The following is a 135198-nucleotide window of genomic DNA, read 5'->3' as shown; positions in this document are numbered from 1 at the left end:
TCATACAGTATCGTTGTTGAGGTGTATAATGATCTTCTGGTTCTGCTCATTTCACTCAGCATCAGTTCATGTAAGTCTTTCCAAGCCTCTCTGCATTCATCCTGCTGGTCATTTCTTACAGAACAATAATATTCCATAACATTCATATACCACAATTTACCCAGCCATTCTCCAATGGATTCATTCCATTCCATTCAATTTCCAGTTTCTAGCCACTACAAACAGGGCTGCCACAAACATTCTGGCACATACAGGTCCCTTTCCCTTCTTTAGTATTTCTTTGGGATATAAGACCAGTAGTAACACTGCTGGATCAAAGGCTATGCACAGTTTGATAACTTTTTGGACATAATTCCAGACTGCTCTCCAGAATGGTTGGATTCGTTCACAACACCAACAACAATGCATCAGTGTCCCAGTTTTCCTGCATCCCCTCCAACATTCATCATTATTTTTTCCTGTCATCTTAGCCAATCTGACAGGTGTATAGTGATATCTCACAGTTGCCTTAATTTGCACTTCTCTAATCAATAATGATTTGGAACACTCTTTCATATGAGTGGTAATAATTTCAATTTCATCATCTGAAAATTGTCTGTTCATATCCTTTGACCATTTAGCAATTGGAGAATGGCTTGATTTCTTAAAAATTTGAGTCACTTCTCTATATATTTTGGAAATAAGGCCTGGAAAAGACCATTTGTGATAGACAAAGGGGGCAGTGTCAAGTAGGAAAAGTCCATTAGTGACAAATGAGGGGCAGTGTCAGGTAGGAAAAGTCCATTAGTGACAAATGGGGGGCAGTGTCAGGTAGGAAAAACTCATTTGTGAAAGACATGGGGGGCAGTGTCAGGTAGGAAAAGGCCATTAGTGTCAAATGGAGGGCATTGTCAGGTAGGAAAAGGCCATTAGATACAAACTGGGGCAGTGTCAGGTAGGAAAAACTCATTTCTGATAGACATGGGGGGCAGTGTCAGGTAGGAAAAGGCCATTAGTGACAAATGGGGGGCAGTGTCAGGTAGGAAAAGGCCATTTGTGATAAATGGGGGGCTGTTTCAGGTAGGAAAAGGCCATTTATGATAGACACGGGGGGGCAGTGTCAGGTAGGAAAAGGCCATCAGAGAGAAATGGGGGGCAGTGTCAGTTAGGAAAAACTCATTTGTGATAGACACGGGGGGCAGTGTCACGTAGGAAAAGGCCATTAGTGACAAATTGGGGAGCAGTGTCAAATATGAAAAGGCCATTTGTGCTAAATGGGGGGCAGTTTCAGGTAAGAAAAGGCCATTTGTGATAGACATGGGGGGCCGTGTGAGGTAGAAAAAGGCCATTAGTGACAAATGGGGGGCCGTGTAAGGTAGGAAAAGGCCATTAGTGACAAATGTGGGGCAGTGTCAAGTAGGAAAAGGCCATTGGAGACAAATGGGCGGCAGTGTCAGTTAGGAAAAGGCCATTTGTGATAAATGGGGGGCTGTTTCAGGTAGGAAAGGGCCATTTGTGATAAATGGGGGGCTGTTTCAGGTAGGAAAAGGCCATTTGTGAAAGACACGGGGGGCAGTGTCAGGTAGGAAAAGGCCTGTAGAGAGAAATGGAGGCAGTGTCAGGTAGGAAAAACTCATTTGTGATAGACATGGGGAGCAGTGTCAGGTAGGAAAAGGCCATTAGTGACAAATGGGGGAGCAGTGTCAAATAGGAAAAGGCCATTAGTGACAAATGGGGGGCAGTTTCAGGTAGGAAAAGGCCATTAGTGACAAATGGGGGGCAGTTTAAGGTTGAAAAAGGCCATTTGTGATAGACATTGGGGGCCGTGTGAGGTAGGAAAAGGCCATTAGTGACAAATGTGGGGCCGTGTGAGGTAGGAAAAGGCCATTAGTGACAAATGGGGGGTAGTGTCAGGTAGGAAAAGGCCATTTGTGATAAACGGGGGAGCAGTGTCAAATAGGAAAAGGCCATTTGTGCTAAATGGGGGGCAGTGTCAGGTAGGAAAAGGCCATTGGAGACAAATGGGCGGCAGTGTCAGGTAGGAAAAGGCCATTTGTGACAGACATGGGGAGCAGTGTCAGATAGGAAAAGGCCATTGGAGACAAATGGGGGGCAGTGTCAGGTAGGAAAAGGCCATTAGTGACAAATGGGGGGCAGTGTCAGGTAGGAAAAGGCCATTGGAGACAAATGGGCGGCAGTGTCAGGTAGGAAAAGGCCATTTGTGATAAATGGGGGCAGTGTCAGTTAGGAAAAACTCATTTGTGATAGATATGGGGAGCAGTGTCAGGTAGGAAAAGGCCATTAATGCCAAATGTGGGGGCAGTGTCAAGTAGGAAAAGGCCATTAGTGACAAATGGGGGGCAGTGTCAGGTAGGAAAAGGCTATTAGTGACACATGGGGGAGCAGTGTCAAATAGGAAAAGGCCAGTTGTGCTAAATGGGGGGCAGTTTCAGGTAAGAAAAGGCCATTTGTGATAGACATGGGGGGCCATGTCAGGTAGGAAACGGCCATTAGTGACAAATGGGGGGCAGTGTGAGGTAGGAAAAGGCCATTAGTGACAAATGGGGGGCAGTGTCAGGTAGGAAAAGGCCATTTGTGCTAAATGGGGGGCAGTTTCAGGTAGGAAAAGGCCATTAGAGAGAAATGGGGGCAGTGTCAGGAAAAACTCATTTGTGATAGACACGGGGGGCAGTGTCAGGTAGGAAAAGGCCATTGGAGACAAATGGGCGGCAGTGTCAGTTAGGAAAAGGCCATTTGTGATAAATGGGGGGCTGTTTCAGGTAGGAAAGGCCATTTGTGATAAATGGGGGGCTGTTTCAGGTAGGAAAAGGCCATTTGTGAAAGACACGGGGGGCAGTGTCAGGTAGGAAAAGGCCTGTAGAGAGAAATGGGGGCAGTGTCAGGTAGGAAAAGGCCATTAGATACAAACTGGGGCAGTGTCAGGTAGGAAAAACTCATTTCTGATAGACATGGGGGGGCAGTGTCAGGTAGGAAAAGGCCATTAGTGACAAATAGGGGGCAGTGTCAGGTAGGAAAAGGCCATTTGTGATAAATGGGGGGCTGTTTCAGGTAGGAAAAGGCCATTTGTGATAGACACGGGGGGCAGTGTCAGGTAGGAAAAGGCCATCAGAGAGAAATGGGGGCAGTGTCAGTTAGGAAAAACTCATTTGTGATAGACACGGGGGGCAGTGTCACGTAGGAAAAGGCCATTAGTGACAAATGGGGGAGCAGTGTCAAATATGAAAAGGCCATTTGTGCTAAATGGGGGGCAGTTTCAGGTAAGAAAAGGCCATTTGTGATAGACATGGGGGGCCGTGTGAGGTAGAAAAAGGCCATTAGTGACAAATGGGGGGCCGTGTAAGGTAGGAAAAGGCCATTAGTGACAAATGTGGGGCAGTGTCAAGTAGGAAAAGGCCATTGGAGACAAATGGGCGGCAGTGTCAGGTAGGAAAAGGCCATTTGTGATAAATGGGGGGCTGTTTCAGGTAGGAAAAGGCCATTTGTGATAAATGGGGGCCTGTTTCAGGTAGGAAAGGGCCATTTGTGCTAAATGGGGGGCAGTGTCAGGTAGGAAAAGGCCATTAGAGAGAAATGGGGGCAGTGTCAGGTAGGAAAAACTCATTTGTGATAGACATGGGGGACAGTTTCAGGTAGGAAAAGGCCATTTGTGATAAATAGGGGAGCAGTGTCAAATAGGAAAAGGCCATTTGTGCTAAATGGGGGGCAGTTTCAGGTAGGAAAAGGCCATTTGTGATAAATGGGGGGCTGTTTCAGGTAGGAAAAGGCCATTTGTGAAAGACACGGGGGGCAGTGTCAGATAGAAAAAGGCCTTTAGAGAGAAATGGGGGCAGTGTCAGGTAGGAAAAACTCATTTGTGATAGACATGGGGGGCAGTTTCAGGTAGGAAAAGGCCATTTGTGATAAATAGGGGAGCAGTGTCAAATAGGAAAAGGCCATTTGTGCTAAATGGGGGGCAGTTTCAGGTAGGAAAAGGCCATTAGTGACAAATGGGGGGCAGTTTCAGGTAGGAAAAGGCCATTTGTGATAGACACAGGGGGCAGTGTCAGGTAGGAAAAGGCCATTAGTGACAAATGGGGGGCAGTGTCAAGTAGGAAAAGGCCATTAGTGACAAATGGGGGGCAGTGTCAAGTAGAAAAAGGCCATTTGTGATAGACATGGGGGGCCGTGTCAGGTAGGAAAAGGCCATTAGTGACAAACGGGGGGGCAGTGTCAGGAAAAGGCCATTAGTGACAAATGGGGGGCAGTGTCAAGTAGGAAAAGGCCATTAGTGACAAATGGGGGGCAGTGTTAGGTAGAAAAAGGCCATTTGTGATAGACATGGGGGGCCGTGTGAGGTAGGAAAAGGCCATTAGTGACAAATGGGGGGCCGTGTGAGGTAGGAAAAGGCCATTAGTGACAAATGGGGGGCAGTGTCAAGTAGGAAAAGGCCATTTGTGATAGACATGGGGGGCCGTGTCAGGTAGGAAAAGGCCATTAGTGACAAATGGGGGGCAGTGTCAGGTAGGAAAAGGCCATTGGAGACAAATGGGCGGCAGTGTCAGGTAGGAAAAGGCCATTTGTGATAAATGGGGGCAGTGTCAGTTAGGAAAAACTCATTTGTGATAGATATGGGGAGCAGTGTCAGGTAGGAAAAGGCCATTAATGCCAAATGTGGGGGCAGTGTCAAGTAGGAAAAGGCCATTAATGCCAAATGTGGGGGCAGTGTCAGGTAGGAAAAGGCCATTTGGGATAGACACGGGGGGCCGTGTCAGGTAGGAAAAGGCCATTAGTGACAAATGGGGAGCAGTGTCAAATAGGAAAAGGCCATTTGTGCTAAATGGGGGGCAGTTTCAGGTAAGAAAAGGCCATTTATGATAGACATGGGGGGCCATGTCAGGTAGGAAACGGCCATTAGTGACAAATGGGGGGCAGTGTGAGGTAGGAAAAGGCCATTGGAGACAAATGGGCGGCAGTGTCAGTTAGGAAAAGGCCATTTGTGATAAATGGGGGGCTGTTTCAGGTAGGAAAGGGCCATTTGTGATAAATGGGGGGCTGTTTCAGGTAGGAAAAGGCCATTTGTGAAAGACACGGGGGGCAGTGTCAGGTAGGAAAAGGCCTGTAGAGAGAAATGGGGGCAGTGTCAGGTAGGAAAAACTCATTTGTGATAGACATGGGGAGCAGTGTCAGGTAGGAAAAGGCCATTAGTGACAAATGGGGAGCAGTGTCAAATAGGAAAAGGCCATTAGTGACAAATGGGGGGCAGTTTCAGGTAGGAAAAGGCCATTAGTGACAAATGGGGGGCAGTTTAAGGTAGGAAAAGGACATTTGTGATAAATGGGGGGCTGTTTCAGGTAGGAAAGGGCCATTTGTGATAAATGGGGGGCTGTTTCAGGTAGGAAAAGGCCATTTGTGAAAGACACGGGGGGCAGTGTCAGGTAGGAAAAGGCCTGTAGAGAGAAATGGGGGCAGTGTCAGGTAGGAAAAGGCCATTAGATACAAACTGGGGCAGTGTCAGGTAGGAAAAACTCATTTCTGATAGACATGGGGGGCAGTTTAAGGTAGGAAAAGGACATTTGTGATAAATGGGGGGCTGTTTCAGGTAGGAAAGGGCCATTTGTGATAAATGGGGGGCTGTTTCAGGTAGGAAAAGGCCATTTGTGAAAGACACGGGGGGCAGTGTCAGGTAGGAAAAGGCCTGTAGAGAGAAATGGGGGCAGTGTCAGGTAGGAAAAGGCCATTAGATACAAACTGGGGCAGTGTCAGGTAGGAAAAACTCATTTCTGATAGACATGGGGGGCAGTGTCAGGTAGGAAAAGGCCATTAGTGACAAATAGGGGGCAGTGTCAGGTAGGAAAAGGCCATTTGTGATAAATGGGGGGCTGTTTCAGGTAGGAAAAGGCCATTTGTGATAGACACGGGGGGCAGTGTCAGGTAGGAAAAGGCCTGTAGAGAGAAATGGGGGCAGTGTCAGGTAGGAAAAGGCCATTAGATACAAACTGGGGCAGTGTCAGGTAGGAAAAACTCATTTCTGATAGACATGGGGGGCAGTGTCAGGTAGGAAAAGGCCATTAGTGACAAATAGGGGGCAGTGTCAGGTAGGAAAAGGCCATTTGTGATAAATGGGGGGCTGTTTCAGGTAGGAAAAGGCCATTTGTGATAGACACGGGGGGCAGTGTCAGGTAGGAAAAGGCCATCAGAGAGAAATGGGGGCAGTGTCAGTTAGGAAAAACTCATTTGTGATAGACACGGGGGGCAGTGTCACGTAGGAAAAGGCCATTAGTGACAAATGGGGGAGCAGTGTCAAATATGAAAAGGCCATTTGTGCTAAATGGGGGGCAGTTTCAGGTAAGAAAAGGCCATTTGTGATAGACATGGGGGGCCGTGTGAGGTAGAAAAAGGCCATTAGTGACAAATGGGGGGCCGTGTAAGGTAGGAAAAGGCCATTAGTGACAAATGTGGGGCAGTGTCAGGTAGGAAAAGGCCATTGGAGACAAATGGGCGGCAGTGTCAGGTAGGAAAAGGCCATTTGTGATAAATGGGGGGCTGTTTCAGGTAGGAAAAGGCCATTTGTGATAAATGGGGGCCTGTTTCAGGTAGGAAAGGGCCATTTGTGCTAAATGGGGGGCAGTGTCAGGTAGGAAAAGGCCATTAGAGAGAAATGGGGGCAGTGTCAGTTAGGAAAAACTCAGTTGTGATAGACACGGGGGGCAGTGTCACATAGGAAAAGGCCATTAGTGACAAATGGGGGAGCAGTGTCAAATATGAAAAGGCCATTTGTGCTAAATGGGGGGCAGTTTCAGGTAAGAAAAGGCCATTTGTGATAGACATGGGGGGCCGTGTGAGGTAGAAAAAGGCCATTAGTGACAAATGGGGGGCCGTGTAAGGTAGGAAAAGGCCATTAGTGACAAATGTGGGGCAGTGTCAAGTAGGAAAAGGCCATTGGAGACAAATGGGCGGCAGTGTCAGGTAGGAAAAGGCCATTTGTGATAAATGGGGGGCTGTTTCAGGTAGGAAAAGGCCATTTGTGATAAATGGGGGCCTGTTTCAGGTAGGAAAGGGCCATTTGTGCTAAATGGGGGGCAGTGTCAGGTAGGAAAAGGCCATTAGAGAGAAATGGGGGGCAGTGTCAGGTAGGAAAAACTCATTTGTGATAGACATGGGGGACAGTTTCAGGTAGGAAAAGGCCATTTGTGATAAATAGGGGAGCAGTGTCAAATAGGAAAAGGCCATTTGTGCTAAATGGGGGGCAGTTTCAGGTAGGAAAAGGCCATTTGTGATAAATGGGGGGCTGTTTCAGGTAGGAAAAGGCCATTTGTGAAAGACACGGGGGGCAGCAGTGTCAGGTAGAAAAAGGCCTTTAGAGAGAAATGGGGGGCAGTGTCAGGTAGGAAAAACTCATTTGTGATAGACATGGGGGGCAGTTTCAGGTAGGAAAAGGCCATTAGTGACAAATGGGGGGCAGTTTCAGGTAGGAAAAGGCCATTTGTGATAGACACAGGGGGCAGTGTCAGGTAGGAAAAGGCCATTAGTGACAAATGGGGGACAGTGTCAAGTAGGAAAAGGCCATTAGTGACAAATGGGGGGCAGTGTCAGGTAGAAAAAGGCCATTTGTGATAGACATGGGGGGCCGTGTCAGGTAGGAAAAGGCCATTAGTGACAAACGGGGGGGCAGTGTCAGGAAAAGGCCATTAGTGACAAATGGGGGGCAGTGTCAAGTAGGAAAAGGCCATTAGTGACAAATGGGGGGCAGTGTTAGGTAGAAAAAGGCCATTTGTGATAGACATGGGGGGCCGTGTGAGGTAGGAAAAGGCCATTAGTGACAAATGGGGGGCCGTGTGAGGTAGGAAAAGGCCATTAGTGACAAATGGGGGGCAGTGTCAAGTAGGAAAAGGCCATTTGTGATAGACATGGGGGGCCGTGTCAGGTAGGAAAAGGCCATTAGTGACAAATGGGGGGCCGTGTCAGGTAGGAAAAGGCCATTGGAGACAAATGGGCGGCAGTGTCAGGTAGGAAAAGGCCATTTGTGATAAATGGGGGGCAGTGTCAGTTAGGAAAAACTCATTTGTGATAGATATGGGGAGCAGTGTCAGGTAGGAAAAGGCCATTAATGCCAAATGTGGGGGCAGTGTCAAGTAGGAAAAGGCCATTAATGCCAAATGTGGGGGCAGTGTCAGGTAGGAAAAGGCCATTTGGGATAGACACGGGGGGCCGTGTCAGGTAGGAAAAGGCCATTAGTGACAAATGGGGGGCAGTGTGAGGTAGGAAAAGGCCATTAATGCCAAATGTGGGGGCAGTGTCAAGTAGGAAAAGGCCATTAGTGACAAATGGGGGACAGTGTCAGGTAGGAAAAGGCCATTTGTGATAGACGTGGGGGGCCATGTCAGGTAGGAAACGGCCATTAGTGACAAATGGGGGGCAGTGTGAGGTAGGAAAAGGCCATTGGAGACAAATGGGCGGCAGTGTCAGGTAGGAAAAGGCCATTTGTGATAAATGGGGGGCTGTTTCAGGTAGGAAAGGGCCATTTGTGATAGACATGGGGGACAGTGTCAGGTAGGAAAAGGCCATTAGTGACAAATGTGGGGGCAGTGTCAAGTAGGAAAAGGCCATTGGAGACAAATGGGCGGCAGTGTCAGGTAGGAAAAGGCCATTAGTGACAAATGGGGGGCAGTTTCAGGTAGGAAAAGGCCATTTGTGATAGACACGGGGGGCAGTGTCAGGTAGGAAAAGGCCATTTGTGATAGACATGGGGGGCCGTGTGAGGTAGGAAAAGGCCATTAGTGACAAATGGGGGGCCGTGTCAGGAAAAGGCCATTGGAGACAAATGGGCGGCAGTTTCAGGTAGGAAAAGGCCATTTGTGATAGACATGGGGGGCTGTGTCAGGTAGGAAAAGGCCATTAGTGACAAATGGGGGAGCAGTGTCAAGTAGGAAAAGGCCATTAGTGACAAATGGGGGGCAGTGTCAAGTAGGAAAAGGTCATTAGTGACAAATGGGCGGCAGTGTCAGGTAGGAAAAAGCCATTAGTGACACATGGGGGAACAGTGTCAAATAGGAAAAGGCCATTTGTGCTAAATGGGGGGCAGTTTCAGGTAGGAAAAGGCCATTAGTGACAAATGGGGGGCAGTTTCAGGTAGGAAAAGGCCATTTGTGATAGACACAGGGGGCCGTGTCAGGTAGGAAAAGGCCATTAGTGACAAACGGGGGGGCAGTGTCAGGAAAAGGCCATTGGAGACAAATGGGCGGCAGTTTCAGGTAGGAAAAGGCCATTTGTGATAGACACAGGGGGCCGTGTCAGGTAGGAAAAGGCCATTTGTGCTAAATGGGGGGCAGTTTCAGGTAGGAAAAGGCCATTTGTGATAAATGGGGGGCTGTTTCAGGTAGGAAAAGGCCATTTGTGAAAGACACGGGGGGCCGTGTCAGGTAGAAAAAGGCCTTTAGAGAGAAATGGGGGGCAGTGTCAGGTAGGAAAAACTCATTTGTGATAGACATGGGGGGCAGTTTCAGGTAGGAAAAAGCCATTTGTGATAAATAGGGGAGCAGTGTCAAATAGGAAAAGGCCATTTGTGCTAAATGGGGGGCAGTTTCAGGTAGGAAAAGGCCATTAGTGACAAATGGGGGGCAGTTTCAGGTAGGAAAAGGCCATTTGTGATAGACACAGGGGGCAGTGTCAGGTAGGAAAAGGCCATTAGTGACAAATGGGGGGCAGTGTCAAGTAGGAAAAGGCCATTAGTGACAAATGGGGGGCAGTGTCAGGTAGAAAAAGGCCATTTGTGATAGACATGGGGGGCCGTGTCAGGTAGGAAAAGGCCATTAGTGACAAACGGGGGGGCAGTGTCAGGAAAAGGCCATTAGTGACAAATGGGGGGCAGTGTCAAGTAGGAAAAGGCCATTAGTGACAAATGGGGGGCAGTGTTAGGTAGAAAAAGGCCATTTGTGATAGACATGGGGGGCCGTGTGAGGTAGGAAAAGGCCATTAGTGACAAATGGGGGGCCGTGTGAGGTAGGAAAAGGCCATTAGTGACAAATGGGGGGCAGTGTCAAGTAGGAAAAGGCCATTTGTGATAGACATGGGGGGCCGTGTCAGGTAGGAAAAGGCCATTAGTGACAAATGGGGGGCCGTGTCAGGTAGGAAAAGGCCATTGGAGACAAATGGGCGGCAGTGTCAGGTAGGAAAAGGCCATTTGTGATAAATGGGGGCAGTGTCCGTTAGGAAAAACTCATTTGTGATAGATATGGGGAGCAGTGTCAGGTAGGAAAAGGCCATTAATGCCAAATGTGGGGGCAGTGTCAAGTAGGAAAAGGCCATTAATGCCAAATGTGGGGGCAGTGTCAGGTAGGAAAAGGCCATTTGGGATAGACACGGGGGGCCGTGTCAGGTAGGAAAAGGCCATTAGTGACAAATGGGGGAGCAGTGTCAAATAGGAAAAGGCCATTTGTGCTAAATGGGGGCAGTTTCAGGTAAGAAAAGGCCATTTATGATAGACATGGGGGGCCATGTCAGGTAGGAAACGGCCATTAGTGACAAATGGGGGGCAGTGTGAGGTAGGAAAAGGCCATTAGTGACAAATGGGGGGCCGTGTCAAGTAGGAAAAGGCCATTAGTGACAAATGAGGGGCAGTGTGAGGTAGGAAAAGGCCATTAATGCCAAATGTGGGGGCAGTGTCAAGTAGGAAAAGGCCATTAGTGACAAATGGGGGACAGTGTCAGGTAGGAAAAGGCCATTTGTGATAGACGTGGGGGGCCATGTCAGGTAGGAAACGGCCATTAGTGACAAATGGGGGGCAGTGTGAGGTAGGAAAAGGCCATTGGAGACAAATGGGCGGCAGTGTCAGGTAGGAAAAGGCCATTTGTGATAAATGGGGGGCTGTTTCAGGTATGAAAGGGCCATTTGTGATAGACATGGGGGACAGTGTCAGGTAGGAAAAGGCCATTAGTGACAAATGTGGGGGCAGTGTCAAGTAGGAAAAGGCCATTGGAGACAAATGGGCGGCAGTGTCAGGTAGGAAAAGGCCATTTGTGATAAATGGGGGGCTGTTTCAGGTATGAAAGGGCCATTTGTGATAGACATGGGGGACAGTGTCAGGTAGGAAAAGGCCATTAGTGACAAATGTGGGGGCAGTGTCAAGTAGGAAAAGGCCATTGGAGACAAATGGGCGGCAGTGTCAGGTAGGAAAAGGCCATTAGTGACAAATGGGGGGCAGTTTCAGGTAGGAAAAGGCCATTTGTGATAGACACGGGGGGCAGTGTCAGGTAGGAAAAGGCCATTTGTGATAGACATGGGGGGCCGTGTGAGGTAGGAAAAGGCCATTAGTGACAAATGGGGGGCCGTGTCAGGAAAAGGCCATTGGAGACAAATGGGCGGCAGTTTCAGGTAGGAAAAGGCCATTTGTGATAGACATGGGGGGCTGTGTCAGGTAGGAAAAGGCCATTAGTGACAAATGGGGGAGCAGTGTCAAGTAGGAAAAGGCCATTAGTGACAAATGGGGGGCAGTGTCAAGTAGGAAAAGGTCATTAGTGACAAATGGGCGGCAGTGTCAGGTAGGAAAAAGCCATTAGTGACACATGGGGGAACAGTGTCAAATAGGAAAAGGCCATTTGTGCTAAATGGGGGGCAGTTTCAGGTAGGAAAAGGCCATTAGTGACAAATGGGGGGCAGTTTCAGGTAGGAAAAGGCCATTTGTGATAGACACAGGGGGCCGTGTCAGGTAGGAAAAGGCCATTAGTGACAAACGGGGGGGCAGTGTCAGGAAAAGGCCATTGGAGACAAATGGGCGGCAGTTTCAGGTAGGAAAAGGCCATTTGTGATAGACACAGGGGGCCGTGTCAGGTAGGAAAAGGCCATTTGTGCTAATGGGGGGCAGTTTCAGGTAGGAAAAGGCCATTTGTGATAAATGGGGGGCTGTTTCAGGTAGGAAAAGGCCATTTGTGAAAGACACGGGGGGCCGTGTCAGGTAGAAAAAGGCCTTTAGAGAGAAATGGGGGGCAGTGTCAGGTAGGAAAAACTCATTTGTGATAGACATGGGGGGCAGTTTCAGGTAGGAAAAGGCCATTTGTGATAAATAGGGGAGCAGTGTCAAATAGGAAAAGGCCATTTGTGCTAAATGGGGGGCAGTTTCAGGTAGGAAAAGGCCATTAGTGACAAATGGGGGGCAGTTTCAGGTAGGAAAAGGCCATTTGTGATAGACACAGGGGGCAGTGTCAGGTAGGAAAAGGCCATTAGTGACAAATGGGGGGCAGTGTCAAGTAGGAAAAGGCCATTAGTGACAAATGGGGGGCAGTGTCAGGTAGAAAAAGGCCATTTGTGATAGACATGGGGGGCCGTGTCAGGTAGGAAAAGGCCATTAGTGACAAACGGGGGGGCAGTGTCAGGAAAAGGCCATTAGTGACAAATGGGGGGCAGTGTCAAGTAGGAAAAGGCCATTAGTGACAAATGGGGGGCAGTGTTAGGTAGAAAAAGGCCATTTGTGATAGACATGGGGGGCCGTGTGAGGTAGGAAAAGGCCATTAGTGACAAATGGGGGGCCGTGTGAGGTAGGAAAAGGCCATTAGTGACAAATGGGGGGCAGTGTCAAGTAGGAAAAGGCCATTTGTGATAGACATGGGGGGCCGTGTCAGGTAGGAAAAGGCCATTAGTGACAAATGGGGGGCAGTGTCAGGAAAAGGCCATTAGTGACAAATGGGGGGCCGTGTCAAGTAGGAAAAGGCCATTAGTGACAAATGGGGGAGCAGTGTCAGGTAGGAAAAGGCCATTTGTGATAAATGGGGGGCAGTGTCCGTTAGGAAAAACTCATTTGTGATAGATATGGGGAGCAGTGTCAGGTAGGAAAAGGCCATTAATGCCAAATGTGGGGGCAGTGTCAAGTAGGAAAAGGCCATTAATGCCAAATGTGGGGGCAGTGTCAGGTAGGAAAAGGCCATTTGGGATAGACACGGGGGGCCGTGTCAGGTAGGAAAAGGCCATTAGTGACAAATGGGGGAGCAGTGTCAAATAGGAAAAGGCCATTTGTGCTAAATGGGGGGCAGTTTCAGGTAAGAAAAGGCCATTTATGATAGACATGGGGGGCCATGTCAGGTAGGAAACGGCCATTAGTGACAAATGGGGGGCAGTGTGAGGTAGGAAAAGGCCATTAGTGACAAATGGGGGGCCGTGTCAAGTAGGAAAAGGCCATTAGTGACAAATGAGGGGCAGTGTGAGGTAGGAAAAGGCCATTAATGCCAAATGTGGGGCAGTGTCAAGTAGGAAAAGGCCATTAGTGACAAATGGGGGACAGTGTCAGGTAGGAAAAGGCCATTTGTGATAGACGTGGGGGGCCATGTCAGGTAGGAAACGGCCATTAGTGACAAATGGGGGGCAGTGTGAGGTAGGAAAAGGCCATTGGAGACAAATGGGCGGCAGTGTCAGGTAGGAAAAGGCCATTTGTGATAAATGGGGGGCTGTTTCAGGTAGGAAAGGGCCATTTGTGATAGACATGGGGGACAGTGTCAGGTAGGAAAAGGCCATTAGTGACAAATGGGGGGCCGTGTCAGGTAGGAAAAGGCCATTGGAGACAAATGGGCGGCAGTGTCAGGTAGGAAAAGGCCATTTGTGATAAATGGGGGCAGTGTCCGTTAGGAAAAACTCATTTGTGATAGATATGGGGAGCAGTGTCAGGTAGGAAAAGGCCATTAATGCCAAATGTGGGGCAGTGTCAAGTAGGAAAAGGCCATTAATGCCAAATGTGGGGCAGTGTCAGGTAGGAAAAGGCCATTTGGGATAGACACGGGGGGCAGTGTCAGGTAGGAAAAGGCCATTAGTGACAAATGGGGGAGCAGTGTCAAATAGGAAAAGGCCATTTGTGCTAAATGGGGGGCAGTTTCAGGTAAGAAAAGGCCATTTATGATAGACATGGGGGGCCATGTCAGGTAGGAAACGGCCATTAGTGACAAATGGGGGGCAGTGTGAGGTAGGAAAAGGCCATTAGTGACAAATGGGGGGCCGTGTCAAGTAGGAAAAGGCCATTAGTGACAAATGAGGGGCAGTGTGAGGTAGGAAAAGGCCATTAATGCCAAATGTGGGGGCAGTGTCAAGTAGGAAAAGGCCATTAGTGACAAATGGGGGACAGTGTCAGGTAGGAAAAGGCCATTTGTGATAGACGTGGGGGGCCATGTCAGGTAGGAAACGGCCATTAGTGACAAATGGGGGGCAGTGTGAGGTAGGAAAAGGCCATTGGAGACAAATGGGCGGCAGTGTCAGGTAGGAAAAGGCCATTTGTGATAAATGGGGGGCTGTTTCAGGTATGAAAGGGCCATTTGTGATAGACATGGGGGACAGTGTCAGGTAGGAAAAGGCCATTAGTGACAAATGTGGGGGCAGTGTCAAGTAGGAAAAGGCCATTGGAGACAAATGGGCGGCAGTGTCAGGTAGGAAAAGGCCATTTGTGATAAATGGGGGGCTGTTTCAGGTATGAAAGGGCCATTTGTGATAGACATGGGGGACAGTGTCAGGTAGGAAAAGGCCATTAGTGACAAATGTGGGGCAGTGTCAAGTAGGAAAAGGCCATTGGAGACAAATGGGCGGCAGTGTCAGGTAGGAAAAGGCCATTAGTGACAAATGGGGGGCAGTTTCAGGTAGGAAAAGGCCATTTGTGATAGACACGGGGGGCAGTGTCAGGTAGGAAAAGGCCATTTGTGATAGACATGGGGGGCCGTGTGAGGTAGGAAAAGGCCATTAGTGACAAATGGGGGGCCGTGTCAGGAAAAGGCCATTGGAGACAAATGGGCGGCAGTTTCAGGTAGGAAAAGGCCATTTGTGATAGACATGGGGGGCTGTGTCAGGTAGGAAAAGGCCATTAGTGACAAATGGGGGAGCAGTGTCAAGTAGGAAAAGGCCATTAGTGACAAATGGGGGGCAGTGTCAAGTAGGAAAAGGTCATTAGTGACAAATGGGCGGCAGTGTCAGGTAGGAAAAAGCCATTAGTGACACATGGGGGAACAGTGTCAAATAGGAAAAGGCCATTTGTGCTAAATGGGGGGCAGTTTCAGGTAGGAAAAGGCCATTAGTGACAAATGGGGGGCAGTTTCAGGTAGGAAAAGGCCATTTGTGATAGACACAGGGGGCCGTGTCAGGTAGGAAAAGGCCATTAGTGACAAACGGGGGGGCAGTGTCAGGAAAAGGCCATTGGAGACAAATGGGCGGCAGTTTCAGGTAGGAAAAGGCCATTTGTGATAGACACAGGGGGCCGTGTCAGGTAGGAAAAGGCCATTTGTGCTAAATGGGGGGCAGTTTCAGGTAGGAAAAGGCCATTTGTGATAAATGGGGGGCTGTTTCAGGTAGGAAAAGGCCATTTGTGAAAGACACGGGGGGCCGTGTCAGGTAGAAAAAGGCCTTTAGAGAGAAATGGGGGGCAGTGTCAGGTAGGAAAAACTCATTTGTGATAGACATGGGGGGCAGTTTCAGGTAGGAAAAGGCCATTTGTGATAAATAGGGGAGCAGTGTCAAATAGGAAAAGGCCATTTGTGCTAAATGGGGGGCAGTTTCAGGTAGGAAAAGGCCATTAGTGACAAATGGGGGGCAGTTTCAGGTAGGAAAAGGCCATTTGTGATAGACACAGGGGGCAGTGTCAGGTAGGAAAAGGCCATTAGTGACAAATGGGGGGCAGTGTCAAGTAGGAAAAGGCCATTAGTGACAAATGGGGGGCAGTGTCAGGTAGAAAAAGGCCATTTGTGATAGACATGGGGGGCCGTGTCAGGTAGGAAAAGGCCATTAGTGACAAACGGGGGGGCAGTGTCAGGAAAAGGCCATTAGTGACAAATGGGGGGCAGTGTCAAGTAGGAAAAGGCCATTAGTGACAAATGGGGGGCAGTGTTAGGTAGAAAAAGGCCATTTGTGATAGACATGGGGGGCCGTGTGAGGTAGGAAAAGGCCATTAGTGACAAATGGGGGGCCGTGTGAGGTAGGAAAAGGCCATTAGTGACAAATGGGGGGCCGTGTCAAGTAGGAAAAGGCCATTTGTGATAGACATGGGGGGCCGTGTCAGGTAGGAAAAGGCCATTAGTGACAAATGGGGGGCCGTGTCAGGTAGGAAAAGGCCATTGGAGACAAATGGGCGGCAGTGTCAGGTAGGAAAAGGCCATTTGTGATAAATGGGGGGCAGTGTCCGTTAGGAAAAACTCATTTGTGATAGATATGGGGAGCAGTGTCAGGTAGGAAAAGGCCATTAATGCCAAATGTGGGGCAGTGTCAAGTAGGAAAAGGCCATTAATGCCAAATGTGGGGCAGTGTCAGGTAGGAAAAGGCCATTTGGGATAGACACGGGGGGCCGTGTCAGGTAGGAAAAGGCCATTAGTGACAAATGGGGGAGCAGTGTCAAATAGGAAAAGGCCATTTGTGCTAAATGGGGGGCAGTTTCAGGTAAGAAAAGGCCATTTATGATAGACATGGGGGGCCATGTCAGGTAGGAAACGGCCATTAGTGACAAATGGGGGGCAGTGTGAGGTAGGAAAAGGCCATTAGTGACAAATGGGGGGCCGTGTCAAGTAGGAAAAGGCCATTAGTGACAAATGAGGGGCAGTGTGAGGTAGGAAAAGGCCATTAATGCCAAATGTGGGGCAGTGTCAAGTAGGAAAAGGCCATTAGTGACAAATGGGGGACAGTGTCAGGTAGGAAAAGGCCATTTGTGATAGACGTGGGGGGCCATGTCAGGTAGGAAACGGCCATTAGTGACAAATGGGGGGCAGTGTGAGGTAGGAAAAGGCCATTGGAGACAAATGGGCGGCAGTGTCAGGTAGGAAAAGGCCATTTGTGATAAATGGGGGGCTGTTTCAGGTATGAAAGGGCCATTTGTGATAGACATGGGGGACAGTGTCAGGTAGGAAAAGGCCATTAGTGACAAATGGGGGAGCAGTGTCAAGTAGGAAAAGGCCATTGGAGACAAATGGGCGGCAGTGTCAGGTAGGAAAAGGCCATTTGTGATAAATGGGGGGCTGTTTCAGGTATGAAAGGGCCATTTGTGATAGACATGGGGGACAGTGTCAGGTAGGAAAAGGCCATTAGTGACAAATGTGGGGCAGTGTCAAGTAGGAAAAGGCCATTGGAGACAAATGGGCGGCAGTGTCAGGTAGGAAAAGGCCATTAGTGACAAATGGGGGGCAGTTTCAGGTAGGAAAAGGCCATTTGTGATAGACACGGGGGGCAGTGTCAGGTAGGAAAAGGCCATTTGTGATAGACATGGGGGGCCGTGTGAGGTAGGAAAAGGCCATTAGTGACAAATGGGGGGCCGTGTCAGGAAAAGGCCATTGGAGACAAATGGGCGGCAGTTTCAGGTAGGAAAAGGCCATTTGTGATAGACATGGGGGGCTGTGTCAGGTAGGAAAAGGCCATTAGTGACAAATGGGGGAGCAGTGTCAAGTAGGAAAAGGCCATTAGTGACAAATGGGGGGCAGTGTCAAGTAGGAAAAGGTCATTAGTGACAAATGGGCGGCAGTGTCAGGTAGGAAAAAGCCATTAGTGACACATGGGGGAACAGTGTCAAATAGGAAAAGGCCATTTGTGCTAAATGGGGGGCAGTTTCAGGTAGGAAAAGGCCATTAGTGACAAATGGGGGGCAGTTTCAGGTAGGAAAAGGCCATTTGTGATAGACACAGGGGGCAGTGTCAGGTAGGAAAAGGCCATTAGTGACAAACGGGGGGGCAGTGTCAGGAAAAGGCCATTGGAGACAAATGGGCGGCAGTTTCAGGTAGGAAAAGGCCATTTGTGATAGACACAGGGGGCCGTGTCAGGTAGGAAAAGGCCATTAGTGACAAACGGGGGGGCAGTGTCAGGAAAAGGCCATTGGAGACAAATGGGCGGCAGTTTCAGGTAGGAAAAGGCCATTTGTGATAGACATGGGGGGCTGTGTCAGGTAGGAAAAGGCCATTAGTGACAAATGGGGGAGCAGTGTCAAGTAGGAAAAGGCCATTAGTGACAAATGGGGGGCAGTGTCAAGTAGGAAAAGGTCATTAGTGACAAATGGGCGGCAGTGTCAGGTAGGAAAAAGCCATTAGTGACACATGGGGGAACAGTGTCAAATAGGAAAAGGCCATTTGTGCTAAATGGGGGGCAGTTTCAGGTAGGAAAAGGCCATTAGTGACAAATGGGGGGCAGTGTGAGGTAGGAAAAGGCCATTAGTGACAAATGGGGGGCCGTGTCAAGTAGGAAAAGGCCATTAGTGACAAATGAGGGGCAGTGTGAGGTAGGAAAAGGCCATTAATGCCAAATGTGGGGGCAGTGTCAAGTAGGAAAAGGCCATTAGTGACAAATGGGGGACAGTGTCAGGTAGGAAAAGGCCATTTGTGATAGACGTGGGGGGCCATGTCAGGTAGGAAACGGCCATTAGTGACAAATGGGGGGCAGTGTGAGGTAGGAAAAGGCCATTGGAGACAAATGGGCGGCAGTGTCAGGTAGGAAAAGGCCATTTGTGATAAATGGGGGGTTGTTTCAGGTAGGAAAGGGCCATTTGTGATAGACATGGGGGACAGTGTCAGGTAGGAAAAGGCCATTAGTGACAAATGTGGGGCAGTGTCAAGTAGGAAAAGGCCATTGGAGACAAATGGGCGGCAGTGTCAGGTAGGAAAAGGCCATTTGTGATAAATGGGGGGCTGTTTCAGGTAGGAAAGGGCCATTTGTGATAGACATGGGGGACAGTGTCAGGTAGGAAAAGGCCATTAGTGACAAATGTGGGGCAGTGTCAAGTAGGAATAGGCCATTGGAGACAAATGGGCGGCAGTGTCAGGTAGGAAAAGGCCATTAGTGACAAATGGGGGGCTGTTTCAGGTAGGAAAAGGCCATTTGTGATAGACACGGGGGGCAGTGTCAGGTAGGAAAAGGCCATTTGTGATAGACATGGGGGGCCGTGTGAGGTAGGAAAAGGCCATTAGTGACAAATGGGGGGCCGTGTCAGGAAAAGGCCATTGGAGACAAATGGGCGGCAGTTTCAGGTAGGAAAAGGCCATTTGTGATAGACATGGGGGGCTGTGTCAGGTAGGAAAAGGCCATTAGTGACAAATGGGGGAGCAGTGTCAAGTAGGAAAAGGCCATTAGTGACAAATGGGGGGCAGTGTCAGGTAGGAAAAAGCCATTAGTGACACATGGGGGAACAGTGTCAAATAGGAAAAGGCCATTTGTGCTAAATGGGGGGCAGTTTCAGGTAGGAAAAGGCCATTAGTGACAAATGGGGGGCAGTTTCAGGTAGGAAAAGGCCATTTGTGATAGACACAGGGGGCAGTGTCAGGTAGGAAAAGGCCATTAGTGACAAACGGGGGGGCAGTGTCAGGAAAAGGCCATTGGAGACAAATGGGCGGCAGTTTCAGGTAGGAAAAGGCCATTTGTGATAGACACAGGGGGCCGTGTCAGGTAGGAAAAGGCCATTAGTGACAAACGGGGGGGCAGTGTCAGGAAAAGGCCATTGGAGACAAATGGGCGGCAGTTTCAGGTAGGAAAAGGCCATTTGTGATAGACACAGGGGGCCGTGTCAGGTAGGAAAAGGCCATTTGTGCTAAATGGGGGGCAGTTTCAGGTAGGAAAAGGCCATTTGTGATAAATGGGGGGCTGTTTCAGGTAGGAAAAGGCCATTTGTGAAAGACACGGGGGGCAGTGTCAGGTAGAAAAAGGCCTTTAGAGAGAAATGGGGGGCAGTGTCAGGTAGGAAAAACTCATTTGTGATAGACATGGGGGGCAGTTTCAGGTAGGAAAAGGCCATTTGTGATAAATAGGGGAGCAGTGTCAAATAGGAAAAGGCCATTTGTGCTAAATGGGGGGCAGTTTCAGGTAGGAAAAGGCCATTAGTGACAAATGGGGGGCAGTTTCAGGTAGGAAAAGGCCATTTGTGATAGACACAGGGGGCAGTGTCAGGTAGGAAAAGGCCATTAGTGACAAATGGGGGACAGTGTCAAGTAGGAAAAGGCCATTAGTGACAAATGGGGGGCAGTGTCAGGTAGAAAAAGGCCATTTGTGATAGACATGGGGGGCCGTGTCAGGTAGGAAAAGGCCATTAGTGACAAACGGGGGGGCAGTGTCAGGAAAAGGCCATTAGTGACAAATGGGGGGCAGTGTCAAGTAGGAAAAGGCCATTAGTGACAAATGGGGGGCAGTGTTAGGTAGAAAAAGGCCATTTGTGATAGACATGGGGGGCCGTGTGAGGTAGGAAAAGGCCATTAGTGACAAATGGGGGGCCGTGTGAGGTAGGAAAAGGCCATTAGTGACAAATGGGGGGCAGTGTCAAGTAGGAAAAGGCCATTTGTGATAGACATGGGGGGCCGTGTCAGGTAGGAAAAGGCCATTAGTGACAAATGGGGGGCAGTGTCAGGTAGGAAAAGGCCATTTGTGATAAATGGGGGGCAGTGTCAGTTAGGAAAAACTCATTTGTGATAGATATGGGGAGCAGTGTCAGGTAGGAAAAGGCCATTAATGCCAAATGTGGGGGCAGTGTCAAGTAGGAAAAGGCCATTAATGCCAAATGTGGGGGCAGTGTCAGGTAGGAAAAGGCCATTTGGGATAGACACGGGGGGCCGTGTCAGGTAGGAAAAGGCCATTAGTGACAAATGGGGGAGCAGTGTCAAATAGGAAAAGGCCATTTGTGCTAAATGGGGGGCAGTTTCAGGTAAGAAAAGGCCATTTATGATAGACATGGGGGGCCATGTCAGGTAGGAAACGGCCATTAGTGACAAATGGGGGGCAGTGTGAGGTAGGAAAAGGCCATTAGTGACAAATGGGGGGCTGTGTCAAGTAGGAAAAGGCCATTAGTGACAAATGAGGGGCAGTGTGAGGTAGGAAAAGGCCATTAATGCCAAATGTGGGGGCAGTGTCAAGTAGGAAAAGGCCATTAGTGACAAATGGGGGACAGTGTCAGGTAGGAAAAGGCCATTTGTGATAGACGTGGGGGGCCATGTCAGGTAGGAAACGGCCATTAGTGACAAATGGGGGGCAGTGTGAGGTAGGAAAAGGCCATTGGAGACAAATGGGTGGCAGTGTCAGGTAGGAAAAGGCCATTTGTGATAGACACGGGGGGCAGTGTCAGGTAGGAAAAGGCCATTAGTGACAAATGGGGGAGCAGTGTCAGGTAGAAAAAGGACATTTATGACAAACACGGGAGGCCGTGTCAGGTAGGAAAAGGCCATTTGTGACAGACACGGGGGGCAGTGTCAGTTAGGAAAAACTCATTTGTGATAGACATGGGGAGCAGTGTTAGGTAGGAAAAGGTCATTTGTGCTAAATGGGGGGCAGTTTCAGGTAAGAAAAGGCCATTTGTGATAGACATGGGGGGCCGTGGGAGGTAGGAAAAGGCCATTAGTGACAAATGGGGGGCCATGTGAGGTAGGAAAAGGCCATTAGTGACAAATGTGGGGGCAGTGTCAAGTAGGAAAAGGCCATTTGTGATAGACATGGGGAGCCGTGTCAGGTAGGAAAAGGCCATTAGTGACAAATGGGGGAGCAGTGTCAAATAGGAAAAAGCCATTTGTGCTAAATGGGGGGCAGTTTCAGGTAAGAAAAGGCCATTTGTGATAGACATGGGGGGCCGTGTCAGGTAGGAAAAGGCCATTAGTGACAAATGGGGGGCAGTGTGAGGTAGGAAAAGGCCATTAGTGACAAATGGGGGGCTGTGTCAAGTAGGAAAAGGCCATTAGTGACAAATGAGGGGCAGTGTGAGGTAGGAAAAGGCCATTAATGCCAAATGTGGGGGCAGTGTCAAGTAGGAAAAGGCCATTAGTGACAAATGGGGGAGCAGTGTCAGGTAGGAAAAGGCCATTTGTGATAGACGTGGGGGGCCATGTCAGGTAGGAAACGGCCATTAGTGACAAATGGGGGGCAGTGTGAGGTAGGAAAAGGCCATTGGAGACAAATGGGCGGCAGTGTCAGGTAGGAAAAGGCCATTTGTGATAAATGGGGGGCTGTTTCAGGTAGGAAAGGGCCATTTGTGATAGACATGGGGGACAGTGTCAGGTAGGAAAAGGCCATTAGTGACAAATGTGGGGGCAGTGTCAAGTAGGAAAAGGCCATTGGAGACAAATGGGCGGCAGTGTCAGGTAGGAAAAGGCCATTAGTGACAAATGGGGGGCAGTTTCAGGTAGGAAAAGGCCATTTGTGATAGACACGGGGGGCAGTGTCAGGTAGGAAAAGGCCATTAGTGACAAATGGGGGGGCAGTGTCAAGTAGGAAAAGGCCATTAGAGAAAATGGAGGCACTGTCAGGTAGGAAAAACTCATTTGTGATAGATATGGGGGGCAGTGTCATGTAGGAAAAGACCACTAGTGACAAATGGGGGGGCAGTGTCAGGTAGGAAAAGGTCATTAGTGACAATTGGGCGGCAGTGTCAGGTAGGAAAAAGCCATTAGTGACACATGGGGGAACAGTGTCAAATAGGAAAAGGCCATTTGTGATAAATGGGGGGCAGTTTTAGGTAGGAAAAGGCCATTTGTGATAGACACAGGGGGCCGTGTCAGGTAGGAAAAAGCCATTAGTGACACATGGGGGAACAGTGTCAAATAGGAAAAGGCCATTTGTGATAAATGGGGGGCAGTTTTAGGTAGGAAAAGGCCATTTGTGATAGACACAGGGGGCCGTGTCAGGTAGGAAAAGGCCATCAGAGAGCAATGGAGGCAGTGTCAGTTAGGAAAAACTCATTTGTGATAGACATGGGGAGCAGTGTCAGGTAGGAAAAGGCCATTAGTGACAAATGGGGAGCAGTGTCAAATAGGAAAAGGCCATTAGTGACAAATGGGGGTGCAGTGTCAAATAGGAAAAGGCCATTTGTGCTAAATGGGGGGCAGTTTAAGGTAGAAAAAGGCCATTTGTGATAGACATTGGGGGCCGTGTGAGGTAGGAAAAGGCCATTAGTGACAAATGTGGGGCCGTGTCAGGTAGGAAAAGGCCATTAGTGACAAAAGTGTCAAGTAGGAAAAGGCCATTAGTGACAAATGGGGGGCAGTGTCAGGTAGGAAAAGGCCATTTGTGATAAATGGGGGCAGTGTCAGGAAAAACTCATTTGTGATAGATATGGGGAGCAGTGTCAGGTAGGAAAAGGCCATTAATGCCAAATGTGGGGGCAGTGTCAAGTAGGAAAAGGCCATTAATGCCAAATGTGGGGGCAGTGTCAGGTAGGAAAAGGCCATTTGGGATAGACACGGGGGGCCGTGTCAGGTAGGAAAAGGCCATTAGTGACAAATGGGGGAGCAGTGTCAAATAGGAAAAGGCCATTTGTGCTAAATGGGGGGCAGTTTCAGGTAAGAAAAGGCCATTTATGATAGACATGGGGGGCCATGTCAGGTAGGAAACGGCCATTAGTAACAAATGGGGGGCAGTTTCAGGTAGGAAAAGGCCATTTGTGATAGACACAGGGGGGCCTTGTCAGGTAGGAAAAGGCCATTAGTGACAAATGGGGGAGCAGTGTCAAGTAGGAAAAGGCCATTAGTGACAAATGGGGGGCAGTGTCAGGTAGGAAAAGGCCATTGGAGACAAATGGGGGAGCAGTGTCAAATATGAAAAGGCCATTTGTGCTAAATGGGGGGCAGTTTCAGGTAAGAAAAGGCCATTTGTGATAGACATGGGGGGCCGTGTGAGGTAGGAAAAGGCCATTAATGACAAATGGGGGGTCGTGTGAGGTAGGAAAAGGCCATTAGTGACAAATGGGGGGGGGCAGTGTCAAGTAGGAAAAGGCCATTGGAGACAAATGGGCGGCAGTGTCAGGTAGGAAAAGGACATTTGTGATAAATGGGGGCAGTGTCAGTTAGGAAAAACTCATTTGTGATAGACATGGGGAGCAGTGTCAGGTAGGAAAAGGCCATTAATGCCAAATGTGGGGGCAGTGTCAAGTAGGAAAAGGCCATTAGTGACAAATGGGGGGCAGTGTCAGGTAGGAAAAGGCCATTTGTGATAGACACGGGGGGCAGTGTCAGGTAGGAAAAGGCCATTAGTGACAAATGGGGGCAGTGTCAGGTAGAAAAAGGACATTTATGACAAACACGGGAGGCCGTGTCAGGTAGGAAAAGGCCATTTGTGACAGACACGGGGGGCAGTGTCAGTTAGGAAAAACTCATTTGTGATAGACATGGGGAGCAGTGTTAGGTAGGAAAAGGTCATTTGTGCTAAATGGGGGGCAGTTTCAGGTAAGAAAAGGCCATTTGTGATAGACATGGGGGGCCGTGGGAGGTAGGAAAAGGCCATTAGTGACAAATGGGGGGCCATGTGAGGTAGGAAAAGGCCATTAGTGACAAATGTGGGGGCAGTGTCAAGTAGGAAAAGGCCATTTGTGATAGACATGGGGAGCCGTGTCAGGTAGGAAAAGGCCATTAGTGACAAATGGGGGAGCAGTGTCAAATAGGAAAAAGCCATTTGTGCTAAATGGGGGGCAGTTTCAGGTAAGAAAAGGCCATTTGTGATAGACATGGGGGGCCGTGTCAGGTAGGAAAAGGCCATTAGTGACAAATGGGGGGCAGTGTGAGGTAGGAAAAGGCCATTAGTGACAAATGGGGGGCTGTGTCAAGTAGGAAAAGGCCATTAGTGACAAATGAGGGGCAGTGTGAGGTAGGAAAAGGCCATTAATGCCAAATGTGGGGGCAGTGTCAAGTAGGAAAAGGCCATTAGTGACAAATGGGGGACAGTGTCAGGTAGGAAAAGGCCATTTGTGATAGACGTGGGGGGCCATGTCAGGTAGGAAACGGCCATTAGTGACAAATGGGGGGCAGTGTGAGGTAGGAAAAGGCCATTGGAGACAAATGGGCGGCAGTGTCAGGTAGGAAAAGGCCATTTGTGATAAATGGGGGGCTGTTTCAGGTAGGAAAGGGCCATTTGTGATAGACATGGGGGACAGTGTCAGGTAGGAAAAGGCCATTAGTGACAAATGTGGGGGCAGTGTCAAGTAGGAAAAGGCCATTAGAGAAAATGGAGGCACTGTCAGGTAGGAAAAGGCCATTTGTGATAAATGGGGGCAGTGTCAGGTAGGAAAAGGCCATTAGTGACAAATGGGGGGCAGTTTCAGGTAGAAAAAGGCCATTTGTGATAGACACGGGGGGCAGTGTCAGGTAGGAAAAGGCCATTAGTGACAAATGGGGGGGCAGTGTCAAGTAGGAAAAGGCCATTAGAGAAAATGGAGGCACTGTCAGGTAGGAAAAACTCATTTGTGATAGATATGGGGGGCAGTGTCATGTAGGAAAAGACCACTAGTGACAAATGGGGGGGCAGTGTCAGGTAGGAAAAGGTCATTAGTGACAATTGGGCGGCAGTGTCAGGTAGGAAAAAGCCATTAGTGACACATGGGGGAACAGTGTCAAATAGGAAAAGGCCATTTGTGATAAATGGGGGGCAGTTTTAGGTAGGAAAAGGCCATTTGTGATAGACACAGGGGGCCGTGTCAGGTAGGAAAAAGCCATTAGTGACACATGGGGGAACAGTGTCAAATAGGAAAAGGCCATTAGTGACAAATGGGGGACAGTGTCAGGTAGGAAAAGGCCATTTGTGATAGACGTGGGGGGCCATGTCAGGTAGGAAACGGCCATTAGTGACAAATGGGGGGCAGTGTGAGGTAGGAAAAGGCCATTGGAGACAAATGGGCGGCAGTGTCAGGTAGGAAAAGGCCATTTGTGATAAATGGGGGGCAGTTTCAGGTAGGAAAAGGCCATTTGTGATAGACACAGGGGGCCGTGTCAGGTAGGAAAAGGCCATTAGTGACAAACGGGGGGGCAGTGTCAGGAAAAGGCCATTGGAGACAAATGGGCGGCAGTTTCAGGTAGGAAAAGGCCATTTGTGATAGACACAGGGGGCCGTGTCAGGTAGGAAAAGGCCATTTGTGCTAAATGGGGGGCAGTTTCAGGTAGGAAAAGGCCATTTGTGATAAATGGGGGGCTGTTTCAGGTAGGAAAAGGCCATTTGTGAAAGACACGGGGGGCCGTGTCAGGTAGAAAAAGGCCTTTAGAGAGAAATGGGGGCAGTGTCAGGTAGGAAAAACTCATTTGTGATAGACATGGGGGGCAGTTTCAGGTAGGAAAAGGCCATTTGTGATAAATAGGGGAGCAGTGTCAAATAGGAAAAGGCCATTTGTGCTAAATGGGGGGCAGTTTCAGGTAGGAAAAGGCCATTAGTGACAAATGGGGGGCAGTTTCAGGTAGGAAAAGGCCATTTGTGATAGACACAGGGGGCAGTGTCAGGTAGGAAAAGGCCATTAGTGACAAATGGGGGGCAGTGTCAAGTAGGAAAAGGCCATTAGTGACAAATGGGGGGCAGTGTCAGGTAGAAAAAGGCCATTTGTGATAGACATGGGGGGCCGTGTCAGGTAGGAAAAGGCCATTAGTGACAAACGGGGGGGCAGTGTCAGGAAAAGGCCATTAGTGACAAATGGGGGGCAGTGTCAAGTAGGAAAAGGCCATTAGTGACAAATGGGGGGCAGTGTTAGGTAGAAAAAGGCCATTTGTGATAGACATGGGGGGCCGTGTGAGGTAGGAAAAGGCCATTAGTGACAAATGGGGGGCCGTGTGAGGTAGGAAAAGGCCATTAGTGACAAATGGGGGGCAGTGTCAAGTAGGAAAAGGCCATTTGTGATAGACATGGGGGGCCGTGTCAGGTAGGAAAAGGCCATTAGTGACAAATGGGGGGCCGTGTCAGGTAGGAAAAGGCCATTGGAGACAAATGGGCGGCAGTGTCAGGTAGGAAAAGGCCATTTGTGATAAATGGGGGCAGTGTCCGTTAGGAAAAACTCATTTGTGATAGATATGGGGAGCAGTGTCAGGTAGGAAAAGGCCATTAATGCCAAATGTGGGGGCAGTGTCAAGTAGGAAAAGGCCATTAATGCCAAATGTGGGGGCAGTGTCAGGTAGGAAAAGGCCATTTGGGATAGACACGGGGGGCCGTGTCAGGTAGGAAAAGGCCATTAGTGACAAATGGGGGAGCAGTGTCAAATAGGAAAAGGCCATTTGTGCTAAATGGGGGGCAGTTTCAGGTAAGAAAAGGCCATTTATGATAGACATGGGGGGCCATGTCAGGTAGGAAACGGCCATTAGTGACAAATGGGGGGCAGTGTGAGGTAGGAAAAGGCCATTAGTGACAAATGGGGGGCCGTGTCAAGTAGGAAAAGGCCATTAGTGACAAATGAGGGGCAGTGTGAGGTAGGAAAAGGCCATTAATGCCAAATGTGGGGGCAGTGTCAAGTAGGAAAAGGCCATTAGTGACAAATGGGGGACAGTGTCAGGTAGGAAAAGGCCATTTGTGATAGACGTGGGGGGCCATGTCAGGTAGGAAACGGCCATTAGTGACAAATGGGGGGCAGTGTGAGGTAGGAAAAGGCCATTGGAGACAAATGGGCGGCAGTGTCAGGTAGGAAAAGGCCATTTGTGATAAATGGGGGGCTGTTTCAGGTATGAAAGGGCCATTTGTGATAGACATGGGGGACAGTGTCAGGTAGGAAAAGGCCATTAGTGACAAATGTGGGGCAGTGTCAAGTAGGAAAAGGCCATTGGAGACAAATGGGCGGCAGTGTCAGGTAGGAAAAGGCCATTTGTGATAAATGGGGGGCTGTTTCAGGTATGAAAGGGCCATTTGTGATAGACATGGGGGACAGTGTCAGGTAGGAAAAGGCCATTAGTGACAAATGTGGGGCAGTGTCAAGTAGGAAAAGGCCATTGGAGACAAATGGGCGGCAGTGTCAGGTAGGAAAAGGCCATTAGTGACAAATGGGGGGCAGTTTCAGGTAGGAAAAGGCCATTTGTGATAGACACGGGGGGCGTGTCAGGTAGGAAAAGGCCATTTGTGATAGACATGGGGGGCCGTGTGAGGTAGGAAAAGGCCATTAGTGACAAATGGGGGGCCGTGTCAGGAAAAGGCCATTGGAGACAAATGGGCGGCAGTTTCAGGTAGGAAAAGGCCATTTGTGATAGACATGGGGGGCTGTGTCAGGTAGGAAAAGGCCATTAGTGACAAATGGGGGAGCAGTGTCAAGTAGGAAAAGGCCATTAGTGACAAATGGGGGGCAGTGTCAAGTAGGAAAAGGTCATTAGTGACAAATGGGCGGCAGTGTCAGGTAGGAAAAAGCCATTAGTGACACATGGGGGAACAGTGTCAAATAGGAAAAGGCCATTTGTGCTAAATGGGGGGCAGTTTCAGGTAGGAAAAGGCCATTAGTGACAAATGGGGGGCAGTTTCAGGTAGGAAAAGGCCATTTGTGATAGACACAGGGGGCAGTGTCAGGTAGGAAAAGGCCATTAGTGACAAACGGGGGGGCAGTGTCAGGAAAAGGCCATTGGAGACAAATGGGCGGCAGTTTCAGGTAGGAAAAGGCCATTTGTGATAGACACAGGGGGCCGTGTCAGGTAGGAAAAGGCCATTAGTGACAAACGGGGGGGCAGTGTCAGGAAAAGGCCATTGGAGACAAATGGGCGGCAGTTTCAGGTAGGAAAAGGCCATTTGTGATAGACATGGGGGGCTGTGTCAGGTAGGAAAAGGCCATTAGTGACAAATGGGGGAGCAGTGTCAAGTAGGAAAAGGTCATTAGTGACAAATGGGGGGCAGTGTCAAGTAGGAAAAGGTCATTAGTGACAAATGGGCGGCAGTGTCAGGTAGGAAAAAGCCATTAGTGACACATGGGGGAACAGTGTCAAATAGGAAAAGGCCATTTGTGCTAAATGGGGGGCAGTTTCAGGTAGGAAAAGGCCATTAGTGACAAATGGGGGGCAGTGTGAGGTAGGAAAAGGCCATTAGTGACAAATGGGGGGCCGTGTCAAGTAGGAAAAGGCCATTAGTGACAAATGAGGGGCAGTGTGAGGTAGGAAAAGGCCATTAATGCCAAATGTGGGGCAGTGTCAGTGTCAAGTAGGAAAAGGCCATTAGTGACAAATGGGGGACAGTGTCAGGTAGGAAAAGGCCATTTGTGATAGACGTGGGGGGCCATGTCAGGTAGGAAACGGCCATTAGTGACAAATGGGGGGCAGTGTGAGGTAGGAAAAGGCCATTGGAGACAAATGGGCGGCAGTGTCAGGTAGGAAAAGGCCATTTGTGATAAATGGGGGGTTGTTTCAGGTAGGAAAGGGCCATTTGTGATAGACATGGGGGACAGTGTCAGGTAGGAAAAGGCCATTAGTGACAAATGTGGGGCAGTGTCAAGTAGGAAAAGGCCATTGGAGACAAATGGGCGGCAGTGTCAGGTAGGAAAAGGCCATTTGTGATAAATGGGGGGCTGTTTCAGGTAGGAAAGGGCCATTTGTGATAGACATGGGGGACAGTGTCAGGTAGGAAAAGGCCATTAGTGACAAATGTGGGGCAGTGTCAAGTAGGAATAGGCCATTGGAGACAAATGGGCGGCAGTGTCAGGTAGGAAAAGGCCATTAGTGACAAATGGGGGGCTGTTTCAGGTAGGAAAAGGCCATTTGTGATAGACACGGGGGGCAGTGTCAGGTAGGAAAAGGCCATTTGTGATAGACATGGGGGGCCGTGTGAGGTAGGAAAAGGCCATTAGTGACAAATGGGGGGCCGTGTCAGGAAAAGGCCATTGGAGACAAATGGGCGGCAGTTTCAGGTAGGAAAAGGCCATTTGTGATAGACATGGGGGGCTGTGTCAGGTAGGAAAAGGCCATTAGTGACAAATGGGGGAGCAGTGTCAAGTAGGAAAAGGCCATTAGTGACAAATGGGGGGCAGTGTCAGGTAGGAAAAGGCCATTAGTGACAAATGGGGGAGCAGTGTCAAATAGGAAAAGGCCATTTGTGCTAAATGGGGGGCAGTTTCAGGTAGGAAAAGGCCATTAGTGACAAATGGGGGGCAGTTTCAGGTAGGAAAAGGCCATTTGTGATAGACACAGGGGGCAGTGTCAGGTAGGAAAAGGCCATTAGTGACAAACGGGGGGGCAGTGTCAGGAAAAGGCCATTGGAGACAAATGGGCGGCAGTTTCAGGTAGGAAAAGGCCATTTGTGATAGACACAGGGGGCCGTGTCAGGTAGGAAAAGGCCATTAGTGACAAACGGGGGGGCAGTGTCAGGAAAAGGCCATTGGAGACAAATGGGCGGCAGTTTCAGGTAGGAAAAGGCCATTTGTGATAGACACAGGGGGCCGTGTCAGGTAGGAAAAGGCCATTTGTGCTAAATGGGGGGCAGTTTCAGGTAGGAAAAGGCCATTTGTGATAAATGGGGGGCTGTTTCAGGTAGGAAAAGGCCATTTGTGAAAGACACGGGGGGCAGTGTCAGGTAGAAAAAGGCCTTTAGAGAGAAATGGGGGCAGTGTCAGGTAGGAAAAACTCATTTGTGATAGACATGGGGGGCAGTTTCAGGTAGGAAAAGGCCATTTGTGATAAATAGGGGAGCAGTGTCAAATAGGAAAAGGCCATTTGTGCTAAATGGGGGGCAGTTTCAGGTAGGAAAAGGCCATTAGTGACAAATGGGGGGCAGTTTCAGGTAGGAAAAGGCCATTTGTGATAGACACAGGGGGCAGTGTCAGGTAGGAAAAGGCCATTAGTGACAAATGGGGGACAGTGTCAAGTAGGAAAAGGCCATTAGTGACAAATGGGGGGCAGTGTCAGGTAGAAAAAGGCCATTTGTGATAGACATGGGGGGCCGTGTCAGGTAGGAAAAGGCCATTAGTGACAAACGGGGGGGCAGTGTCAGGAAAAGGCCATTAGTGACAAATGGGGGGCAGTGTCAAGTAGGAAAAGGCCATTAGTGACAAATGGGGGGCAGTGTCAGGTAGAAAAAGGCCATTTGTGATAGACATTGGGGGCCGTGTGAGGTAGGAAAAGGCCATTAGTGACAAATGGGGGGCCGTGTGAGGTAGGAAAAGGCCATTAGTGACAAATGGGGGGCAGTGTCAAGTAGGAAAAGGCCATTTGTGATAGACATGGGGGGCCGTGTCAGGTAGGAAAAGGCCATTAGTGACAAATGGGGGGCAGTGTCAGGTAGGAAAAGGCCATTTGTGATAAATGGGGGCAGTGTCAGTTAGGAAAAACTCATTTGTGATAGATATGGGGAGCAGTGTCAGGTAGGAAAAGGCCATTAATGCCAAATGTGGGGGCAGTGTCAAGTAGGAAAAGGCCATTAATGCCAAATGTGGGGGCAGTGTCAGGTAGGAAAAGGCCATTTGGGATAGACACGGGGGGCCGTGTCAGGTAGGAAAAGGCCATTAGTGACAAATGGGGGAGCAGTGTCAAATAGGAAAAGGCCATTTGTGCTAAATGGGGGGCAGTTTCAGGTAAGAAAAGGCCATTTATGATAGACATGGGGGGCCATGTCAGGTAGGAAACGGCCATTAGTGACAAATGGGGGGCAGTGTGAGGTAGGAAAAGGCCATTAGTGACAAATGGGGGGCTGTGTCAAGTAGGAAAAGGCCATTAGTGACAAATGAGGGGCAGTGTGAGGTAGGAAAAGGCCATTAATGCCAAATGTGGGGGCAGTGTCAAGTAGGAAAAGGCCATTAGTGACAAATGGGGGACAGTGTCAGGTAGGAAAAGGCCATTTGTGATAGACGTGGGGGGCCATGTCAGGTAGGAAACGGCCATTAGTGACAAATGGGGGGCAGTGTGAGGTAGGAAAAGGCCATTGGAGACAAATGGGTGGCAGTGTCAGGTAGGAAAAGGCCATTTGTGATAGACACGGGGGGCAGTGTCAGGTAGGAAAAGGCCATTAGTGACAAATGGGGGGCAGTGTCAGGTAGAAAAAGGACATTTATGACAAACACGGGAGGCCGTGTCAGGTAGGAAAAGGCCATTTGTGACAGACACGGGGGGCAGTGTCAGTTAGGAAAAACTCATTTGTGATAGACATGGGGAGCAGTGTTAGGTAGGAAAAGGTCATTTGTGCTAAATGGGGGGCAGTTTCAGGTAAGAAAAGGCCATTTGTGATAGACATGGGGGGCCGTGGGAGGTAGGAAAAGGCCATTAGTGACAAATGGGGGGCCATGTGAGGTAGGAAAAGGCCATTAGTGACAAATGTGGGGCAGTGTCAAGTAGGAAAAGGCCATTTGTGATAGACATGGGGAGCCGTGTCAGGTAGGAAAAGGCCATTAGTGACAAATGGGGGAGCAGTGTCAAATAGGAAAAAGCCATTTGTGCTAAATGGGGGGCAGTTTCAGGTAAGAAAAGGCCATTTGTGATAGACATGGGGGGCCGTGTCAGGTAGGAAAAGGCCATTAGTGACAAATGGGGGGCAGTGTGAGGTAGGAAAAGGCCATTAGTGACAAATGGGGGGCTGTGTCAAGTAGGAAAAGGCCATTAGTGACAAATGAGGGGCAGTGTGAGGTAGGAAAAGGCCATTAATGCCAAATGTGGGGGCAGTGTCAAGTAGGAAAAGGCCATTAGTGACAAATGGGGGACAGTGTCAGGTAGGAAAAGGCCATTTGTGATAGACGTGGGGGGCCATGTCAGGTAGGAAACGGCCATTAGTGACAAATGGGGGGCAGTGTGAGGTAGGAAAAGGCCATTGGAGACAAATGGGCGGCAGTGTCAGGTAGGAAAAGGCCATTTGTGATAAATGGGGGGCTGTTTCAGGTAGGAAAGGGCCATTTGTGATAGACATGGGGGACAGTGTCAGGTAGGAAAAGGCCATTAGTGACAAATGTGGGGCAGTGTCAAGTAGGAAAAGGCCATTGGAGACAAATGGGCGGCAGTGTCAGGTAGGAAAAGGCCATTAGTGACAAATGGGGGGCAGTTTCAGGTAGGAAAAGGCCATTTGTGATAGACACGGGGGGCAGTGTCAGGTAGGAAAAGGCCATTAGTGACAAATGGGGGGGCAGTGTCAAGTAGGAAAAGGCCATTAGAGAAAATGGAGGCACTGTCAGGTAGGAAAAACTCATTTGTGATAGATATGGGGGGCAGTGTCATGTAGGAAAAGACCACTAGTGACAAATGGGGGGGCAGTGTCAGGTAGGAAAAGGTCATTAGTGACAATTGGGCGGCAGTGTCAGGTAGGAAAAAGCCATTAGTGACACATGGGGGAACAGTGTCAAATAGGAAAAGGCCATTTGTGATAAATGGGGGGCAGTTTTAGGTAGGAAAAGGCCATTTGTGATAGACACAGGGGGCCGTGTCAGGTAGGAAAAAGCCATTAGTGACACATGGGGGAACAGTGTCAAATAGGAAAAGGCCATTTGTGATAAATGGGGGGCAGTTTTAGGTAGGAAAAGGCCATTTGTGATAGACACAGGGGGCCGTGTCAGGTAGGAAAAGGCCATCAGAGAGCAATGGAGGCAGTGTCAGTTAGGAAAAACTCATTTGTGATAGACATGGGGAGCAGTGTCAGGTAGGAAAAGGCCATTAGTGACAAATGGGGAGCAGTGTCAAATAGGAAAAGGCCATTAGTGACAAATGGGGGTGCAGTGTCAAATAGGAAAAGGCCATTTGTGCTAAATGGGGGGCAGTTTAAGGTAGAAAAAGGCCATTTGTGATAGACATTGGGGGCCGTGTGAGGTAGGAAAAGGCCATTAGTGACAAATGTGGGGCCGTGTCAGGTAGGAAAAGGCCATTAGTGACAAAAGTGTCAAGTAGGAAAAGGCCATTAGTGACAAATGGGCGGCAGTGTCAGGTAGGAAAAGGCCATTTGTGATAAATGGGGGCAGTGTCAGGAAAAACTCATTTGTGATAGATATGGGGAGCAGTGTCAGGTAGGAAAAGGCCATTAATGCCAAATGTGGGGCAGTGTCAAGTAGGAAAAGGCCATTAATGCCAAATGTGGGGCAGTGTCAGGTAGGAAAAGGCCATTTGGGATAGACACGGGGGGCCGTGTCAGGTAGGAAAAGGCCATTAGTGACAAATGGGGGAGCAGTGTCAAATAGGAAAAGGCCATTTGTGCTAAATGGGGGGCAGTTTCAGGTAAGAAAAGGCCATTTATGATAGACATGGGGGGCCATGTCAGGTAGGAAACGGCCATTAGTAACAAATGGGGGGCAGTTTCAGGTAGGAAAAGGCCATTTGTGATAGACACAGGGGGGCCTTGTCAGGTAGGAAAAGGCCATTAGTGACAAATGGGGGAGCAGTGTCAAGTAGGAAAAGGCCATTAGTGACAAATGGGGGGCAGTGTCAGGTAGGAAAAGGCCATTGGAGACAAATGGGGGAGCAGTGTCAAATATGAAAAGGCCATTTGTGCTAAATGGGGGGCAGTTTCAGGTAAGAAAAGGCCATTTGTGATAGACATGGGGGGCCGTGTGTGAGGTAGGAAAAGGCCATTAATGACAAATGGGGGGTCGTGTGAGGTAGGAAAAGGCCATTAGTGACAAATGGGGGGGCAGTGTCAAGTAGGAAAAGGCCATTGGAGACAAATGGGCGGCAGTGTCAGGTAGGAAAAGGACATTTGTGATAAATGGGGGGCAGTGTCAGTTAGGAAAAACTCATTTGTGATAGACATGGGGAGCAGTGTCAGGTAGGAAAAGGCCATTAATGCCAAATGTGGGGCAGTGTCAAGTAGGAAAAGGCCATTAGTGACAAATGGGGGGCAGTGTCAGGTAGGAAAAGGCCATTTGTGATAGACACGGGGGGCAGTGTCAGGTAGGAAAAGGCCATTAGTGACAAATGGGGGGCAGTGTCAGGTAGAAAAAGGACATTTATGACAAACACGGGAGGCCGTGTCAGGTAGGAAAAGGCCATTTGTGACAGACACGGGGGGCAGTGTCAGTTAGGAAAAACTCATTTGTGATAGACATGGGGAGCAGTGTTAGGTAGGAAAAGGTCATTTGTGCTAAATGGGGGGCAGTTTCAGGTAAGAAAAGGCCATTTGTGATAGACATGGGGGGCCGTGGGAGGTAGGAAAAGGCCATTAGTGACAAATGGGGGGCCATGTGAGGTAGGAAAAGGCCATTAGTGACAAATGTGGGGCAGTGTCAAGTAGGAAAAGGCCATTTGTGATAGACATGGGGAGCCGTGTCAGGTAGGAAAAGGCCATTAGTGACAAATGGGGGAGCAGTGTCAAATAGGAAAAAGCCATTTGTGCTAAATGGGGGGCAGTTTCAGGTAAGAAAAGGCCATTTGTGATAGACATGGGGGGCCGTGTCAGGTAGGAAAAGGCCATTAGTGACAAATGGGGGGCAGTGTGAGGTAGGAAAAGGCCATTAGTGACAAATGGGGGGCTGTGTCAAGTAGGAAAAGGCCATTAGTGACAAATGAGGGGCAGTGTGAGGTAGGAAAAGGCCATTAATGCCAAATGTGGGGGCAGTGTCAAGTAGGAAAAGGCCATTAGTGACAAATGGGGGACAGTGTCAGGTAGGAAAAGGCCATTTGTGATAGACGTGGGGGGCCATGTCAGGTAGGAAACGGCCATTAGTGACAAATGGGGGGCAGTGTGAGGTAGGAAAAGGCCATTGGAGACAAATGGGCGGCAGTGTCAGGTAGGAAAAGGCCATTTGTGATAAATGGGGGGCTGTTTCAGGTAGGAAAGGGCCATTTGTGATAGACATGGGGGACAGTGTCAGGTAGGAAAAGGCCATTAGTGACAAATGTGGGGGCAGTGTCAAGTAGGAAAAGGCCATTGGAGACAAATGGGCGGCAGTGTCAGGTAGGAAAAGGCCATTAGTGACAAATGGGGGGCAGTTTCAGGTAGGAAAAGGCCATTTGTGATAGACACGGGGGGCAGTGTCAGGTAGGAAAAGGCCATTAGTGACAAATGGGGGGGCAGTGTCAAGTAGGAAAAGGCCATTAGAGAAAATGGAGGCACTGTCAGGTAGGAAAAACTCATTTGTGATAGATATGGGGGGCAGTGTCATGTAGGAAAAGACCACTAGTGACAAATGGGGGGGCAGTGTCAGGTAGGAAAAGGTCATTAGTGACAATTGGGCGGCAGTGTCAGGTAGGAAAAAGCCATTAGTGACACATGGGGGAACAGTGTCAAATAGGAAAAGGCCATTTGTGATAAATGGGGGGCAGTTTTAGGTAGGAAAAGGCCATTTGTGATAGACACAGGGGGCCGTGTCAGGTAGGAAAAAGCCATTAGTGACACATGGGGGAACAGTGTCAAATAGGAAAAGGCCATTTGTGATAAATGGGGGGCAGTTTTAGGTAGGAAAAGGCCATTTGTGATAGACACAGGGGGCCGTGTCAGGTAGGAAAAGGCCATCAGAGAGCAATGGAGGCAGTGTCAGTTAGGAAAAACTCATTTGTGATAGACATGGGGAGCAGTGTCAGGTAGGAAAAGGCCATTAGTGACAAATGGGGAGCAGTGTCAAATAGGAAAAGGCCATTAGTGACAAATGGGGGTGCAGTGTCAAATAGGAAAAGGCCATTTGTGCTAAATGGGGGGCAGTTTAAGGTAGAAAAAGGCCATTTGTGATAGACATTGGGGGCCGTGTGAGGTAGGAAAAGGCCATTAGTGACAAATGTGGGGCCGTGTCAGGTAGGAAAAGGCCATTAGTGACAAAAGTGTCAAGTAGGAAAAGGCCATTAGTGACAAATGGGCGGCAGTGTCAGGTAGGAAAAGGCCATTTGTGATAAATGGGGGCAGTGTCAGGAAAAACTCATTTGTGATAGATATGGGGAGCAGTGTCAGGTAGGAAAAGGCCATTAATGCCAAATGTGGGGGCAGTGTCAAGTAGGAAAAGGCCATTAATGCCAAATGTGGGGGCAGTGTCAGGTAGGAAAAGGCCATTTGGGATAGACACGGGGGGCCGTGTCAGGTAGGAAAAGGCCATTAGTGACAAATGGGGGAGCAGTGTCAAATAGGAAAAGGCCATTTGTGCTAAATGGGGGGCAGTTTCAGGTAAGAAAAGGCCATTTATGATAGACATGGGGGGCCATGTCAGGTAGGAAACGGCCATTAGTAACAAATGGGGGGCAGTTTCAGGTAGGAAAAGGCCATTTGTGATAGACACAGGGGGGCCTTGTCAGGTAGGAAAAGGCCATTAGTGACAAATGGGGGAGCAGTGTCAAGTAGGAAAAGGCCATTAGTGACAAATGGGGGGCAGTGTCAGGTAGGAAAAGGCCATTGGAGACAAATGGGGGAGCAGTGTCAAATATGAAAAGGCCATTTGTGCTAAATGGGGGGCAGTTTCAGGTAAGAAAAGGCCATTTGTGATAGACATGGGGGGCCGTGTGAGGTAGGAAAAGGCCATTAATGACAAATGGGGGGTCGTGTGAGGTAGGAAAAGGCCATTAGTGACAAATGGGGGGGCAGTGTCAAGTAGGAAAAGGCCATTGGAGACAAATGGGCGGCAGTGTCAGGTAGGAAAAGGACATTTGTGATAAATGGGGGGCAGTGTCAGTTAGGAAAAACTCATTTGTGATAGACATGGGGAGCAGTGTCAGGTAGGAAAAGGCCATTAATGCCAAATGTGGGGGCAGTGTCAAGTAGGAAAAGGCCATTAGTGACAAATGGGGGGCAGTGTCAGGTAGGAAAAGGCCATTTGTGATAGACACGGGGGGCAGTGTCAGGTAGGAAAAGGCCATTAGTGACAAATGGGGGGCAGTGTCAGGTAGAAAAAGGACATTTATGACAAACACGGGAGGCCGTGTCAGGTAGGAAAAGGCCATTTGTGACAGACACGGGGGGCAGTGTCAGTTAGGAAAAACTCATTTGTGATAGACATGGGGAGCAGTGTTAGGTAGGAAAAGGTCATTTGTGCTAAATGGGGGGCAGTTTCAGGTAAGAAAAGGCCATTTGTGATAGACATGGGGGGCCGTGGGAGGTAGGAAAAGGCCATTAGTGACAAATGGGGGGCCATGTGAGGTAGGAAAAGGCCATTAGTGACAAATGTGGGGGCAGTGTCAAGTAGGAAAAGGCCATTTGTGATAGACATGGGGAGCCGTGTCAGGTAGGAAAAGGCCATTAGTGACAAATGGGGGAGCAGTGTCAAATAGGAAAAAGCCATTTGTGCTAAATGGGGGGCAGTTTCAGGTAAGAAAAGGCCATTTGTGATAGACATGGGGGGCCGTGTCAGGTAGGAAAAGGCCATTAGTGACAAATGGGGGGGCAGTGTCAAGTAGGAAAAGGCCATTAGTGACAAATGGGGGAGCAGTGTCAAATAGGAAAAGGCCATTTGTGCTAAATGGGGGGCAGTTTCAGGTAAGAAAAGGCCATTTGTGATAGACATGGGGGGCCGTGTGAGGTAGGAAAAGGCCATTAGTGACAAATGGGGGGTCGTGTGAGGTAGGAAAAGGCCATTAGTGACAAATGTGGGGGCAGTGTCAAGTAGGAAAAGGCCATTTGTGAAAGACATGGGGAGCCGTGTCAGGTAGGAAAAGGCTTTTAGAGAGAAATGGGGGGCAGTGTCAGGTAGGAAAAACTCATTTGTGATAGACATGGGGGGCAGTTTCAGGTAGGAAAAGGCCATTTGTGATAAATGGGGGGCTGTTTCAGGTAGGAAACGGCCATTAGTAACAAATGGGGGGCAGTTTCAGGTAGGAAAAGGCCATTTGTGATAGACACAGGGGGGCCTTGTCAGGTAGGAAAAGGCCATTAGTGACAAATGGGGGAGCAGTGTCAAGTAGGAAAAGGCCATTAGTGACAAATGGGGGGCAGTGTCAGGTAGGAAAAGGCCATTGGAGACAAATGGGGGAGCAGTGTCAAATATGAAAAGGCCATTTGTGCTAAATGGGGGGCAGTTTCAGGTAAGAAAAGGCCATTTGTGATAGACATGGGGGGCCGTGTGAGGTAGGAAAAGGCCATTAATGACAAATGGGGGGTCGTGTGAGGTAGGAAAAGGCCATTAGTGACAAATGGGGGGGCAGTGTCAAGTAGGAAAAGGCCATTGGAGACAAATGGGCGGCAGTGTCAGGTAGGAAAAGGACATTTGTGATAAATGGGGGCAGTGTCAGTTAGGAAAAACTCATTTGTGATAGACATGGGGAGCAGTGTCAGGTAGGAAAAGGCCATTAATGCCAAATGTGGGGCAGTGTCAAGTAGGAAAAGGCCATTAGTGACAAATGGGGGGCAGTGTCAGGTAGGAAAAGGCCATTTGTGATAGACACGGGGGGCAGTGTCAGGTAGGAAAAGGCCATTAGTGACAAATGGGGGGCAGTGTCAGGTAGAAAAAGGACATTTATGACAAACACGGGAGGCCGTGTCAGGTAGGAAAAGGCCATTTGTGACAGACACGGGGGGCAGTGTCAGTTAGGAAAAACTCATTTGTGATAGACATGGGGAGCAGTGTTAGGTAGGAAAAGGTCATTTGTGCTAAATGGGGGGCAGTTTCAGGTAAGAAAAGGCCATTTGTGATAGACATGGGGGGCCGTGGGAGGTAGGAAAAGGCCATTAGTGACAAATGGGGGGCCATGTGAGGTAGGAAAAGGCCATTAGTGACAAATGTGGGGCAGTGTCAAGTAGGAAAAGGCCATTTGTGAAAGACATGGGGAGCCGTGTCAGGTAGGAAAAGGCCATTAGTGACAAATGGGGGAGCAGTGTCAAATAGGAAAAAGCCATTTGTGCTAAATGGGGGGCAGTTTCAGGTAAGAAAAGGCCATTTGTGATAGACATGGGGGGCCGTGTCAGGTAGGAAAAGGCCATTAGTGACAAATGGGGGGGCAGTGTCAAGTAGGAAAAGGCCATTAGTGACAAATGGGGGAGCAGTGTCAAATAGGAAAAGGCCATTTGTGCTAAATGGGGGGCAGTTTCAGGTAAGAAAAGGCCATTTGTGATAGACATGGGGGGCCGTGTGAGGTAGGAAAAGGCCATTAGTGACAAATGGGGGTCGTGTGAGGTAGGAAAAGGCCATTAGTGACAAATGTGGGGCAGTGTCAAGTAGGAAAAGGCCATTTGTGAAAGACATGGGGAGCCGTGTCAGGTAGGAAAAGGCTTTTAGAGAGAAATGGGGGCAGTGTCAGGTAGGAAAAACTCATTTGTGATAGACATGGGGGGCAGTTTCAGGTAGGAAAAGGCCATTTGTGATAAATGGGGGGCTGTTTCAGGTAGGAAAAGGCCATTAGTGACAAATAGGGGGCAGTGTCAGGTAGGAAAAGGCCATTTGTAATAAATGGGGGGTGTTTCAGGTAGGAAAAGGCCATGTGTGATAGACACGGGGGGCAGTGTCAGGTAGGAAAAGGCCATTAGTGACAAATGGGAGGCATTTGGGAGCTTTGTAGAGAAATGTGAATGAAAGGAGAGCTAGTTTCAAGATATATCTGATGGGGATGGGCAAGGCTGTCCAAGAGAGATATGGGAGTTGTAGAGCAGGCTGGGAGTTAGAAATGCCTGAAGAAGTGGAGGCCTCTGGGGGACGTGTGTTAGTAATGAGAGCACCGAGTGGCTGCCGGAGATAAAGGGGTCTTCCATAACAAGTATGTGCCTCAGGGAGAGCTGGGGTGGGCTTTGGGACAGGAAGTGTCCAGTAGACACGGGGAGGGGGACATATGTGCTGGAGTTTGACAGGAACGTGCAGGACCGAGGGGGAGCTGACAGAAACAGGAGAGCTCTGAAGGGACATGTTGGACTGAGCGGGGCTGCCATGAATTTGAGGACTCTTGACGGAAGCCTATCCATCAAGAATAGGGGGACTCTGGGGAAGAATGGGAAGACGTCAGGCAAGAGCGGGGCGTGTCTGAGATGTCGGGAATTGGGCACAAAGGGGAAATGTGGGCAGGCCTAGGGGGAGGCTGAGGGGGCGCGCCTGACGGAGATGGCAGGGATGAACGTGACAGGACTAGCGCTTTGCTGGGGGTGAGATCTCCAAAGCGAGGAAGTCAGAACGCTCACTGGCTTTGAAGAGACCATGTGAGAGCGGTGAGTGGGGAGAAGCCACAGACGGAGCAAACCCGAGGGTTCCAGAGCTTCTCAGATTGCAGGCCGGAAGGGCCTGTGGAGATCCTGGCCCAGCACCTCAGTTTACATATGTGGCCACTGAGTCCCACAGTTCTGTGACTTGCTCCAAGTAACATAATAAGGATCTGATGCCGGGCGCCCTGCGTCCAGAAGCTTCCTTTCCTTTCCCTGTAGCACAGCGTTCGGGGAGAGGCTGGGCCCCGTTTCCCTGGTCTCCCTCAGTTGCCTCTTGTTCTGAGGAGGGAGAACCCAAGCCACTTCGTTTGTGAGGGGGATGCGGCTGCCCTCCTGCTGGCCCAGAGCACCCCCCTCACAGCTTCTCTCGGGACTTACAGCCTGCAGCGTGGGTGCCAAGTACTCGTTGAACCAACTGGAGAATATGTGCCGTGTGGCTAAGCTCTGCTGCCATGATCTCGGCGTCACAAAGAAGAATATGTGCATCTTTGAGGTGGATTATCTGTGCAACTACAAGAAGATTGACGTAAGTTGGGGGGGGGGGAATAAGGGAGGTGAGGGGGAGCAGAGGGAAAAGAGGGAGAGGGGAAGGGAAGAGAGAGGGAGAGGAAAAGAGGGGCAGGACAAGAAGGAGTAGAAGGGGAGGAGGATAGAGAGGGGAAAAGAGGAGGAAGGGGGGGAGGAAGAGAAGGAGGGGGAAGGAGGAAGAGGGAAGGGAAGGGGGAGATGCCTTGCTCCCTCCCAGCAAACTCCCAGGCTCTCCAGGGAACTGTTTGGAAGGGGCCAAAGGCACCCCCCACATACTATTCTCTGCCTTACCCTCCAGGATAAAGAGTACTACCTGGTCAAGTGGAAAGGTTACCCCAAATCCGAAAACACTTGGGAGCCACGCCGGAACTTGAGATGCGCTGCCACCTTGAAGCAGTTCCACCGAGACGTGGAGGGGGAGTTGTTCCGCCGCAGTGGGCGGCGGCCCCGGGCCCGGCCCCCTCGCCACCTGGACACCGCTATGGTCAGTTTTCTGGAGCAGAAGGGCGAGCAGCGCAAGGCCCTGCGGCGTTGGGAGAAGGAGCTGAATCTCGCACGGGGTCACAAGGGCTCCATCGCAGTGGAAAACGAAGTGGACTTATTTTGGCCCCCAGAGGACTTCATGTACATCAACGAATACAGAGTGAGCGAAGGGATCACTGTGGAGCAGGTGACAGCCGGCTGCGAATGCAAGAACTGTCTGGAGGCGCCAGTCAACGGCTGCTGCCCTGGCGCGTCGCTCAACCGGTTTGCCTATAACATCCAAGGTCAGGTGCGGCTAGAAGCTGGCCAGCCCATCTATGAGTGCAACTCACACTGCCTCTGCGACATACAGTGCCCCAATCGCGTGGTCCAGAGAGGCATCTACTACAACCTGTGCATCTTCCGCACGGACAACGGACGGGGCTGGGGCGTCCGCACCCAGGAGAAGATCCGCCGCCACACCTTTGTCATGGAGTACGTGGGTGAGGTAAGGCTGCCGCTGCTGTGGAGAAGGCCCCTGCGCGTGCCCGCGGGCAGAGGCTCTCTAGGTGGACTCTGGGCAAGCTGCTTCCGCTTTCTCGACCTCGGTCGTCCTTTCTGTAATATCGGCTCCGTCCCACGTTGACGGTCTTTGACGGGGAGCTAACTCCTGGCCGACGAACCCCGCGGTCATTCAGATGTCTGGACGGCCACCCTTCCCCACCCCCACCCCCCTGCTTCCCTGAGGGATTCTCCCTCTCTGGGTTTAGTTACTCCTTATGTGTGCGGTAGGGGGGTCCAAAGCAGTGGGTTCTAAGGCTCCCCTCCCATCTTCCGTTTGACATTTGAGGAAGGGGTTAGATTGAAAGGTTTACAGTGTTACGGATGTGGTCCCTTTAAATTTTCTGGGTGACCCTGGATGAGTCATTTTTCCGAGGGGCTTAATCTTCCCACCAGTATCATCAGTGGAGGCTTTTTAAAGTCCTTAGATCCCGGAACTGTCCTCGCCTGCTGGTTCAGCCAGTTTGGTGGTCTCCGGGCTCCAGACGCCCACCCGATTAACAGGGGGGTCGGAGTCAGTGATTTCTCTGCCGGGGTGGGGTAGAGAACCTGCTCCGACTCGCGAGCGATCGCTCGCGGAGAATGTTGGCCGAGACTCCTCCGGAGGCTCGCTTTTGGGCCCTGGCCCTCGGGACTGGCTTTTGGCGAGGCTCACCGACACGAGAACTGGCTCCGTTAGAGCTTCGGGCTTCTTTCTGGCTCTGGCCGATCCTCACGGAATCCCTCACGGAATCCCTCACGGAATCCCTCATGGAATCCAGCATGGTTCACCCGGCCTCCCCGATTCCTTTGCCGGGCCCAGTTTCTCCTCTGATAGGTGGGCTGGGGGGAGGGAAGGGGTTAACCCGATGATCCATCTAAGCCCCCTTCCACAATTCAATGCCACGGGTGCAGCATGTTGAAAGGCTGGTCAGCCCCAGATTTAGGAAACTTGGTGGATTTCTTTGACTTCCTGGCATCGTCAGGCCCAGTCTCTTTCCTACCCTGGGCCTCGTTTCCCCCTTATCTGTAAAACCCTCGAGATGTGACCAGAGAAAGGGTCCCTTGACAGGAGAGGGGCAGGGTTTAGCCTAAAGAAACGACTCTCTTGGTGCGTTTCGGACGCTCTGTGGGCCGTCAGAGAGTGCTGAGACGCGGATCCAAGCGGCGCCTGGGGACCCCACTCGTGAGATGGGTACCTAAAAGCTGTCCGTGGAGAAATTGGAGATGTAGAGGTGGGGCTCTGGCCGGGCCTTAAAGAGTTGGGACAGGCTCACTAGAGCGGCTCCCAAGCGCAGGTTGGGATAGGGGAACTGGATTCAAAGGAGTGGAGCGGCAGCCAGAAGCCCCTTGGGTAGAGCTGAAAAGGAAAGAAAGTGAGCCCGACCACCCAGTCGAGTGCCCGGGGAGACATCGGCGTCTTCTTAAGCCCCCCGGAATCTGGGCCCGTCCTCGCTCTGTAGTTGAGGCTGCCACCCCTCCCCTCGGCCTTCCCCATTCCTACAGACCCCAGCTGCTGATCCCGGGGCCTACTTGAGGGGGAAGGCCTGGCTTCTGGAAGGTTGTCCCGAAAAACAGGCTTGCTCTGTTTGGGTCTCGGGTGGATGGGGTAGTTCGAGGGGTGCGGATTTTGGCTAAAGGAAAGGATGATCTCCGATGATCCGAACCGTCTGGAAACGGAGAAGGGCGCTGCTTCGGGAGGCCCCCTGGGGCCGGAGAAGAGGGCCAGCATCCTCCGCCCGCCCTCGCCTCCCGCCCGCCGTTTCTCTCGGCCCCGCTCCGGGGGTCGATCTCGGCGGTCGGACGGAAGACCTGGCCTAACCTGCCACGGCAATGGTGGTTGTTTGAATCTTTGACTGAAGCTACCCTGATTCTTGAATCCTCAGATCATTACCTCTGAGGAGGCAGAACGGCGTGGGCGGGTCTATGATCGCCAGGGAATCACCTACCTCTTTGATTTGGACTATGTGGAAGATGTCTACACAGTGGATGCAGCACATTTTGGGAACATCTCCCACTTTGTCAACCATAGCGTAGGTGGCTGCCGGGGAGGGTGGGTTAACGCTGGCCCCTGTTCTACCTCATCCATGCTTACCTTTGCCCCCTCTTTCACGTGGGCAGTGCTGCCCCAACCTCCAGGTCTACAATGTCTTCATTGATAATCTGGACGAGCGCCTTCCACGAATTGCCTTTTTTGCCACCCGAACTATCTGGGCAGGCGAGGAGTTAACCTTTGACTACAACATGCAAGGTTGTGCGGGTGTTTGGGGGGGGGGGGAGTAGCACCACTTTGAGGGTGGAGAGGGCTTGGCGGTTAACGGTCAATGTAAGAGTATAACGGAGAACTTTTGAGTTTTGAGGCCTAGATCTGCCTTCAAGCAGCAGGGTTGGATTCTTGAGACCCGGGGAGATGCGCCCCGCCCCCACCCCCACCCCCACAGTGAGTAGGGAAGAGATGAAGCTTGGTGAGCACAGCAGGGCAAAGCCCAGGAGGTCATGGACATGCTAGAGACACCCAGCCCTTCCTCCCCCTCTCTTCCCCCGACTCCTTTAACTACACCTTCTTTTCACAGCGGACCTGGTACACATGGAAAGCATGCGTATGGATTCTAACTTCGGTCTGGCTGGTCTCATAGGCTCTCCCAAGAAGCGGGTGCGGATCGCGTGTAAATGCGGAGCTGAATTCTGCCGGAAGTACCTCTTCTAATACCGTCACCTGCGTTTTCCTGACAGCCCAGGAAGGTCGTGGGCCAGCCCCCCACCCCCTCCCCGTCTCTTGCTCAATTTGAGGGGAAGCCAAAGATCTACCTTTCAAGGCAGAAAACTTACTGCCCACCCCCCTTCCCCATTTCCCTTGGGCTGCAGGGGAAGGGGGCATCCAGAGTTTACCTACCCTAGCCCATCGCCCTCACACAACTTAAGTTGAATTCACGGTTGATGATAATGTTTTCAGTCCCCTGCTGGGGATGCTCGGGAAGTGGATCTCTGCTGCTTCCTGAGGTTGTGATGATCAATCCATCAACTGATGATTTCAACAGTTTTGGAGCCATTTCTCAGCTTATATAATACATTGGTTTGTGTTCTTTATGTGATCTTTGTTTCGCCGCTTCCTCTCGCGGGGCGAGCCCTCGGTCGGGGAGGGAAGGGGGCAGGTGGGGACGGGACACAGAAATTTGAGAAGAGAGCCTCACCTCTCGAGGTCACTTCTCCTAGGCAGGATGTAGGAAGGGACGGTAGTCACCACACACGGACTTTTATTATTTACAAAATTCGACGTCTATGCTAGTTCATCTCGGTCCTCCCCATCCCTCCCCACTATCGCTACGCCTGTCCTCGGTTCACCGAGACCAGGTGCCGGGCCCCGGGCCCCTCTTCGGGTCGGGCCGCGGTTACTTTTGTTCGCGTCTCCACACGATGACCATCCCGCCGGCGTCGCTCGAGGCCAGAAGGCTCTCGTCGCAGTTGAAACTGACATCCAGCACGGCGGCGCTGTGGCCCTGCAGTTTATTGACGATGGCCTTGGTGGCCCGTTCCACATCGAAGAAATAGACACACATGTCCTCGCTGCCTGTGACTGAAAGCAGACGGCGAGGGGTAGCGGAGTCAAAGGCAGGGCTCTCGTCCTCACCCTCTCCCTCCCCTGTGTTCTCCGAGCCCCTGACCTTACCTACACAGGCTCCCTGGCGGAAGGACATGAGGGGGCAGAAGATGCTTCGAATAGGATGCTGGCTCTGATCGATTGGGAAGCTCCTCTTCAGCTGCAAAGTGCCCTCGTTGTCCACCACCCTGTATGAGAGATGCGGGGGGGGGGGGGGGGGGGGGAGGAGAGAGAGGCTAGGGATGACTTTGACTGGCTTCTCAGTCACTTTGGGGAGTTCCCCCCCACAGCTCATCCCAAAGGTTAGAACCCCCCCCCCCCGGCCCCAAGGAGGGGGAAAGGCCCCAACCAAAGGGGCTGTCCCTTACCGGTAGAGGAGCAGCTTGTTGATGCAGGCGTTGATGAGCAGAGAGGGGTCACGGGCTTCCCGGCTGATCCAGGAACGCGCACTGATACTAGTGATGGAGCTGCCTTCGTGTACCACCAGCCGCTTGGCCTTGGTCAGCTTCCCTGCGTGGGCAAGTAGCCTTTGGATTCTCTGGGCTATGGGGACAGACTCCCTTCCTGGGGGACTCCCCCAGAGACTCCTTCGTCTTACCTGTGGCCATGTCAAAAAGGAAGGAAAAGACGCTGCCCCGATCGTCCCCAGCCCATAAGATGTGTCCGGGGGAATCAAAAGACAGGGCCAGCACTCGGCCAGTCAGCTTGCTGGAGCCACCCTTCACCTTCTTGCCCGTGGAGATGTTCATCACGTGCACATTGTGCTTCCCGTTGCCCACCTGTTGGGGAATGTAGGTCACAGAGCTCCTTCAGCTTGGGAGCAGGGGATCCCCTGGAGAGGAGCGGGAGGATGGACAGTGCCGGGTCACACCCAGCCACAGATATCCCCCACATGAAATCATGCACCATGGATGCAGTGGGATCATGGGATATGGCAGGGCCACACTATCAGAGACTTGGGGGTTTGTTTGGCCTTAGAGCAGGAGGGCCGGCACCAAATAAGTTCCCGGAAGGTTCTTCCATAGAAATGGTTCTAAAACCCTCGGAACCCGGGACCAGAGCAGAGGAACGTGCCGCTTTCTCTCTACATAGAACCCAGTAGATTGTTCTGACTTGCAAAAAGGGCCAGGGAAAGTGGGAGTTTCTGCCAAGTGATTCGATAGGGCGGACGGGGGTGGTGCAGGGGACCTCACCACAGTGAGATTATTGTTGACTGGCTGGAAAGTACAGCACAGCAGTTCGGCCCCATCCGGGTCGGGGATCTCGCGGATGCAGCGGCCATCTTCCGTGGCCCAGATGCGCATGGTGGCGTCCAGCGACGTGGAGACGAGGACGTCGTTGGAAAGGGACCAGGCGAAGTCCGACACGCCACGCGAATGCCCACGGAGCACACGCAGTACCACGGGGGGGGCGGGTACCAGTTGGCACACCGAGATGCTGCCGTCCAGGGAGCAGCAAGCTAGCAGGTGGCGATCATCATTAGCAAATTGGACTTTGGGAACTGGAGGGAAGGAAGAAGAAGACATTAAATTCCCAAACGAATGATGTTAGGCAATGACCCGGTCAGGAGATTTTACAAGTGGATCAAAGTGGGGGTTGAAGAATCAGGAAGCTAGGACTCAATTGGCACTGGCCCACGTATATGCCATCCCACAATCAATCTTCCTCGCGGTGTTAAGAGATGGAGAGGAAGGGGGAGATGACAAGCACTTATCGAACACTTGGTTTGTGCTAGGCACTGGGGTAAGGGCTCAGAGAGAGAGGAAGTGATTTGCTCCAAGTTCTATAGAAGAATTTGTTGAACAAAGTTTTACTATGCTCCCTCCCGCTGGCTCTCACCAGCCTCATCCACGTGTTGGTCAAAGACGTGGTACATCCCGGCAAAAGCGTAATTTTCGCTCAGCGAAGTGTCCCCGGCCATAGCCCGGCTGGCCTCTGCCACTGACGTGGGCACGACGCTGCCTGGCATCCTGGTGTTAGAAAGAGGGGTTGGGGGAGAGAATTCACACGGACTGCAAAAAGTAAGACCCTCCGAGCCCCCAAAGGCAAAGGGACCCCCCCTCCCCCATTCGGCTCTCACCTCTCATCGTAGATGACCCGATTCATCTGGGCCTGCAACTGATAGGATCCACGACTGACTGAGCGCCGGTGGCCACGGGCACCGAGTGAACGCGGATCCTCGTCAAAGTCCTACCAGGAACAGGGATTCATCTTCAATGGTTCGATCGCCTTAAATAGTTCAAGGCTAAAGCGAAGGATTCTGGGAGCTAGAGGGATAGAGATGCTGGTTTTGTGGGGAATGAGGCAGCAGGGTCCTAAGGGACCCACCTCCATTCGGTCCAGTGTGGTTCGGCTGCTTCGGACAACGCTGTTGCTGTAGGCTCGGAAGCTCCCGGGCTCCGACAGAGGCCCATAGCGGTGTCCCAGCAGCTGGGCCCTCAGCTTTAGGTACTGCCTTCGAAAGGCAGGTTCGTGCCCTGCCTTGGCATTTTCTCGCAGCAGCTGGCTCCGGCGCCGGATGTATTGTGTTCGGAACTGTGGGAAGGTGGGTGTGCGGTATGCGTTGTACCTGAGGGGGGTAATAATGCTAGGGAAGGGAGGAGACTGGCATGTGTTAGCCCTAGGGGGCTCGATGGCAGGGGGCAGGAGGCTGGAGCAGGCCCTGTGCGGCTTGTGTGGGGCCATCCCTGACCATGACAACACTGAGGTGGGGGGGCAGGGGCTGGGGACAGCACAGTACAACAGTAGGATGGGCCACAGTAAGGGAAGGGCAGGCCAGGGCTACAGAGCCCTGCAGGGGCCCCTTCGGAGGGCATCTGGGAAGTGGGGAGGTTGGAGACCGGTGGGGGGGATGGGGAAGGAGCACGGGAGGGAGGGGGAACAACGACATGCAGGGCAACAGAAGGCCTCACCTTGCATCCACGGCCAGCACCTGCTGCCAGACTGCGGCCATGCCCGGCCTTGCCACTTTCTCCAAGGAATCCACCCGGGGCCGCCTGGGACCAGAGAAAGGACAGCCAGGCCACAATTGGCCTAGATTGATGCAACCTGAGCGCATGCGCCCTGTCCTGCCCTCCCTCTTTCCTTCCTCTGGGGATGGGATGGAAAAGGCCGAAGACAAGCTCCTAATCAAGCTCCTAATCGGCGCATGCGCCAAGCAACGGCAGCCCTCCTCCCCGTAGGTATGGAAACTGGCTCGGGCCTCAGCCCTCAACTTGGCCCTCCCCTCCCGCAGTAGGGAGAAACTCCCCTTCAGGGTGGGGCCTGGGGCCGGCTCCTCCCTCCCCCCCCAATTCCTGGACCCACCCTCCCTCCCTCCTTCCCTGGCTGGATTCCTCCTTCAACCTCCAGGCAGAAGCAAATTCTGCGCAGGCGCTCGGTTCCGCCCTACTGACTGGAGGGGAGGTCGACGCAGCTCTTCCCCCTTCCCCCCCCCCGCCTCCCTCCTGGCGCTGTCTGCTTCCCTCCCCCCAACTCCAGGTCGGACGTCGGTCTGGGTCTACGAGGCCCGAAGCCACGCCTCCGGCCCGGTAGAGTCAGCCCCCCTCCCTCCAGCCTCCCCGGCTCCCCCCTTTCTCTCCCCCTCTCCCCGTCTGCCACTTACTTTGGCAGAGACCGCCACCCAGGGGGCCGGGGTTCCCGTGCCGGGCCCCGCTGGGCCATCTGGCCGGGCTGGCCCGGCCGTGCACACGCACCCGGATTCCCACTCCGAGGCGTCTTCACGCTCCCGGGCCAGTCCGTGTCTGAACGGGTCTGGGGCGGGGCCACACCTGGCTCCGTGGGGAGGGCCGGCCCCCGCCCGGCTGGACGTCGGCCCCTCCCATCTCCCGCCTGGACGGTGGGCCCTCCCTCTTCCCGTTTGGGGCGGGGCCGCACCTGGCCCGGCCTCCCCCTCCCACCTTCACCCCGGTTTTCCTCAAAAATGGGCGACCTGTCCCCACAGTGCAGTGTCCACGGTTCTCCGAAGGCCGTGGTCCCGTGCTCCGTGTGAGCTAACCACCGTCCCTCACAGATGGGAAATCCCGAGGAGCGCTTTCACCTGTCTCCGCTCTCCCTTTGGGGTCCCATCGCCTAGTGGCCGGGACTCCTCCACGCTCAGCGTCGAGGAGGGGTTGGGCTGAGGATTACTACTTGGTCTGTACACATCTTTCCTTGGGGGTACATCAGCCCATTCACACCAACCCTTGGGAGCTACCGGCTTGTCTACACATCCCTTCGCTGCAGGGTGACTTGGGGGGATTACTCAGCGCCCATTCGGTGCCAGGCCCCGTCCGGGGGCTGCACGTACCAGCCCTAAAAGGCTCCCCGCCCGTCGGGAGCTTGCGTGCTCCCGGAGGGTACTGCAGAGGCCCGCTAGCACCCGAGCTGACGCGGTCCCCCATTTCCAGGCGCTCTTATTCGTGCGTCTGGCAGAGAGAGCTGAGACCCGGAGAGGTCGCCAGGCACTAAGCAGCAAAATTGGTCGCATCTCCCTGGAGACTTCCGAAAAGGCTGCTCGGAGGATGCGGAGTCCAAGCCAAAGCTCGAAAGCAAAGGCTGCTCCGGGGCCAGACTACCCAGGGCTGCCGGGAGCCACTGCCTGCTCTGGGGCAAGCACGTGGCCAAGTCAGATCTGTGAGATCCGCAGGACTTGAAGGATCCGGGGGGTGGGGGGGTGTGGGGGGGTGCGAGTCAAGGAGCTTATACTTTTAGATGATACTTTTCACTATGGGGGGTGCGGTTCCGGGAGGAGGGGCCCCTTTGGGGGAAGGGCCTTCCAGCCCTCTTCCGGCTCTCTTGTCTACCTTTGATGTGGACTTGCCCCCCGGCTCACCTGGGCTCCAAAGCTGCGGGCGCACGGCGGCCACACCCACGTAAGCCATCTTGGCGGACTGGCTAGACCAGGTGGAGCCCCACGCATCGCCGAGATAGGGGGATGTCCGCCCGAGCTCGTGAAGACTTCCTGAAGCTCGGTCAGACACAAGCCTGCTTCCCGGGTTCTCCGCCGGGCTGGGGGACAGCTAGCCTGCTCCCTTCAATCCTGCGATCGTCACTGCTCTAGATCCCACGGCCGCTTGTATGTGGCCTGACCCACTGGCACGAGGGCCTTGAAGGCCGAGACCAGCAAAGGCTCCCAATGGTCTGCAGCTGGAGAAATGACAGCCCTTTGTCGAGGAGGGGAATGCTCCGACAAACGCGAATGAAGAGGGGGGTGGGGGGGGGAGAGAAGCACTTCCCAGCCCTTTTCCTCCTAGTAAGCATTCTATATGGGCACAGACAGAACAGGGCCTGGACTAGGGAAGGGAGTTCAAATGGTACCTTGGACAAGTTTGCGACCTGTGCGACTCTTAGCAAGTTATTGTCGCTCTGTTTGCCTCAGTTTTCCCATCTGGAAAAAGGGCTGGCAAAAGAAACGACCAACTAGTCCGGTATCTTTGCCAAGAAAACACCAAGTGGGGGTCAGAGAGCATCGGGCACGACTGAAAACGGGTGACCCACCAAAGATTTCCATGAACCGAGGCAGGTCAGGAAGATCGCACACCACAGCGAGGTTTTGACCTTTCTCTCTTTTTAAAGGAGATAAGGTAGATGGGAGGAGGAGACTAGAAGGCGAATTCAAAAAAAAAAAAAAATGAAAACAGGCGCAAAGGCGTGGCATCCAGCCAGAGGTCATGAACTTAAAATGCACGTTTGGGTGTGGCCGATGGACATTTAGAATGGCTTTATTTCATTGAGCTTTGTGTTCAAAGAGGGGGAGAAGGGAGGGAGCATTTCCATAGAGGCTGCCCGAGGCCAGATCCCTGCCAAGAGAGCCCTTTGCCAGATCTCCCCTCATCAGTCTCTTTGGGGATGGGGGACAAACATGATCTCCTTCGATCTTCACAATAACCCTGCTGAGGTAGGTGCCATCATCATCTCCATTTAAAGAAACTGAGGTAAACAGAGGTAAAGTGACTTGCCTAGAGTGACTCGGCTCTCTGTGACTAGGCACAGAGCTCTATCCAGCGTGCCACCTTGAGGATGGGTGAAAATACACTGTCCTACCCTCCTCCAGAAGGCAAGAGACTTCCAATCCAGAACGAGGCCCCATGCAAAGCTGAGGGGAAAAGGAACAGGCAACTTTCAGGCCTTTGTGGGGGAAAAGAGCTGCGCTAATCAGGAAGTGGAAACACAAAAGCGGCAGGACTGGGAGGGTCTCTGTGAGCAATCCCGCGAGGCTGAGTGATGCCCGCAGTGCTGCCGCTCTAGCGGGCAGGTGAGAGCCGCGCCCTCCCGGAACCCAAACGTCTGGCCAGTTTGGAGGGAGTTAAACAAGAAAACCAGGAACTGAAAGTTGATGGGCTCTATTCCGAGGAGAGGGTAAAAGGAACAAAGCAAAAGGAGCTTATTTCTCCTAAGTGGGATGCAGGATGGCGCACGTGGAGGCAGCGGGGTGGGCATCATGGGAAATTCTCATAAAGTGGACAAAGCAAAGACAAATACATCGAATTCATCAGCAGACACAGGAAGGGAAAACACCCCTACCTGCTGCCTCACAGCCTCCCTGGCCACCGACTGCACCTTCCCAGCCCTCCTCCAACCCTCCCTGGCTTGCCTTCCCTAGCTCTCAGCTGAGAACCTTACCCATGTTAAAGGGGGAAAGCTCCTCCTGCCCACCTCCCACCATTCCGGCACTCTCTCCTTTCAGCCTGGGGGACATGAAGCTGCCTTACTGCTTACTGAATCCCCCCTCCCCCAGGTTCCCATCCCATCTGATCTTCTACAACACATTTTGTCCCCTTTGTCCCCACTCCCTCCAGTCTCTCTGGTTCCTTCCTGCCTTTCTACAAAGGTGCCCATGGCTCTCCACCCTAAACCCTCCCTGGTCCCTGCTGTCCCGTCCCCTCTCCCCTAGCCTCAGGAGCTCCACTCCTCCAGAAGTCTGTCTCCTCTCATTCTTCTAAACCCTTTACAACGGGCTCCCAACTTTCCCATTCCCCCAAACACTTCTTTCCCAAGTTATTAGTGACGTGGTGATCGTTGCATCCAACTGCTTCTCGTGCATCCTCGTTCTCCTTGACCTCCATACAGTATGGGACAATCTCTCCTCCGTGATGCTCCCTAGATTTATAGCATGGCCCCCCCCCACCCCCACCCCACCCCGGCCCATCCTCCCACACACACTTCTCCATCTCCTTTGCTGGATCTTCCTCCCCTCATGGCTTTTAACCCCAGGTGTCCTTCAGGGCTCTGATCCGGGTCCACAGTGGGGAATAAGGTTAACAGTGACCATTCACAAAACTGACGCGACAAAGCCAAAAGGTTCACAAAGAGCAAAGCGGGCTCTGAGGTTATGGGGAAGGCAATTCCTATTTCATTCTTGGGCAGGAAAGAGGAGACGGAGGCCAGGCACTCTGCCCTCTGGAAGGCCTTTGGCCTACATAGCTGAGGTGAAAGGTCATGGCCTGGAACATCTGGTGAGATCTTTTCCCAGCAAGCTTCACGCCCACCCCCAAGAAGAACGAAAGTCTCAGACACACGAGGCCGTTTCTCATACAGAGTCGTAAAGGAAGCAGCCGACTCATCAGCATACTCCATTTCTCAACACTGAGACTAGCTGGTGGGACAAGTAGGGACACCGGGGGGAGGGGGCATACAGTCCGATTGTGCTGCTGCATTAGGAAAACGAGCATCTAGGGGGCAAAATGTTTAGGAAATGATGGTCAGAGCCTTAGTGGTAGTCCGACCCCCTTTGGTCGCATGTGAGCAACTAAGGGTTATAGGCAGCCACCCAGGATCTCTAACTAGGGAGATGTCCCACACGTGGGGGGAAGAGCTGACACAACCACACGCCGGGTCTTTTATTTCCATTAACATCCGCCAACAATCACGTAGAGAGAGGCTCTCGTTAACAGGGCCGTTTCCAGGAACACATAGGGCAGGTGGGCCACCTACGAGAGCTCGAGAGAACTAGGTCACCTTAAAATCGAAATAACCCAAGATCAAAGATTTGCATCAGGGCAAGTTCCCTTCTCCCAGTACTATCAGGTGGGTCCGACACAAGCAGCTGGGCGCCCCTTGTTCACAAGAGGACCACATGGTTCCTTCCTATGAAGAACTTCGGCTTCGTCGACTAGAGTTCACTGGTTTTTCATCCTCTGAGGAAACCAACACAACAGAAAACAGACAGCTTGTTCTTACTTTACTATCGCGGGTTCCGGCTACGTCGGCCCTTAATAAAACTCTCAGCTTCCCTGCACAAGAATTGTATTTCTCAAGAGACATATTCGTGGGGCAGCTAGGTTGCGCAGTGGATAGAGCACCAGCCCTGAAGTCAGGAGGACCCGAATTCAAATCTAGCCTCGGACACTTCACACTTTCTAGCCGGGTGACCCTGGGCAAGTCAGTTAACCCCAATTGCCTCGGCCAAAAAAAAGTCATATTCATGTTGGAGCCAACAAGTCGCTGATGAAATTTTGATTGCCCAGTTGTATTATAAGTAGTATATTAATATTAATGATATTATAAAAATAAATAATATAATAATAATCTAACACTGATGGAACACTTTAAGGTTTGCAAAGCACTTTACAAATCTTATCTCATGTGCTCATAGAAACATTATCATTTCCTATTTTTACAAGTGAGGAAACTAAGCAAGAAAGAAGATAAGTGACTTGCTTAAGGTCACACAGCTAGTGAGGGTCTGAGGTTATATTTGAATCCAAGACTTGCCGGGCTCCAAGCTCAGCACACGCCACCCAGTTTACCCAAGATGTGCACGACAGAACAGTTCCATGTTGTTAGGGTTCTGTACTTTTCCATTATTATATATCAATCCCTAAATTTCCAGTTCAAGAAATTAAAATTTTCAATGGAAATGTCAAGATTCAGGGAAATAAACAGAGATCACGTAATTGAGTGTAGTTTGAAATATTTCTTGAAAATTAGGTCTGTTGTGGCTCGAGAAAACTCATCTTTAGCGAAGACACGTTAGGTCAACAGATAACTCGGCCGCCTAGAATAAAGGAGCTTTTCAGTCGTCCATCATCATTCACAACTCAAAAAAAATCTAACAGCACTAACCAGAAAAGAGTGTGACGGTCATCAGAGGCTGAAACAAGGCAGAATTAGAGTTGATCAGGAGGCGAATGGGAAAAGCAGAATCTAAGGGCAAGATCCCACCTGAAGGCTAAGGGATGCTAGGAGACAGAAAGGGGAGGCTGAGGCAGTCAGGAGGGTTGGAGCCTCTTCACAGGCCCAGGAAACAGTAGCCCAAGCTGGCTTCCCCTCTTGGCCTTCATGTCACCATCAGACCAAGAACTCCTTGAGAACAGGGACAGTCTTTGGTCTTTTTTTGTATCCTTAGATCTTCGCACGATGCCTGGCACAGAGTAGGTACTTCATACCTGCTTCCTCGACTTGCTTTCCAGTCTACCCAGAGATATAATTGTCAGCACACTCTTCCAAACCCACCCTCATCGGGCAAGACCCTAGCAGAGGGAGCCCAAGGCTCTTGAAACACAGGAAAAACCCATAATGCTTTGTTTCTGGCAAACAGAGTAGTATGGGCTTTTTTTCCTACTTCAAAGTTGCTTGCCTTTCAAATGACAATTAAAATGTAAGCATTTTTTTTAAACTTTAAAGAACAAAGGACCGATTTTTCCAAACACCGGCACACTATGGTCAGAAGAAAGTTCCAGGAATAAATCATCCTGGACACATTCTTACCACATTCAAATCTTCTTAACTCCCAATTTAACACTCCTTACAAATTTAAATTTAATATAAAAGGCAAGTCAACATTCTTACATTCTATAAAACTGATTAAACGCCTACTGTGTGCTCACACTATGCTATGAGCAGCTAAGGAGCACTGCCGTGGATGGAATGATAGTCTGGTGTCACAAAGACTCATCCTCACGAGTTCAAATCTGGCCTCGGACAAGTCCTAGCCACGTGACCTTAGGCAAGTCACTTCACCCTGTTTGACTCAGTTTCCTTCCGACAAGGAAATGGCCGGCCACTCCAGGATCTCTGCCAAGAAAACCTCAAACGGGGTCACGGAGAGCCGGACATAATTGAAATGACTGAACAACAAAGAATGCAACACATGATCCTCTTTCGCTTACAAACACACACATTCAAGGTCTACCTGTTTTAATATCTCCTATTCTTGAAAGTAAGCCCCACCTTCTGTTATTTTTCATTTGATCAACTCCAATGTGGTCTCTTGCTTCCCTTCAGAAACCAAACAAAACAAAAGAGGGAAAAAAAAGAATTTATACATTATATAGGCATAAGACATACCCTCCCGCTGAAAATGGCACTTGTAAAAAGTTACATTTTCCCACTGCAGTTGAAAACCAACAAGTGTCAAACATTCCCTAAAATGTATTTTTGTACATTTTGCTTTTTCCAACTGAAAAACTGATCTATTTAATTAAAAAATGTAAATCAACACCAACAAAAAGATCCAGAAGCCCAGTGGACACGCTATCTGGTGCTGCTGCTTCCCCAATTATCCCCCTCACTTGGAATTTTCTTTCAGGGCACGATGCATCGTACCAGCTTCACAAATTGAGAATATTCTTTTTTAGCTGGGAAAGGAGCAACTCGAATTTTTCATTTGGCATCAGCGACAAGAAGGCGTAGAGGGAATCGATTCCCTTTTAGACAGCTATGGTTTTTAACCGACATCTTTGATGTGCTACTTTGAAATAATCAATGGTGGTCTTTGGGATGAGAGAAATGGGTATTAATAAGTAATGATTTGGGGCAATTCAGAATCCTCCCCCCTTTTCTTTTACCCTCATTTCAAGACCTCGGTCTCTGAAGGTTGAGCTAACCTTGTCCTCTACCAAGACTCCAGCCAGGTGGGGCAGCCATTGTGTTTTTACTCAGGTTGGCCCGGGGATAACTTCTTTGAATAGATTTCCCTAAATGCTATAATCAAAGTTCAGGTCCAGCCCCTCATTGGAATATTCATTCTCTAATTAACCTTTTCCCCCAGTTTTACACGTCACTTTTATTTATTGGAATTTTTTTCTTTCTTTTCTTTTAATTGAAGCTTTTTACTTTCAAAAGGTACACAAGGAGAAGTTTTCACCACTGACCCTTGCAAAACCTTGTGTTCCAATTTTCCCCCTCCTCCAGATGGCAAGTAATCCAATATATGCTAAACATGGTAAAAAATGTATGTTAATGTACTGGTCACCCTACCATCTCGGGGAAAGGGTGGGGGGAAGGAGGGAAAAAGTTGGAACAAAAAGATTTGCAACTGTCAGTGCCGAAAAATTACCCATGCATATATCTTGTAAATAAAAAGATAGAATAAAATATATACATATGTGCTAAATCCAATATATGTATATGTATTTATACAATTCTCTTGCTGCACAAGGAAAATCAGATCACAAAGGGAAAAAAGTAAGAAAATAAAATTCTAGCAAACAGCAAAAGAAGTGAAAATGCCATGTTGTGAGCCACACTCTGTCCCCTCTGGGTGCGGACGGCTTTCATCGTCTCAAGATCACTGGAAGTGGCCTGGATCATATCATTGTTGAAGAGGGCCAAGTCCATTAGAATTGTCATATAGTCTCGTTGTTGCCGTGTACGATGATCTCCTGGTCCTGCTCATTTCACTCAGCCTCAGTTCGTGTAAGTCTCTCCAGGCCTCTCTGTATTCATCCTGCTGGTCATTTCTTACAGAACAATAATATTCCATAACAGTCATATACCGCAGTTTATTCAGCCATTCTCCAACTGATGGGCAGCCACTCAGTTTCTAGCCATATAAAAAGGGCTGCCCCAAACATTTTGGCACATGTGGAACCTTTCCCTCCTTTAAGATCTCTTTGGGATATAAGCTCAGTAGAAACACCGCTCTCTCATTAACTGCTAACCGATCAGAACTGATCGTCACTCTGCTTCTCCCAAAAGAACACATGGCCAACTGCCATGATTATCTTTGGGTGATGGAATTGTTAAAAAACAAAACAAAACAAAACAAAACAGGAGCAAATTAGTAACTGAGTTACAGTGTCAATATTTTAAGATTTCAGGCTCTAGCCCCAGGCTTAGATGGTTAAAGTACAGTGATTTGACTTCAGGTAAGAAGCAGAAATTGCAAAGGAAAAATTTCTAGAAATCAGGCAGTAACCAGTTTTTTGTTTTTTTTGTTTTTTCCCAAAGAATAAGGTTAGATAATCATCTGGTTCGTGCCTTTCCACCTTTCAGGATAAATCCATCAGAAACCCTTATTAAATCTAACACTACATAAACACTGAATACGGTAAAATTATTGGTTATTGTGACTGGTATATACAAATCTTTTTTTGTTTGTTTGTTTGCTGAGGCAGTTGGGGTTAAGTGACTTGCCCAAAGTCACACAGCTGTGAAGTGTTAAGTGTCTGAGATCAGATTTGAACTCAGATCCTCCTGACTTCAGAGCTGGTGCTCTATCTACTGCACCATCTAGCTGCCCCACTACATACAAATCTTAAATGTTTCCTGGTACTGTTCAATTATTGAATTGGACTATTTCATTTACTCCCTTTATGAAAGCTCGTGAAGGTTTCTATCTGGGGAAACTGGCTCCCTCCGGCTAGCATTAAATCAAATTCTTTAGGTATTTTTACCTGGGCAAAAAGCAGCAGTTCAATTGAGAACCTAATATTTTAGCTCAGCAAACTTTAACTTAATAACACATATGATTTCAAAGTATTGGTAAAACTTTACACTTAAAAAAACCCTTTAATTATATGCAGCTTGAAATTCCCAAGAGGAAAGGAATTTGAAGGCAAGATGCTCTGGGCAGCTCTTTATGCCATAAGTCTCAAAGAAAGGTAAAGGGAGGCAGGGATTGGGAATAAATCCATCCAAGGCAAGACTTTGGATAGAAAACGGCATCTGTGTCCAGAAAAAGAACTAAGGAGACTGAATGTAATTTTCAGATGAAGAAATTAAAGCCTTCTATAATAATGTGAAAAAATACTCTATAAATCACTATTGATTAGAGAAATGAAAATTAAAACTCTGAGGTACCACCTCACACCTCTCAGACTGGCTTAGATGACAGAAAAAGATAATGGTAAATGTCAGAGGGGATGTGGGAAAACTGGGACACTAATATTGTTGGTGGAGTTGTGAACTGATCCAACCATTCTGGAGAGTAATTTGGAACCGTGCCTAAAGGGCCATCAAACTAGGCACATCCTTTGACCCAGCAGTGTTTCTACTGGGCTTATATCCCAAAGATATCTTACAGGAAAGAAAGGACTCACATGTGCCAAAATGTTTTTGGCAGGCCTCTTTGTAGCGGCCAAGAAACTGGAAACTGAGCGGATGCCCATCAGTTAGGGAAGGGCTGAATAAATTATGGTACATGAATGTTATGGAATATTACTGTTCTATAAGAAACGATCAGCAGGATAACCTATGAGGACTTACATGAACTGATGTCACGTGAAATGAGTCGAACCAAGAGAACGTTGTATACAGCAACAAGTTTATACGATGATCAACTGTGATGGACGTGGCTCTTTCCAACAATGAGGTGATTCAAGGCAATTCTAATAGACCTGAGATGGAAAGTGCCATCTGCGTGCAGAGAGAAAACACTATGGAGACTGAATGTAGATCAAAGCAGAGGATTTTCACTTTTTTGTTGCTGTTTGCTTGGTCCTCTCCGCGCCCCCCCCCCCACCCCCTTTTAATTTGATGTTTCTTGTGCAGCATGACCTACTGTGACTAGTGAGAAGTTTATTCCTGAGAAAGTTTTTTTGGGATCCTGCATGTCCCTTTTGGAGTTTCATTGGTTACAACAAACCAAGGACACAACATATCTTTGAATTGTCCTTAAAACGCAAGCTTTAAAAAATGTCAGAAGGGCTTGGAAGATGGGGGATGCCCATAAATTGGGAGGAATGGCTCACTCATTGTATGTTTGTGATGGAATGTTATTGTTCTGTGGGGGATGAGCAGGATGTTCTCAAAAAAAAAAAAAAAAGAACTGGAAAGTGCTCCATAAACTCAAGCAAAGTACAACATGCTGTATACAAAGAGCAACGTGCTGAGATGACCAGCTGTAAATGACTTTGCTATTCTCGGCAGTACAATGATCCAGCACTACTCTGAAGAACTTATGATGAAAAATCCTTTCCATAGCCAGAAAGGAACTGATTGTGTCTGAATACAAGTTGAAGCATTCTTTTTTTTTTTCACTTAATTTTTCTTGAGAGTTTGAGGGTTTTTAATTTTCATTATGGTGGTAGATTTGTGTTTTGTTTCACAACTTGGCTTTTATGGATATGTTTTGTATAACTTCACATGTGGTTTCTTAATTGTGAGTGGGAATAAGGGGAAGAACCTAGAACTCTAAACAAATGTAAACTTTTTTTTCGGTTTTGAATGTAATTGGGGGGGAAATACTAAATAAATAAAATAGTTAAATTCAACAACAACAACAGAAAAGTCAGCAGGCTCCATAGAAGCGACAACCAAGAGCTGTTATATCTGTTCCTAGAAATAAGGTAGGAAGATTACCCTGGGGAAGTTCAGGTGACACTCTTCTTAAATTTATTTTCCCATACAAGAAATCTGTCCACTTGCTTCCATATTCTAGGCTACTTATAGTGGTGTAGGCCCTGATACTGTAATAACCCTGTTCCCGCTCTCATAGCCAATTTTATTACCATAGACAGTGAAAGTTTATTATCACAATACTGAATCTACTCCTTATTAGTTTAAGATCGAGGCATCTGAAATACTGTATTAAGCTGCAATTGGGAAGCTCTTGCTATTCTGCTCTGAATTTGTCATTCCATGGCCAAAGCAGGAGTTAAGTACCTGAACTTGTCATGTGTAGAAGATTCAATTCCTGAAGTATCTCATTCTTTCAGAATGATATGGGTATAATTAAACTGTGGAGAAACTTGGGAAACAAAGGTGAGAATCCATTAAATCGTGAGGTTACTGGCAGAAATCTCTTGTTTCTAAGAAAAAGGATTTCAGTTACATTAGTGAAAAGTAGTCATTTATGAGCTCTCTCACGTCACCTTAACAGGAAATCTGATTTTACTTATGTTTGTTATTTAATTTGGATTTAGAACACTATCGAAATGCATGCAAACAAATCAACTTAAAGACATTCCCATTCTTTAAAAGGCTTCTAAGAGGTTTTTTACCTTCTTTCTAGATCTGATCTTTCTTGGGCAGCAAGATAACTGTATAACTATGTATACATATATTGTATTTAACATACGCTTCAACATTTTTAATATGTATGGAACTACCTGCCATCCAAGGGAGGGGGTGGGGGGAAACGGGAAAACAGAACATTTTGCAAGTGTCAGTGTTGAAAAACTAACCATGCACATGTTTTGTAAATAAAAAGCTATTTAAAAAATAAAATAAAAGGCCTCTGAGAACAGTAGGCTCTGTTTATGTGAACGTGGTTAATAACTGAACATGTTTAACTATAGACGATGTTTCACGTAATCTGTTCTCTGTACACAATTTGGATTACACTTACATCTCCTATCCCAAATCTTATATTTATTAAGCATCTTAAAGCAAAATCATTTGCATGATATTGAACTATGATTACTAATTAGATCAAGATATATTGTGATTTTTCTGTGACCAATTTGTTACTATTTCCAATGTGACACTATAGTCAATACTTATTATGTGGGACCCAGACACTTAAAGTGTGATTTATAGCCCCATGTGAGGCCTCATAACCGAATGAGGGAGTAGTAAATTATGATTCATCATTAGTAAATATTTGATCTGTATACCTATTTAATATGCCTATATATCCAGGGTTGTGTGAAAAATTCTATGGTGAAAAGAGGTCCGGAGTGGCAAAAGTTTAAGAAGCCCTGATCTACATGATTCTTGAGAGCTGAATCCCCATGAAACTATTATTAGAACTTGCTAATTAAGACCTTAAGAAACTTGAACTGCTATTATTCTGAATTTGACTCCAAGTATTCCATCAAGAAATGCTATTGAGCCAATGAACTGGTCATTGGGGGAGAAGGGGGGAGAGAAGAGAATTAGAAAATGATCTTCAACTATAAAAGACTTGGTTTTTCTCAGTGGTTCAGTGATCCAAGGCAATCCCCTCAGCCTTTGGACAGAAAATGCCATCCGCAACCAGAAAAAGAACCATGGGGACCGAATGTAAGTCAACACATACTGTTCACTTCTTTCTTGTTTTTCCCTTCTGTTCTGATTTTTCTCTCCCCACAAGATTCATAAAGCAATGTGTATCAAAAATAAATTTTTCAAAAAGGAAATGATCTGAATAAAAAAATGAGCATGTGATACTGCAACCCATTCAACATGTAAAAGACTCTTGCCATCTTGGGGAAGGGGTGGAGGGAGGGAGGGGAAAATCGGAACAGAAGTGAATGCAAGGGATAATGCTGTAAAAAATTACCCTGGCATGCGTTCTATCAATAAAAAGTTATTAAAAAATTTTAAAAAAATGAGCATGTGAGATTGTGGCTCTCTCTAGGACATCTCCAGTTGATCCTTGAACATCTTGAACTGGATGTCCCCTAAACTTCTCAAATAGGACTCTTCCACTTTCCTTTCAAAGCTCAGTCCCTTCTTCTACCTTCCTTATTACCTCGGAAATCATCATACTTTCAACTAGCGAGGCCTAGAGATCATGCTCAAGTCCTTATTCTCCCTCAACCTCCCACCCCCAGCCAATCTGTTATCAAGACCTGTTGATTCTATCTTCACAAAATGTCTCTTATACATATCCTTCACACTTCTGAAATGGTCACAACCTTACCAAGGCCTTCATCACCTCTCACCTAGACCACCGCAATAGCCACCTAACTGTTCTTCCTGCTTCAAGTCTCTCCTCACTCCATTCCCTCCTCCACTCAGTTGCTATGGTTGGACCATACTCTGAATCCTACCTTATCACCCCACTTCAGTGGCAACCAAATATAAATTCCTGTTTGGCATTCAAGGCTCTTCATAGCCTGGCTGTTTCCTCCTGAATCTATGTTCTTTATACCATTCCCCTCACTACAAATGTTCTATGGTCCCTCGTCTCAACATCCTTCTAGACTCAGTTCAATTGCCACCTCGTGCCGGCCTCCTCTACTGCTCAGGTACTGCCCTTTTAGATCACCTTTATCTACGTCGTATATATCTCATGTGTACCTGCTGTTTGTGCGTTGTCTCTCCCAGTAGCTCCTCGACAGGGATCCTGTCTTTTGTGTTTTTGTCTATCCCTAGTACTTAGCCCAGTGTCTGCCACAGAATAGGTGCTTAATGAATGCACGCTGACTGCCTGACTCTTTGCTACTATGTGTCCAAGTGACATGTGGAGAAACTCTGATATCCAGCTGCTGGGAAATGTAACCAGGGCAAAGAGAAGGAAAAATAGCAGTTGAGCATTCTCACAGGGTTTTCTTCTTGTTTCACTGTTAGCCTTCCACGGGGGCATAAGAGAAATTGAGAGCTACTGTTTCACATGTCAAGACTCGGTCAATGTAAGAGAAATCGTGAGCTACTGTTTCACATATATGCACGTGTTTCACAATGTATACTTACGAATTTTGTAGTGTTCAAAGTATCTTTTTATAGTAGACAAGATACATAGCTGCCTTGTACCTAGAAAAAGAATGAAAAAAGGTGAATTCTTAAGAGAGAAAAAAGATTATCAGTACCTATTTTTACACAATCTGATGCTCACAAAATTAAGAACATCAGGAAATGGATGATTACCCACAAAAAATGTGCATTAACCGTATTAACAGGATAAGAAGAAAAGATCTTAAATCTTTTATCGCCAGCTCAGAGATTGAAATTAAACAAGCCACGAAAGAACTAATTCAACTAACAACTAAAAACAAAAGAACCGACAAAGGGGGAAAATCTCTATTTCTGTCTGGCCAGATCTGCAACTGAATCTCACCCCTGCCACCGAAGTGATTCTCAGCAACCCAAAAGGAAAGCCCTTAGCCCCTTCTCCATTTATGAAAATGATGCCAAAATGATGAAAAAATAAAGCAGACGTTGACCAACGCCATCAATTCAAAACTTTTCAATATTTGACAGATGAGGCTTTTTTTCCTCTACTGAATATATGTTCATTGCTTTCTGAATATCACATCAACATTGAAACTCTGGTTTAAATCGAACTTGATTGTCAAATCCTGTTTGAATTTGACATAATAATAATAATAATCCTATGACTTGTTTTTTTCAATCAGTGACTGAGTTTAGCAGCTGTGTAAGAGACTGGAAGGAGAGATCCATTAAGAGGCAAAGGGGTCAAAAGGCTCTCCCAGATTACATCCCTGTGGAACTTCTGGATTTCCAGCCATGAGTCTCTGGGATTCCTTCCTCTGAAGCAAAACAATAGACACTGGAGAAGGTGGGGAGCTTTCCCAAAGATGAGCCCATCTCTAGCCCATCCACCCCAAAATCTTCTTGGGCTACAAGAACAGAAGGACCCACATCATTTAGGAAAGTGAACAAAAAGGAAATGGTCCAGGCTGTTACTACTGTGGAAATGCCTTTTTGTGGTCACTGTAGGCAGAGTAGGCTATATACAACTACTCCCCCTCCCCTGTGACCTCCAGATATTCCAAACCATCTTTGATGAGCGCACTAGTGATGAGCACAAGAGAGAGGTCTACCAAAGCTGGCAACAAATACAAGGCAGCACCCTTCACCAAACGCTGCCTTGCTAGACAAAGACTTCCTCCGTCTAAAGAAATCTGATTCACGGGCTCTCTGGTCCTTCATTAGCCAGACCCAGATGGGCCTGCTCCCCCCGAGGAGATGCAAGCAAATGGCATGTGTGGCTGAAGAACTGGACTAGGCCAAGCAGTGGGTGGATGTCTTTGGGCAGAACAAGAGGCGGTTCGTCACTGACTGACTAAAGGTAAGCGTTCCAAAAAAGGCCATCAGCCACTGACTCCCCTGTGGTCCAGGCTGGTCAGAAAGGCTCCCACCCAGACAGCTGATAAAGGTGAAGTGGCCCACGACGTTTCATCACAGTACAGACAAAAACACCACACTGGAGAAGGAAGAGTGATTTGGCCGTGGCCGATGCTAGAGCTCGGAAGAAAGCGTTCCTGGAGGGTCTGAACTAAGGTGGTGGAAAGAAGTGGACTGACAAGTGAGGTTAGGGGCGCATATTAAGATCGATAGGATTTCACAAAATACTGGATGCGGGGCAGGGGGAGAAGATTAAGGAAGATTCAAGTTGGACAATTGGACCGGCCCCAACAGAAAAGGGCCACTGAGAGTAGAGGCAGACTTAGGAAGGTAGAGAATGTTAAATTGACAGAGCAATGGGATATCTGAGAGCCAGCAAAATGAGCATTAGATTTAGAGGCAGAGAATCTGGGTTAAAATCCCAGCTCGGCCACTTACCATTCAGGTGCATTTGACCAAGTCACTTTTCTTGGGCAAATTTCTCTAGGCCTGAGCATCTAATATATTAAATGAGAAAGTTGAACTAGGGAAGGAAAAAGAAAGGTGCAAGCATTTATAGAGCCCCTACTATATGCCTAGCATGATTACTTTACAAATATGATCTCATAACAATAACGAGGTAGGTGCGATTATGATCCCATTTTACAGCTGAGGAAACTGAGGCAAATGGCAATGAAGTGACTTGCCCAGAGTCACATAGCGAGTAAGTATCTGAAGTTGGATTTGAACTCGGGTTTTCTTGACGGTGGGCAGTTAGATGGTACAGTGGATAGCATGCTCAACCTGGAGACGGAAAAGTCTCCAGTTCAACTCTGGCCTCTGTTTACCTCAGTTTCCTCAGCTGTAAAATGAGCTGGAGAAGGAAATGGCAAACCACTTGGCAAAGTAGACTCTGATCTTTGCCATGAAAAATTGGCTACAAGTAAACAACAGCTTTCTTGACTCCAGGCCCAGCACTTCATCTAGCCAGCCACCAAGCTGGCTATGAGACTTGAGCTCCAAGGTCCTTTCTAGTTTTAAATCCGTGATCCCACAAGAGACATCCAGTAGGCACTGGTGATGCTGTAAGACAGGTCAGGAGAGAAATTCCATTTGGATGTAAGATTTTCATCATCTGTAGGTATGATACAGAACTCACAGAAGTTCTCTAACTCCCAACTTTCCTTTCTGTGAAAGGCATCTTTCCAGCTACCCAGCTTGGCAAGCCGAGTCCCATTTGCCTTTTCAGTCACTCACTGCAGACAGCTCATCAATGGCTCCACAACATCTTTCTAATCCATTCCCTCTCAACTCACAAGGCTACCACATCGGTTCAGGCCCTTATCCCTTCTCACCGGAAATATTTTTGATAGCTTTCTAACTGATCTCTCCATGCAGCTAGCCTCTGTTCTCTCTCATCCCCAGATTCCACAGTTGCCAAAATGTAGGTCTCATTAAATTACTCTCCTACTTTGGATCGTCTAGTAGCTCTCTATCGCCTCTAGGACAAAATATGATCTTTTCTGTTTACCATTTTAAACCTCTGTTATCTGGTTGCAACCTATGTTTTCAGAAATAGTAGAGGAAGGACAAGGGGATATTTATATAATGCCCACATGTGCCAGGCACTGTACTAAGTGCTTTACAAATATGATCTCAAGACAAACAGAAGTTAAATGACTTATTCAGGCTCACACAGTTAGTGTCTGATGATAGATCTGAACTCTTTTTCTTGACTCCAGGTCCAGTCCATATGGCACAGTGGCCCCACCCCACCCCACCCAGCTGCCTCGTACCTCCATGATACTCACTCCATGTTTGGGCCAAATCAGCCTAACTCCCTAAACCCCATAAATATTTGGGTTCCATTTCCCTCTGCATAGTGTAGTCCCTCTGTCTACATCCTTCCACCCCTCTGCCTATTGGAATCCCAGTTTCTTTTAAACTACAGCTTAGAGATCTTAAGAGAAAGGGACCTGCATGTGCAAGAATGTTTAACTGGAAAATGAATGGAAGCCCATCAGTTGGAGAATGGCTGAATAAATTGTGGTATATGAATATTATGGAATATTACTGTTCTGTAAGAAATGACCAACAGGATGATTTCAGAAAGGCCTGGAGAGACTGACACGAACTGATGCTGAGTGAAACGAACAGAACCAGCTCATTATACACGTCAACAATACTATATGATGATCAATTCTGATGGACGTGGCCCTCTTCAACAATGAGATGAACCAAATCAGTTCCAATGGAGCAGTAATGAACTGAACCAGCAAAAGAACTCTAGGAGATGGCTATGAACCACTATTTAGAATTCCTCATCCCTCTGTTTTTGTCCGCCTGCATTTTTGATTTCCTTCACAGGTTAATTGTACACTATTAGAGCAATAGGAGCCGGGAAGGGGCTGTGGGGGAGGGGGACCAATGACCTCCAGTTGATAGGCGATGGAGGGGCTGTTGAAATTTTCCACGTATTCTGCGCATGCCCCATAGTGCCAGCGGCCCACTGGCCCGCTCGGCCCGCCCAGGATTGAATAACGTCATCAAAGTACACGTCACTTCGAATCAGGGTGGGTCTGCCGCAGTGGGCAGTGAGCTCTTGGTGAGGCTGGTAGCTCCGTGGCTAGCTGCGGAGTTCCGCAATGCGGCGCCCGGACCTCCCAGCAACGGTCCGCTCCATAGCAGCGATCAACCATCTCCGGGACGCTGATGCCTCTGGTAGAACCAGAGCCGCCGATGATCCACCGCCGCCACGGTACCGCCTTCCACCACGGCCGCCACCACCGCGGTCCGCCACTGCCTAATGTTGCTGCAACTCCCTCCCCACCCACCCCCCCCAGTTCTCCTCCCCCCACTTACCACCTACCCATCCCGTTTGGGCGATTCTCAGGCTCACGGTCGCAGGGAAGGGTCCGCAATGCCTGGCTAGGCTGCGCCGATCAATGGCGCATCTTCCATGTGCTTGCCGAGTCCGCGCCGCGGGCTAACCCAAACTTCACCGGGAAACGGGCTGGATGGTCCGCGCTGAACCGCCGTAACTACGAGGAAGGAACCAGGTAGGAAGAAAGTGAATGACCTGGAAGCTAGGGGGGGTGGGGGGGAGAGGAGGGTACTGGGAGACAAATCAGGAGACTAGAAAAATGCCCGCGAAAGGGTAGGAGGGGGAGGGGGGCCGCCCTGCCCAAGGGGAAGGAAAAAGGGGTTACACAGGGGGCTTTTTCAGCTCGTACAGCCGATCTGTGACTTGGCCTTAGACTACGGACAAGACTCGGGGCAAGGCGAGGTTCGAAAGGGGCGGCTGAAGGTCCCCTTCATGGTGGGACCGAGCCGGAGGACAACACCCCAAAATGGCGCCGGCAAGCTGAGGGCCTGATCGTTCTAGAAAAAAAACAACTGCGCTGACTGCGGCACTGCTACCCCTTGTGGTGGTTTGGAGAAGAAAGCATTTTGTGCGCATGCCCATCCTGGCTCTGCCTACCCCTCCCTTTGGCCCGCCCCCACAGGCGGGCCCTGAACCAGGCCCCACCTCCCTCCCCATCCATCACTCCCCCAACCCTCCCTCGCTCCTCCTTCCTCTCTCCCTCCTCCCTCCTAAAAGGAAGGTCCAAGCCCCGTCTGACAAAGGCATTCAAGGCGATCATTCCTTTTCTAGGGCCGGCTTCCAAAGGAGTCATCAGATGGGAAGTCCGACAAGGTTTGTAGGAAAGCCAGTCTGCGTTGCAGTTGCAGTCTGAACATTGAAAAAGAAAAAAGTCACCTGCATTTCAGTCCGATGGCTATCCTGGAATAATATTGCCTTTTTTTTCCTATTGTTTTGTCACATTAACAAGTTTCTCTGCAGAGAAGGGGCACATCCTCAGTGAGGGTGGCAGTCCCTGACAGAGCAAACAAGTCCAGAGTCCTCCAGCTAAGTCCCAGGGTTAGGGTGGAAGAAGAACCAAACAAAACCTACCACGTGTGAGGCAGTGTGCTGGGGGGAACAGGATAAGGCACATACCCCCAAAATCAAAAGCATATCCTGAATATCTTTGCTATTTAGAGAAGGGGCCCTCCAGTAGAGCACTGCAAAAACACAAATCCTCACATGGGAACAAGATTGTCATCCTCTGAGATGGCTTGGGACCAGCCAGCAACTAGAAGGAAATCTCCCAGAGGTCACTGGGTAAAGGGGTGGGAATCCTGACCTCCAGAATCGGTTCATTCTCCAAAGCCTTTCTGGCTGAGTAGGGCCTGCAGCACAAGGCTACATTGTGACTAGACTTGCGTGGGTTTGCACTTCTGTCCCTCTCCCTGGCAAATCTGTTCACTGCAAAAGGAGTTAACCTACCACAAGAGAACATTCTCGTAGCACCACGTGCAAACCCCTCACGTCACTGCTGCCACCGAAACTTGGGAGAGAACTGAGGTTTCACATCAGATCTGGCAAATTGGCACAAAATGATGGGGACAAGATTTGGGGCAGGCCTAAATGCACTGTGGGGGCATTCTAAAATGAACTACCTGTTCTAGAAGGCAGTTTAGAATTCTGCCAGAAAGGGGAGGCTTGTGGCTCAGGACAGCCAAAGCCCAAAAAAGGTACCCAAAGGTGCATAACATTTGTAGCAGCAGCAAAGAGTCGGAAAGTGAGAGGCTGCCGACTGCCTGGGTAAGCTGTGGCCCCTGTAGGCAATGAAATATTCTGTAGTAAAGAGAGCACACACAAGTGGTGAAGGAGTGTGCAAGCAGCCTGTGCACCAGAGCAACCCTGCAATAAAAATGCTAAGCTCACTCACAGGAGTCTCTATCTAAAATAAAGGGGAAACCAGGGCCCCAAAAGACCAAGCCCAGAAACCATTTTTCCTCCCTCAAACAAGGGGGAAAAGGGCATATAAAGGGGTAGCTCTACATTGGGTGTTTGTACTCTGGTGAGGTAGACTGTGAAATGATTGAAGTGAACATCACAATAATTTTTAGTAAGTTTTTGATAATAGTTAGAAAATGAGGTGTGTTTTGTTTTTGCTGAGGCAACTGGGGTTAAATGACTTGCCCAGAGTCACACAGGTAGAGAAGATTAAAGTTTTGAGGCCATTTTTCTTTGCAGGAAAGGAAGAGACTGCCCGCCACCCCATTGCACTGATCAGCAGGGCCTTTTGCCGAAGGCTCCTTGGTATGCCGAGTTTCTCTGACTCTTTCTCATTCACAATTGTATACTTAACAATTAAAAGAATGATGTCCATCTGGCTGTGTAACCCAAACAAGGTACCAGATGAAAAACCAGAATGGTCCACTGAGGTCACAAAGAGCACCCTCCCAGTAGGCGGCCTCCTCGCATCAATTTCTGAACATGGAGCATCTGCCTACACCACAAGCCACGGGGTCACACGTGCAGCTTCTCGTGATCTGCTGTTTCCTTGTTCTGGGAGGTACAGCTTCCCTGCCCCCCCCTCTCCCCCCCCCCCCCCCCCATCTAGAGCCATTTTTTGTTTGGGAAGTCTGGTCCAGTATTTGGAGCAATTCTAGCCTTTGTCCTTAGGGGGAGGGGAGGTGAGTCACAGTCAGGCCTCTACTGCCTTGGGGGGTAGGGAGGTTTATGGCCTGGGTCCCCATCTGAAGCCATCTTGGGATAGCTCCAGGCTGTGCCTCTGGCATGTGCAAATCAAAATCTGCCTTCACCTGGAGTCAGCCTTCATTTGAGGAGGTCACCACTTGCCTGTCTTCCCCCGACTCCGTCTGTACGCTCGGGTCAGTATACACTTGTTTGGGGAACATTGTGCTTTTGCCTCTCCATGCCTCCATCTTTTAATTGGGGAAATCATGTCTCGGTTTTTCACGTGGGGAATCACTGCACATGTTTCTGTCTTCTTTTTGCAGGCCGAGTCTACCGGACCTTTGGGGAATCCTACCTGTGCCTGCTGCATCTTGGTTTTGAAGAGCTACCACTTGTGCATCCCACCACTTATGCATCCCATCACATGGAGATCTGTGGTGTATGTCTTTGCTAATTACTTTCTGAGCCTGCACCTGGAGCCACCTTCTGGGAATTAATGCTTGGGCCTAAATTGCTTTTTGGGAATTACCTGTTGCCACTTCCTTGGGAATTACCACCTGTGCCTGCACGTGGAGCCATCTTTGGGGAGCACCAGCCTGTGCCTCCATCTTTTTAGGGAGCCACAGCCTGTGTATTGGTTCTTGGGGGGTGGGAAACTACAATTGGGCCTCTTGTTGCCATCGAGGGCAAGGAAATCTCTATGGCCTGGGTGTGCGTCTGGAGCCATCTTTGGGGAGCTACAGCCTGTGCCTCTAGCATTTGGAAATGAGTGCCTTCACCTGGAACCAACTTTGGGGAGCTCCAGTAAGAGGCAGTTTCATTTGGAAAATTGCCACATGGACCTCCACTTCATTTGGGGAATCACCACCCATTGTTCCATCTTTTATTTGGGGAATTGCCATTTGTGCTTGTACCTCATTTTGAGAATGACCTCTCCATGCCTCCATTTCTTATTTGAGGAATCATCTATTTGTGCTCCATTTTCATTTCTGGAATCAATCTCCTTGAGAATTTGCCACCTCCTTTTGGGAGTTTCCACCCGTGCTTGCATCTGAAGCAATTTTGGGGGAGCTGCAGCCTGTGCCTCCAGTTTTGAAAGGGAGTTTACAGCTTGTATATTGGTCCTTAGGGGGAAGAAAATGTAGTCTTGAGCTTCTGTGGCCAGAGGCCTGGGTGGTTTTATGGCTTGGACTTGCATCTGGAGTCATTTGGGGAGCTGTAGCCTGTGCCTCTAGAGTCTGAAACCACCTTTGGGAATTACCACCTATCCCCTGAATGTGGAGCTGTCTTTGGGGAGTTCTAGCCTGTGCTTCCATCTTGGCAGAGGAGGCTACAGCCTGTGCATTGGTCCTTCGGGGGAGGGGAGCTATAGTTTGAGCCTCTGTGGCTTTTGAGGGCAAGGAAATCTATGTGCCCTGGGTGTCCATCTGGAGCCACCTTTGGGGGAGCACCAGCCTGTGCCTCTAGCATCTGGAAAGGAGTCTGCCTTCACCTGGAGCCAGCTTTGGGGAGCTCTAGTAGCCGTTTTTCATTTGGAAAATTGCCACATGGACCTCCACTTCATTTGGGGAATCACTACCCATAATTCCATCTGTTCATCTGGGGAATCACCACTAGTCATTCCATCTTTTATTTGGGGAAGCCCACTCCTCGTCCCCCCATGCCATTTAGAGAATTACCATTTGTGCTTGTACCTCGTTTTGAGAATTACCTCTCCACGACTCCATCCTTTATTTGAGGAATCACCTATTTGTACCTCCAGTTTTCATTTGGGAATTGCTGTCCACACTAATGTCTCCTTTTGGAAATGACAGCCTCTGCCTCGAGTTTTTGGGAATTACTCTCCGTGGCTTTTGGAAATTACTATCTATGCCCATATATCATTTTGGGAATTTCCATCATTGCCTCCATCTCGTTTCTTAGGAATCATCACTTGTACCTCCATGTTGGTCTGGGAAGAGCTACAGGCTATATGTCCACTTACCTTCAGGCAATTAGCCACATGTATTACAGGCTTTTGGGGAATTACTAGTTTGATCTGCATCTGGAGCTATTTTGGGGGAGCTACAGCCTGGGCTTCCATTTTTTAAAGGGAGTCACATCCTATATTGGTCCTTGGGGGGGGAGAGCTAAACTCTCTGTGGCCTTTGAAGTTTATGGCCTGGTTGTCATCTGGAGCCATCTTTGGGGAGCTACAGCCTGTGCCTCTAGCATTTGGAAATGAGTCTACCTTCACCTGGAGCCAGTTTTGGGAGTTCAGTGAGAGCCATTTTTCATTTGGAAAATTGCCACATGGACCTCCACCTCATTTGGGGAATCACCACCCATGATTCCATCTGGGGAATTGCCACTCATTGTTCCATCTTTTATTTGGGGAATTGCCATTTGTGCTTGTACCTCATTTTGAGAATTGCTTCTCCATGCCTCCATTTTTTATTTGAAGAATCACCTATTTGAGCCTCCATTTTCATTTCTGGAATCAATCTCTAGGCGTCTGCCACCTTTTGGAAATTACAGCCTGTGTCTCCATCGTGGCTTTTTGGGAATTTCTACCTGTGCCTTCATCTTGTTTTTTGGGGGAAGATACATACAGCCTGTGCCTCCCATTATGGGGAGATGGGCTGTATGTCTGTTGCTTTCTGGGAATTACCATCCTGCGCCTGCCATCTGGAGGTATCCTTTGGGAATTACTACCTGTACCTGCATTGCCTACTGGGAATTACCACCTCTGCTGCTCCCTTCTTTGGGAATAACCACCTGTGGCTGTATCTGGAACCATCTTTGGGGAGCTACAGCCTGTGCCTCTGTGCCTCTCTTTTTTCAAAGGGAGATGCTGCCTTTATATTGGTCCTTGGGGGGAGGGGAGCTAAGAGCTACAATTGGGCTTCTTGTTGCCATCGAGGGCAGGAAGGTTTGTGGCCTGGGAATGCATCTGGAGTCATTTGAGAAGCCAGCCTCTACCATTGGGGCCATCTTGCAGGAATCATCACCTATGCCTGCATCGCCTTCTGGGAATGACCACCTCTGAGGCTGCCTCCTTTGGGAATTACTACCTATGCCTGCATGTGGAGCCATCTTTGGGGAGCACTAGCCTGTGTATTGGTCCTTGGGGGGAGGGGAGCTACAATTGAGCCTCTTGTTGCCATTGAAGGCATGGAGGTTTATGGTCTGGGTCTCCATCTGGAACCATCTTTGAGGAATTACAGCCTGTGCCTCCAGAATCTGGAGCCATCTCTGGGAATTACCAGCTGTCTTGCCACTTCCTTTAAGGAATTACCACCTGTGCCTGCACGTGGAGCCATCTTTGGGGAGCTCCGGCCTGTGCCTCCATCTTTTTGGAGGGAGCCACAGCCTGCGTATTGGTCCTTGGGGGGAGGGAGTTACAGTTGGGCCTCTTGTTGCCATTGAAGGCACAAAGGCTTATGGCCTGGGTCTGTGGGGAGTTACAGCCTGTGCCTCTAGAATCTGGAGCCACCTTTGGGGGAGCGCTAGTCAGAGCTGTTTTTCATTTGGAAAATTGGCACATGTACCTCCACTTCATTTGGGGAATCACCACCCATGATTCCATTTGTTCATCTGGGGAATTGTCACTGATCACTCCATCTTTTATTTGGGAAATTATCATTTGTGCTTGTACCTCATTTTGAGAATTACCTCTCCACGCCTCCATTTTTTATTTGAGGAATCACCTATTTGTGCCTCCATTTTTCATTTGGGAAATCAATCTCCATGCTTCTGCCTCTTTGGAAATTACAGCCTGTGCCTCTGTGCCCTTCTGAGAACTATTGCCTATGGCTCCATTCTCACTTTTGGAAATTACTACCACTGGGCCTACACATGCATTTGGAAATAGTGCTTCTCCCTCCATCTTGGTTTGAGAGGAGCCACTGCTTGTGCCTTAGGTGGAGATATAGGTTGTATATTTGTTGCCTTTTGGGAATTACCACCGGTGCCTGCATTATCTTTTGGGAATTTCACCACCAGAGCCTGCATTGCCTTTTGGGAATTTCACCACCAGTGCCTGCATTGCCTTTTGGGAATTTCACCACCAGTGCCTGCATTGCCTTTGGGAAATTTAACCACCAGAGCTTTCATTGCCTTTGGGAAATTTAACCACCAGAGCTTTCATTGCCTTTGGGAAATTTAACCACCAGAGCTTTCATTGCCTTTTGGGAATTTCACCACCAGTGCCTGCATCGCCTTTTGGGAATTACCATCAGTGCCTATATCACCTTTGGGGAATTTAACCACCAGAGCCTGCCTCGCCTTTTGGGAATTACCACCAGTGCCTGCATTGCCTTTTGGGAATTACCATCAGTGCTTGCATTATCTTTTGGGAATTTCACCACCAGTGCCTGCCTCGCCTTTTGGGAATTACCACCAGTGCCTATATCACCTTTGGGGAATTTAACCACCAGAGCCTGCCTCGCCTTTTGGGTATTACCACCAGTGCCTGCATTGCCTTTTGGGAATTACCATCAGTGCTTGCATTATCTTTTGGGAATTTCACCACCAGTGCCTGCATTGCCTTTTGGGAATTACCATCAGTGCCTGCATTATCTTTTGGGAATTTCACCACCAGTGCCTGCATTATCTTTTGGGAATTTCACCACCAGGGCCTGCCTCGCCTTTTGGGAATTACCACCAGTGCCTATATCACCTTTGGGGAATTTAACCACCAGAGCCTGCATCGCCTTTTGGGAATTACCACCAGTGCCTATATCACCTTTGGGGAATTTAACCACCAGAGCCTGCATCGCCTTTTGGGAATTACCACCAGTGCCTGCATTATCTTTTGGGAATTTCACCACCAGTGCCTGCATTGCCTTTTGGGAATTACCACCAGAGCCTGCATCCCCTTTGGGGAATTATTTTGTGCTTCTATCTGAAGTCATCTTTTTGGGGGGAGTGGGGGGAATAATAGCTTTAGTCTCCTTGCCTTTAGGCTGTTACCACTTATACCAGTCTCCTTTTGGAAAGTTAAAGCCTGAGTCTCCCACTTTTAAGAAGGCACAAGCTGTACTTGGGGGGAGGAGGAATACAGCCTGTGCCAGCTTCTTTTGGGGGGTTACAGACTGATCCTTCATCTTTGGAAAGATGCATCCTGGGCCTCCTCTGCCCAAAGGAGGTACAAGTTGCATTTTTGCCTCTGGAGAAGTCCAGCTGTGGCTGTCTCCTTTTAAAAATGCCCCTCTGTGTCTATGTCTCCTTTTAGGAATTTCCACGAGTGGCTACATCGTTTTTGGGCAATCATTACCTAGTGGGGATTACAGCTTGTTCCTGTATCTGGAGCTATCTTTGGGGAGCTTCAGCTTGTGTGTCTGTCTCCTTGTGGAGAATTGGAGCCTGTCTATGGAGGTCTTTTGGAAGCTCTAGCTTGTGCCTTTCTGTTTTGGGAAAGGTACAACCTGTGCTCCAACTGGAGCCATTTTGACAGAGCTACAGTCTGAATCTCTCCATCCTCGGGGTGGTACAGACTGAGTCTCTCCATGTTTGGGGAGAAAAAGCCTGTATTTCTGGCTTTTTGGGGGGAAATATGATGCTTGCAACACCTTTTGGGGAGGGGGAGCCTGTGGGGAGATACAACTTAAACTTCTTCTCTTTTTGGGAATTCTCACCTTAGTCTTCTTCTGAGCTATTAGGAAATATTGTCTGTGCCTCCATCTAGCCTTCTGGGAAATACCACCTGTGCCTCCATTTTGTTTTTTGGGAAATATCACCTGTGCCTCCATCTGGCCTTTTGGGAAATATCACCTGGGCCTCTGTCTGGTCTTTTGGGAAATATCACCCGGTCTTTTGGGAAATCTCGCCTGTGCCTCCGTCTGGGTTATTGGGGAAATATCATCGTGCCTCCACTTGGTCTTTTGGGAAATATCACCTGCACCTCCATTCTGTTTTTAGGGAAATATCACCTTGTCTCCGTCTGGCCTTTGGGAGAAATATCACCTATGCCTCCATTTTGTTTGGGGGCAATATCACCTGTGCCTCCACCTGGTCTTTTGGGAAATATCACCTGTACCTCCACCTGGTCTTTTGGGAAATATCACCTGTGCCTCCACCTGGCTTTTTGGGAAATATCACCTGCGCCTCCACCTGGCCTTTTGGGAAATATCACCTGTGCCTCCGTCTGGCCTTTTGGGAAATATTGCCTGTGCCTCCGTCTGGGTTATTGGGGAAATATCACCATGCCTCCACCTGGCTTTTTGGGAAATATCACCATGCCTCCACCTGGCCTTTTGGGAAATATTGCCTGTGCCTCCATCTGGGTTATTGGGGAAATATCACCGTGCCTCCACCTGGCTTTTTGGGAAATATCGCCTGTGCCTCCGTCTGGCCTTTTGGGAAATATTGCCTGTGCCTCCATCTGGGTTATTGGGGAAATATCACCGTGCCTTCACCTGGCTTTTTGGGAAATATCACCTGTGCCTCCATCTGGCCTTTTGGGAAATATCACCTGTGCCTCCATTTTATTTGGGGGAAATATCTCCTGTGCCTCCGAATGGGCTTTTGGGAAATATCACCTGTGCCTCCATCTGGGTTATTGGGGAAATATCGCCTGTGCCTCCATTTTATTTTGGGGGAAATATCACCTGTGCTTCCGAATGGGCTTTTGGGAAATTTCACCTATGCTGATGTCTGGGTTATTGGGGAAATATCACCCGTGCATCCATCTGGCCTTTTGGGGAAATATCGCCTGTGCCTCCACCTGGCTTTTTGGGAAATATCACCTGTGCCTCCATCTGGCCTTTTGGGAAATATCACCTGTGCCTCCATTTTATTTGGGGGAAATATCTCCTGTGCCTCCGAATGGGCTTTTGGGAAATATCACCTGTGCCTCCATCTGGGTTATTGGGGAAATATCGCCTGTGCCTCCATTTTATTTTGGGGGAAATATCACCTGTGCTTCCGAATGGGCTTTTGGGAAATTTCACCTATGCTGATGTCTGGGTTATTGGGGAAATATCACCCGTGCATCCATCTGGCCTTTTGGGGAAATATCGCCTGTGCCTCCACCTGGCTTTTTGGGAAATATCACCTGTGCCTCCATCTGGGTTATTAGGGAAAAAGCACCATGCCTCCGTCTGGCCTTTTGGGGAAATATCGCCTGTGCCTCCATTTTGTTTTTGGGGAAGTATCGCCTGTGCCTACAAATGGGCTTTTGGGAAATATCGCCTGTGCCTCCATCTGGGTTATTGGGGAAATATCACCATGCCTCCATCTGGTCTTTTGGGGAAATATCGCCTGTGCCTCCGTCTGGCCTTTTGGGGAAATATCGCCTGTGCCTCCGTCTGGCCTTTTGGGGAAATATCGCCTGTGCCTCCGTCTGGCCTTTTGGGGAAATATCGCCTGTGCCTCCGAATGGGCTTTTGGGAAATATCACCTGTGCCTCCATCTGGGTTATTGGGGAAATATCGCCTGTGCCTCCATCTGGTCTTTTGGGGAAATATCGCCTGTGCCTCCATCTGGCCTTTTGGGGAAATATCGCCTGTGCCTCTGTCTGGTCTTTTGGGAAATATCACCTGTGCCTCCATTTTGTTTTGGGGGAAATATCACCTGTGCCTCCGAATGGGCTTTTGGGAAATATCACCTGTGCGCCTGTCTGGCCTTTTGGGAAAATATCACCTTGCCTCCGTCTGGCCTTTTGGGGAAATATCACCTGTGCCTCCATCTGGTCTTTTGGGGAAATATCGCCTGTGCCTCCATCTGGTCTTTTGGGGAAATATCGCCTGTGCCTCCGAATGGGCTTTTGGGAAATATCACCTGTGCCTCCATCTGGGTTATTGGGGAAATATCGCCTGTGCCTCCGTCTGGTCTTTTGGGGAAATATCGCCTGTGCCTCTGTCTGGTCTTTTGGGAAATATCACCTGTGCCTCCGAATGGGCTTTTGGGAAATATCACCTGTGCCTCCGAATGGGCTTTTGGGAAAATATCACCTTGCCTCCGTCTGGCCTTTTGGGGAAATATCACCTGTGCCTCCATCTGGTCTTTTGGGGAAATATCGCCTGTGCCTCCATCTGGTCTTTTGGGGAAATATCGCCTGTGCCTCCGAATGGGCTTTTGGGAAATATCACCTGTGCCTCCATCTGGGTTATTGGGGAAATATCGCCTGTGCCTCCGTCTGGTCTTTTGGGGAAATATCGCCTGTGCCTCTGTCTGGTCTTTTGGGAAATATCACCTGTGCCTCCGAATGGGCTTTTGGGAAATATCACCTGTGCCTCCGAATGGGCTTTTGGGAAAATATCACCTTGCCTCCGTCTGGCCTTTTGGGGAAATATTGCCTGTGCCTCTGTCTGGTCTTTTGGGAAATATCACCTGTGCCTCCATTTTGTTTTGGGGGAAATATCACCTGTGCCTCCGAATGGGCTTTTGGGAAATATCACCTGTGCGCCTGTCTGGCCTTTTGGGAAAATATCACCTTGCCTCCGTCTGGCCTTTTGGGGAAATATCGCCTGTGCCTCCATCTGGTCTTTTGGGGAAATATCGCCTGTGCCTCCATCTGGGTTACTGGGGAAATATCACCATGCTTCCGTCTGGCCTTTTGGGGAAATATTGCCTGTGCCTCTGTCTGGTTTTTTGGGAACTATCACCTGTGCCTCTATTTTGTTTTGGGGGAAATATCACCTGTGCCTCCGAATGGGCTTTTGGGAAATATCACCTGTGCGCCTGTCGGGCCTTTTGGGAAAATATCACCTTGCCTCCGTCTGGCCTTTTGGGGAAATATCACCTGTGCCTTTGAATGGGCTTTTGGGAAATATCGCCTGTGCCTCCATCTGGCCTTTTGGGGAAATATCACCTGTGCCTCCATTTTGTTTTGGGGGAAATCTCACCTGTGCCTCCGAATGGGCTTTTGGGAAATATCACCTGTGCCTCCATTTTGTTTTCGGGGAAATATCACCTGTGCCTCCATCTGGCCTTTTGGGGAAATATTACCTGTGCCTCCGAATGGGCTTTTGGGAAATATCGCCTGTGCCTCCATCTGGCCTTCTGGGAAATACCGCCTGTACCTCCATTTTGTTTGGGGGAAATATCGCCTATGCCTCCATCTGGCCTTCTGGGAAATATCACGTGTGTCTGTCTGGGTTATTTGGAAATAACACCTGTGCCTCCGACTGGCCTTTTGGGAAATACCGCCTGTATCACCATTTTGTTTTTTGGGAAATATTTCCCCAATAACCCAGACGGAGGTACAGGAGATATCACCTGTTCCTCTGTCTGGGCTTTTGGGAATTTTACTGCCTGTGGCCCAAAGGAGAGGTCCTTTGGGGAAGGAGATACGACCTTTGTCTGCAATCTTGTTTACAGCTTTTTGTCTTTTCTTTTTGTTGTGTTTTGGGAGGAGGGGGGTGGTTTATAGCGTCTGCCTCCTATATTTTGTGTCTTTTTGTGGCCTTTACCTTGTATCTCACTGTGTTTTTTTCTTTTTTGCAGTCTCTGCCTCTATCTCTGTCTAAAGACAGAAATTACATCTTCCTCAAATCATCTTACCTCTTCGTGAAACGTCCTCAACTACCTTTGCTTTCACTAAGAAGATTTCAAGTTTTATCTCCATCCTAAGGGACTAGCCATTCTTCCCAAAATGCAGTGCTGAATGAGAACTGAACATCGGATCTCAGATGGGACCTGAGGAAGGTGTGAGTGATTGCCTTTTGTCAAAAAACATAGATCTGGAAGGAATCCTATGGGGCACCTAGTCTACCATTCCCCCATCCTTATGCCCAATATACAGGTGAGGAAGTAAATCCAGAGAAAAGATTTGCTCCATCATCCCAGTCACTGAGATCCAGACATACATCTTTTGACCCCAGGGTGCCCCTTATTCTCTGTGATATAGAAATAACCATGGAAACAGAGCAAAATTATCAATAAAGGTTTGGAAGTTCACAGTTTTATGTCACTGAAATCACAGGTACCACCTGGGGCTTCCTTTCATTAGTTAATTAAGATTCTAATGAGATAGTAGAACCAGGGCTGATCTGAATGGAAGAGATTATCTTCCCCATTTGGAACTACGTGTGGTTTTTATTTTAAGGGCAGACATGGACCAGAATCCTCCAAAAGAATAAGGTGTGGGAAGTTGAACTGTGTCCCACTGGAGGGGGTATACCATCATGAACCCGGGGGGCCACTGAAGGACAGGTAAGTGTTGATGGAAGGGAAGGCTTTTTTCCTCTTTTAGTTTGTACAGCCAAGATCAAGTTGCCTTCTTTAGCCGCTAGAATTACTGACCCAGAGTATTACCTGTGCTACCTCAATTGTTTCCTATCTCTGGAACTTGGTTTCTTCACCTGAAAAACATGCTTCTCATGTTTCTCATAGCTCTAAAACCCTATGACTGGTTCCCTGGTCAAAACCTATTCATGTTAAACTTTATAATGTTGGGGCAATAAAGAGTTTAAAGAGAACTCTCGTCTCTTTCCAGAGGCTGGGATCAAGCACTCACTTTTTCTTTTTTTCTTTTTAGAAACAACCCAAAAAACAGAGCCGGGAGTACACTTTGCAAAGCCTTCGGATCCCAGTGGCCCTCGTGGATCAGTTTCCAAAAGAGCTACAGCTCCCACAACAGGACCAGAAGGCCTGGCTGGCTTACCATCTCTTACTGCTACTGGCCGACCCAACTACCGATACCCTCTGGCCACATCTATTAAGTATCAGTCTTGTAAAACTCAGCTTCTCTCTGGGTCATTCTTTCTGGCAGCATGAGGAGTCTGTGACAGTGATATTCCACAGGTTGGCCCCGTGGAATAGAAGCTTCTGGAAGAGTATTAGCCTTCCCTTTTTGTCTTTGTAGCTCTAAAAGTTGGCACTGAATATGTGTAAGAGATGCCTGTTTAACTGAATTACATTATTAAATTCATTGTTTTTGTTTTTATCAGACACTTAAAAAGTATGGCAATAAATTTCCTAATGCAGCAAAACAAGCTTTTGTCCTGATTTTTAATGCTTTCACCAGCACAAGGATCTAGGCAGGCTACCAGGCTGGTCTCCATAAACACTACCAAAAGACGGGGGCCGGTTCATACTACCAGCAGGCTCAGGTGTCCCTCCCCTCACCCTGGCCACTACTGCTATCACATGAGGTTTACCAGTAGAAAGGGTAATAAACAAAAAGCCAGGAAGCCCTGGGTTCAAGCCTTACCTCAGAGACACATCTACTAGGTGATTCTGACTTGCTCTTTCTGTACCTGAGACAACTGAGTCTGGAAAGTTGCAGAGATGATACCAACTTCTTGGAAGAGGGCGTTCCCTCACTAATCTCTCTCTCTCTCTCTCTCTCTCACATACATACATTATCTATCCCAGGGATGCTTTTCATTTTCTATGTGTTGGAGATATCTACCACAAACATTCCTGGTCCATCTCGAGCCCAAGAAAAATCTCCTTAGAGGTTCCCAGAACCATTGTCTCTGCAGCCCGGAGAACTCTGAATTCTGAGCTGCTGCTGACCAAATGGATAGCACAGTGTTAGGAGAAAATGGAAGCACCTCCATGGGATTCCCCACCATGGGATTCTCCCCCCCACCCCCCATGCTTCTAGTAGCAGAGCTGGCTAAGCACGAATTCGGGACTTGCCCATAGTTTGCTACGCCTCAGCATGGGCCAATGCTAAGAACAAGCTCAATGTTCTTTGTTTATATCCCTACCAAGCTGACAGGCTCTGGGAAGACCTCCAAAGCTCTCTACCTTGGCTCATTCACTTCTGAACCCGGGAATGCTTCCTTCCTTGCCCCTCTCTGGTAGCTGCCTTCAAGGCATCCCTACTTCCATCTTCCAGAAAATTAAGTTCACCCAGAGTTTCCTAAAACTAGGACTCAAATGCCCAAATCTCCTTATTCCAAGTAACTGGCACACTCTGCCAGGACACCACATGGCCACCTTTGCATCCCTCTCAGTGCCTACCACAATACACACGGCAAGCTTTAGGGGGATCTGTCTCACTCCTAAACAGATGGAGCCCAAGTATGTGTTCTCCTTGCAGTTGGGTCACGGGTTGAGAAATCACCCCCTCCTAGTGCAAGAAACTTTCCATCTTACTTTTTCTCTCCCCCCATCCCCATGGAAACAGAGCCAGGGGGCACCCTCTACTTACAGTCCCGAGGAGGCAGTCCACAGTCTGTCCTGTCCGTCACAGACCCATTTCCATCTCTGGCTTTGGCCACCCCAGGTGTCTGCAGTTATGAAGAGGGAGGGGGAAGGAGAATGGGGGGGAGGAGTGTCAGATTCTCCACACTGAAGCAACGAAATCAATGAGATTTTAAAGCAGTGGTTTTCAAACTTTTGTTCTCAGTATTTTTATGTTGTTAAAAAACCACGGACGATCTGTTCAAGGAGTTTTTGTTCACATGGGTTAGATTTATAGCTATTAACTGCATTAGAAATAAAAAATAATTTTGAATTTGTAGATCCTCTGAAAGAGTTTCAGAGATTCCAACAATTCTTTGGACTACACTTTGAGGATCACTGCAAGTAATAGCAGCCCCTCTAGGGGCCTGTTGTTTTCCAGGAAATGTGAGATCAAAACCCCAAGGGGTCAGGGCCCAGTCGCCCCCATCACTCCCTTGAGGAGATCCAGAAATAAACGTCTGGTTGGGCCCCTTTGAGAATCATAGCTCCCTCTGCCTCCACATGGGCCAGTGCAAAGGGGGAGGGGCAGAGAAACACTAAGGACCTCAAAGTCTGCAAAGTGACGAGAAAGTGACCCCACGGGCAAATGGCGGCTGGAGTCATTCGAGAAAGCTTCAGAATGCAGGGAGCGATAGCAAGAGCCCGGGGGAAAGAGCCCGAGGCAGGACACGCAGAGGGACTGCACTCGGCGGGACCGCACCCGGCGGGACCACGGGGCTTCCTCAGGAGGCCCCGCCCCATCCTGGGCCTGACGCCACGGGCCCGGCTTAGAATACACGAGGCCTACCCCTCCCTGAACCGGACCCGATACCCCGCCTTAACCCCGACTCCTCAAGGCCCAGGCCCGACCCCGAGAGCCCACGGGACATGGAAGGGCTGCGGGGGGAAGGGAGACAAAAGGGGAGGCGCGGAGCTAAGCTTTATAGTAACCCCCTCACAACCCGGTTTTCTTTCCCCAGCCGCACCTGCCACCTCCCTTCCCCCCCTCCATCCCCGCCACCACTTCCCCCCCACCCGTCCCGTCTTACCAGGAGCCGGCCCCAGCGCAGGGGAGGGCAGGGGAAGCCACAGGCAAGAGGAGTCCTCTAACCGCCCAGGGCCCGCCGTCGGCCTCCGCCCCTTCCCGCCCAGCCCGGGGTAAGCGAGGCTTCCGACTGCCACGCCCCTAGCTCCCCCCTCCCCTTTTTGCCCCGCTTGGCGGGAGCCTGCGCCTGAGCGTCCAGCTACCTCCCGAAGGAACAAAAGGAGAAAGGGGCGGGGGAACTGAGCGAGACGGTTTGCTGATCTGATTTTTTAGCCGATAGTGCCATCTAGTGATCCCCTGGCTAACTGCCGCTTGAAAATAAGTCTCCAACCAAGGCTGGCTCAGGCTCCCAAGGGGAAGGCTTCAAGGTTCGAGCCCAAGGCGGCCACAGGCTGTCTCTGCCCCGGCCCCTTCCTCCCCACGGCGGCCCGGTCACCTCCTCCTTGCTGGCTTCCTTCAAGGCCCAGCTCCCAGCTCCTCCTGAGCAGGAGGCTTCCTGGGACGTGCCGTCATCCCGCCCCGCCCCCCCCCCTTACATAAGCCTTACCTGCCTAACCCCCACCCCCCATCCCCGCTCCGCCAAAAGAACCCGCGCAAAACATCCACCAAAGTGTGTGTGGGGGCTCCCTTTCGATCTGATTTTTCTTGTGCAACACAGATTGCTTGCTGTGTGAGGGAAGGGGCAGGAGGAAAGGGCGGGGAGGGAGGGAGAAAAATTTAGAACACAAGGTTTTGCAAAGATGTATGCTGCAAACTATGCATGTATTTGGAAAAAGGAAAAGCGCGCGCGCGTGTGTGTGTGTGTGTGTGTGTGTGTGTGTGTGTAAACAACCCATCCACCAAGTTTCACACTATTTTTATGGACAAGATGGAGAGATGGGGAATCCTGGGGCTATACACACAGTATAGAAGTCACTAAGCTTTGATGTTAATCTGGAAGGAAGTATGTAGCGGGAGGTCCAGGATCTGTGCTTGCTCCTGGGTTATTTAACATCTTTGACAACATCATTTTGTGTTGATGTCATTGGTTATCACCTTCCCTGGATTTCCTCCTGTCTCCTGCCCCCTCCCAAGAGAGCCATCCCTTAGAAGAAAGAATTTTTGTAAAGAAAAGAAAAAGGAAGAAAAGGAAAAAAAAACCTCATTTAGCCAAACCAATCAACACACTTAAAGCTCCTGACCTTGTGTGCAATATTCCTCACCCCTGGGCCTCAGCTCAGCCAAGAAGTGGGGGGGAGGTGACTTCTCCCCTCTTTCTTTGCCATTTGACAACAGTCGGGGGTAGAGGGAGGAGTTAAGGGTTCTTTCTATTTACATTGTTGGGGTCATGGAGTGTAGTATCTGGCCCTATTTCTTCCCTTGGCAGCACTTCAAGTAAGTGTTTCCATATGTTTACCAATTTTTATCAGTGATTTGAAGAAAGGCTTCAGAGGGTCTCTCTTCTCATCAGATTGGAAGTGACACAGCTCAGCTTAAAAAAGCCACCAAGCAAAAAAGTTATCAAACTGTGCATACCCTTTCATCCAGCAGTCTCACTATTGGGTTTGGATCCCAAAGAGATCTACTCTTTATTTTTTTAAATTTACTTTTTGCTGAGGCAATTGGGGTTAAGTGACTTGCCCAGGATCCCACAGCCAGGAAGTGTTAAGTGTCTGAGGTCAGATTTGAATTCAGGTCCTCCTGACTCCAGGGCTGGTGCTCTACCCACTGCTACCCTAGCTGCCTCCCGCCCAAGAGATCTTAAAGAAGGGAAAGGGACCCACATGTGCCAAAAATGTTTGGGGCAGCCCTTTTTATAGTGGCAAGGAACTGGAAACTGGGTGCATATCAGTTGGGGAATGGCTGAATAAGTTAGGATACATGCATGTTATGGAATATTATTGTTCTAGAAGAAATGATCAGAAGGATGATTTTGGAAAGGCCTGGAGAGGCACGAACCGATGCTGAGTGAACTGAGCCAAGAACCGGGAGACCTTTATACACGGCAACATCAATATTATATGACAATCAATTCTGATGGACGGGGCTCTCACAGTCTTCCCTCTGGGGACTGGTGTGGATCACAGTGTAACATTCTCACTCTTTTTGGTGTTGCTCACTTGCATTTTGTTTTTTACACTTTCCTATTTGATCTGATTTTTCTTGTGCAACAAGAGAATTGTAGAAATGTCTCTATATATTGGATTTAACATATATTTTAGCATGTTTAACATTGTTTGCCGTCTGGGGGAGGAGGCGGGGGGCAAGGAGGGAAACATCTGAAACATAAGGCTATACAAGGGTCATTGTTGAAAAATTATATGTGCATATGTTGTGAAAATAAAAAGCTTTAAAAATAAATAAAAGGGGGAAAAAAGAGCTAACATGGACAATAGGGACAGGCTCGGAGCTTAGTTGGGGGGGCGGGGCATATAAAGAAACTAAAGTCAAGGAAGCATCAAAATCAGCTTCACAAGGCCAAGAACAGTATAATGTATTAAAAGGGAGAGATCAGAAAAACCCCAGGTCAATTAAGAAAACAGCCACGAGGGGTCAGTGTTGCCTCAAAAATGCCAGATAAGGAGGCCTAACAATGGGACCGGTTTTCTGACACTTGGGATGCAGCATTACTGCCGGTTCTGAGGGTGACTTAGGGCAGCTGTCTCGCTAACATGGTCTTCGGCTGTGGTTCCAAATAACCAAGTGCGACCGGATCTCTGCCTCCCATCTCCGCCCAAGCTACAGGAACCCGGAATCTTTCCAAAGTGGAGGTAGTGCTCCCACCACGGCCTTGCTCTTCAAGTGCTGAAGCTCACACTAGATCGGCCCTGAAAGTAAGAGGTGGTGGTTCTAGGGTTCTTCCCAAACTGGAGGGAGGAAGGAGGAAAAAGCAGGATCGTTCTCAGTCTAGAGGTAGAAGGAACCTCAGCGACCAGGGAATTTAACCCCTTTGTTTTATAGACAAGGAAGCTGAAGCTCATAGAGCAAAGTGGCTGGTCCAAGGTCACATAAGCGGAGCCGACATAGCGATCCCAGTCCAGCATTCTCTCCACTAACCAGCTCCCCCCACCCCACTCACTCTCTGTTTGAACCCCACTTGCTTACCAGGCCTCAAATTTGTGACTACAAGTAATTCTCCCTTTGGTATGGTTTAAGTTTAATTAGATTGTTCTCCACTTGACAACTTACTGAAAACAGCTCAGCTGAGCTAAAGAGAGCAACTACATTTGGAGCTGATTGGAAAAGAACTATCCAAGTTCTGTGACAGAGAGGCAGACCTTATTAGGGTATAATCTGCCTGCCTTCTCCAAGGAAACTTTTGGGATTTCACATAGGAAGGAACATCAGACATGGCCTAGTGAATCTCCATTTTGCAGAAAGGGAAGTCAAGGCCTAGAGCAGGGAAGGGATTTGCACAGGGAGGTCTTTGGGTGCCAAATCCAATGACAAACCCTTTGGCACCATGTCCATTTCAAGGGTGCCAGTCACAAGAAGGCCAAGAAAACCAGGGATTCTTCTGGAGGTCATTGGATTTTGAGTCAGTGACTTCGCTTGCCCTCTATATAGCCTGCTTGTTCAGCCATCCATTAGCCCTGCAAAACCTAGCTAATAAGAGTGCTTCCCTCCTAGAGTGGGGGAGTGAGATCATCTTTGTGAATTGCTTTGCTCAAAAAAACACCAAGTGCTATGTCAAGGCTACTGAGCCCCGAGAAGCTGGGCCTCCCATCAGACTAGTGAGTCACATGACTTACCTAGGGTCCCATACTATGAAGTACTTGAACTCAGGCCCCCCAAGCTAAAGCCCAGCAATTTATCCTTGTGAATTTGCCTTGCTCCATGTTCTTAGTTATGTCACTTCAGGATGTCTCATGGGATCGGATTTAAACTTAAAGGGAAGTAAAAATGAACTTAAGAAACTTTCCGATAGGCTTGTACCATAACATGCAGAATACTCTCAATCCTTTTTGCCTTTGACATAGGCCCTGACCACTGTGGGGAAGGAAGGTGTGTTGTCACCTTTCCAGGACTAGGGGAAAAGGAGCTGGCTGCTGTGATCCTCCTAGGCCAGCACCCCACAGGGCAGCTGAGCGGGGAGAAGGCCAGGAAGCAATAAGGAAAGTCAGAAGCGGACTTGCTAGGTCCCCAAAGAGGGTAGGAGGAAGAACCTCGGACTTCCGGAGTTCGCTGGGACTTGCCCACCAGGCTACACCCTCACAGCTCCCCCTGCGGCATCAGCCTTATGTCTCCGTGGGCTTCCTGGCAGCCTTCCCCTATTGGGGCACATAGGGCCCGATCAATCTAGAGCGGGGCTCTTTGGGGCTTTTGTCCGCACCCTTTAAGTGACTACTAAGCGCTGGGCGCTGGGAAAACAAAGAAGTGACTCACAGGAAGAAGACAGAAAAATCTGGGATGGAAGCAGGAGTGGGCACCCTCCGGGTCGGCCCAGCTGGCAAGGAGGGCGGCGAGCCGGGGAAAGGAGGCGAGGGGCGATCGGGGCCCAAGGCAGCCCCGCGCCCTCTTTCGAGCCGGCAAGGGCCAGAACAGGCGCCCCGAAGTCCATGGAACGGGCCTGAGAAGCGCGTCTCGCCGCCCCCAAGGGAGCCGGGCCCGAGCCGCGCCAGGGCATAGCAGCATCCGCGGGTGGGGGGGGTGGGACGGGGAGGGGGAGCCTCCGTCCCCGCGGCGCTCCGCGCGCTCATATGAACCAATGGGAGGCGACCTTCGGCTGAGGAGGCGGGCCCAGATGTAGTTGGCCGCTGTCGGCCGAGGTGGGGACGGATCAGAAGAAGGGTGAGTTCAAAGGCGACCAATGAGCGCTCGAGAAGCGTGACTGCTGTCAGGGGGAGGGCACGGCTTCCTGCCTCAGCGAATCAGCGCTCGGAGACGGCTCCTCTAACTTTCAGCGTTTCGGACCGCGGCGCTTTCGAAGGTATGGAGTCCCAGGATGTTGGTGAATCGCCGGCGGCTGCAGCTAAAGCCTCGGGCAAGTAAGCGGGCTGTGTGGGGCTGGCAGTGCTTGGGGCGTGTGGATGGAGGTGGAGGCGGACTGTCTGTCCGGGCCGGGGATCCAGGCGGGGTGGGGGTGGATATTTGCCTGGGGCGTGGTCGAGGTGAAGATGGGAGGTTCTGTCCGCTCCAGGGCTCGAGGTGTATGTGTAGGGGGGGGGGGGTCTGTTTGGGCTGGGGCTTGGAGGTGTGTGTGTGTGTGTGAGGGTCTGTCAGGGCCGAGGTCCAGGTGTGTGTGTGGGGCTCTGCCTGGACTGGGGATTGAAGTGGAAGGTTGGTGTCTGAGCTGGGGATTGAGGGGGGGGGGGGTCTATGGGCTGGGATCCAGGTGTGAGGGATGAGGGGATCTGCCCAGGTTGGAGATTGAGGTGTGTGTGTGGAGGGGTCTGTCAGGGCTGGGGTCCTGGTGTATGTGTGGGGTCTGGGCAGGCCAGGGCTTGAGGTGTATGTGGCGGGAGTCTGTCCCAGCCGTGGATTGAGGTTGGGGGGTGCGGCCTGGACTTCAGTTCCCATCCTCCAGATTTTGTGCTCCCCATTCTAGGGCTCTGGCTTCAGCCTCAGCGGCCTTAGCAGCTCCCCCGGCACAGGAGGAGGAGATGTCCTCTGCCATGCTGGCAGATTTCTTGAAGGTGAGCCCCCAGAAGGCCCAGCTCAGCCTCTCATGCCTAGAGAGCTCCAAGAGCTGATTCTCCCCCCCCCCCCCACACACACACACAGTGACAGTAAAACTCAGAGAAAATCACTCCCTACCCTTTAAGATCCTGCCTTAGGAGCAGCCCCCCCACTCCCAGGGAAAGTATTTGGAAACATGTTGGTGAACTCTCCCCAGGACTCCAGGAAGAAGGAGAAGCTTCTGTGGAGCCAGCTGCAGGTGGCAGATGCCCTCCAGGACTTCCTGGAGCACATGGACATGACAGTGGACCCCGAAGAAGACATCCGTAAGCTTCTTCACAGCTGTAGCCTGAAGAGCTTTGTGAAGGGAGTGGGGGGGAAGAATGGCAGGGAGAACTCAACTCGGTTTCCCTCTTCCCTGGCACAGGTGCAGAAGCCAGTACAGCCCAACAGCTCTGGAAGGACCTGAAAGCCGAGCATCAGAAACAGGTGGAAGCCATCGAGATGGCACTGCCAAAGGCCCTACTGCAACTGGAGACTGGCCAGAAGAAGCAGGCTTTATTGGAGAGCGCTCTGGGGGAGGCCCAGGACAAAAGGCAGACTTTGGAGAAGCAGAAGGATTTGGCCCAGGCTGAGCAGAGGCATAAGCAGGTGAGGGCAGGTGAGGGCAGGTGAGGGCAGCCGAGGAAGGAGGGCACCGGGGTAGCAGTCGGGTATCGACAGGCTGATTTCTGTCCTCACAGGAAGTTCAAAGGCAGAAGCTAGTGGCTGAAACCCAAGCCCAGAGGGAGCGTCTAGAGAGTGCCAACCGGCATTGGGAGAAGATGCTGGCCATCCAGCGGGAAAAGCAGGAAAGCGCCCAGAGGTGGGAATCTGTGGCTTGGTGCCCAAGGGGGCAGGGGTGGAAGAAGGCCGGGCTGAGTGGGGCAGGCCCACGAGCGGCAGCCTCTGTTTCTGCAGACTTGACGCCTTCCTAGGACTTCTGGAGAAGCTGCATGAAGCTGAGGGAGATGGAGGAAACAGAAACCTTTCTGGAGCCCCAGCAAGCCACCCGCAGTAACCCCCCCCCCCACACACACACACAAAGATACAGCCAATAAAGGTGTCAACTTTTTGTTCTCTCCCAAGATTAATGAGGGTAGCGCCCCATGTGTCCACATGGACCACCAGGAAGAGTGGAACCGGACTCTATTAGACTGCCCAGAACCAAGAATCATGCCGGTAATCACCAACGTGTCCCTGGGGTCCCCTGGTTTTTATTCCTTCTCTGCTCTTTTTCCTCTGACCTCTCCCAGCCCGCATCCCCACAGGCAGACCCTGGGTTACACTTGGAAAACCAGGCCAGCATGAAGCTCATATAGACCACCTGGTTCAAATCAACCCCCCCTCCCCCGCTTCGGGGACCCCACCTTCTTCCTCCTCCAGGCAGTCCTTCTCAGACTAGTTGGCAGGATTGCCCTCCTCACTGGGGGCCACCAGGGTGGAGGTCGCCTTGAAGCTACGCTTGCGTTTTTGTACGTTCTGCTCGGGATGGAAGATGATGATGTACACCTTGGGCACGTAGAGCATCCCCAGGGAGACCGAGGCACTGAGACTCATCGAAACAGTCAGTGTTGTAGTCTGGATGTATATCTGATGCAAAGAAAAGGGATGTCACCTCATTCCCTGTCCCATCCTAGGATGGCCCCCCCGGGGGCCAGAGAATAAGAGCTGGGTCTCCGGGATGGGGTTCAGCCCAGAGGAGGGATGGCATCTTAGGGGTCATAACGGATGACTGGGCTGACAGGGCCTAATATGGGTGGGGTGGAGAAGAAGGAAGAGGGATGAGGGAGCAAATATGCTCCATAAGCAAATACAGCATAAAACAAATGGTTGGCGACAGGACAGGCCGACAGCAAGCCAGATGGACACGTGAAGAAAGTGGCTGGCGACTACTCAGACGCAGTAGCGCCTAGATTCGAGACTCCACAGCAGAGCACCAGGTGGAATGCCTCAGCTCCTTACCTTCTCAGCAGACTGAGCTGTGCCGAAGAAGATGGGGACGAAGGCGAGCCACACGATGCAGGTGGTGTACATGGTGAAGCCGATGGGCTTGGCCTCGTTGAATGTCTCGGGGACCCCGCGAGCTTTGATCGCGTAGACGGTGCAGGTCACCATGAGCACCAGGCTGTAGCCGAGGCAGCCAATCAGAGAGAGGTCTGACATATCACATTTAAGGACCCCCCGAGCTTGTTCCGGGTCCGGCGTCCGCTGTTCTTCATAGTCGATGACACTATGAGGTGGCTGGAACCCCAACCAGGCTACCACGCCTATGACCTGAAAAGACAAGTGGCTTTTAGGTGAAAGCCAGCCAGGAGAAGCTGCCCAGAGAAGGGCTGCTGAGCTACAGGGCTCCTTTCTCAGTCCTTAACTGTTAGGAGTGAGACCCTTCTCGGGAACCGAGTTTCCCAAAATGGGGTTTTGGTGTTGCTGCAAAAGACTCCCGTCCCCACCCAGAGCCCCGCAGACTCTGGTCCTCCCCCTGCCAACACAGGGACTCGAGGGGGCTCAGAGAACGAACCTGCACCGAAGTCAGGCTGAAAGTGATGACGAGCTGTGATGTGGGACTGATGAAGGGCGGGGGTGTGACGGACCTCTTGCCTCGCTCAAAGATGCGGTAGATGCGGTTCGTCTTGGTGAGCAGGGCAGAGTAGCTCAGGGCGGTGCCCAGCCCCAGAAGGAGGCGTCGGGCGGCACAGATGGCGGGGCCTGGTTCGGCCACCATGAGAAAGGTGATGGCGTAGATGAGGAAGATCCCGGTGAGGAGGATGTAGCTGAGCTCCCGGCCCGAGGCCCGGACGATGGGGGTGTTATGATGCCTTATGAAGGTAGCCAGCACGGAGGCGGTGGCCGCGATGCCTGCCACGGCTAGCAGGAGGGGCAGGATGGCCCAGGGGGAGGCCCAGTCGAGGCGAATGACGGGGGTGGGGCGACAGCCGGTGTGATTCAGCGTGGGCCTGGCTCCCAGGGGGCAGGCCTCGCACGTAAACTCGTCCACCTGATAGCGGTAGCCATCGCAAGGCTCGCAGTGCCAACAGCAGGGGACGCCTTTCACCATTTTCTTGCGCTCCCCAGGCCCGCATGGGAGGCTGCACAGGGAAGTCGGCAACAAGGAACTGCCTGACCACTCCAGCTCTTCAACCTGAGGGCAGGAATTATAAGGGAGTGTCAGAACACAGCTCCTTTGCCTTTGGCGGGTCTCATGGACCCCTTCCCAGGACCATCTTTTTAAACAGATCAAAGGAAATGTCCAATTAGAGGTGAGCGAAAATCAAGCTGGTGCATTCTTCCCATCGAGGTCCTGGCTGTCCACAGAGTCCAGCTGGAGCTGGAATCTCTTGAGTTGTTGCATCTTTTCAGTCCCTTCCTCCTCAACGAGGTCTCCCTTTCTTGCTTCTCTTTTTAGTTTCTAACCACCACCACCCCCATCCCAGTCCTGCTCGTCATTCACAAGGAAAATGTCACCATCGCCATCATTAGTAGGGAAAGCCCTAACTGTCTGTGAAGGTTGCAAACCTGGGGTGCCCCTGGAGCTTATTCCTCTAGAGACCACGGGGACTAGTCATCTGATCATATCTCAGTCTTGCACCTGTCTCTATAAAGAGATAGCCATTAGAAGGGACCATCCCTCTTCCCCCTTCTCTCTCCCTCGGCCCAAAACCCACTCACATTGAGCTTCAAGGATTCAGTCCACTGGCCCACAGCACGGTAGCCTCCACTGCCATTTGTCACTTGGTACTGGAAAATGTCATAGCGCCCAGGAGCATCCCCATTCTCATTGAACATCACGGGGGTCCCTGCACTGCCTGAAAGGGGAGGAGGAAGAGGGAAAGGGAGGAAGCCCTAAGGCCTTGTCTCTGTTCCACTTTCCCCAGAGCCACTTAATCTTGAGTCCAAAGAAAAGTATCTGTTTTCGATGAATCCATTCCATCAGTGATGAACCAGGAAACAAGCTCAAGGTATATAGGTCACAGGGTTCTTAGAAGAACCAAACGAGCATGGAAGACTCCATGCAAATCTTTTACAAACTCTTTATAGATACTATTAGGGACAGAGAGCTGGCCTTCTGGATAGAGAGCCCTGGACTTGGAATCAGAAAGATCCAAATTAAAATCTGACTGAGTGGCTATGTGATCCGAGGCAGGTCACTTCACCTCTTCCTCAGTTTCCTCAGTTGTAAAATAGGGATCAGAAATTCTAGCACTTACCTCCCAGGGTCACTGGGAGGAACCTATAAGATAACATTTCTATTGTATTTTGCAAATTGTAAGGAGCTATATAAGTATCCCACGATAAATTTTATGGGGAGTTTTATGTGCATACATTAAACAAACCAAATAATTGGAAAAACCTTACATCCCAGGTGTACCTGATACCAGCGTTCCTAACTCCAGACTCGGTTCAAAGAGAACCTAAAGTTCTTTAAAGTCAGCTTTGCCAGAGTGGAGGCCTCCTGCCCTAACCCTTCCGGAGAGTAAGACCCAGCTCTTGTTTAACAATACAAAAATACAATGCTTGTAAAGTCCCCATCAGCCCTCTAAGAGCAGATATTCCAACTGCCTTGTTTAACAAAAGAAATGAGGCAGCAATTCCAGTGGTTTTGTGATGGACACAGCCATCTGCATCCAGACAGAGGCCTCTGGGGACTGAATGTGGACCACAAGATAGTTTTTTCACCTTTTTTGTTATTTGCTTTGCTCGGTTTTTTCCCCTCTCGTTTCTTATTTCCTTTTTGATCTGATTTTTTTTTCTTGTACAGCATGATCAATGTGGAACTACTTAGAGAAAAATTGTACGTGTTTAATTTATATTAGATTAACTTGCTGTCTACGGTAGGGGGCGGAAATCTGGAACACAAGGTTTTGCCAGGGTGAATGTTGATAACTGCATTTTTTTTTTAAAATAACTTTATATTGACAGAACGCATGCCAGGGTAATTTTTTTACAGCATTATCCCTTGCACTCGCTTCTGTTCCGATTTTTCCCCTTCCTCCCTCCATCCCCTCCCCCAGATGGCCAGCAGTCCTACACATGTTAGATATGCCACAGTATATCCTAGATACAATGTATGTGTGCAGAACCAAACAATTCTCTGGTTGCACAGGGAGAATTGGGTTCAGAAGGTAAAAATAATCCGGGAAGAAAAACAAAAAATGCAAGCAGTTTATATTCATTTCCCACAACTACATATATTTTCAAAGTAAAAAGCTAAAAAAAAAATATTTAAAAAAGAAAGGGAAAAACAAATGAGACCCCAAAATTCCAATAGTCTTGGGACGGAGAGAGCCATCTGTACCCAGAGAAAGCACTATGGGGACTGAATGTGGAGCACAACATAGCATTTGCACCTTTTCGTTGTTTGTTTTTTTCCCCCCTCTTTTTTCTCCCTTTTGATTTTTCTCAGGTGGCATGATCAATGTGGAAATACTTATAGAAAAATTTTATACGTTTAACCTATTTTGAATTACTTCATGTCTAGAAGGAGGGTCAGGAGGGAGAAAAATTTGGAACACCAGGTTTTGCAAGGGTGAATGTTGAAACTATCTTTGCATGGATTTTGAAAGTAAAAAGCTCTTATTTAAAAAAAAAAAAGAAAGAAAGAAAGAAAGAAAGAAAGAAGAAGAAGAAAGAAATGAGGCCCAGAGGAGAAAAGAACTTCAAGTTCCCAAATCAAGGGACTTTAAAAGCGAGGACTTGAAGAACAGTTCCATGCTCTTTTCACAGAAGGTTCTTGGTTTGTGAAACTTCTAATAAATAACAGATGATCATCCCATAGTTCTCCTTTCTTGGTGACCTGGGCATTCACCAGGAACTCTGGGCCTAGCTTACCATTGAAGTGAACGGCTCGGATATACTGCAGGAGTGTCCGCCCATCTGTCGGGCTCATGGCAGGACAAAGGCCAACATAGCCTGGACAAAGAGCCTGATGCATGCTGTGGAGGGCGTGGGCGATGGCATAAACGGCATCGATCACAAACTGCACCTTGCCCTCTTGCTTGTAGGCCGAGTCTCGCCCAATCCTCTCTTCACCTGCTCCCAGGGGAAGATGAGGATTTGCATCTGTTCTCCCTGGCGCCACCCCGTGCTTCGGTGCCCGCCCCGCCCTTGGGCCTTCCCCTTACCTGTGCACTTCCTGGTGGCAGTATCATCAGACTGGGCACCGAAGCCTGTTGTCAGCTTGCAGTTAAAATTGTCCTCCCAGAACTCGGCAAACCAGATGTTCCGCCGGTTATTCTCCAGGGAGCGGGTCGTGAAGTATTGGTCAAACCCTGGTTGGCAGAAGGAGGGGAAACAGATCATAATGTAGCCCCAGATCCCAGGTGAAGGGGAGAGGAAAACTTGAGAAAACGCCCCAGCTGGGCCCACAGGAGGGGCTGGCACAGGCCGGCTTCAGGGTTAATAAGGTTGGCTCGCTGCTCTCCTCAGGCTTGTTGGGACGGCGCCTTCTCTAGCTGAGGAGCGAGAGACGGTGTAAATAAATCAAGGGAACGCAGAGTCCTGGCTGGGGATACTTTGACTTAGACTGAGCTTAGTACTGGGAAAGGTTAAAATTAGGGAAGGCCCCCAGATGGCTGGGTCCTTTGTTCCCTTTGCCAGTTTTTTTTATGGGTCCCTTTCAGATGTGGTGAGAGCAAGTTGAAGTGCTTTGGGAGTTATCTGACTTCCAATTTTCCAGGCTTATGCCTAGAGAAGCTGCCCAGGAAAGGCCCTTCCCGATCCTTGAAGCCGCCTTTTCCAACTTCGCCTTCAAAGAGCCCCCTCTGTTTTTCAAAGAGCCATCTTTTCTCTGTTCATATCCCAAACTCCCTCTTTTTGAGAATCCCTTTTACATTTGAGTTGACTCACCATCAATGGAAGCCCGCTTGGGAAGGATGGTGATGGCCCCCACCGCCACATCTTCAACGTTCAGGATGGGTGAGATCTTGGCCCCCCAACTGTCTGAGCCAACCCACAGGAAGTGGCCTGTCAGGTTGGCCTGTTGGGCAGCTTCCAGGACTCTTCTAGGAAGGTGGAAGTTGAAAGGAAGATGAGACTGGGGGGGGGGGGAGGGGGGAAAGACTGAGGAAAGCCTGAGGTCTGAATCTGTCGGTTTATAGCTGTCAGCTGGATCCATCTTCCCCGCTTGCTCCCTCCCTCCAGCACATCTAGTTCACACCAAGCAGAGCTGAATAATATATCAAGAGGCTCATCTCCTTACTTGATGTCATCCTCACTTGCAAATATGATGATGCCACGAGCATTGGGCGTCTCCATGAGCCTTTTGATGATTTTGCCAAATTCTCCAGGCTTTGGCTCTCGGGGGATTTTGATTGACTGAGCGATGCAGACGCCTCCTGCCCCCCAAGCAAGCAAACGATGTGGCCCGATTCATTTCCCAGCTTGCCCTCCCCCACCTCCCGGGGTGCCACTTTCTGCTGCTCCAGTTCCTGTAGCCACTGCTTCCCAGACACCTTGGCTCAGTTATAGCTAGTACTGGGTAAAGAACCCTCAATCCCAAGAATGAGGAAGGGTGGGGAGACCCTAGCCTCGAGAACTACCCCGGCAGAAAAGGGCCAGCCGCTTGCCCACTGGGGTCCTGTAGCTGTTAAGCTCCATCTAGTCTATAGAGGAGGGCTGGGGAGGGTCAAAAGATGATCCTTCTGGGAACCAGCAAACCTGGGTGTGTGTGTGTGTGTGTGTGTGTGTGTGTGTGTGTGTGCGTGTGTGTGGGTGGCAATTCTCGTTGTCTCTGAGGTGCGGCCAGAAGCCAGTTAGAGGGATGTGGGTTAGAATCACCTCCCTGCGGGTAGCCTCTTGGTATCCTGACACGGTTGCCTCACCTCAGTTTCATCCTCTGTTAAACGGGGGCGCTGGGTGGGGAGGGATTGCCCTAAGTGACCTCTCCAGTGGTTTCTTTTGCAACTCTGGGATGCCGGGATCCCCAGGCAAGTTCCCCCTCCCCTTTGCTCCCTGCTGTGCTCACCAGCTTCTCGAGAGATCTGCACAAAGGCTTCCACCCCACTCTCGCCATAGTTGCCCTCGGAAGCCAGAGTGGACACATAGTTCCAGCCCAGGGCCCGCACAACGTCCACCATGGCTTGGGCTTGGTAGGAATCTGGCGGGACCACCCGCGAGAAGAAGTCGTAGCGGGCATTGTCACTGAGTTCAGGGGCCGTAGATGCATAGCTGATCTGAGGGATCTGGGGGGGAGGGAGAGTTCTGTCTCCATCAATAGGTAGGAAGCGATCCCCTCTTCCCCAAAACACACACAAGCATCCTCCCAACCGCCCCCCCCACTCTGCTCCCACCCCTGATCACCCACAGCAAAGAGTCTCAGCACGTTGGCCACCATGATGGAAACAGAGCTGGCTGAAGCGCCCACGACAGCAGCCACCCGCTGCTCGGGCAGGGCTCCGATGGGCTGGCCACCCCCCGGGCAGCGGGCCGCAGAGGCTGGCCTCAGCAGCGCCTGCACGAAGGTGAGCGCCTGCTCCAAGGCATGCGTGTCCCGGGAGCAGGTGTCTAGTAGACGGGCTCCTAGGCGCACCCCAGGCAGGAGGCCTGGGTCAGCATTAATACGGTCCAGGGCGTAGAGCATGGCCTCCAGACGGTGCACACCCTGCTCCTTTTTCACCGGCCCACAGGCGGCTCCCGCTGCTCCCCGAGCGTGCACCGGGAACAGGCCGCCAAGCGTCACGTCCCCCGGGAGTCTCACTGCTTCTCCGACAGCACCCTTGACCCCTATGCAGACCAAGGAGCCCAGCAGCAACAGCAGCAGAGGCAGCTGGTTTGGGTCACAGAAGCAGCTGGGTCCTGAGGGGACACAGCGAGATCTGGGATGGCGAACTGGACCCGGAGCCGCCAGACTGCTGCCGGGATGGCTCAGTAAGCCACTAGCTCACTCTCGGGGCTGGCTCTGTTCATTCCCCCCCCCCCCCCCCCCGAAGCTCTTTGCCTGAGGAACCTATTTAGCTGGCTGGATGACCTTGGAAATAGCTCCTGCCTTCTTGGGGCCTTAGTTCACTCCAGCTCTGAAATAGGTGTGGGCACATCTCCTCTGCACCCGCCCAACTTCTCGTTAACTTTATCTCCCGATTCCTCCCCCTACCTCCCTTTTTACCCTTTCTTCTTCTCCGGGACCTCCCCTGCCGTTCTTACCTGCCAGGAAAGTCCTGCCCCCTCCCATGGGGAGCCTTTTCTGTCTGATGCTTTGGCAGCTGGCTTCCCTACGCTCTGCTGGGTTCATTTGCCCCCTCATTGCTTACAGATTCGGCCAATTCTATGTTTTCCTCTTCTTCCTGGGCAGCTCTGGCACACGGGTCCAGTCTTTGAAGCCTGACACCCCTTGTATCTCTGTCCTTTGAGCTCCCCCACAAGACTGAGCTGCTTGGGGGTGGGGGGGAGGAGGGCATTCTCTGGCCAGCTGGATGGGGAGGGTTCTTCCCTGGCCCCAGGTCTAAGTGCCAGATGTTGAAGAATATAAGGCAATGGGTTTAGGGTTAAAACCAGTAAATCCCCCTGAGATACAACCCACAAACACACTGCTCATTTTGTAGGCGGGGAGAATGGAAACTAGAGTAGAACCATTCAACCCCCAGCCCCCACCCCAAGTCTTTGGGGATTGGGTCTCCATGCCCTTTCTTTTCTATTTTCTCAGCCCCGGCCAACTTCCAAGGGACAATTTGACAGCTATCTTGGATTCCTAATCTTGCCGGGCCTTCGGGTGAGTTTCACTTCGGGCCCTGGGTTTCTTGCTTTAACGCATGAGCAAACAGCTCCTTCGCTTAGTTTAAGGCTGTTTTGTAATGAAAAACTACAGTTACTCAACTCCCAAGACCATTCGGACTTGTGGTGTGACCCCTAGCAAGTCCTCACCCTTCCCTGAAGGCCACTTTCCTTAGCTGTAAAATCAAGTTAGATTGGGCACTTAGTACATGGATCTCTACCCCTACTGGATCTATCCACATGGGATATTACTCGAAGAACTAATCATCGTTCACAAGTACTTAGGAAACGCCCACCATCTGCCGGGAAATGTCCATGAAAATCCTCAAGGAGCTTTCATTGGAATGGGACAATCCTTTTTCCTCTCTCAGCCTCTAGTCCCGGGGCCTAAGGGCCCAGTGGATCTGAAGACGGCACTATCCTAGCATTTGCTAGTCAATGTCTTAAATGGGGAAGGGACAGGCAAAGCCTGAGAAGAGCAGGAAAGTTCCTCAAAAGCTTTTTGGAGCCATCACAGGACTGAAACTCACTTCTAAACAGAGACTGGTCCCCCAGGCTATTTCAGAGCCTCAAGTTCTCAGTAGTGATTTTGGAGAAAATGATGTCCAAAGCATCAAAGCCTACCAGCTGGAGCTTTCAATGAGATGATTATGTTGGCTCTTTAAAGGATTATCTTCCTAGCTAGAGGGAAGGCTGGGAGAGGATAGAGGCCTAGGATTAACAGGGGGCCAGCAACCATTACCCTAGATTAAAGGGTGTGGGGAGGGTTAGGGAGGAGACGCTGAGGGCCCAGACAACTGGATGCTGTTTTAAAGTGCATAGAGGGTCTATTGCAGGAAGTTCCTTTTTGTTGTTTGCTTTTAGAGTGGGTGATGTTGATTTTTAAAAGTTCAGCAAAATTGATTAATGAATACATTAAAAAAAAAAAAAAGCCCAACCCACAAACCTTGACATTATTTGCAAAGTTCCACACCTATTGACCTCCCACCTCTGTGAAAGAGTGAGTTGTCTCCTAGATGCAGGACGCCCTCCCCCATCCCCCACCCCTTTTGTCTCCTCGTCTGAACCAATCAAAAACCTTAAGTTCAGACCACGTGCCAGGTACCGTGCTAAAACCCAACTTATTCTCCGTAATTTCTTTTATTATACTGTGGTCCTTTTGTCGTAGCCACTGGACACGCCCTTTCCCTCAATTCTCTTATTTTGGTCTGCAAAAGTTCACGCGAACCTTCTCCTTGCCCTGGTGCCGGGGATCACCGGGGCCAGCAGAGGGCACTTTGTGACATCGCAATCGATGGGTGCTGCCCCCAAATGTCCACGTTTTTGCAACCACACAAACTCACGCTATACACTTTGCTGGGTAAGTGAAATGGCGCCCTTGGGATAAATTCTAAACTCTGGCAACTGGATCAAAGGGCACGGGAGCTAATCTGGGTGACTTTCTACGCAAGATAGTCAACGAAAGACTTCCCAGAATGGCGGCGCTCATTCAGAGGTCCGCCAAGGCGCTTTGCAGCTCCCCGCGTACTCAGCTTTCCGCAGCTCCTCCAATAGGGACACCCGGCCCATCTCAGGGTAGCCGACCGGGTGGCTCGGAAAGAGCACGGGAGCCGCTAGAGCGTGAGGCCTAGTCGGGCAAATTTGCGCCTCCGGGGTCTCCCGCGAGCCCTGGCGGTCCTAAGTCCCCGGAGGAGTGAGAGAAGGGAATGCGGCAGCCCCGGCGCCTAGAAGCGGGGGAGAAAGTCGGGATTTTTCCCGCGCAGTGGACAGGGGATCACTGCTTACAAGCACGCCAAAGCACGTGAGTGCTCGCGCACATGCGTGAGTACGTCCCCGTGCGCGAGCATCTACCACCCGCCGGAAATCAGAGAAACCCGGGAGTGTCCCAAGGCTCGCGCCTGCGCTCTCGCGGTTGTTGTGGCTCTGCTGCTCCCGCCCAGCCTCGCCTGATTGGCCGTCCTGCCCCAGCCTTAATAAGGGGGCGGAGCATTAATGGGCCAGACCCTGCCGCCGGGCTTTCTTATTGGGCGTAGCCGCGGCCGGCGCTCGCGGAGTCCGGGATGTCGCTGAGCGCGGTGAGGCTGGAGCCAGGCTCCGAAGGGTTCAGCGTGAGTACTCCGCGGGAGTTCGAGTCCGAGTTGGAGTCGGACTTCGTGTCGGCGTCGTCAGAGACGGGAGGGGAACTCGGAGCTGACGGGAAGCGGGTAGTGCCCGGCATCATATACCTGGGGCATATCCCGCCGTGCTTCCGGCCCTTGCATGTGCGGAACCTACTCAGCGTTCACGGCGAAATCGGTCGCGTCTTCTTCCAGCCGGAGGGTGAGCCTCAGCACACACACGTGGCGAGCTGGGAGGGGGACCAGTGCGCAGGTGCGGCGGGTGGGGGCGACGGGAAGAAGGGAACGAGAAGGCAGAGTCTGGCCTCCAAACTCCTCCCCCACGGCCAGGAGTATCTCCTTGAAAGGATTGGGTAGGTAGGACCCTCAGTGTTTCCAGCTGCAAAATGGGCCAAGGCCCCGCCCTCGCTCCATGTGCGACGGCTTATTGTGGGAAGAGGGATGGGGGGAGGAGGGGGGGGAAGGGTTCCTCCCTTTCCTCCAGGCTTTCGCCTTGACCTCTACCCTTCTGTCCGTTTGGCTGGCCGGCCCTCCTCCGGGACCCAGACCGATCTGGCCGAAGAAGGAAAACCCGGAGTTCGTCGGCTGGCCGCCGCTTGAGGCAGGACTACACCGAGGGCTGGGTGGAGTTCCGGGATAAGCGGGTGGCCAAGCTGGTGGTGGCCAGCCTGCACAACACGCCCATGGGCGCCCAGCGCCGAAGTCCCTACCGATACGATCTGTGGAACCTGAAGGTGAGGCCGGGTGATGAAGGGCAGGGCAGAGAGAGCTGGGCTGGGCGGCTTGGTGACCTGCTGGTGGCCTTCCTTCACAGTATTTGCACCGATTCAAGTGGAGCCATTTGAGCGAGCGCCTGGCCTATGAGCGGCACGTCAGGCAGCAACGCCTCCGGGCTGAGATCTCTCAGGCTAAGCGCGAAACAGACTTTTACCTGCAGAGCGTGGAGAAGAGCAAACATTTCCTAAAGAAGGCAGAAGCTGCGCTGGCCTCCCGTGGGGAGGATTCTGTAGTGGCTGAGAAGAGCTGGAGCTTCATCCAGCGCCCCACAGAGATGGAGATCAGGAAGCACAGAGAGATTCCGACCAGCCAGGCCAGAGAGCAGCAACTGCAAGCCCAGATCCACGAGTTTGCCAGGAAGGCTCAGCCAAACGAGCCGCTGCTGGCCAAGATCTTCCGTCCTGGGGCCTGAGTTTCTGGGAAACTGACTTCAGTGACCTCAACATTGCTAGCACATTGGAAATGACCCCGCAAAATGGGATGTGGAAATCGAGTTCACATTTGGATTTTCTGCCCAGTTGAAGCCTTCTACTTACTAGTTTGTTTCGAAAACTTCAGGATGCAATTTTTACCTTTCAAACAATAAAATCTTGCCTTGGGACTTTTTTTCTTTTTAATCCTGTCTTTTAAAGAATGTAGTTTTTTTTTTTTAATAATAGCTTTTTATCTACAAAATACATGCAGGAGTAATTTTGCAGCATTGACAATTGCCAAACCTTTTGTCCAATTTTTCCCCTCCTTCTCCCCACCCCCTCCCCTAGATGGCAGGATGACCAATACATGTTAAATATATTAAAGTATAAATTAAATACAAAATAAGTATACATGTCCAAACCGTTATTTTGCTGCACAAAAAGAATCGGCCTCTGAAATAGTGCACAATTAGCCTTTGAAGGAAATCAAAAGTGCAGGCATACAAAAATACAGGAATTGGGAATTCTATGTAGTGGTTCATAGTCATCCCCCAGAGTTCCTTCCCTGGGTGTAGCTGGTTCAGTTCATTCCTGCTCTATTGGAACTGATTTGGTTCATCTCATTGCTGAAGAGGGCCACGTCCATCAGAATTGATCATACAGTATTGTTGTTGAAGTATATAATGATCTCCTGGTCCTGCTCATTTCTCTCAGCATCAGTTCCTGTAAGTCTCTCCAGGCCTCTCTGAAACCATCCTATTGGTCATTTTTTACCAAACAATAATATTCCCTAATATTCATAAGCCACAATTTAATCAGCCATTCTCCAATGGATGGACATGCACTCAGTTTAGTTTCTAGTTTCTGGCCACTACAAAGAGGGCTGCCACAAACAAAGAATGTAGTTTTTGGGGCAAGACCACCCAACTCTGGGCAGTAGCCTGTTTCTTCATGTCCCTGCCCCATTCTTGACTAATGGGTGGTTTTTTGGAGGAGGGGGTGGGGGAGGGAACCTTCCAGAGCTAGTGGAAAAGAGAGGAGTTGGAGATGAATTTGACTTAAGAGCCAAACTGGATCGAGGAGCAGACCATGCAGTTGGAATCCTTGTGGCCAGATGGCTAAAGCTCAGCTTTGCTCAGAGAGCAGGGCAGTCAGTACCCACAGGCTGTTTCTGGTGGGCAGGGGGATCCAAAGCACAGGGAGAGAAGGTTTAGCCTGAAAACCTTGGCTTCAGCCTAGATAACAAGGAGCTTCCCACCCAAAACTTAAGGACACCCTACTTGGACCTGTAAGGGTGTTCAGAGCTTTGTGATTTCAAGCCTTCATTTGCTGACCACACCCTGAGGAAATTGGCGGTGTTGCCTGTTAAATCATTGTTTCTCCCCACCCTCCAAAAGCCTCAAGGGTCAGGAGCTCTCCACAGAAAAGACTGTCTAAAGCAGTGGTCCTCAAACTTTTGTTCTCAATATCTTTATCCTATTAAAAATGATTGAGGATCTGTCTAAAGAGTTTTTGTTTATGTGGGTTATGGTTATAGATATTGATCACATTAAAAATAAAAACTAATTATGAATTAGTCTCTGAAAGAATTTCAGAGATTCCCAGGATGCTCTGGACCAAACTTTGAGATTCGAGTCTTTAACATCCTGAAAGGCAGACGAGCCTCTCTTGGAACCCTATACTGGCTAACGAGGCTTGAATTGTGTGGACTGACATCCTCCCTGCTGCCTCCTCCCCCAAAAGAGTGTGTGTGTGTGTGTGTGTGTGTGTGTGTGCGTGCGCGCGCACCTTCCCTCCCCCCCAAAAGAGTCCACTTTTTTTCACAGAACCATCAATCATACTTTATTTAGAAAAATAAAGGTAAGGCAACAAATACAGACCAGCTAAGCAGGCCACTGGGGTACATAAAACCAATAAAGTTCCTTTTGCTTCAGGGATCTCTGTGTGTGTTTCAGGGGGGCATAGCAGAGAAAGGAGTGGCCCTTTGGCCCTGCAGGTGCCCCTCCCTAGGGGCTCCACTTCCAGGACAAATCCAAGCATCCAGGCCCCTCACACTTCTATACATGGGCCCAGCCCATATCCCTGAGGTGAGCTTGAATATGTATGTGTGGGAGGGGTGCCAACAGGGACAGGGACAGTGGTGGTTCTTTTGGGAGCCACAGAGGGCTGAGGCAGGCCAGAAGGGTGGAAATGCTCTGAGAGCAGTCCAATGGGAGATGGTGAATGCTGGTTTCTGTGGGGAGGGGGGGAAGGAGGGGAAGGGCATCCGTCCTCACCTCAAGCCTTTCCAGTGTAGACTGACTCCTTCAAAGGGTAGTAGGGGAGAACTGGGGGAAAAGGGCCCCACACGCCAGTTTAATGCATGGGGACCCAGGACAAGGTGGCTTACTGCCACTCTTTGAGGGGGCGGGGTGGTACACAGCAGGCCTGGCAGCGCCCCTCATACACTAGGACATCACAGTCTGGAGAACGGGAGCCCTGCCTCTCAATGCCAGGGAAGCCAGGGCACACATGGTAGGCCTCCAGGTTGCAGATGAGCTCTACCACCTCATCCACAGTGGTGAGCCGCAATGGGTGAGCTGTATAGAGCTCATGGTTGGCCGGAACAGGGACATCTTGTACCACTACGTGAAAGTAAAGGCCTGGCTGGATATGGATAACGGCAGAGGCCATGGTAGACAAGGGGGAACGCTGGGTGATGCACAGGTCAGGCCCCCTTGGTGGCAGGACCTCCCAATGGGCAGGCAAGGGCAGCTCATTCAGCTCTGCTAGAAACTCCTGGAGGACACTGTCCAGGACACCACAGGACCCAGCTCTTGTCGGGGCGGCTCCACTCAGGCTATAAATCTCCATGATCTGGAGGAAAAACTCCAATTACGACTCCCCAGCTGCCATTCATTCACTTCCTCCCTCCTTATGGGCCACCCAAGGCTAGCCCTCAGTCACTCACCACAGGAGTGTCTGCTTTTGCATCCTCCTCCTCCTCTTCCTCCTCCTCCTCCTCCTCTTCTTCCTCTTCCTCGCCCCAGGTTTCCTCTTGTTTCACAGAAAGTGGTAGCTGAGCCCTATCAACATCCTAAAAAAAAACCACAAACCACTAGTAAATGACCTATTATGCTCGAAAAACTGACACGAAGTGGGCCAGGTCTGGGGAAGATAGCGGCACGATTTTCCCCTCCCGCCCCCTCTTCCAGGAGTTTTCCAGGCTGGAGATTCGGAGCCAGACCAAGGCAGAATTCTGTGTCTTCCATAACAGTTAGCAAGACCCACAAAGGCATCATGGCACAGAAGCGACTTTCAAACTTCCATCCAAGAAACAGGAAGGGCATCAAGCAGCGTTTGCACATGGGAGTCAAGCCTTGAGTGGCAGCAGAGGGTGATATTTGGGGAGGACCATGGGAGATCAAGTTACCAAGGTAACGGGGAGGCCAGGAGAGAAGTCTGAAGGGGGAGGAAAGACAGGTCCAAAAGCTTGGTCCCCATAACTCTCAACCTCCTGCTTTATCGGGGGGGTTGAGACGAACACCCCAAAATTTGGACACGCAAACTCCTGCAGGGAAAACCGAAGACGAAGCCTTAAGGGCCTCTGGCCAAGAGACCGGCACAAGGCCCCCACAGGCTGGTTCCCCAAAGTGACAAGAGACTTCTACCCTCTACTTCCATCACAGTGGGCCCCTCCAAAGCTTTGCTTCCTGGACGCCAGCTCCTAAGCCACACTTCTCCAAGATTACCGTTAGCATTGAACGGCATCCCTCCAAGTCAAGCCAATCTCAGTCCAGTCCACAGGGGGACTCGGCTCCATCGGCCCTCTGACAAAGTGATTACTGGCTTACACGCCAAGGAGGCAATGAAAGGAGCCAGGGAGCCTGGGCCTGTCAACCAGTGCTCACCTCTATGACGATGCAGCTGGGAGTGGAGAACCTGGAGCCTCGTGGCTTGGTACCGGGCACGAGTACAGGGACGCTCTCACGCCCCTCCTGCTCCTGTAGGATGACGAGGTCGGTCCCCGGGGGCACTGCAAAGCCAGGATCAAACTCCTCCATCATCACAGGAACCCCCTTCTGCTGAGGAAGCACGGAGCTTGGGTTAGCATGAGTAAAAGGGGTGATGGCCTCCAAGGGCGCAGGGTACACAGGACTGAAGCTAAGGAGATCAGAGGAAGGCAGCAATGCTTCCAAAGCTGCCGTGCAGGGGTCGGGTCCAGCTCAGGATCCCAGGGTGGGAGGGAGGGAGGGATGGGAGCCATGGGGAATTAGGGTTACCTCAAGCCCACTGCTGAGGGCCTCAGTGACCAGCCTCTGGCCCTGGAGGCCCCCAGATTTGGCCCGCTTAACCAAGGCACCCTTCCTACGGCGTGGCCGGCACAGAGGCAGAGCTGCCCCCTCTACAGCAGGGCTGTCCCACCTGGCTGTAGGCAGCAGATGTTTCTGTAGGCAGACACTTGGCTGAGCACCTTAATGAGCCACTGCCTACCCAGGACCTCCCCAGAGCCAGCTGCCACACCCACCATGGCAAACTGCAGGCACTGCCTCCATCGGCACTTCTGGCGCTTCTGGTTACAGCCCCCAAATTTGGGCTTGTCCTGGCAGAAGTCGCACTGGCCACAGTCCACGCGGCGCCGGCATGCCGCACACACCCCACATTTGCGGCTCTGCCGGTGACTAGAGTAGTGCTGGGCGGCAGGCGAGAGAGACAAGATCACCTGGGCTGCCAGCGCTCCCGCTGGGGCAGGACGGCAGCCCCCCTGGAGGCAGGCTGGCGAACAGTGGGACAGTAGGGGCTTCTAGACGGCTCTTCGGACAGACGTGTCCAAACCGACTCTTTACCTTGGCCCCCTGGGTGATCCCATGTCTGCTGTAGGAAGCTTCCTTGAGCATCACAACCCCAAGCCAGCCTTTCACAATTCTACTGGCCCCCAGGACAAACCTCTGGCATAAAGCCCTGGACTGGGTGGCCCCTTGACCGCACACCTTGGGACAGGAATCGGGCAGGGGGGCGTGGTAGGAAGGGCCTCCAAACTAGCACCAGAAGGGTCAAAGAGCCGAGGAGAACCTTCCTATCAAGCACCCAGCTTGGGAGAGGGGGAGCAGAGCTACTAATTTATTAGCCACTGGGGATCACGGTGGCCAAGTGGGCCAAGGGGGAGGGGAAAAAGAGACTTGGACACTCACTAGAAAATCAGAGCCTACACAGTAATACAGAAAGTTCTTGGAGAAGAAGGCAGGGACCACAGGCAACTGCAAGAAGAACAGGTGGGAGGGGGAGGGGCCAGCGGCCCAAGTGCAAGGGTTCCCTGGGAGGTTTTCGGGCCAGGTGCCAAGACCCCAGCCTGAGTCCAACGCACCAAGCCTTTCCCCTCACGTCATCCCTCTGTGTTTACAAGCAAACCCCCAACTCCAAGCAAGGCCCAGCCTACCCAGTAGCCCCATGGCCAAGTCAGGGCCTTACCAGCTTGGAAGGTGCAGGGCAGCTCTGGCCCCAATTTGGCTCTTTGGCCTTATAACCAACGTCGAGCTGCAAGGATGGGGAAGGGAACGAACAAGCTGGTGAAGGAGCGGCTGGCAGCTAGACCCTCAAATTCTACCCCCTCCTGCTCTCTCCCTGCAAAGTGACCGGATGACCTGAGCAAAAGGGGCTCCTTCCACGAGCTGCATGTAAACGCCTGCTTGTGCACCACGGCCGATAGGTGGCATACCCCTTTTATCTCACTCACTCTGCCGGGTTCCAGAAGCAACTTCCATTTCTGTGGGACTGGAGGACAACAGTCCTCTAACAGGAAATCACAGTCCTGGCTCTGGGGATGGGATCTAAGGGCAGCAAAATCTTGGGCCGGGCCAAGCTTGACCACCAAAGACAGAGCACATTCCTGCTAGGGACACCCTTGGGTGCAAGAGTGGCCCAGAACTGTGCTTTATCAGCCTTCTTAGAAGTATTCCAGGAACGGGTCCAAATGTTTCCCTTTCTCTACAAGGGATGTTCCATGTGCGTGTGCATGTGTGTCTGTGGCGGGGAGAGACAGGAAAGACTGGCGTGGACGGGATAGAGAAACTCATGGGGTTTCTCTCACACCTGTGCTATTGTGCCAGTTACCGGGCATCTGTTCTCTTCCCCTTCCAGCTGGGATTCTGGCTCCTCATTTGTCAAAGGGGAAGGGGGATAAGGCATCACAGCCACACATGTCCCCGTCCTCCTGCCATGATACAACCCAAAGTGGGTAGGAGGTCCAAGGATCTGCCCATTCAGAGCCAGGACTCTTATGATCTTCCCACCACAGTGCCCACTTCCCCCCAACTCCTAACAGCTCTGACAGAATGGGGAAGAAATGATCCCCCCCCAAAAAAATATGATAGTGGGGTGATTGTGAATACGGGATGGACAAATGACACAGCCGGGATCAGAACAAAGCAAGTGGAGATATCTATACTCACACAGATGCACACACACGCGCGCACACACGCACGCAGGCCCCAGCACGGAGATGGGATTGGTCTTCATGAAATAAGGGAGTAGGGTTCACTCACGTGCAGGGGGGGACAAGACAGGATGGGGCAGGGCAAGGCCCCCTCCCGCCCGGGCCAGGAGGACACTGCCCCCAGCTTTCAAGCCAGACACTGAGTTTAAAATCCACTCACTGCCGTAGCTGCCGCAGTGGGACCTCTCTGCCAGCCCGGGGGCCTTCGCAGGAGCGGCCTTCTGCCAGCCAGGCCAGGGAGGAAGGGGACAGAGGATCATAGGAGATGAGGAAGGGAGAGGAAGGGTGATGAGGAAAGGCAGGGAAAGAGATGAACCTCTGGAGACCTTCCTGCCTTCTCTCCTCTTCCCCTCAGCCCTCCGCCCTCTTCCTGGAAATCAGGCCTTCTCCAACAACAAAGTGATGGCACCACAGGGCCCCCATTGGGGCTTGGAACCTGGGGCTGGCAGGCAGGCGGGCAGATCACAACAGGCAGAGGGGCTACTCCCAGGCTTTGAGGTCCTCCCACCCACTAGGCTAGACAGATGACAGACAAGACAGACCTGGCTTGGGGAGCTACAAGCTTGGTAGGGTAGCCCAGCCCCAGGGGTAGGTAGGAAGAAGGAAGCAGCAGAATCACACTGACTGGCTCAGTCCTGTCCCCACATGCACCATGCGTGCCCTCACCCTCAGGCCCCACTCACTGTCACCACTGTGGGGAGCCTTATCAGACATCAAACTTGGCTCCTGGGTAGCTTTGAAGGTGGCCTGTCCTGAGCAGGGCAGGATGGGGCCCAAAGGGATTGATGGAAAAAACAGAGAGCAAGGGCAGACTGAGCCTGTGGAGGAGCAGGACCCCCAAAAGCTCCATGCATTTATGGATGACGCTGGGAAAGAGACCCTATAGACATGCAGGATAGAAAGGCGGGGGCAGGCAGATGCAACCCTCAGTGCCAGAAGTCAGAGGCACAGCAACAGGGTCAGGGAGAAAGGGAGAACAAGCAGAAGGAAGAAACTAGTGGGCACCGTGCCCCCCACTCCTAGTCAGAAGTTTCTTCCTACTGTGCTCAGTGGCGAAGTCAGGACAGCATAAGGGAAGCTGGAAGCCAGCCTAGGAGAGTCAAGGCCTCAGGGCACCCCTTTTCACCTCCCCCATTCCCTAGGTTCCAAGCCCTCAATATCAAAGCAGATGCCCAACCCCTCAGGAACAAAGAAGCCCCCAGGAAGCAGCCAAGTACCTCCACTGGCACTGCTAACCCAGTCTGACAGCAGAGGCAAAAAGGGAGGAAGAAGATGGAGTGGAGGGAAAAGGGGGGGAACCAATGACAAAAACTAGATGGGGACCGTGGCCTGCTGCACCCAGGTCAGAGGCCAGGAAGCCCCGCCCCAGCTCTCCCCACACTTATCCGAGCTGCAGTGCTCCCCACCTTAGTAGTGCTGAAAGGGCCGTAGGCTTGAGGGGGGGGCGGCGGCATCAGGACTCGGGGACGTCTGCCCGGGAGCTTCCTGGTGGCCAATCCTCGGGGTTTCTTCTTGATGCGCTTCTGGGAGGCAAGGGCTCTGTCAGTTGCGATGAAGTGTTTGGGCACCTGGGGCTTCTTGCGACCCCCACACTAAGGGAAGAGTTAGCTCCCCAGCCTTAGACTCAGTAAAGCCATTCTGGGCAGCAGAAGCCCCTGGGGTTCAGCTTTTGGACCTGAGCTCCATTCCAAGACCTGTCAACCATGTAAGATGCAAGCAGGCCCGCGACCCCAGGACCTTTGGGAGTGTTCACCTTGAGGCAGCGCCGCTGAAGGCATTTCCATTGCCTCTTGAGGTCTGGTTTCCCCCGGCGCTCACAAATGCAGCAGATCCCACAGTCCTCCTTGACTTTACAGCCAGAACAGACACCGCAGCCAAAACTCTGGGAAGCAAGGGGCATTAAATAGCATCGTGAGGGCCCAGCCCCGGGCCCAGTCCAGCCCCAGGAGTCCCACTCACTTTCTTCACAATCTTGAGGCAGCGGCGCTGGGCACACTGGCTTCCAGGGAGCTGGGAGGCACCAGGCCGGGAAACCCGCATGGTGCAGTCGGGGCACGTGCCACAATCCACAGTCAGCTGGCAGGCCTTGCACTCACCACAGCCTACTCGCTGCCAAGGAGAAAGGAGACGCCCGGGTCACCCCCCCCCCCCAAACTCCCCCCAGACTGTCAGCCCCTTGAGGGCAGGGGTGGGGCCCGGGCCGGGAGCTCAACAAGAACTAGTACCTTGAACATCCTCTGCTCCCGGTTGAAGGCATTCCTCCGGGCTGGGGGAAGAAAGGAAAACACTGATCCCTGGCCACAAGGGCCCCCAGCCAAACTCCACCCCAATTCCTAGAGACAAGCCAGTGATGGGGAAGGGGAGGGGGGTGGGGGGAGAGAGGAGCGCAGCACCAGCCCAGACCCACCTCGGCAGCCTTGACATAGAGTCCGGAGCCGCTGGCGCCGAGCGTCGTCCCCTGAGATGCTGGCGCCACAGTTTTCACAGGTTCTAAGGGGGAAGGAGAGCCTGGCCAGTGAACCCCAAAGGAGAAGTTACAGCAGGCTGGGGGGGTATTTGGGGGCAAGAAGGGCACTGGTGACTGACTCCCTCACAGATCTCATCCCTTCCCATCCCGGGGGTGCCAAGGGGCCCCGCACTGGGAGCAACCTTAAAGAGCAGGGTGCCGCCCCGACCCCCCAGAAGCCCCATCCCTGTGCGATTCGAAGAATTCTGGGCTGGGGAGCTCCCCGGCGGGATGAACCAGGCAGGTCTCCCACTCACATAGCCAGAGTGGCCAGGGGGGGAGGCTGGCAGAATCTGGGGGTTGACCCCAGAGACTGCTTCTCTTTGAGGGACGGTTCTTTCTTCTTGGGCCAAACTCGTCTCTTCTTCTTCCTCTTCTTCTTCTTCTTCTTTTTCTTTTGAGAAGCTCCCTGGGGGGGGGAGGGTGGAACACGAGCAGGACTCCAAAAGGGCCCTCACCTTCTTGATCCCGTTCCCGCCTCCCGCAGTACAACATACCTTGGCGGGCAAATACTGGAGGACACCCCGTTTGAAGTCAAAGCGGCTAAGGTCACAGTCAGGGCCCAAGAAGCGCCTCAGCTCAACCTTACTCCGAATCCGCTCTCCCGTAGGGCTACATTGGGGGGAGGGCCGGGAGAGGGGGTGAGGCCGGTGGAGACCGTTTCCGTGAGCACACCCAGTCCAGGCCCGGGGCCAGAGAACACAACAGCTCCCCAGATGCCCACTTTGTAGCCACTGCCCCCTCCCTTGGGTTCCGACCTCGCTGGGCTCCAAATAAAATAAAAGTTTTCACTCAGAGGCCTCAAGGCCCGTGTCAAATTTGGCCTCGGACACTTGCTGGCTGTTGCGGCCCTAGGCAAGTCACTTCCCGGTCTGCCTCATTTTCCTCAGCCGTAAGTCGGGCAGCACAACAGCACCTACCTCCCGGGGCAGGCGTGAGGATTCGAGAAAAAATATGTGTAAAGTGCTTAGCACAGGGCCTGGCACATGGTAGGCACTATAAAAATGATTCCCACCCTCCTTCCCCTTCTCTTCCCACGGCTCCCTCAATCCAACAGAGAGGCCAGGGTTGGGAGGCCACTTCACTGGAAAGAGGCTGGCAGACTAGGCCCAGTTGTTCCTGACCCACCTAGGGTGCCACCCGGGCGGTTCAACATGTGGGCCCCTGGGGCAATAGCACTGTTGGTGCCCCCCTCTGCAGAAATGAGAAGCTCTGTCCACACCTCCCCAGAACCATCATCTGCAGCCCAAAGCTTTCAATCCCTTCCCCACCTCCAGCAGCGCCCCCTCAAGACCTCGGTGCCTGCCTACCTCTGGTAATAGGTGTCTGAACGACCGCAGGTAGCTCCGGATTTCCGGAAGGATTCACGGCGCTTCCAGCCCGGGCCCAACACGGGGCAATCCAGCCAGTCCTCAGCCATGGAGGACGGGGGTCAGGGGAGGGGAGAGAGTGATGGGCGCCAGAGGTGGCCGCCTGCAGGGGGGGGGGGCAGGTCAGTGGGGTGCAGGGAGCCCAGGCAGGGCAGGTCAGCAGGCCAAAGGAAGAGGCAAACCGGAGGCTACACACTCCAGGCATAGGCCTGCCCCCCCCACCCTGCAGTGGAGTTGCAGGTTTGATCAGTAAGAACCGCCAAGAGGCCATTTCTCTAAGGAAGGGGCTTTACTGTCCTCAAAGCAGATGGAACCGCACAGCATCAGGGACCTGGGTGGTCAGAGAAGGGGGATGGCAAGATATTTACCAAATGAGATAACGCCTGTCTCCTCCCAGGGAAGAGTGCTCTCCAACCACTGGTTGGGATTAACAAGACTTTGAAACTACCAAGAGTCTGTAGAGGCCCCAGATTTTGAAACGTCCAGCAGGACCCCAAACTTCCTGCACCGAGCCGAGCGGGAAGCTGTGTCCTGCTTACCACATGCCAAGACCCCCGTACTAGGATGCCTGGGCAACCACATCCTGTTTCTCTGTTCCCTGTGGTCAACTGCCCATGCAGAAACTAACAAAGAAGCCCTGCTGGGGCTTGTTCGAACCTTCAACTTTTAAATAAAGACCAAGATCTTCCTGGGAGAAGGGTCCAATGAATGGAAGGCAAACCCAGCTTGCCTAGAATCACAGTCTCAGTGAGAATTGTATAAAATGGGGGAAACTGAGGCCAAAGAAGAAGGCAGTAGTTCAAGGCTAAAGGACCAGCTAGTCCAGACATTGGATAAACCCAGGTCTGCCTCTCAAACTCAATAGGGAATGAGTGTGCCAAGGGTACTTGGTGAAGGAAAGGAAAAAGGAGAGAAGAAAAAGGAAAAAGGAGGGGAGAAAGGAAAAAGGAAAGGAGAGGAGAAAAGAAAAAGAGGAGAGGAAATGAATGGACAATAGAAAAGGAATGGGAAGAAAAGGAATCAAATCGAAAGAAAGGAAGGGAAAGAAAAGAAAGGAATGGAACAGAATGAAAAGGAATGGAATGAAAAGCAACGGAATGGAATGGAAAGGAAAAGAACAGAACAGAAAGGAATGGAAAAGAACGGAATAAAATGGAACAGAACAGAAAGGAATGAAATGGAAAGGAACAGAATGGAATGGAATGAAAAAGAATGGAACAGAAAGGAATGGAATAGAACAGAACAGAAAGGAATGGGAAAGAAGAAAATGGGATGGAATAGAACAGAAAGGAATGGGAAAGAAGAAAATGGAATGGAATAGAACAGAAAGGAATGGGAAAGAAGAAAATGGAAAGGAATAGAACAGAAAGGAATGGGAAAGAAGAAAATGGGATGGAATAGAACAGAAAGGAATGGGAAGGAATGGAATGGAAAGGACCAGAATGGAATGGAATGAAAAAGAATGGAACAGAAAGGAATGGAATAGAACAGAACAGAAAGGAATGAGAAAAAACAAAATGGAATGGAAAGGAACAGAATGGAATGAAATGGAACACAAAAAACTGGAACAGAAGGAAATGGAAAAGAACAGAATGGAATGGAACACAAAAAACTGGAACGGAAGGAAATGGAAAAGAACAGAATGGAATCAATGGAATGGAAAGGAATGGAATAGAATAGAAAGGAAGGGAAAGGAACAGAAAAGAAAAGAATGGAATGGAAAGAAACCCTAAAATGGGGCTGTTACTTTTTAGAACCAGAGGTAAAATGGCTGCTTTGGAAAAGAAATGATAAAGGATCCAAGATGGAAGGGGCTTCAGTTCTCCCAGGAGCCCAACAGGTTGAGAGTCCAGACCAATCCTGCCTGCTGTTCTGGAGTGCTAAGATGCCACTGATGCTACCGACACACCTTGAATTTAGCTCAGTTGCTGTGAGCCAGGTAGAGGGAAGGGGTAGACTCTGGGCTGACACATCCAGGGGTGCCTAGCCACACCTGAGGGGCCTGGCCAAAAGCAACAGCAAGCCTGGGCCTTCTGATCTGGGCTCAGCCTAAGGGCCACCTGGGAAAAAGTGTCCTCTCGATCCTTGTCCCCAGTAAGCCCTGTAAGCCCCCAGCTAAGCCAGTGCTCTAGAATTGGGCAGAAAGGGGCCCACTAGTTCTTTAATTTCTCCTTCTAACCCAGCCTCCCTGGCTGGGCCACAAGCTTCTCAGAACACTTTAGGCCAGCAAATGCTGCTCAGGTACGCCAAATAGCAGCCGGGCCTTCTTCCTGCTTCTCCATGCCCTGCCCTCCTGGCTCTGATGGGAGCAATATGGCTCTCAGAGGAAACGGTGGAATTCCCCCTCTCCGTATGGCCCTTAAATCAGAACCTGGTGGCCCGTCGGCTTTGGCTTAACGTGGGCCAAATCCGCCCTTCCCCAGCAACCAGAGAAAGCAAAAGCCCCAGGGTGCCCCTCCCCCTTCCCCAAGAACCCCTCTTCCTCCTCCTCACCACACAAGGGGCAGGAAGAGATGTGGCCCAAAATAGTGCTGGGTCGGACCCTGCAGGCAACTGAAACCCACCCCCTTATTTTCCAAAGAAGGAAACCGCGGCCGCAAATGGCTGGGCGGCTTCACCAGTGGGACCCCCGTCTGCCGTCACCTCGAGGGAGCGCCACCTACTGCCCTCTTTGCCCGCCTTGCAGTTCTGGGCGCTTTTCCCTTCGAGTCCCCCTGGGGAGGCAGAAACAAGGCCTGTTCTGGACAGACTGGAGGGACCGCGGAGGGGGAGGAAAAGGAGAAGGGAAAGCGAGGGAAGCGGTGAAAAAGGAGGGGGGAGGGGAGGAACTAGCCGCCTCCCCGCCCGACTCCTCAGTCCTCCTCAGAGCCCCCACGCTCAGGATCGCTCTCTCTCGCTCGCCCTCCCTCTTCCCCTCCCCCCTCCCCCGCCCCCTCACGGGCCCAGGCCCAGACTCGAGGGACGCAAGCCAGGCCCGCCGCCTTTCCAAGGCGCGGAGGCCTTAACTTTCCGTCCCTTCCTCTGAACCGTCGCCATCAGCCCGGCGCGCAGGCTGCCAATTTTTAAAGACTCGCTCTTTCAGCCGCCTCCGCGCCTTTGCCTGAAATGGCCGGAGAGCGACCGCCAGGGGCCCGCGCTTTTGCCTGAAGTGACCGGGGAGCGACAGCCAGGGGCCCGCGCCCCGGCCCCTCCAGCTCGGCCCGCATCCACCCCCGCGGCCCAGCTCCCTCCTACCTGCTCGGCTCCCTCCAGCCCAGCCCGCGTTCCTCGTCAGTCAGCGAAGGCCTGCCTGCCTGCCTGCCCACCACGGCCGCAAGCACTAGTTCCGTTGAACCCGGAACCGGAAATCCGGTCCGACCCCGCCCCACCCAACGCGACGCAAAGACGCGCCAGGCTGCGGGAGAGGGGGCGGAGCCTATCGAGGGGGCGGAGACAGGCACGCCAGTTTCCGTTAAGCTCCAGTCTCGAGCCCCGCTTCCCTCACTCCCCTCACGCGGGCGGGGAGAGGCGCACCTGGCCACCCAGCACTCACCCAAGGGTGGGGTCAGGAGTCTGTTTCAAGAAGGGACTCGTGAGGAGTAGTTCAGGGTGCAAGGGACCTCCAAGGTTGCCACAGGCAGCCTATGCCAGACCCTCCATGATGATCACCTGTGCATCTGCCTCGGGCACCAGCAACCAGATGGGAGGAGGGAGCCTCAGATGAGCTGGGACTCCGGCCTTCCCCCACCCCTCCCAAGGTCAAATTCTGATTCCTTCACTGACCTAACGCTCCTTCAGGCGGTTTCCCCATCTGACAAATGGGGCCAAGAGAAGCACCTGACTTCTAGGGAGCTAGTGAGGTTGAACTTGAAAATCCCTGCAAAGTCCCACTCCTGTTAGCCAGTGTGGCGGCCCCAGAGGAAGCACCCCCAAACTGGGTCCGTTTTCAGCCCAGCCCTCCCCTCCTGCTGAGCCGGCAGCCCCTGCCACCCCAGAAGGTCTGGAAATCTTGAACCTCAGGGCTACCCCTATACCCCACCTAGGGGAGTGTCAGGCCTTGAGGGTTAAACACAGCAGATGAGGCAAAAGGAAGCCAACCACTTTTTTTTCCCAAACTTTATTGTGAACAACGTTGGAGGCTCAGCCCCAGATCCCCCCAAATTCTTGCTGGATTCCCCTCTAGGGCCTCAGTCATTAGAAAGTGCGGATTACTGAGGTCGGGAAGGGATGGCTAGCAGGAACAGAGCAAAGGCTCAGGGCAGGTGGAACAGGGGCAGACAAATGACAGAAGCAAACAAACAGGGATTTGGTGGGAGGGCAGGTCCACCAAAGGAGAACACTAGTTGCAGGGCCCCACAGGCCAAGGAAGGCATGGGGGCACAATTGAACACTTGAAGAGAGGAAGGCAGCAGAGCTGAAGGAAGGGAGGGTCGGTCACTACCCCTCTACCCTTCCGGGCCATGGGGCCGACTCAGCGGTCGGCGTTGGTCCGCAGGTCGGTGGTGAGGGGGTCGTGCTGGATGGTCTGGTGCAGCATCAGCGCCAGCAGGCCGGCCCGGTTGGTCATGGCCATTCGAACATTTCGCTCCTGCTCAAACAGTTCATCCAGCTTGTACCACTACATAAGAGGGAGCAAGGAAAGCACTTTAGAGCCGTGTATGGGTGTGGCTATTTCCACAACCCAGGTCTCTCTCAAGTTGAGTTTAGTGGTGGCTGTGGCCAAAGTTGGGGGAACTTCGCATAGACCAATTTGTATGCAGCTCCTCCAGGTGAAGAGCATCTCTTTCCACCAGCCTTCGCCCAGCACCCCACCTCCCCAGGGTAAGAGTGTGTTACCTACACCTCCAAATTTGGCCTCTCCCCCAGCTCCAAGGGCAAGGCCGTCTCACTGGCCCAACCTCACAGCCCTTATGCAGGAGAAATGCCAGCCCGCCACCAGAGGTAGAAGAATGGAGAGTGCCAATTTCTCTAGAACCTCCAACTGGGACTAACACTCTGTGCCAGGTACTCCAGCCTGCTCACTGCCTGAAGCCCACATGGACTTGGGGAGAAAACCTGGGCCAAAGCAGAAAATCCTCACCACTCGCACTCGCTCCAGGTCCACCTCAGCTCTCCGAAGTTTCTCCCAGCAGTAGTGCCGATTGCACTGTCGTTTGGGCAGGCGGCAGAAGTCCCCAGTCAGCTCAAACACGTCCCGTACCAAGGGGCAGCCACACACTTCATCGGCTGGCACCTGCCCCTCCCCGAAACGGGCACACAAGCCCAGGGGATTATTAGAGACACGTGAGCTAAGGGCTCTTCACCCATTGGCACTAGCTTGGACAACTGTTCCCCAGAGAAATGATGGCAAGGACTGCATCCCCAGGGCCCGCTTCAAACACCAGTGTCCCCTACGTCCTTACTCACCTTAGGGTCCCTGGAGTGCTCAGGGCATAGTACCTGCAGGCGTTTGCAATATGTCTTACTCTGTGGGTTGTAGACGTCACAGAAGAGTCGAGTGGCCCTAGTAGGGTGGGGGGGTGAGAAGCAAGAGAACCAGATGGTTATCAGTGATCGGAGAAGACGATGGCTCAGCCTTCCCCACCCCTCCCGTAAAATGCCCCTTCTCACCCCTCAATTCTGGTGGGGTACATGGATCCGAAGGATGTCTGGCTCTCATACTGTGGAAGACACAGGGGGCCAAGTGTGACAGATGTTCCTCACAGAGCCGGCTCGGCCAAGAGTCATCCCCTTGTTAGCAGGCATCTGCTTGTCTTACCTTCATCAGCTGGTGCCCACTTCCTGCCCTCTGCCTCTCTGCCCTCTCCCTTCCCCCCCCGGCCAAGAGTCTGTCCGATCTCTGTTGTTCTGAGGACAGCTACCGTTCTGCCCTCCGCCAGGTCAGACAGTTCCCATTTCCTTAAGCCAAACAAGCCTGGACCCTGGCCTCCGAAGGATAAGTTTACTGCCCATCTTCCAAGGCCTCCCAGGATCAAGCCTCAGCTCCGGCCCGACTGGCCCAACTGCCCTGCAAAGACCAGGAGGGACCACCACCCCGTCTTCCCCAAACGGCTGAGGGGCCGCGTACCTTGGCATAGCAACGCTCCATGTGTCTCAACGCTACCTTGGGGTTGATGGGGTGGCCACAGGAGACACAAAAGATCTGTAGGTCTGTGTCTTCACTGTCTCCCTCATTACTCTGAAATGCCAGAGAACAGAGGCAAACATGAAATGAGGCTGAGAATGGTTCACGTTTCCTAAGGGCTCCCTTCTCTGCCAAGGCTCCTCTCACCTCTTCATCCTCTCGTACCACCTGCTGCTTGGCCCTAAGGATGACAGCCTCCAGCTCGTGAAAGCGCCGTTCCATATCTTGCAGGCGCATCCGAGCCCCCTGCTGCTCCCTTCGGATCCGCTCCAGAAGCTTCTTCCCATGTTCTTCCGCAATACATGGGCTCTGCTGCCACTGCTGAATTCTCTGGGGTAGGATTTCATAGATTCGACTGCCAGGGCAAGAAAGAGGGATGTGTATGGCAAAGGACCCCAGAGGGCTCGTGGCCTCTGGGGTCCCTCCCGGGGGTCACATGGGCTACAGCTGGGATGGAACAGAATAGGGGAAGGAACTAGGCCATGTGTGATGTGGGCAAGGAACAGAGCTGGGGGGGGGGGGGGGGGGGAGAAGAAGGGCCAAGCCGCTGGGGGAGGGGAAATGGCTTCCTCACTTGGCAGCCAGCTTCATGCCACAGTCATCAGAGCAGTACTTGGAACCTGGCTGGGCAGGCTGGACACAGCTGGGGCCCAGGCACTGGGGCAAGGAGGCTGGGTCCTTGACATCTGGGCGTTCAGGGTGTTTCCACTTATCTTTGTGCCTCTGCTTCTGCCGATGACGTTTATACTTCTCTTCCTTCTAGGGCGATAGGGGCAACCCCGTGAGTCTCCTGGACAGCTCCCCAAGGCCCACCACTACTGGCGCCTCTCCCGCCATTCACCTTCTTCTCCGACTTCTTCTCCCGCCGCTTGACATGTTTTACTTTCACTGCACGTTTCCGAAGAGCTGGGTCCAGGAAAGGGGCATCCTCAGGGTCACTCAACCATGGCTGGGGACAGGAAGGTAGAGGAAACTGAGCCTGTCACCACAGTTCCCAGCAGATAAGGAAGGAGAGCAGAAAGGCACTCCAGGGGTCCTCAAACTAAGGCCGCGGGCCAGATGCGGCAGCTGAAGACGATTATCCCCCTCACTCAGGGCTATGAAATTTCTTTATTTAAAGGCCCACAAAACAAAGTTTTTGTTTTTACTATAGTCCGGCTCTCCAACAGTCTGAGGGACAGAGAACTGGCCCCCTACTTCAAAAGTTTGAGGACCCCTGGCTAGGCCTTTGGGGAAAGCGAGGTCTGAGTTAGCTTCCCCTAACCAGCAGAAGCTCCAAGCTATGGAAAGAAGGCCTCTTTTTTCCCCCTTGAAGACATAAAATCCAAGCCACAGAGACCGTTCATGGCCAATGAAATCCAACACTCATTTGCCACAGAGGGGGAGATGCGGCCCAAAGACCCTTAGGGGGTGAAGGGCAGAGTGCACATCCCAAACTGCATCCTTCAAGCCTCAATCTAGCATCTGGTCCACATCCCATGGCGCTCAGGCTAGAAGAGGCTCAAGGACTCAGAGCAGAGAAAATACACAAAGGACCCAACTGGGGATCTCAGGGCCCAGAAGGATCTTTCATCCCTCTACCATAAAAAGGAATCTCACCAAAGTATGGTCATCAAAGGCGCCAGCACAGAAATCCTGGTAGAGCTCGGGATCCAGAGGCAGGTCGTCATCAGAGAGCGCCTCAGGCGTGGCCACAGCCTCTGGCGGCTCTTTTAACATCTGGAAATGTTCTTCCCGTGTCCGAAGAAGTTTCTATCGTGAAGAAAGCAATGGGCCGAAGACTGGCTCACAAAGCCCAGAGCTGGCCTCTAGGACGGGTGAGGAAGAGGAAGGGGCCCGCTCGCAGGTCAGAACTTGAGGTTTTCCCCAGGGGTCCTTCCACTATACTGCGGGGAAGTTGGAAGGAAACAGGAAACAGAGAATGGTTCTGAGGCCTTAGCAAGAACATCTCCATTCTAGCAACTGTCACTTCAACTTCACAAGGTATTTCAGGCCCAGACGGCCACCCTCTCTAACTCTGCCTAGATGTGGAGTATCTCAGGGAGGTGGGGGGATGGGGGGTGGGGGGGGGGGGGGAGGGGCGCCAAACGGGGCCAAGTCCCAAACCCTAACACTCACCACGGCTGATGCCAGACTCACCGAGGAAGGGAAATACTTATAGGATTCCTACAGATAAAGAAAACCAAAGAACACAGGTCAGGGGAAGGCCCAGGCCGGGCGGACACCAGGCCCAAGCGGTCCACAGCCAGCTCCTCCTCTCTCACCCGGGCCCGCAGCTGGCACTGACGCAGGCGGCACTTCTGTCGGATTTTGTTGGGGCCCCCAAATTTCTTCATGTCCCGGCAGAAGTCACAGTGGCCACAATCCTCAGTCCGTCGGCAGGCCTCACACTCCCCACACATCCGAGCTGACCGTTTGATCTGCCGTCAGGGGACGAAGCAGGTGAGGAGAGAAGAAGGGGGAGACACAATCGTGGGATTTAGCGTTCTGAGAAGCTCCTTTGTCATCACAGATATCCTACGATAATGACAAACCTTAATGGTCCTGGGCCCCCAAATTCTTTTCCAACCCAAAGCTTTCTTCTACAATAAGCCATAAGTCCTCCAAGTCTATGAGAGGCAGGCTTCTATGCAGACCTCACCTGACTATGCACTTCCCGGACAGGCCCAGGTGCTGGTGGAGGAGGAACCTTATGAGGAGAACCGAAGCCCTTGCCCATGGACATGGATCCACTTGGCATGGGATCTACAAGGAGATCGGGACCAGCTTTCCTCCGTGGGGTGCTTGCATCATCTCTGGATTCGCCCTCGTGCTCCCCCTCACGCTCACGGCCCGGCTTTTTGTGGCGGTATCTGATCTCCAACTTCGGGTCCTTTTCTGTCCAGGGAAGGGGCAGAAAGAGACCGAGAGACTCCTCCGGCAATGTCCAAGCCTCCCCCCACCCCCAAAGTCCACCCCACCAAGACCTACCGCGGCAATCCATGCAGTACCACTCCCGTATGGCCTTTGCCATCTTCTCTGTGATCTTGATGCAGTCACCATGAAACCACTCATTACAGTTGTCACAGCCGCTATGCAAGGGACAGAAAGAAATCGAAGTTGAGATTTGGTCCCCCCCATGTTGAGGTATGGCAAACAGGGAGCCCCTTCTTCAGTGTGTTCAGCCTCCAGGCTTCTCCTGAAATCGGTTCCAATCCTGACCCCGTACCCCGTCTGAGGAATACATCGGGGCCCAAGGTTCCCGGCAGCCCTGGCTCCTCCCGTAAGGGATATTTGGGGATCTCGGCACAGGTTCTAGTGTGCTTCTGTTCCCCACAACTCCAGCTGTGACTCATTGGGCCTCCTTGGGGGAACCCAGCCCCATCAGACTTCGAAGGGGAAGCCTTGTCATGACACCAAATCTGGGGTCCTCCTCCCCCCCTTCAGCCCACAGCCCCATGTGCCTTCTGGCCCATAGGCCCCCTCATCTGCTCTCACATCATGAAGCAGTTGATATCAGGCTTCCGGCAAACACAGTAGATGGGTGCGTTCTCTCCATTATCCGACTTCGTTTCTTCCTCTGCCTCTCCGGCAGCCTCGGGCTCTGGGTCTGAAAACTCGCTCTCCTCCTGTTCAGTCATGAGAGCACAAGGGATCACAGCCTCTTTCTCCCTCCAGGAAATTCGGCCGTCCCCATTTCGAGACCCCCCCCCTTTCCTTTTCCTAAAGGGCATCCCCCAATCTGACTTCCCCCCCAGGAATGGCCCCTCCCCCCGGCTCCCCTCAGGCTCCCCTCCTGGCTCCTCAGTCCAGGCTGAATCGCCCTCCCCAGGCGGAAGCGGCCCCCGTCTGCCAGCTGAGGATTCCAGCCAGCCGGTCTTAGAACCTCCATGGTTCTACTACCATTGTCCCCTGGAAGCTTTCGGTCCCCACCCCGCCCCACCCCCCAAGCAACTCGGACCATCCAGCCGCCTCCTCCCCGAGGGGGAGGGGGCGACCTCAGAGCTTCCCCTTCAGCTTCTCCCTCTTTACCGAGGGGCAAGCCTGGGGGGGGGGGATTCCAACTCTTTCCCCGCTGACCTCTTCTTCCCTCGGGAAGCTCGAGACGGTGTCCTGCCCCCGGGGCTCTCCCCGTCACTGTCCGGGAGGCCTTCCCCTTCTAAACTCTCCGCCCTTCCGCTGGGGAGAAGGAGGGGGCCCTAGCCTAGCCTCTTTGTTATGGGGCTGGATAAGGAGAGGTTGGAGGGGAAATGGAGGGGTCCATCTCCCCAACCTCCCCCCCCCACCCTCTTCCACCCCGGGGTCCGCTGCAAATCCTTCTGTTCGCCCCGCCTCTCTCGGCAACAGCCCCCCGAGACCGGGAGAGCCAAGAGACGCCTCAGCCACTGAGCCGCTCCCCCTCCATGCTCCCCCCGCCCCGTGCCCCTCCTCCCCGATGGGGACCAAAGCCAACCAAATGGGGGCCCCTAGCCACCTCGTCCAGTAGGAAGGCCCCCAGGCTCGTCCCGGACCCGCTCAGCCTCCTCCCCCGGGCCGCCCCCCGGGATTGCCCCGGGCCGGCTCCGCCCCTCGTTCTCACCATGGCGGCGCCGGGATCTCGAGACTCCTTCGAGACAAAAACGGGAGCTCTCTGAGCGAGAGTTGTCCCCGGATTAACTTCCGCTTCCGGTTCCTTCCAGGCCTTTTAGGCCTTCGATACCCGTGCCCTGCGCAGACTCAATACGGCCTCCGAAGCCAGCGAGTTCCCTGGCTTCATCTAGGTAGTGACCCTGGCAACGCGCAGGCGCACTGCCTAGGAACAACTAGACAGAGGAGCCGGTGGGCCCAACGCTCCGGGTTCTAGAACGAGTCGGGCCGCCGCCGCCGCCGCCGCCGCCGCCGGGAAGCGCGCGGGCCGGGGGCGCAGGCGCACTGCCACTTTCCTGCTGAGACTTGGGAGCCTGCCGTCTCAGGCGAGGCGAGGCGGGGCGGGACGGGACGGGGTGGGGCGGAACGGGAAATTGGGGTTTGCTTTGGGATTTCCTGGAGCTCTTCCTGCTCTCCCGGAGCCCTTCTCTGGCTCCATAGGGTCCAGTCCCTTCACTGGGCAGACAGGATCATCGAGGTCCTGCCGAGTGAAGTGACTAAGCCAAGGCAAGCAAGTGACGCCAGAGCAAGCCCCAAAGATCATCTTTTAGGAAAATAGAGTATTTTGTTTTTCCAAATACATGCAAAACTAGTGGTCACCATAACCCTGGCAAAACCTCAGGGTCCAATTGTTTTCTCCCTCCCCTTCCCTCCACCCCTCCCCTAGAGAACAAGGATTCCAATGTGTGTACAAAACGTACAAACATGTGCAGTTCTTCCTTACGTATTTCCACATTTATCCCGCGGCACCAGAAAAATCCCCCTTCTTGGAGGCAGATGGCTCTCTCTGATAAAGTGTGGGACTAGGGGGAGAGATCCCCCCCTGCTCGCAGACGCAGGTCCATTCGCAAAGCGGAAAATCTGGGGCAAAAGGGGAATTTTCTTGTTCACTAGGAAGGAAGCTTTCTTAGTGGGCAAAACTCATTAGGAATTTGGCAAGAGGTGGATTGACAAATCATGAAGATATGGGATACTTCTTGGCCTGGGGCTGGGAGCTGTCTGGGCTACTCAATAGAGGGCCATCAGACAGAGATCTCCACTTGATTAAAATCACTTAACTGGAAATTTGAAGGCTTTTCCCAGAGTCTGGAAACTCCCTAAAGGGGATCCAGGCCACCCCCAAAAGATCTGCCCAGCTCGAAGGTGAGGTGGGAAAGCCAGTCGGCTTCTGCATACGGTAAGCCCACCATTCTCTTGTTTCAGCTGAGAAAATGTATCAGCCTGGACGTGGCCCTCTTCAGCAATGACATGAACCAAATCAGTTCCAGTAGAGCAGGAATGAACTGAACCAGCTACACCCAGTGAAAGAACTCTGGGAGATGACTAGGAACCACTACATAGAATTCCCAATCCCTCTCTTTTTGTCCGCCTGTATTTTTGATCTCCTTCCCAGGCTAATGGTACACTATTTCAGAGTCCGATTCTTTTTGTACAGCAAAATAATGGTTTGGACATGCATACTTATTTTGTATTTAACTTATACTTCAACATATTTAACATGTATGGGACTACCTGCCATCTGGGGGAGGGGGGAGGGGAAAGGAGAGGAAAAGTTGGAACAGAAGGTTTGGCAGTTGTCAATGCTGAAAAATTACCCAAGCAAATATCTTGTAAATAAAAGGCTATAATAATTAAAAAAAAAAAAAAAAGAAAAGAAAAGAAAATGGATCAGCCGCGTCATTTATGGCGAATTATTTTATGTCTGCCCAGTTTTCTGATTTGTAAAGAGAAATAATAATTGTTGTGAAGATCTGGTGATTGCAAAAGTGCTTAGCATAAAATATGCTATATGAATGTTCACTGCTATATTTTATAAATGGCCTTCCCAGGAGTAGGAGGAGAGTGCACAGAGGAAAGAGAGTTTCTTTCTCTTTCTTCTCTCTTCCCTCCTTCCCTGACTGCAGCAGGGACACATGGATGAAGGGGTGAGGGGGAGAGGAAGAAAATATATTCACTTCAGTGAAATTTGCTATTTGAAAATTGAGAGTTTTTGCAGTTTTGGGGGCACTCTAAGCAGAGCCCACTAGAGGGCTATGGAAATTGTGATCTTTGCCCTGACTGTTAACAGAAGAGTTTGGGAACTTGAGGAAAACTGAAAAGCCGTTTGCTGCTACGCTAAAAACAACCAGCCTGCTTTTGAGGTATCTAGAGTCACACTTGAGAGGCCCGTCAGGAAAAACTGGCCCCTTAACCCTTTCCGGGCTCACAAAAGAGACTGGTTTGTGTGAATTGGACAATAACCAAATGGCAATTCAGTTGGTCTAGAACATTTCATCAGAATCTAGGCAATCTCATTAACTAAGGTTGGGTTAATTTTTATAATCTGTTCTATCTCCGTTTTCAGAATTGTCTTTTTTCCCCCCTAAAACAAAAGGGAAAGTTATTTAAGGGAAGACTATCTGGCTATTAGGAAAATTCTAAAATTGTGAAGTAACTTCTTGAAGTTGCTGCCATCACGTTCAACCTAAAATTGGTAATTACTGGGAGTGGAACAAGAGGGAGGAGGTGAAAGCCTTCTCAGTTCACCTCCAAGTATGAGGTGTGCGATACCTTTCCCCCCCTTCACAGAGTGGGGGGATTTATCAGACAGCCTGGCCCACTAAGAATAGTTGGGGTGGGCAACAGCAAGCTCAGCCCCTTCCCCGGGCTCTCTGTCAACTCCCCTTCGCTTGTCAGCTTGCCAGTTTTCTTGAAACCATCAGGATAAGCCAGGTCATCAGCCCTGAGACCTGAGCCTGTTCAGGATGTGTAGTTTCTAAACAAGGACTGGGTTTTCTAAGAATCTCTAAGCTTGGTTAATGATTGATCCTTTGCACCAGCTCAAGTTTAAACATAAAAAACCTGTTCAACAAAATCTGTGTGTAAGTCCTGGTAAACTTTTAAAATAATGGATCTAGCCCTAAGCTGTGGATTAGTAGAATTTTCTATTAGAGATAAAATCTCTCGGGACTACAAGTTAATATTCTTTTAAGTTTTGAACTTGATTGCATGGAAATAAAGTTAGAAAGGAGCTAGACTGTGAAAGGTTTCTATTTCATCTTGGAGGCTATAGGAACTCACTGGAGTTTATTAGGTGGCTGGGAGGACAGACCACTTTAGAAAATCACTTTAGGAAAAAAGTTAATAGGGGGGGAGCTAGGATGGAAGAGTACAGGCGGCAACCCAGCTGAACTCTCCCAACATTCTCCTTCAAACAATTTTAAAATAACATCTCAAATAGCTGCAATTAGAGTCACCTAACAACTGTCAAGGCTACAATAAAAGACTGCCGGTTCTGGAATATCATATATCTACAATCAAAAGAACTAGGGTTGTGGCTGAAAATATATCCAGCCAAGTTAAGTAAAATACTGAATGAAAAAAAAAATTGGACACTCAACTGTCAGAGTTTCACGATTTTGTTGCAAACAAATCTGAACTCGATAGAAAATTTAACATATAAGAACCAAGACCAGAGACTAATTTCAAGGGCCTCGATAAGAACAAACTGTTCTTATTTGATACATGGAAATGTAAAGCAGATGGGTAGTTTAAAGATCAGGTACAGATTGGCTAGTCTAAAAGAAAGATTGGGGTAGAACTGAGTATGAGATGATTATAAAAAGCAAAACCATACAGAAAAAGGTAAAGATAGTACTATATAATGAGGTACGAGAGCAAGAACCTATACAGAGGAATTAGATTGGGGAAGAGGGCTGGTAGTTCTGAAACCCTACTTAAATCATGAATGGGTTAGAGGGAACAATAGATACACACACACACACACACACACATTTCTGTGTGTGTATATATATGTTTATACACACACACCAAGAAGGGTATAGTATCCTCCAAAATCTACAAATAAGGGGGGGGGGGGAGAATAGGATAGGACAGGGTATAGAAATGTGTAGATGAATGCACTTGGATTAGATGTGTAAGTTAATGGGAAAGGGATAAGAGGGAGGAAAAGGGTAGAGAGAGAGAATACAGAACTGATCCTTGGGGCAGGAATGGGAGGAAGGAAGTTAAGTTACAGTAAGGCAAGTTAGCAGGCAGAAGGAGGAAAGAAGAGTTAGAAGTAGGGAACAAGAGATGATGCATATAAATGTATGTGTATGTATGTATATATGTATGCGCATGTATACATATAGAAATACATATAAATATATCCACACTTAACTGTAGCTTACATGAGGAAGGTGGGGGAAGGGGAAAAACGAATACAGTAAAAAATGTACAGAAGAGAACTAAAAAAAAACCTACAAGGAAGCAAAGACGGACAGTTCTGAATACAATACGCTCTGTTTTATATACACTTTCTTGAAATGGACATTTAGTTTGGAGCATTTTTTGAATGCTCTCATACATTCTGACAAAGAAGAATGGCAAGGTTTTTTTCTTTTTCTGGTTTTTCTTTTCTAATTTTTAAAAACATTTTCTACTTAAGTTTTAAAGTAAAAAATAAAAAATAAAACCTTGCATCAAATTTTGGAGCTGCAGGGCCAACAAAAATCTCCATTCAAATGCAAGACTCAAGAGAAGCACAAACAGGTAAACATGAAAGAAAAATTGCAAGAGGCTAAATAAGGATAAACTATTTGTGTTCCTATATGAAGAGATTGGTGAGGTTGGGAAGGGACCCCAAAAGGTTGGGGGTCACAGACTGGTGTCACAAAGTGTCTCAAAAGAATTTTTCGGCTTGAAGCCATCTCCAAGCCAAGGGGCAAAGTTTATTGTAATTGTAAGGCCGATTGAAGTGGGCTAAAGTCCAGGAGAATTGAGCAAATGACCAGGGGCAAGAAGACAAATTTATAGGAAAAGTTAGAGAGACCAGAGCTTCATGTTACTGATTTGCCCATTTGATGGCTTAGAGGCAAAAATGAGGAGAGGTCTCAGTTACTTGGTTCTCACTGATCAGCAGACCTAGGACCATCAGAGGGCCAGAAGACTTTAGAATCACTGATGGACAAGATTGTCAGAACACCAGCACTCTGAGGTCAGAGGGCCTCAGGATCCCTAATATATTTCCCCTAATGTCTAAGGGAAGAAATATGATTATATTCCTAGGCCAGAGGACTTTAGAATCATTGACAGACAAGATTGTCAGAACAAAAGCACTCTAAGGGCAGGGGGCTTCAGGATTCCTAATACATCTTCCCTAAAATCTAAGGGAAGAAATAGAGAGAGAGAGACTATAAAATCTAAGGGAAAAAATTATATATCTATCCTATATAGTATACAAATAGGCCAGAGGACTTGTAAACATTAACAGACAGATTGCTAGAATAATAGTATTCGAAGGTGGGGGGGTCCCCCCTAGTGCCATCTCCCCTAGAAGCTATACTCCTTCAGGATGATAAGCAATTTCTAAGACCTTTTTCATGATTTTAGAGCAGTGAGAGAGAGGCAGCTTGGTGACTCAGGTAGTGCTGGACTCTGGAAAACCTGAGTTCAAATGCAGCCTCTGACACTTTCTAGTTCTGTAATCTTGAGCAAGTCATTTAATATCTGTTTGCCTTAAGCCACTGGAGAAGAAAATGGTAAACCATTCCAGTAGTTTTGCCAGGAAAACCCCATAGGTAGTATGGTCCACAGAATCACAGAGATTCAAACACCATCAAACAACATCGTAAACAGAGGGCAAGTGTGTGCGTCATTTGTGTTGCAATCATCTCCAGAAAAGCACCCCAATCATCCCAAAGGAGTGGGTGTACAGGGGGAGGTCAGAAAGGGTCTCAAGTCTCCCAGAGATCCTGGAAAATCTCGAACAGCAAAAGTACCCGACCCCAGGATGTCCTAGCACCTTACAATTGACCTTACAATTGGAGTAGCTGGCAGGATCGTCTGCTCCCCAGACAGATCTTGTGTCCTTGTGAATGGGAAAAGTTTGATATTTCTTCAAAAGGAAATTATATATTAACCAAGCCATAGGATCGGGTTCCCATTTTCCCCTGCCCTTCCTCCCTGACCAACAATTCCCAGGATCTGGGTGGACGGAACAATTCTGGGAATGTATAGAACAAACTGACCTAGTGCATATTTAGCCACCTCTTTATATGTTGAGAACAGGGTATCTCAGGATCAGCAAAAGACCTGTCTTTTTTTAAATTCGAATTTATGTGTCATTTCCCCTTTTGCACTGATCTAGCACCTGTTTTCCCAGCCAGTGTCGGATTGATTGATTCTTGATATTTTCTAATATTGTTTTTAAAAAATAGCTTTCACGCTTAGAATGTAAGGCCACACATTCTCAGCCTACGAGGATGAACCAGCAGCTGCGGGGGGAGGGGGGAGCTAATATTGTGTCAGGGTTCATACACACTGCTTATGACACTTCCACTCAGGGCTCTACTTTGACCTCTTATATGGCGAGAGTGACGCCTGCTTCTCATGAAAAACGAATAAAACTTTTTCTTTACACCTTGAGAGATCTCTGAGATTTATTGGGTGGGTTAGGTACCACACACTTGCAATGGGCATCATGAACAGGTAAAGAGTAAAAAGGCTTGGGGAAACAGACTGGGGCCTGTCACCCACATCCCTAGAGGGAGGGGCAGCCTGCTCACTACCTACATGGCCAGGGCTTGCAAAACAGGCTTCTGTGAAAGGAACTCACATGTGCAAATGTGTTTCGTAGTGGTAAGGAACTGGAAACTGAGTTAGAGAATGGCTGAATACGTTATGGTCTATGGATGTTATGGAATATTATTGTTCTATAAGAAACCATCAGCAGGATGATTTCAGAGAGGCCTGGAGATACTTATAGGAACTGATACTGAGTGAAATAAGTACAACCAAGAGAACATTGTACACAGCAACAGCAAGACTATAGGACGATCAATTCTGATGGATGTGGCTTTTTCTTACAATGAGACAATTCAGGCCAGTTCCAATGATCTTGTGATGAAGAGAGCCATCGCACCCAGAGAGGACTATGGGAACCCAGTGTGGATCACAACACAGCATTTTCCCTCTTTGGTTGTTGTTCGCTTGCATTTTGTTTTCTTTCTCATTTTGTTTTCCTTTTTCACCTGATTTTTCTTGTTCAGCAAGAAAATTGTATAAATATGTATACATTGGATTTCACATGTATTTTAACATGTTTAACACGTATTGGATTACTCGCCATCTAGGGGAAGGAGTGGGGAGGAGGGGAAAATTTGGAACACAAGGTTTTGCAAGGGTCAATGGTGAAAAATTATCCTTGCATGTTTTGAAAATAAAAAAATAAAAATTTAAAAAAGGAAAAGAAACAGGCTTCTTTGATGGGTGGGGGCGGAGGTGGACATCTAATGAGTCACCTGTGTGTGAAGAGGTACATCATCAGTCAGAAGTCATTCCAGGTGTTACTGGCGAAGTTTGGAGACGCCAAGCCAAACACTAATTGACTCGTGCCCCTTGAAGAAAGAATTGAGAGTTTTGTCAGGAAAGGTAGGCAGCAGTCTGCCCCTGTGAACTGGCGCCCGGCTTTGGTCTGTGTGTAGGGCTGCTGAAGCCCCGTTAGGGACAAAGAGGAAGAGGAGACAGTTGGAAAGAAACTCCAATGACGATGAGAAATTAGAAATCCAGACCTGTTGCTTTGCTTGTCTGGGAGGGAGCAAACTTATTGTAAAAAAAAGCTAGGAGCGGAATCAAAGCTGGGAGAGCCCGTAGTGAGACAGGAGGAGTCAAAGGACGTTATGGACGAAGGGGGAACAGAGTCTCCCCTGTTTCTGTGACTGTCTCTGTATCTTTTTCCATGTATCTCTCTTCCCCCCCCCACCCCCCCAGCTGACTGCAGCAGTGTCAGAGAGATCGGAGAGAAAGAAAAATATTCAATAAGGTGAAGATTATTTGAGATGTGACTGGTGGGTTTTTTTTCCAGCAGAATTAAGTAGTAAGCAAGTAGAAGAAAATAAGATGAGTTGGATCAGAATATGAAAGAAAATAGACATATAGTTGGAAAGATGCTTTAATCCAAGCCCACTAGAGGAATATGGATGTAGAAGGAAAAAATGAAACCTTAAGCTTGTAGGCACAAAGAGGTAATCTGTTGGCGCTGAGAGTGTGAACAGGGGATTTGCAAGTAAACAGTTTGCAGCCAAAGGCCTTATTTCTCAAATATATAAAGAATTGACTCAAATTTTTAAGAACACAAGTCATTCTCCAATTGACAAATGGTCTGAACAATTTCCAGATGAATTAAAATCATTTCTCATCACAAAAAATGCTCTAAATCACTATTGCTCCAACCATTCTGGAGAGCAATTTGAAACCATACCCAAAGGGCTATCAAACTGCACCCCCTTTGACCCAGCAGGATGTCTCCTGGGTCTATATCCCAAAGAGATCATTAAAAAAGGAAAAGGAACCATGTGTGCAAAAATATTTGCGGCAGCCCTTTGTGTAGCGGTAAGGAACTGAAAAATGAGTTGGAGAATGACTGAATAAGTCATGCTATGAATATAACGGAGTATTATTGTTCTGTAAGAAATGATCAGCAGGATGATTTCAGAAAGGCCTGGAGAGACTCACATGAACTGATGCTGAATGAAGTGAGCAGAACCAGGAGATCATTGTACACGGCAACAGCTAGATTGTACGAGGATCAATTCTGATGGAATTGGTTTCTCAACAATGAGCAGATTCAGGGCAATTCCAATAAAAATGAGATGGAGAGAGCCATCTGCACCCAGAGAGAGAACTGTGGGGACTGAATGGGGATCATATGGTATTTTCACCTTTTTTTGTTGTCTGCTAGCTTTTTGTTTTTTCATTTTTTCCCTTTTTGATCTGATTTTTCTTGTGCAGCAGGACAAATGTGTAAATACATGCAGAATAATTGAACATGTTTAACACAAGGGTGAATGTTGAAAATTTTCTGTGCATATATTTTGAAAATAAATAGCTTTAATTAAAAAAAAGAACTCTAGCCAGAGCAAGAGAAGATAACAAACTTTTTTTATTCAGAAGATCATAACATCGGGTCCCCTATGGTTGAGATGGGACTAAAGGGCCCATCACCGTCTCTCTTGGTTTGGTTCAGAACAGGCTGAAGCTCCTTCCTTGGGCAACTGAGTGAGCTTCCTGTGAGGTTCTAGGACAAGACTTAGGCTTGCTCATCAGGACATTTTTTCTGAGCTGAAGTCAATATTCTCCTCCTTTTCCACTGTCTTTGAGGACTTCATAATTCCCTAAAGATCCCAAAACAGAAGAACAGCCCCCCTTGGAACAAACTTCTAGTAACATCCTCAGAGATTTCCTGAACAATCTGAAAAGAAACGTTCCCAAACCTGGGATCTTTACCTGTCCCATGGCCCCCTCAACAACCATAGCACAGGCTCCTTCAGCAGCTGCCTCTATGACACCATCAGCTCCTGTGGTTTTATGTTGGTCAGAAGTTTCCATCTCCAGCTTTTTTCTGGCAGGGGAAATGTTAGGAAGGTCTAGGTTAGGAGGCTGAGCCAGAGAGGGACCCACACTCACACACACGTACATAGACATACACAGGCACAGAGGCTGGCCCAGAGAAAGACAGGAAAACAGAGACCAACTGAGAAATAAGAGGGACAAAGACGTATGGAGGAAAAGCACATATAAAAATGGAGAGATACACAGACCCCCAAAAGAGAGAGATGCATCAATGTAAAGAGAAACACAGAGGCAGGGAGGGGGAGAGGATCACAAACAAAACCCATAACAGAATATCAAAGGACCTAATGAAAAAATAGAAAGGAAGGAGGTTTAATAATATGGGATCTGAAGAACTAGGTTCTAAAGCATTAACTATCAAAACTATCTGGTATTGGCTAAGAAATATTAGGATGGATCAGTAGAATAGAGTAGACATACGATACACAATAGCAAATCATCAGCGTAATCTTATCTGACAAATATAAAGATTTAAGCTTTGGGGATAAGAATTCATTATTTGATAAAAAAAAAATTGTAGGGAAAGCTGGAATGCAATCGGGCAAAAATTGGACATAGACCAATATCTTACAACATTTACCAAAATAAAGTCAAAATGAGTACATGACCTACGTATAAAGGGAGCTGGAACAGGAAAAGTAAAACATGGGACATTATTACCTATCAGGCTTATGGATAGGAGAACAATTTATGAACAAACAAGAGCTAGAGAGCAGCGTGTGTGTGTGTGTGTGTGTGTGTGTGTGTGTGTGTGTGTGTCCTAATGGTAGGACAGGATGAAGCGAGAGGGAGAAAATAAAAAGCACACAGCAGAGAACAAAAGGAAGCACAGAGAAGCAGGGTAGCTTTGAAAATGTACTTATTACAAAGTTTTTCAGAAAAAGTAAACTGTGAAATGGAAACTCAAGGTTTTATATTGAATGCTCTTTTTATGGTATGCTGCGTACGTGGAAATGTCCTTTTTTGTCTTCATGTATTTAAATTCAAAATCAATAAACTTTCTTCAAAAAAAAAAAAAGGTTGCTTGTAGTCAGGGACACACAAACATGGTGGGGGAGAGGGAGAGAGAGAGAGAGAGAGAGAGAGAGAGAGAGAGAGAGAGAGAGAGAGAGAGAGAGAGAGAGAGAGAGAGAAAGGAGGAGGAGGAATGAAGAGAGGAAAAGAGAGAGCACCTTCTTGCTGTTTCTCATATAGGATAATCTATTAATCTATTTCTTTGCCCTGTGCTTTTTCATGGGCTGTCCTCCATGCCTGAAATACTGTTCTCCACTTTCTTTCACGCCCCTCCATTTCTTGGCTTCTCTCCGGTCCTTCATGACTCAGCTCAAATTCTTCCTTCTGCAGAAAGCTTTTTCTGGTCTCCTGCACTGCAAGTATTTTCCCTCTGAGATTGTCTCCCATCTATTCTTTTTCAGATGGGAATACTTGTTTGTATGTACTGCTTCCCTCTCTAGATGGTGGTCTGTTTTGGGCAGGGCCCATGGAGTGCTTAGCTCACTTCCTGGCACATAGTAAGCCCTTAATGAATGCTTGTCAACTGACTTACTGATGAGTGTATGCACACTGACATAGGGAGAGAGAGAAGAAACATCCATCTGTACACAGCGGTATCCAAATGCACACCCCGCCCCCCCCGCCAGGGATATCCAATCTCATCCATACCTGCACATGTCCAGCAACATATGAACACACATGGAACTATGCAGGGACATCCACATGCACACAGACACAAACAAATCCCTCCCATCTCTAATCAAAATCACCTGGCTACATACACAGAAGTATAAATGCACACCTCCCCTCCCTGTCACCTTTCACTCATTCTCTCACCTCCCAGATGCCGTCACCAAATCCCACTGTTTGTGGTTTTGTTGACAGCAATTGGATATGGCTCCCTGCTCTCTTCTGACACTGCCCCAACCTGGTGCAGGCCTTCATCACTGACACCTGGACCACGGCAGTATCTGCCAGGGGGCCGTTCAGGCTCTCCAGGGTCCAGGTCATCTTCCCAAGTGCTGCCCAGACTACATCATCCTCTATTCAATAAACTCCCTACTTGGCTCTCCCTTCCTTACTTGGCCCTTTCTAGCCATTCCCTTATTCTTAAATCAGACTGCTCCCTGTGCAGTCTGCAATCCAGTAATGAGAGTGGGCCCCCATCCCTCATCATCACTCCACTTTCTTAACAAGAGGCCATTTACACTCTCTAGAGCTTTATTTGGATATGTCTCCCCCATTCAACTTGATGGGTGGGGGACTGGCTTTTGGCTTGCTTTGCATCCTCAGTGCTCAGGACTGCTATTCCCAAGGCTCTTAAGTTCAGGGTCCTGGGCTTTCTCCAGGAAGGGATGTGTGTTTTGCAATGCAGGCTGTGTGGTGTGTAAGTCCCACCTTCCTCACCATTATGAGCAACAATCGATAACCAATTGCCATCTGTAGAAGCCCTAGGAGGGACAGCACCCCCAGAGTGGTCCACGGCTACTTAAAAACTGCCAAAAAAACCAGTCTGCTTTTGAGTTATCGAGAGTCAGGCTTCTCAGGGCTCAGTCACACAAAAATGACATCATCTTAACTCTTTCCTAGCTCACAAAAGAGAAATGATTTGTATGAATTGGAAAATATTCAAATGGCAATTCAGTTTGTCTGGAACATTTAAATGAAATCTAATGCACTAAAGTTAAATAAATTTTAAAATCAGTTCCATTTCAATCAAAAAAATGTGTCTTATTTGCTCCCTAAAACAAAAAGGGAAATTATTTAAGGGAATGGAAATCCTCCCTGAAAACTATTTGGCTA

At 50.3% G+C, this 135198-nt stretch overlaps 10 protein-coding genes and 2 long non-coding RNA genes across 47 annotated transcripts in view; 6 read left to right on the top strand and 6 right to left on the bottom strand.

The window, feature by feature from the left end:
* The window catches only part of LOC127542514 (uncharacterized), a 38053-nt gene extending 1033 nt beyond the window's left edge, over positions 1 to 37020 (top strand). The window contains exons 1-10 of one of the 19 annotated variants that reach the window (XR_007948693.1): positions 1 to 934; positions 2923 to 3586; positions 6199 to 6408; positions 16993 to 18395; positions 18562 to 18686; positions 21809 to 21933; positions 27379 to 27501; positions 28993 to 29242; positions 32360 to 33109; positions 35728 to 37020. The exon at positions 1 to 934 is cut by the window's left edge and continues 1033 nt beyond it. This is a non-coding gene — a long non-coding RNA (uncharacterized LOC127542514). Of the gene's footprint in view, positions 1396 to 2788; positions 3587 to 6198; positions 6409 to 6449; positions 6987 to 14462; positions 14545 to 16992; positions 18396 to 18436; positions 18687 to 21808; positions 21934 to 24680; positions 24806 to 27253; positions 27336 to 27378; positions 27502 to 28992; positions 29243 to 32359; positions 33110 to 35228; positions 35378 to 35436 lie in introns of those variants that run through there. The other 18 variants (XR_007948692.1, XR_007948703.1, XR_007948700.1 and 15 more) reach the window with 18 other exon arrangements.
* A 2218-nt stretch (positions 37021 to 39238) lies between these two features.
* Positions 39239 to 45255, top strand: SUV39H1 (SUV39H1 histone lysine methyltransferase). 2 transcript variants are annotated; one of them, XM_051968834.1, is made up of 6 exons: positions 39239 to 40145; positions 40962 to 41107; positions 41408 to 42079; positions 43998 to 44144; positions 44233 to 44362; positions 44748 to 45255. In XM_051968834.1, exons 2-6 carry the CDS (start codon positions 41006 to 41008, stop codon positions 44816 to 44818), a joined length of 1122 nt encoding a protein of 373 aa, XP_051824794.1. In that variant the 5' UTR covers positions 39239 to 40145; positions 40962 to 41005; the 3' UTR covers positions 44819 to 45255. The 2 variants fall into 2 exon arrangements, with proteins under 2 accessions (XP_051824794.1, XP_051824795.1); XM_051968835.1 differs by lacking the exon at positions 43998 to 44144.
* A 93-nt stretch (positions 45256 to 45348) lies between these two features.
* On the bottom strand, positions 45349 to 67608 carry WDR13 (WD repeat domain 13). Of its 5 annotated transcripts, XM_051968831.1 has the most exons (12): positions 67497 to 67608; positions 63254 to 63313; positions 55824 to 55909; positions 48622 to 48705; positions 48038 to 48278; positions 47790 to 47899; positions 47549 to 47679; positions 46903 to 47210; positions 46308 to 46488; positions 46078 to 46219; positions 45779 to 45897; positions 45349 to 45685 (listed from the first exon to the last, which is right to left on the bottom strand). In XM_051968831.1, exons 4-12 carry the CDS (start codon positions 48660 to 48662, stop codon positions 45501 to 45503), a joined length of 1458 nt encoding a protein of 485 aa, XP_051824791.1. In that variant the 5' UTR covers positions 48663 to 48705; positions 55824 to 55909; positions 63254 to 63313; positions 67497 to 67608; the 3' UTR covers positions 45349 to 45500. The 5 variants fall into 5 exon arrangements, with proteins under 5 accessions (XP_051824791.1, XP_051824793.1, XP_051824790.1 ...); XM_051968833.1 differs by lacking the exons at positions 55824 to 55909; positions 63254 to 63313; positions 67497 to 67608 and adding an exon at positions 49314 to 49740 and having other exon boundaries at positions 48038 to 48244; positions 48622 to 48742; XM_051968830.1 differs by lacking the exons at positions 55824 to 55909; positions 63254 to 63313; positions 67497 to 67608 and adding an exon at positions 49314 to 49459.
* On the top strand, positions 67595 to 70230 carry LOC127542925 (uncharacterized). Its single transcript, XR_007948923.1, has 4 exons — positions 67595 to 67686; positions 67854 to 68324; positions 69711 to 69776; positions 69869 to 70230. It is a non-coding gene; the product is annotated as an uncharacterized LOC127542925 (long non-coding RNA).
* A 26-nt stretch (positions 70231 to 70256) lies between these two features.
* On the top strand, positions 70257 to 81076 carry LOC127543176 (uncharacterized). The gene is made up of 7 exons (XM_051969193.1): positions 70257 to 70341; positions 70481 to 70596; positions 72311 to 72416; positions 74278 to 75285; positions 79587 to 79787; positions 80188 to 80294; positions 80620 to 81076. Exons 1-4 carry the CDS (start codon positions 70257 to 70259, stop codon positions 75234 to 75236), a joined length of 1266 nt encoding a protein of 421 aa, XP_051825153.1. The 3' UTR covers positions 75237 to 75285; positions 79587 to 79787; positions 80188 to 80294; positions 80620 to 81076.
* LOC127542924 (uncharacterized) lies at positions 77214 to 79588 on the bottom strand. 2 transcript variants are annotated; one of them, XM_051968836.1, is made up of 5 exons: positions 78780 to 79588; positions 78539 to 78642; positions 78126 to 78367; positions 77712 to 77953; positions 77214 to 77434 (listed from the first exon to the last, which is right to left on the bottom strand). In XM_051968836.1, exons 1-5 carry the CDS (start codon positions 78961 to 78963, stop codon positions 77214 to 77216), a joined length of 993 nt encoding a protein of 330 aa, XP_051824796.1. In that variant the 5' UTR covers positions 78964 to 79588. The 2 variants fall into 2 exon arrangements, with proteins under 2 accessions (XP_051824796.1, XP_051824797.1); XM_051968837.1 differs by having other exon boundaries at positions 77712 to 77884.
* Positions 81077 to 88166: 7090 nt separating the features above from the next.
* On the top strand, positions 88167 to 90016 carry ZWINT (ZW10 interacting kinetochore protein). The gene is made up of 6 exons (XM_051968203.1): positions 88167 to 88271; positions 88832 to 88919; positions 89120 to 89228; positions 89330 to 89553; positions 89646 to 89767; positions 89863 to 90016. The coding sequence occupies exons 1-6, from the start codon at positions 88216 to 88218 to the stop codon at positions 89960 to 89962; spliced, it is 699 nt and encodes a 232-aa protein (XP_051824163.1). The 5' UTR covers positions 88167 to 88215; the 3' UTR covers positions 89963 to 90016.
* An 87-nt stretch (positions 90017 to 90103) lies between these two features.
* GRM6 (glutamate metabotropic receptor 6) lies at positions 90104 to 100465 on the bottom strand. The gene is made up of 12 exons (XM_051969191.1): positions 100448 to 100465; positions 100175 to 100323; positions 97244 to 97814; positions 96905 to 97121; positions 96140 to 96275; positions 95788 to 95942; positions 95064 to 95210; positions 94771 to 94971; positions 92611 to 92747; positions 91463 to 92083; positions 90907 to 91218; positions 90104 to 90534 (listed from the first exon to the last, which is right to left on the bottom strand). The coding sequence occupies exons 1-12, from the start codon at positions 100463 to 100465 to the stop codon at positions 90343 to 90345; spliced, it is 2856 nt and encodes a 951-aa protein (XP_051825151.1). The 3' UTR covers positions 90104 to 90342.
* Positions 100466 to 100662: 197 nt separating this feature from the next.
* Positions 100663 to 102141, top strand: LOC127542564 (activator of basal transcription 1-like). The gene is made up of 3 exons (XM_051968276.1): positions 100663 to 100965; positions 101310 to 101497; positions 101578 to 102141. The coding sequence occupies exons 1-3, from the start codon at positions 100707 to 100709 to the stop codon at positions 101950 to 101952; spliced, it is 822 nt and encodes a 273-aa protein (XP_051824236.1). The 5' UTR covers positions 100663 to 100706; the 3' UTR covers positions 101953 to 102141.
* Positions 102142 to 103767: 1626 nt separating this feature from the next.
* Positions 103768 to 115648, bottom strand: LOC127543266 (methyl-CpG-binding domain protein 1-like). 7 transcript variants are annotated; one of them, XM_051969332.1, is made up of 15 exons: positions 115536 to 115638; positions 112242 to 112404; positions 111429 to 111543; positions 111189 to 111340; positions 110833 to 110915; positions 110651 to 110691; positions 110385 to 110534; positions 110179 to 110307; positions 109832 to 109948; positions 106461 to 106625; positions 106216 to 106380; positions 105844 to 106017; positions 105366 to 105503; positions 104904 to 105029; positions 103768 to 104809 (listed from the first exon to the last, which is right to left on the bottom strand). In XM_051969332.1, exons 2-15 carry the CDS (start codon positions 112349 to 112351, stop codon positions 104339 to 104341), a joined length of 2136 nt encoding a protein of 711 aa, XP_051825292.1. In that variant the 5' UTR covers positions 112352 to 112404; positions 115536 to 115638; the 3' UTR covers positions 103768 to 104338. The 7 variants fall into 7 exon arrangements, with proteins under 7 accessions (XP_051825292.1, XP_051825298.1, XP_051825293.1 ...); XM_051969338.1 differs by lacking the exon at positions 112242 to 112404 and having other exon boundaries at positions 115536 to 115648; XM_051969333.1 differs by lacking the exon at positions 115536 to 115638 and having other exon boundaries at positions 105844 to 106014; positions 112242 to 113531.
* Positions 115649 to 116367: 719 nt separating this feature from the next.
* Positions 116368 to 123178, bottom strand: CXXC1 (CXXC finger protein 1). 5 transcript variants are annotated; one of them, XM_051968005.1, is made up of 15 exons: positions 122963 to 123178; positions 121882 to 122012; positions 121375 to 121475; positions 121046 to 121281; positions 120669 to 120824; positions 120523 to 120570; positions 120004 to 120156; positions 119246 to 119353; positions 118979 to 119160; positions 118552 to 118759; positions 118348 to 118458; positions 117891 to 117940; positions 117687 to 117783; positions 117361 to 117513; positions 116368 to 116898 (listed from the first exon to the last, which is right to left on the bottom strand). In XM_051968005.1, exons 1-15 carry the CDS (start codon positions 122963 to 122965, stop codon positions 116752 to 116754), a joined length of 1884 nt encoding a protein of 627 aa, XP_051823965.1. In that variant the 5' UTR covers positions 122966 to 123178; the 3' UTR covers positions 116368 to 116751. The 5 variants fall into 5 exon arrangements, with proteins under 5 accessions (XP_051823965.1, XP_051823964.1, XP_051823966.1 ...); XM_051968004.1 differs by having other exon boundaries at positions 118979 to 119163; positions 122963 to 123176; XM_051968006.1 differs by having other exon boundaries at positions 118979 to 119163; positions 120544 to 120570; positions 122963 to 123174.
* Positions 123179 to 131914: 8736 nt separating this feature from the next.
* The window catches only part of LOC127542587 (synaptonemal complex central element protein 1-like), a 6715-nt gene continuing 3431 nt past the window's right edge, over positions 131915 to 135198 (bottom strand). The window contains exons 6-7 of one of the 2 annotated variants that reach the window (XM_051968318.1): positions 132264 to 132391; positions 131915 to 132164 (exon numbers count right to left, since the gene is read on the bottom strand). In XM_051968318.1, coding sequence (XP_051824278.1) covers positions 132118 to 132164; positions 132264 to 132391 — 175 coding nt within the window. In that variant the 3' untranslated portion in view covers positions 131915 to 132117. The remainder of the gene's footprint in view (positions 132165 to 132263; positions 132392 to 135198) is intronic. The other variant, XM_051968317.1, reaches the window with a different exon arrangement.

The sequence above is a fragment of the Antechinus flavipes genome, chromosome X (assembly GCF_016432865.1).
Source record: "Antechinus flavipes isolate AdamAnt ecotype Samford, QLD, Australia chromosome X, AdamAnt_v2, whole genome shotgun sequence".
Lineage (NCBI taxonomy): Eukaryota > Metazoa > Chordata > Mammalia > Dasyuromorphia > Dasyuridae > Antechinus > Antechinus flavipes.
This window is presented reverse-complemented; position numbering and strand designations above follow the sequence as displayed.

Excerpts from the sequence above, each read along its gene's own strand:
- SUV39H1 (XM_051968834.1), top strand. The coding sequence starts at position 41,006 with ATGTGCCGTGTGGCTAAGCTCTGCTGCCATGATCTCGGCGTCACAAAG. Across the intron at positions 41,108-41,407 it reads GCAACTACAAGAAGATTGAC|GATAAAGAGTACTACCTGGT; the intron begins GTAAGTTGGGGG and ends CTTACCCTCCAG. Across the intron at positions 44,363-44,747 it reads CTTTGACTACAACATGCAAG|GCTCTCCCAAGAAGCGGGTG; the intron begins GTTGTGCGGGTG and ends CTGGTCTCATAG.
- WDR13 (XM_051968833.1), bottom strand. The coding sequence starts at position 49,372 with ATGGCCCAGCGGGGCCCGGCACGGGAACCCCGGCCCCCTGGGTGGCGG. Across the intron at positions 48,743-49,313 it reads GGGTGGCGGTCTCTGCCAAA|GCCAATTGTGGCCTGGCTGT; the intron begins GTAAGTGGCAGA and ends GCATCAATCTAG. Across the intron at positions 47,900-48,037 it reads CCACACTGGACCGAATGGAG|GACTTTGACGAGGATCCGCG; the intron begins GTGGGTCCCTTA and ends TGTTCCTGGTAG.
- LOC127543176 (XM_051969193.1), top strand. The coding sequence starts at position 70,257 with ATGTGCAAATCAAAATCTGCCTTCACCTGGAGTCAGCCTTCATTTGAG. Across the intron at positions 70,597-72,310 it reads ATCACATGGAGATCTGTGGT|TTTATGGCCTGGTTGTCATC; the intron begins GTATGTCTTTGC and ends TGGCCTTTGAAG. Across the intron at positions 72,417-74,277 it reads GAGCCAGTTTTGGGAGTTCA|AGCTTTCATTGCCTTTGGGA; the intron begins GTGAGAGCCATT and ends TTTAACCACCAG.
- LOC127542924 (XM_051968836.1), bottom strand. The coding sequence starts at position 78,963 with ATGGAGGCACAGGTGATATTTCCCCAAAAGGCCAGATGGAGGCACAGG. Across the intron at positions 78,368-78,538 it reads AAGGCCAGACAGGCGCACAG|GTGATATTTCCCAAAAGCCC; the intron begins GTGATATTTCCC and ends TCGGAGGCACAG. Across the intron at positions 77,954-78,125 it reads AAGACCAGATGGAGGCACAG|GCGATATTTCCCCAATAACC; the intron begins GTGATATTTCCC and ends ACGGAGGCACAG.
- ZWINT (XM_051968203.1), top strand. The coding sequence starts at position 88,216 with ATGGAGTCCCAGGATGTTGGTGAATCGCCGGCGGCTGCAGCTAAAGCC. Across the intron at positions 88,272-88,831 it reads GCAGCTAAAGCCTCGGGCAA|GGCTCTGGCTTCAGCCTCAG; the intron begins GTAAGCGGGCTG and ends TCCCCATTCTAG. Across the intron at positions 89,768-89,862 it reads AAGCAGGAAAGCGCCCAGAG|ACTTGACGCCTTCCTAGGAC; the intron begins GTGGGAATCTGT and ends CTGTTTCTGCAG.
- GRM6 (XM_051969191.1), bottom strand. Across the intron at positions 95,211-95,787 it reads CAAGCGGGCTTCCATTGATG|GGTTTGACCAATACTTCACG; the intron begins GTGAGTCAACTC and ends TCTGCCAACCAG. Across the intron at positions 94,972-95,063 it reads TGCCACCAGGAAGTGCACAG|GTGAAGAGAGGATTGGGCGA; the intron begins GTAAGGGGAAGG and ends CCCTGGGAGCAG.
- LOC127542564 (XM_051968276.1), top strand. The coding sequence starts at position 100,707 with ATGTCGCTGAGCGCGGTGAGGCTGGAGCCAGGCTCCGAAGGGTTCAGC. Across the intron at positions 100,966-101,309 it reads CGTCTTCTTCCAGCCGGAGG|ACCGATCTGGCCGAAGAAGG; the intron begins GTGAGCCTCAGC and ends TCCGGGACCCAG. Across the intron at positions 101,498-101,577 it reads ACGATCTGTGGAACCTGAAG|TATTTGCACCGATTCAAGTG; the intron begins GTGAGGCCGGGT and ends CTTCCTTCACAG.
- LOC127543266 (XM_051969332.1), bottom strand. The coding sequence starts at position 112,351 with ATGGCTGAGGACTGGCTGGATTGCCCCGTGTTGGGCCCGGGCTGGAAG. Across the intron at positions 111,544-112,241 it reads TCAGACACCTATTACCAGAG|CCCTACGGGAGAGCGGATTC; the intron begins GTAGGCAGGCAC and ends CCCCCAATGTAG. Across the intron at positions 105,504-105,843 it reads CCAGCTGCATCGTCATAGAG|GAGTTTGCGTGTCCAAATTT; the intron begins GTGAGCACTGGT and ends TTTTCCCTGCAG.
- CXXC1 (XM_051968003.1), bottom strand. The coding sequence starts at position 122,117 with ATGCCCTTTAGGAAAAGGAAAGGGGGGGGGTCTCGAAATGGGGACGGC. Across the intron at positions 120,825-121,045 it reads TCCGGGAAGTGCATAGTCAG|ATCAAACGGTCAGCTCGGAT; the intron begins GTGAGGTCTGCA and ends CCCTGACGGCAG. Across the intron at positions 120,571-120,668 it reads AGTGCCAGCTGCGGGCCCGG|GAATCCTATAAGTATTTCCC; the intron begins GTGAGAGAGGAG and ends CTTTATCTGTAG.